We start from the raw sequence: 144,179 nt of genomic DNA on the forward strand, positions 1-144,179 counted from the left end.
ATCTACTAAGAATGTTGTATAACATACAAAAATAATCCATTCTATTCAAAATAATGTCTATAGTATTCTCTCTGGTATGCAATCTGTTTTCCACTCAGGTTATGGATGTGTCACTGCAACCTTAAAGGTCTTCACTGATGTCACCATTGCCCTTGATTCGAAGCAATGTTGTCCTGATATTTATATACTTGGCCAAAGCTTTTCATACGGTAGACCATTCATTTACATTTACATACATTTAAGTCATTTAGCAGACGCTCTTAACCAGAGCGACTTACAAATTGGTGCATTCACCTTATGACATCCAGTGGAACAGTCACTTTACAATAGTTTATCTAAATCTTAAAGGGGGGGGGGGGGGGGTGAGAGGGAATACGTATCCTATCCTAGGTATTCCTTAAAGAGGTGGGGTTTCAGGTGTCTCCGGAAGGTGGTGATTGACTCCGCTGTCCTGGCGTCGTGAGGGAGTTTGTTCCACCATTGGGGGGGCCAGAGCAGCGAACAGTTTTGACTGGGCTGAGCGGGAGCTGTACTTCCTCAGTGGTAGGGAGGCGAGCAGGCCAGAGGTGGATGAACGCAGTGCCCTTGTTTGGGTGTAGGGCCTGATCAGAGCCTGGAGGTACTGAGGTGCCGTTCCCCTCACAGCTCCGTAGGCAAGCACCATGGTCTTGTAGCGGATGCGAGCTTCAACTGGAAGCCAGTGGAGAGAACGGAGGAGCGGGGTGACGTGAGAGAACTTGGGAAGGTTGAACACCAGACGGGCTGCGGCGTTCTGGATGAGTTGAAGGGGTTTAATGGCACAGGCAGGGAGCCCAGCCAACAGCGAGTTGCAGTAATCCAGACGGGAGATGACAAGTGCCTGGATTAGGACCTGCGCCGCTTCCTGTGTGAGGCAGGGTCGTACTCTGCGGATGTTGTAGAGCATGAACCTACAGGAACGGGCCACCGCCTTGATGTTGGTTGAGAACGACAGGGTGTTGTCCAGGATCACGCCAAGGTTCTTAGCGCTCTGGGAGGAGGACACAATGGAGTTGTCAACCGTGATGGCGAGATCATGGAACGGGCAGTCCTTCCCCGGGAGGAAGAGCAGCTCCGTCTTGCCGAGGTTCAGCTTTAGGTGATCTGGTGATCTGTCATCCACACTGATATTTCTGCCAGACATGCAGATGCGATTCGCCACCTGGTCATCAGAAGGGGGAAAGGAGAAGATTAGTTGTGTGTCGTATGCATAGCAATGATAGGAGAGACCATGTGAGGTTATGACAGAGCCAAGTGACTTGGTGTATAGCGAGAATCGGAGAGGGCCTAGAACAGAGCCCTGGGGGACACCAGTGGTGAGAGCGCGTGGTGAGGAGACAGATTCTCGCCACGCCACCTGGTAGGAGCGACCTGTCAGGTAGGACGCAATCCAAGCGTGGGCCGCGCCGGAGATGCCCAACTCGGAGAGGGTGGAGAGGAGGATCTGATGGTTCACAGTATCGAAGGCAGACGATAGATCTAGAAGGATGAGAGCAGAGGAGAGAGAGTTAGCTTTAGCAGTGCGGAGCGCCTCCGTGATACAGAGGAGAGCAGTCTCAGTTGAATGACTAGTCTTGAAACCTGACTGATTTGGATCAAGAAGGTCATTCAGAGAGAGATAGTGGGAGAGCTGGCCAAGGACGGCACGTTCAAGAGTTTTGGAGAGAAAAGAAAGAAGGGATACTGGTCTGTAGTTGTTGACATCGGAGGGATCGAGTGTAGGTTTTTTCAGGAGGGGTGCAACTTTCGCTCTATCGTAATTGCTCCTCCTTCACCCCAGCTGCCAAACTAACCCTGATTCAGATGACCATCCTATCCATGCTAGATTACGGAAACATACTTTATAGATCGGCAGGTAAGGGTGCTCTCGAGCGGCTAGATGTTCTTTACCATTCTGCCATCAGATTTGCCGCCAATGCTCCTTATAGGACACATCACTGCACTCTATACTCCTCTGTAAAGTGGTCATCTCTGTATACCTGTCGCAAGACCCACTGGTTGATGCTTGTTTATAAAACCCTCTTAGGCCTCACTCCCCCCTATCTGAGATATCTACCGCAGCCCTCATCCTCCAGCGACTGGAACGAGCCGCAACAAACACTCAAACTGGACAGTTTTATCTCAATGTCTTCATTCAAAGACTCAATCATGAACACTCTTACTGACAGTTGTGGCTGCTTTGTCTGAATCATTGTTGTCTCTACCTTCTTTCCCTTTGTGCTGTTGTCTGTGCTCAATAATGTTTGTACCATGTTTTGTCCTGCTACCATGTTGTTGTCATGTGTTGCTGCTTTTGTCACGTCCTGACCACAGAGAGCCCTTATTTTCTATGGTAGAGTAGGTCAGGGCGTGACTGTTTTTTTTCTAGTTATTATTTTCTACGTGGAGTTCTAGTTTAGCTTTTCTATGTTGGTGTTTGGTATGATTCCCAATTAGAGGCAGCTGGCTATTATTGTCTCTAATTGGGGATCATATTAAAGTAGCATTTTTTCCACCTGTGTGTTATGGGATATGGTTTGTGTTTATATGTAGCTGTATGTTAGCGCTCCATTTTCATCACGTTTCGTTTATTCTTTATTGTTTTGTTGTGTGGTTCACTTACCTTAAATAAAAAAGATCACGCTGCACGTTGGTCCGAGTATGCTTCCAACTATCGTGACAGCCTTGCTATGTTGTTGTCTGAGGTCTCTCTTTATGTAGTGTTGTCTCTCTTGTCGTGATGTGTGTTTTGTCCTATATTTATATATAGAGATTTTTTTTTTAAATCCCAGCCCCCGCCCACTCGAGGCCTTTTGCCTTTTGGTAGACCGTCATTTTAAATAAGAATTTGTTCTGACTTGAGTAGTTAAAGGTTAAATAAAAAATTATACAAAATTTAAAAGCCAACACAATATAAATACAAGACATTCAGGTAACTTGCACTTTCTCACCTGCCACAGCAGACATTGCCAGTTTTCAATTACAGTAGCAACATACTGTGTGTCTCTCTACTCTGGAACACATACATCTACATTGTATTGGAAAACCTCCATACCTCTCTCTCTTTCAGTTCAAAGGGGCTTTATTGGTGTTGGAAACGTGTTTACATTGCCAAAGCAAGTAAATTAAACAATAAACAAACGTGAGAAGAAAAAACAATATCAACAAAAAACAATGAGAAATGAACAGTAAACATTGCATTCACAAAGGTTGGAAATATCTCATTCCAAAACCGTTGGTCCCCCCTTTGCTGCTATAACAGCCTCCACTCTTTTGGGAAGTATTTCCACTAGATTTTGGAAGATTTCTGCAGGGACTTGCTTCCATTCAACCACAAGAACATTAGTAAGATTGGACGCTGATATTGATTGATTAGGCCTTGCATGCAGTCGGTGTTCCAATTCATCCCAAAGGTGTTCAATGGAGTTGAGGTCAGGGCACTGTGCAGGTCAGTTAAGTTCTTCCACACCGATCTCGCCAAACCATTTCCGTATGGACCTCGCTTTGTGCATGGGGGCATTGTCATGCTGAAACAGGAAAGGGCCTTTCCCAAACTATTGCCAGAAAGTTGGAAGCACAGAATCGTCTAGAATGTAGGCTGTAGCGTTAAGATTTCCCTTCACTGGAACTAGTTCCTGGACCGAACCATCAAAAAAAGCCACAGACCATTATTGCAAACTTTTCATTTGGCACTGTATATTGGGGTAGGTAGCGTTCTCCTGGCATCTGCCAAACCCAGATTTGTCCGTCGAACTCCCAGATGGTGAAGTGCAATTCATCACTCCAGAGAATGTGTTTCCACTGCTCCAGAGTCCAATGGCGGTGACCTTTACAGCACTCCAGCCAACACTTGGCATCTGCCACGGCATACTCTCTGTTTAGGGACAGATAGCATTCCAATTCACTCAGTTTTTTTGGTTGATTCTTTCCAGTGCCAAATAGTTCTCTTTTTGCTTTCTCATAATTTAGTTTGGTCTAATTGTGTATCTGTCCTGGGGCTCTGTTTATGTTCGTGAACAGAGTCTCAGAACCAGCTGGCTGAGGGGACTCATCTCACTATAGGGGAGGGCTTTGTGATGGAATGTGTAGGCATCACTTCCTTTTAGGTGATTGTAGAATTTAACAGCTCTTTTATGGATTTTGCTAACTAACGGGTGTGGTCCTAATTCTGCATGCATTGTTTGTGGTTTTGCGTTGCACAGAAAGTACATTTTTGCATGAGAAGTCTCAACTGGGTGTTTGTGCCATTTTATGAACTCTTGGTTGGCGAGTGGTCCCCAGATCTCACAACCCAAGAGTTCTATAACTGAATGAAATCTTTTCTGACAGATCCTAATTGGGATGTTGAGTTTGATTTTCCTTTTGATGACGTAGAAGGCAAATTATATCTAGACACCACAGGTAACTTGTGACATAATTTTCTGGAATTTTCCAAGCTGTTTTAAAGGCACAGTCAACTTATTGTATGTAAACTTCTGACCCACTGGAATTGTGATACAGTGAATTATAAGTGAAATAATCTGTCTGTAAACAATTGTTGGAAAAATGACTTGTGTCATGCACAAAGTAGATGTCCTAACCGACTTGCCAAAACTATAGTTTGTTAACAAGAAATTTGTGGAGTGGTTGAAAAACAAGTTGTAATGACTCCAACCTAAGTATGTAACCTTCTGGCCCCCTACCTCCTCTCCTCGCCCCATCTGACAATAAGCAGAGCGGCAGCAGCAGACTGTCTACACTCACTGAGAGCAGGCTCCTGAATAGAGTACCACAGTATGAGTCATAATAGCCTTAAAACCTAGCGGTCAAACAGGGAAATGGTTCAAAACGTTTTTCCACCATTCATTTTTCCCATAGGGGATTATAGACAGGTATATATAGACAGGTGTGTGCTTTTCCAAATCATGTCCAGTCAATTAAATTTACCACAGGTGGACTCCAGTCAAGTTGTAGAAACATCTCAAGGATGATCAATGGAAACAGGATGCACTTAAGCTCAACTTCGTGTCTCATAGCAAAGGGTCTGAATACTTATGTAAATAAGGTATTTCAGTTTTTTATAAATGTGCTAAAATTCATAAAAAACTGTTTTCACTATTGGGGTATTGTGTGTAGATTGATGAGGAAAATGTTTTATTTAATCAATTTTAGAAGAAGGCTGTAACGTAACAGAATGTGTAAAAAGTCAAGGGGGTCTGAATACTTTCTGAAGCCACTGTACCCCCCTTAGGTTCTCGAGAGCTAATGGGAACCTAGCCTCACTCTTACCAAAGAAGATATTGTAGCAAATATCGTGATTCAACAACAATGGATTCGAGTTACAGCTCTTTGACCATAACTGGTTGTGGACAAGCTCTATCGTCATAACACAACAGAACACATAAACTGGTATCACATTCACTCATGGTTGTGCAAAAATAAGTGTGTGAAACCACACCTCCAAATATTCCGTCAACCTAGTGCCATCAACCTTACTGATGTTGTCTCCATGAACTGATGGTTTCCACGGTTGTGGCTAGATGAGGTACAGCTCCATCTAGTTGTTGCATTAGGGCCAATTGGAGCATTTTAGCTCAGCCCAACCTAAGCCCTTTCCTAACCTGCTACACTAATTCTCCTAACCTGCTAAAAGTAATTTCTGTCCGTAGCTGTACTCCATCTAGCCACAACCATAGAAGCCAATCAAGCAATTAGTTCCAAGAAATCATTAGTATCACCACACCGGCCTTGACGACGTTTGCCAGTTGATCTCTGCTTGCTTTTCATCTCCAACACAGGGCACAGAGTGTAGATGTGGTTGCAAGAACAGCTTAACAAACATGTGCTCAGAGGGATCTGCCATACATCCATATCGCGCGCCAAAACACAACCACGTTACAAAAAGCAGTCCCATTGTGAGTAGTAGGCCTCTGGCCAAAGGAGGAGATGACTATCATAAAAAAAACTATTACAAATGTATTTTCATTTTTAATCAATGAAAATGTGACGAGACGAGAATTCCACGTGAGACTAATGGACATTTAATATGACATGCAGACTGCGGTGCGAGAGCGGCAACACAGATGAAAGAATAACAGCCCCCTTGAAAATAGAGCTACTGATGTGATCAAAGCAAAAATTGTCTACATGTCCTGGCACTTTTTTTTTTTTTTTTGTAGTACAAAGTCATTTTCAGCAATAGGCTTTCTAAACGTTTTGCACAACTGTGATTTTCAATCATTGATAAAGAGTAAAATATTTGCAAGACAATTCTCAAACTGAGACCATTTGTTTACGGTGTATCTGTAATGTGTTTTCTCCATCTTTAACTGTCAGATTATGAACAACTGATATGATGGGCTTGTTAAGATTAGCCAACCATTGTAGGTACCAATTCCAGCAACAGACAGTGTTCCGTTGGACACTGCTCAGGGTTAGAAATCCTTTTGAAGATCACTCTTTTTAAGATGCCCCCTTTCCTTGAAATAGCCATCCCTTACAGGAATTGAACACATAGTTTTTACATACTTCGCCAAGCTTGATCGTTTGTAGTCTCTTATCTTCCGTCGCTCTCCTGCTTCTCTCTCATTCTCCTTAGTGTCCTCCTCCTCCTCCTCTTCCTCCTCTGCCGTCTTGGGCCGATCCAACTCACAGATCAGACTGATATTGGGCACATCGAAGGGGTCAAAGCGATCCAGTTTTCTCAGGTCAATAGGAACAGAAATTCCCCTGGTTTTGGGATGGATGCTGAATGGGGCTCTTCAGCAAATGGTTGACTCCTTTACTGATGTTCACAATGAGCCGAGGGTAAAAGTACTGCAAATAACCTTCTCAAAGTAGTGGCCCTTGGCATGTTTGTTTTAGACCAGAGTCTTAAGTTTTCACCAGCGCTTCTCAGGGTTTTTCTCAATCTGGAAGCACTGCAGAAGCTCCTTTCTGACATCTTTGGGCATGAGGGACAACACTTTGTCTGCAACCTCTTTGTTGCCCAGTATGTCCTGTCCCACTAGAAAGTACTGGGGAAAGTGGTGCTCCACCACCACCAGGGATTCTTTGATGAATGGATGAATTGAGTCTGACAGTACTACTTTCCTCACCATCTCGTCTTCATCCTTGACCAGACTCAGGTACTCAGACACAGCGGAGCGGAGCACTGAAAGCTTCCGGGTGGCCTTGTCACACACCCATCAATGCACCCCTCTCAGTGCCGGAAACCAAAGACATCTCCAAGGGCTCTGTCCACGATACGGAGAGTGGACAATAGTCATCAGAGTCCAGCACTTTGGGCAGATGTCTGCAGCACTGCAACAGCTTCTGATATTGTCATAGTCTGTCATATCAACATCAAACACCTGCTCCTTCTCCAGAGCCTGGAAGGATCCAGACTTGACTGTGTTATACTGATTAGGCCTGTGACTGTAGACCGCTCCAACGTCAATCTTGTACAGATTTGTCTTCTGCATCTCCTTCTCCAGCTCGTTCAGAGTGCTGAATGACTGTTGTACGTAGATGTCATCCTTCAATGTGAGTAGTTCTTTGTCACTCCTCCATATTTCGGCCACCGGTAATATTGAGAGAAAGGGAAAAGTCGGAGGTAGTAGAGGGGTAATAGCTCCGGTAGAGGGGCCTGGTCGTAATCAGCAGCTGGCATTTCTGAAGTTATTATGCAAATGTATAGATTTAAGTGAAAATAATAAGAAAACGTCTAAAATGTTGATAGCCGACTGTACCCCTCAATTGTTTTAGTGTCCTGGCACCTTGCTTCACATCAGTTCAAACGATTGACAAGTAACAGAAGTGACAGCCTGGAGCTTTGTGGGAGACAATTCTGCCAATGAGAGAGTCGTAGGTAACTGCATACATGGAGTGTGTCTGAAAGTGGGCGTGTCAACAGAAGTGGGAGGATCAACAGAAGTGGGTGTATGGAAATCAGCTATTGGGCAGTTTTTTTGCCACTCAAGACCATTTTGCATGGCTGATTGGGCTGCACGACGAGTCTATTGTTGACAACTGTAGCATTTTAGCTAAGCCTAACCCTTTTCCTAACCTTAACCTCATTCCTCTAACCTGACACGCTAATTATCCTAACCTGCTATGTAAAAATTAAGCTGACCTGAGGTGCACCTGGAAATGGCTGGTCTAAACAATAATGGAGCTCTGATGTTACACCCATCACTGTTGATCCACCCATTAATGTTACATCCATAGCTGTTGATCCACCCACTTCTTTTGAAACACCCACTTTCAGACACACTCCAAGTATGCAGTTATCCATACTTGGAGTGAGAGGATTGCATGAAATATTCTGCATGAATTCATGCTTAGGATTGGACAAAACAGATGAAAAGTGTTTGTTTGCTGAATTGACATATTTCAGTTTGAGCTGATCTGCCCGGGTTTCCTCCCACACAGCTTCCAGGTGGTCACTTCTTCTTTGGAATTGTGTTGGCGGACTGCATCCAATTTAAGGTGCATACACCTACTGTACTGGAGTGTGAGGCGTTTCACAGCAACCTACATTACATTCTTTGTGATAAGGTTAAGCAAAATATGACCTTGACAATTAATAGCCTGCTCTAAAAAAAACACCCCATTCTACTATTTACCCCATCTAAACCAACGGTCTGGGGGGACAGAACACTACCACTCAACACCCCCTGCAACTGTTCTGCAGTAAAACCTCACAATCCCAAGTACTTCTCTGCCGCCTCTCTTTTCTGGGACTTTCCATCCATTTCTGCAACCATATCTATGAATGCCAAGAAACCTACCTCACCGAAGCACATATTCTTCCCATCACTCTCTATTGGTCTCTGCCTTCTCAAAGAAATCATCTTAGTATCCCTCACCCTGTACCCATCTTCCTCTACCACTCTCTTCACTGCTTCAGCATACAACACCACTTTCCCTACTACTCTGACCCTGGCAACCTAAACCTGCCTTTCTCTCACCAAACACCTCCGATCTCCAGCCCCGCGGGCACCCCTACAACTTTCTCCACTGAAACGACACATTCCTTTGTCTCATGCCCTCCTGCACACTTCTCACATCTAGGACTCTCCCTCCGACATACTGCTACAACATGCCCAGACCCTACATCAAAACTCATCAAAACTTCAATCTTTTGAACTGATGCGAAGCCAGGTGCCAGGATACTTGACTTGTAACTAACCTCAACTAGGAACAATAATCTTTACTCTCGCTCTCATTTTCATGTAGCTATTTAAGCATTAAGGGCAGAGGGGTTGTGGTTTATTGGTCGAGGTGCCTTATTGCTATTATAAACTGATTATCAATGTAATTAGAGCAGTAAAAATAAATGTTTTGTCATACCCGTGGTAAATGGTCTGATATACCACAGTTGTCAGCCAATCAGCATTCAGGGGTCAAACCACCCAGCTTATAATTTTTCTTTGATCACACCAGAAGCTCTATTTTCCCATATGTGCTGCTATTCATTCATCTGTGTTTGAGCTCTTGCGCCGCGGTCCACAAATATGAGTGGTTGCTTTTTTCCTGAGAAAAACAAATGCCATTTGTTGAATATTAGGAGTTTGGTAATACTCCCCCCGCCACAATATCAATGTTGCCAGTTAAAGTATATGAGGAGACAGTAGGCCTAGTTGTCTGAATGTGCACATGATGGAAGTTAGAGATAGTCTAAATATTCATTATGTAATACAAAAAAATGCACTGACAAAATGGCTGTAACTGAAACTATACTAAAATTGTCCAGAGTTGTCTTCGATTGATGGTAATTAAACCAGCAAAGGATGAAATGACTAAAATGTGACAGACTAAAACCTAAGAGTAAAACTAAAATAGCTGCAAAAATGAACACTGCTGCATGGCTGCCCAGGCTGGCACTGACAGGACACCTCTCCGTTGTTCCAGAGCTCCTGGGGTCCCAGCAGGTGCTGAGGTGGAGCTACTGTTACACAGTACAAAGCCTTGTAGACATGAAAACATTTTACCATGTTTCCACGTATGCCCATAAAAAGGAAGCAAAGACTATGACAATATGAAACAACAAACAAATGAAAAACAAATCAGCCCAGTCTTCCCTGTTGAAATGACGCTGCACTTCCTTAGCACTGGTGAGTGACTCAAACGATTGCCATCAGTATTTAGTTGATGTCGTTAAGCCTTCAATTCACAGAAATGCTGCCACTGTAAAAACAATATAACGAAAACAATTCCAGGTTGCGTAAACATGCAAATATAAAGGAGTTAAACACAGTTACAGACTAACCAATAAACCCTATTTTATTTAGCATTGTGTGTGACATTTTCAGTTAGTACTATTTACAGTTTTTTCCATTCATTATTTAACAGTAGTTAGGGATGATGGCATGTAGCATATCCTGCAACATAATACAGAGGGTAGATCTATTGATAGGTCATTTCCTGTGTGGACTGTGCCGAGCCCATATTTGAGTCTTTCAGTGTAAGGGTACTGACTGTTCTGAGTGTAAACTGCACTCTACCTGTACAATAATAATGATCCTATTCACATTCATCTGTACAATGTCCTACTCTTATTTACAGCGATCACACTGGGGAAAGAGGCATTCCCTGAGGAGTGAGTTCCCTTACTAGCTTAACTCACTCATGATGCTTTTACCAGAAACAAATCCAGGATATCAATTGTAGTTTATTAAAAACACTTGAGCGGGATTAATGGTGATGCTGCCAGCAAACACATCACCAAGATCTGTTTCTATTTTGTACTGTTAAGACTTACATAAGAAATTGTGGCTAGCATCATTGTGTCCTAGAAGTGGATTACTTAAACGAAACCAGCCTAAATGGACTAGTACTAAAAATGTGTTCAGCAACTTCCATTGAGGTAGGCATTTCTCAAACCAGCAGATTTGCAAACCATCAGTAAATAGGTCAAAGTATTAATCATAACGAACAATAGGACCAACTGCCCTGCAGGGAACAGTAGTGAGTAGAGAGAGGATACAATGTATGTTTGATCATCTAAACACCCCTCGTTAATACTCAAGGTAAGGACCTGGAAATTCTTTATACAGGATACAACTGAAAACAAAAGAGGATGTCATTAAGCCAGCAGCCTTCCCATTTCCTATATCACTCACAAAAAAAAGACATACATACATATGAAAACATTTTGCCCTTTTCAATTTGCATTCAATATAGCACACAAGTTAAAACACCATGAAACGCACATCTTACATGCGCAACATTTATCCCAAAAAGAAAACTTGAAAATAAATAAGAAATTAATCAAAATAAATGGAATAACAATCATCGTCTAGACTAGATCTCTGTTCAAGTTATAACTTAAACTGTTAGTTTGTTTTAAAAGGTTCTGAAATGCTAGGGTTCCTAGTGTAGTCTGATGTCCAATGAGCTGCATAAGGAACAGTGTGCCATACAACAGAGACATGGGAAGAATCTCAATTGCATACTCCTTGTGTCCTCTCTCCTCACTTCCTTTAGAGGGGAGGGACCTCTGACTTTCACGCTCATCCAATCGGTTTGGAGAAGGAGGCTGGGAGAGATAACACGAAGACTATGCAATTGAGATTCTCCCATGGTCCTCTACTCTTGCATGGGCAAACTCCCCGTTACCTCAGCCATCCACATCTGTTATAGTGCCCTCTGCAGGCACAACTGAATTTTAAAAGTCTACTCTTCTTTGGACCCTTCATCGACGACTTCTTTTACGCGAATCACTCAAATCTGAAATGGAGCCCAAACGTAAGGACAAACAGAAACATTCCATTCCTTTTCTCTTTGCAAACATCTGTCAGTCTGTTGGTGTCCTTCTGCTCCACAGAAGGAGAGAGGAGCTGGGTAGAAGGAGTCAAGTTACGCATTGAGCTTTGGGTTTGGTGTCCAGCAGCTTTGAAAGTCTTTATCCATTTCATGCCTCTGTCCTGTGAAGCAGGCAGCCAGGCCGGAAGCCTCTCCGGGAGTGTCCAGTCTGTCCGCAGTGTGCTCATCGTCTGCCCTGTGGGCTAGGCCTTATAACAGTTGCCCTGGTTGGTAAGAGCCAGCTGGCCGTTGGGCGCCACCTCGTTGGCCTCGTCTTCCAGCAGGCCAGACACGTCAGCGTTGGGAATGCTGTCATGGTAACTGCTGAAGCTGATGTTGTCCTCCTTCAGCTCAATGGTCCAGAAGGGAGCGTTGAGCTTGCGGTTCTGGTACTCTCTGTAGGTGTACACTCCTCCCACGAAGCCCAGCAGCAGCACCACTACTAGAATGATGACGGCCAGGACGATGATGTTGAACTGGGTCCAGGAGACCTCCGTGAGAGCGGCCGTGGTATTGACTGTGGGGCTGCCCAGGCTGGTGAGCAGGGCCTGGGTGGTGGCTATGCTCAGTAGGATGCTGCAGTTAGTAGTGGAAGGGGAAGCACTGGTGGGCACTGTGGCAGTCAGGCCCTTGCTGCTGGGGGTTGGAGCAGAGGTTGTAGTGGTGGTTTTAGGGGTCTCTGTTGTTGTAGCAGGCTCTGGGGTAAGAATGATCCGTGCTGCTAGAAAACAAATTATTCACAATGTGAATGGGATTGAATTGAGCTACTCATGGCTCATTCAATAACTAATACCCTTCTGCACCAAATTATTGAATGACGCTTACCTGGGCGGGTGCAGTTGTGGGCAAGGGCGTCCCCTGTGAAGCCGGGGGCACAGAGCTGGCATTGAGGCCCCGTGGTGTTGACGGTGCAGCTCAGGCAGTGGCCAGTGTCAGGGTGGCAGAGCTGGGCCGGCCCTGTAGGGTCTGCGTTCCCACTGCAGTCGCAGGTGACACACACACCATTGGAACTGTAGAAGCCAGCCTTGCACCGGTCACACTGCTGACCGCTGTACTCAGACAGGCACTGGTCACACACTGGGAACCCATCAGAGTCTAGGGAAACAAAAACACACACTAATACATGTCAGTCATAAAATAGACTTGGCTGATGCACCACCACTAGATGGCACCAGAATGCCAAAGAGATTGATTTCTAATACAGTACAGCACAGAGGGTAAGCCCTCTGGCAGTGTTTAGTAGTCTACGGGCTACATACGGGCTACACATGGGTTATATAAGACTACCCTGGCTAATAATAGGATTTTCTGTTGAAGAATGAGACATTTTTTAACTTCCCCAAAAGATACGATAATAACATGCCATTTAGAAGACACTTCTATCAAAAGCAACTTACTAACACACATCTCTACAGCGCAGAATCAAATTCAGTTGAACTGTTTTTAAAGACTGATCCCTTGTATCAGAGCAGCATCATCATCACTCATCATTATCAGGAGTCAGCTTTCTCCTCCGGCCTCTGAACCTTAGTAATATGATGCTACTATACAGTGCCTTCTTTCTCTCCTAATGGCTTCACTAACTGTGATATATCCCCTTTTGATGTTGTCACATCCATTAAGGGCCAAGAGCTCTGGCACCAAATATTATTGAGCACAGTAATTAGGCTTGCTGCATGTCATGAGTGTAAGTGTTGATCACCTCCTACTAAACAAGTTCATCAAGAAAATAGCCACACATTTAATGGTACCTCAAATTTGTGCTGCAGGCTGTAGTCTGCTCAAGATCATTCATCTCTAAATCATATCTAACTCTTTCAGACTTATGGGAACAATATTTGTGCCCACAACAGACACACTTTTAAAGACACAATACATTTTTTAGAAAAGAGTTAGACCAATAAAGTGCAAGAGTGATAACAACTCTTATCTATAGGCAGTTTCTGATTGGTCTGTTTTAACCCCGGACTGTTGGCAGTGGAAACGCTTCAGTCAGATTGAGCCGATGTGTTATATCACCAGGAGAGAACATGACCCAGTCAGCACGGTGACGGCTGGGGGGCAAACCTTCACATGATGCTACTGTACAACCTGACCTGGATATTTACCCAATACCTTTACCATCCCCCCCGTCTACTGCAATACAGCCAGCTCAGTCACTTACAGGCCTGAACATAATTTTCAATCCAGTTCTCTCTCACACACACACACACACACACACACACACACACACACACACACACACACACACACACACACACACACACACACACACACACACACACACACACACACACACACACACACACACACACACACACACACACACACACACACACACACACACACACACACACGTCATCATGAAGTGTTTTGAGAGTCTAGTCAAGGACCCACTCCAATAGGTCCTCAGACGACGCAATTGCAACCACACTGCCCTAACCCATCTGGACAAGAGGAATACTTATGTGAGAATGCTGTTCATCGACTACCAAACTCGTCATCAAGCTCGAGACCCCTGTGCAACTGGGTACTGGACATCCTGACGGGTCGCAGGTGGTGAGGGTAGGTAACAACATCTCCACCCCACTGATCGTCAACACTGGGGCCCCACAAGGGTGCGTTCTGAGCCCTCTCCTGTACTCCCTGTTCACCCACGACTGCGTGGCTATGCACGCCTCCAACTCAATCGTCAAGTTTGCCGACGACACAACAGTGGTAGGCTTGATTACCATCAATGATGAGAAAGCCTACAGGGAGGAGGTGAGGGCCCTGGTGGAGTGGTGGCAGGAGAATAACCTCACACTCAACGTCAACAAAACAAAGGAGATAATTGTGGTCTTCAGGAAACAGCAGAGGGAGCACCCCCCTATCCACATCGACAGGACAGTAGTGGAGAGGGTAGAAACTTTTAAGTTGCTCGGTGTACACATCATGGACAAACTGAATTTGTCCACCCACACAGACAGCGTGGTGAAGAAGGCGCAGCAGCGCCTCTCAACCTCAGGAGGCTGAAGAAATTCAGTTTGTCACCAAAAGCACTCAAACTTTTACAGATGCACAATCGAGAGCATCCTGTCGGGCTGTATCACCACCTGGTACGGCAACTGCTCCGCCCACAACCGTAAAGCTCTCCGGAGGGTAGTGAGGTCTGCTAAACGCATCCCTGGGGGCAAATTACCTGCCCTCCAGGACACCTACACCACCCGATGTCACAGGAAGGCCATTAAGATCATCAAGGACAACAACCACCCGAGCCACTGCCTGTTCCCCACAGCTATCATCCAGAAGGCGAGGTCAGTACAGGTGCAGCAAAGCTGGGACCGAGAGACTGAAAAACAGCTTCTATCTCAAGGCCATCAGACTGTTAAACAGCCACCACTAACATTGAGTGGCAGCTGCCAACATACTGACTCAACTCCAGCCACTTTAATAATGTAAAAATTGATGTAAAAAATGTATCACTTGCCACTTTAAACAATGCCACTTCATATAATGTTTACATACCCTACATTACTCATCTCATATGTATATACTGTACTCTATACCATCTACTGCATCTTGCCTATGCCGTTCTGTACCATCACTCATTCATATATTTTAATGTACATATTATTTCATTCCTTTACACTGTGTGTATAAGGTAGTTGTTGTGGAATTGTTAGGTTAGATTACTCGTTGGTTATTACTGCATTGTCGGAACTAGAAGCACAAGCATTTCGCTACACTCGCATTAACATCTGCTAACCATGTGTATGTGACAAATACATTTGATTTGATTTACACACATGTATGCACACCCACACAAGGCAGAGTTTGAGCTGAACATAGTGCACACTGAACATCATGGGCACAGCTGGGCCACTTCACAGCAAGCTAGTCAGGCAGCAACAGAACAGAGGGGGGTGGGCACCACACTCCATTGACTTCACAAGGCAGCAATAGGAGGATCATGTTGTGTGTGTGTCCCTTCCCCTCGCAGTGCAGTGATGTAGCTGCTCAGATTAGCCCCCCTCAGCACTCAGCCCTGACCGGGCAAACAACCTGACAGGCTTCAGAACCCTCTCCACATGGCTGTTGCCAGGCTGCTGGGACCCAATGGGAGGCTGTCAGCAGTCACATGGCTGCGGCTGATTGGTCAGATCAGAGGTAGGGAGGAGGTGATAGACAGGGACTCTATGTATGTCCTTGACACCAAGGCTCAGGCCTCAGCTGCTGAGGTATTAGTTTAGTAAGGGTACAAACGAATGCTGGCTTGCCTGGTTAAAACATGCTTAATATCAAATACGTGTCTACAGGAGCACAGACATACACTGTGACCTAGACTTTTGTGATGAAGCTGATGTGAGCAGACCCATGCTCGGTGATGAAACATAACTTGACCAGCAGGGATAAGACAGATAGGTGGGAATAAACATCATCAACCAGATAGTCCAGACATTGATTCTGTGACAAACCATCACAAGTAAATTGCAATTATCTGTAAAAGATTAGAAGTATCCCTGCGGATGAGGCTATAATAAATGTCAGGGGTGCAACTTTCACTGGGGACGGGGGCCCCACATTCTGAAATTGCAATTTTGTCTTGCCCAGTTTTATCATTGGAATGTGATACAAAACGAGTCAACGGGGTGCTTTAGGATTTTGCGGATGCCTCCTAGCAGTCGGGTAAGTTGTTTAGAGATGCCCCCCCCACTTCTAAAACCAAAGTTGCACCCCTGGTAATGGGGACCAGAGCCTTCATCCCTGGCAGTGACTGTTGATGGTGTTTTGCTGTTGGAACATTAAGAGTACTCCTGGGCCACTACCTTCTGTGGTCACTCTCTCTCTGCCAGGCAGGGCACACCAAGACATAATGCCAGATACACCAGCCTAGTAAAAGAACCACAAGAAACCTTGAAACACCATCCAACCTGGAACTGAAAAGATATAATCCTTGCAATAACAGCCACAACAGGACAACTTTTTCTGGACGTCGTAAAAGACCATTGCGCCAAAACTGAAACGGAAGAGATATAGCTAGCTAACAACATCCTTTTCCAAGTGGATGAAAAAAGCTGGACAGAGCTAGCTAGCTGGGATTTTCTACAAGGAATCTGCCACCTACTCCTGTTGCCTGCTGCACTGCTGCTTGGATTCCACCTGGCAATCTGATCACTGTCTGCCATGGCCTGTCTCTCCCCATCTGGTACAGGTGACCTGATTTGTCATAGACGCTTGCTAAAAAACTTATGAGCAAGCCTTCCTTCATGACCTGGCCTATTTACATTGGTATAGAATCAGCTTGATCCTCTCTGTCGAAGACGCTTGGACCTTCTTTTTAAATATTTTCAGTGGTATTGTTAACAAACACACCCCCATAAAGAAAATTACAATTAAAAACAAGTACAGCCCCGGGTTCGACCGTGATCTGGCAGAGTTACAACACCTCAAGAATTACATTTGGCGAAATGCTCGGCACACGCTGACTGGCTCTCGTTGAGGCAAATGAGAAATAAGCGCACTCAGGCTATCCGGAAGGCCAAAGTTAGTTACTTTAAGGGGCAGTTCCCTCTATGCATGTCTAACCCTAAGAAGTTCTGGAAAACGGTTCAAGACCTGGAGAATAAAGCCTCCTCCTCACAGCTGCCCATGTCCCTTAATGTTGATGATGTGGTTGTTACTGACAAGAAGCACATGGCTGAGCTCTTTAAATCACCACTTCATTAAGTCAGGATTCCTATTTAACTCAGCCATGCCTCCTTTCCTCATCTCCCTCCCCTTCTAATGCGACGAGCCCCATGCTCCTCCCTGCTACAAAGTTTCTCCCTACAGGCGGTCACTGAGTCTAAGGTGCTAAAGGAGCTCCCCAAAAAAACATCTGGGTCAGACGGTTTATACCCTTTCTTAAATCAAATGTTATTTGTCACATACACATGGTTGGCGGGTGTTAATGCGAGTGTAGCAAAATGCTTGTGCTTCTAGTTCCGACAGTGCAGTAATATCTAACAAGTAATCTAACAATTCCCCAACAACTACAAGATACACACAAATCTAAAGGGGTGAATGAGAACATGTACATGTAAGTATATGAATGAGCGAGGGGCATTGTTCTTTAAGGTTGCTGCCCCTATCATTGCCAAGCCTCTCTCTGACCTTTTTAACTAGTCTCTCCTCTCTGGGGAGGTTCCCATTGCTTGGAAGGCAGCCATGGTGGGTCCTTTATTTAAAGGGAGAGATCAAGCTGATCCTAACTGTTATAGATCAATTTCTATTTTCCTCTGTTAATGAAAAGTGTTTGCAAAACTTATCAATAATCAACTAACTGGCTTTCTTGATGTCTATAATATTCTCTCTTGTATTCAATCTGGTTTCCGCTCAGGTTATGGATGTGTCACTGCAACCTTAAAGGTCCTAAATGACATCACCATTGACTTTGATTCTAAGCAATGTTGTGTTTCTATTTTTATTGACATGGCCAAAGCTTTTGATACGGTAGACAATTCCATTCTTGTGGATCCTCCGAGGGGTCTTTGGCCTGGTTTGCTAATTACCTCAAAGGGTGTAGTGTATCAAGTAAGAACATCTGCTGTCTCAGCCACTGCCTGTCACCAAGGGAGTACCCAAGGCTCGATCCTAGGCCCCATGCTCTTCTCAATTTACATCAACAACATAGCTCAGTCAGTAGGAAGCGCTCTCATCCATTTATATGCAGATAATACAATCTTATACTCAGCTGGCCCCTCCCCGGGTTTTGTGTTATAAGCTCTAGAATAAAGCTTTCTAAGTGTCCAACAAGCTTTCTCTGCCCTTAACCTTGTTCTGAACACCTCCAAAACAAAGGTCATGGTTTGGTAAGAAGAATGCCTCTATCCCCAACGGTGTGATTACATCCTCTGAGGATTTAGAGCTTGAGGTCATATAGAGTTACCTCATATAATTACTTGGGAGTATGGCTAGATGGTACACTGTCCTTCTCTCAGCACATATCAAAGCTGCAGGCTAATGTTAAATATAGACTTGGCTTCCTCTATCGTAATCGATCCTCTTTCACCCCAGCTGCCAAGCTAACCCTGATTCAGATGACCATCCTACCCATGCTAGATTACGGAGACATAATTTATAGATCGGCAGGTAAGGGTGCTCTCGAGCAGCTTGATGTTCTTTAACATTCGGCCATCAGATGAGACACCAATGCTCCTTCTAGTACACATTACTGCACTCTATAGTCCTCTGTAAACTGGTCATCTCTGTATACCTGTCGCTTATTTATAAAACCCTTAGGCCTCACTCCCCCCTATCTGAGATATCTACCGCAGCCCTCAGCCTCCACATACAACACCCGTTCTGCCAGTCAAATTCTATTAAAGGTTCCCAAAGCATAAACATCCCTGGATCGCTCCTCTTTTCAGTTCACTGCACCTAGCAACTGGATCGAGCTGCAAAACACTAAAATAGGACAGTTTTATCTCAATCTCTTCATTCAAAGACTCAATCATGGACACTCTTACTGACTGTTGTGGCTCCTTCGCGTAAGGTATTGTCTCTACCTTCTTGCCCTTTGTGCTGTTGTCTGTGCCCAATAATGTTTGTACCATGTTTTGTGCTGCTGCCATGTTTTGTGCTGCTGCCATGTTGTGTTGCTACCATGCTGTATTGTCATGTGTTGCTGCTTTGCTATGTTGTTGTCTTAGATCTCTTTATGTAGTGTTGTGGTTTCTCTTGTCGTGATGTGTGTTTTGTCCTATATATATATAAATATATAAATAAATATATAAATAAATATATAAATAAATATATAAATAAATATATAAATAAATATATAAATATATAAATAAATAAATATATAAATAATAAATAAATAAATATATAAATATATAAATAAATAAATAAATAAATAAATAAATAAATAATAAATATATAAATAAATAAATAAATAAATATAAATAAATAAATATAAATATATATAAATAAATAAATATAAATAAATAAATAAAAATATAATAAATAAATAAATAAATATAAATAAATAAATATAAATATATAAATAAATAAATAAATAAATAAATATATAAATATATAAATAAATAAATAAATATAAATAAATAAATATAAATATATATAAATAAATAAATATAAATAAATATATATATATAAATAAATAAATATAAATAAATAAATATAAATAAATAAATAAATATAAATATATAAATAAATAAATATATATATATAAATAAATATATATATATAAATAAATATATATATATATAAATAAATAAATATATATATATAAATATTAATATATAGGACAAAACACACATCACGACAATATATATATATATATATTTTTTTTTTAAAATTTGATTATTGTTATTATATATTTTTTCTCCGCAGGAGTCCTTTTGGTAGGCTGTCATTGTAAATAAGAATGTGTTATTTTCTGACTTGCCTAGTTAAATAAAGGTTCAATAAAAAATACAAAATAGAAGTAGCAACCAGACCGGCAAGGGTTCTAATAAGGCGACCTAACTAAGAAGGGCACTACTGAGGCAGGGGGTAGTGGCTACTCACCGGTGTGACAGGTGCCAGTGGAGGTGGTGTTGGAGCAGGGGCAGGCGACACAGGCATCGGTGCTGGCAGCACCAGAGCTGCGGTAGAATCTGGGCTTGCATTCCTCACAGTTGGGTCCTTGAGTGTTGCCCTGGCAGTTCAGACAGACACCTGTGTGGAAAAGGAGAGAATATTATGGTGAATTTTTTTTTTCAACTGTCGGAAATATGATACATGCCATTTGTTGACCACACCTAAACCCTATAGTGGTTTTGTTTGTACACATTAGAGCAGCAAATACTGCCATCCTGTTGATTTGAATTTGAGCCTCAGGTTGTTGAGTTACCTGTTCTTGGGTCTTTACTCTGCCTGGGCTGAATGGTGAACTTCTTCTGTTACTCTATACCTGTTTAGTAATGCTGTAATTACCCTAGTAACACTATTGTATTAATATACTGTTTATATACCTACATTCAAATGGACTATTTCATTGGTAATTACATAGTGATGGAGTTGAGTGTTTTTTGTGGAATAGAAATTATTCTGTATAGTGGGACATTGCAGACGTCCTCTAAAATGAAGAAATACACAGTCCCTTAAAATGTATTATAAAAAGGACTAATCCATTTTCTAAGTGTCGTCATTGTGGAATCTTCTATTCTGTTCCAAGTTCCTTTCACTTCTCGATAGGAGTGATAATGGTGTTCCCTATCTAAAATCAATAACCCTATAGAGGTAGGAACAATCATCTTGATTTTCCAGTTCTCTGATAGAAATGGAACAGGTTACTGCCATGTTAATCTGGAAGAGACAGAGTCTTTGTTTTTTAACATACCCACAGGTTTCTTATGCAACGCTTCCTGGCTGACTGAGAGGGTCATTCTAGTTGATATCAGACCTGAGCTAAGGAAGTAAATATACGGCATTCCTCCATTGATCCCAGGAAAGACTACTGTGCCATCTGGCTATGCATCACAATAGCAAACAGATGGTTTCTACAATTCCATCCAACTTCACCTCCTTCAAGCCTCTCGATATCTTTTAGTGTCCACTCACACAACAATACACAGCTGTGGAGACGGAGACGAACAGGATTCATGTGTAGCAGAAACAAGAAAGTGTGATTGTTGTGGTTTGTAGATAGAAGGTGTGGTGTAGTGGATTACTCACCAGATTGTGGGTGGCAGTAGTTAGTAAGGTTGTTGCACTGGCAGGGTTGGCACCCCGTGCTGCTGAAACGAAAGAAGCCTGGGTGGCACTCGTCACACTTGGGGCCATACACTCCCGTCTTACACACACACATTCCTGAGCTGAAAGGACAGGAGCGCACAGTCAGCACACGGTCACATACTTTGACTCTTTTCTATTTGATTATCCAGCCTTTAGGTTCTGTAACAGCTCAACTGTACTGCTGTAATGGTGGAACTGCTCCATTTGGTTAGAGACTCTTCTGATGGCAGGATTGTACTAGCCATGACATTCTGTGGTTTCACGCCTGACATCCTACAGGTTCCCCCTGAGTGGTTTCTTCCATCAATCCATCTGCTACCCATAACTCCCATCACAATCCCTTCCCTGGTTAACCAGATCCTCCATTCTATCCGTGGTGTACAGAACACAGCTACTCCAGTCAGATTCAATAACCTGGGATAGCCTAGCCCCCCATCCTCCACAGTTCTACGCTGTCTAGGCCTTTTATATATAATTCTACTAACATGTTTGGCATGTTCTGGGGGCAAGGGCAGCACAGTAGAGTCTGGACCACAAACTGGAGCACTCCCAGGGACATCTGGTCCAAGGCTGTAGACAGTAGCTGCCTGGATCACACAGCCTACAGGCCAGGTACGATTATACTCAGCCTAGCACAGTCCCTTTCTGCCAGGTTCTCATCACAAGCTAGATTGCCAGCCAATTGGCGACAGTTTAATGCGAAAATCTAAAATTTGCATAAAGAAAATACACATTTTACCACCAGTAGTGTTTCCACCAAACAGACTTGTTGCAGATAAAAATCAGTGTATGATGACAGTGCACACAAAATGTACGTTTTTCGCTTAAATTTTAATGTACCGAATACAAAAATCTAAAGTTCAATGTGTATCAGGTACCAAGGTAAGACCCAAGTGCAAAATGTGTGAAGCAACAATGTTTATTGTTATAACAGGGGCAGGCAAATGACAGGTCAAGGCAGGCAGGGGTCGATAATCCAGAGTAGTGGGACCAAGGTACAGGATGGCAGGCTGGCTCAGGGTCAGGTCAGGCAGAGGTCGGTAATCCAGAGTAGTGGGTCCAAGGTACAGGATGGCAGGATGGCAGGCTGGCTCAGGGTCAGGTCAGGCAGAGGTCGGTAATCCAGAGTAGTGGGACCAAGGTACAGGATGGCAGGCTGGCTCAGGGTCAGGTCAGGCAGAGGTCGGTAATCCAGAGTAGTGGGTCCAAGGTACAGGCTGGCAGGCTGGCTCAGGGTCAGGTCAGGCAGAGGTCGGTAATCCAGAGTAGTGGGTCCAAGGTACAGGATGGCAGGCTGGCTCAGGGTCAGGTCAGGCAGAGGTCGGTAATCCAGAGGTGGAGCAAAGGTACAGGACGGTAGGAAGGCTCAGGGACAGGACAGGCAAGGGTCAAAAACCAGGAGGATGAGAAAAACAGCAACTGGAAAAACACAGGCATGAATACACAGGGGATAATGTGGAATATGGGTAACATCTTGGTGGAGACAATCACAAAGACAGGTGAAACAGATCAGGGCTTGATCAACCGATAGTTGTCACAAAAACAAAAAAAGACTGGTCTTAGTATTTTATGAGGATCCCCATTAGTTGCTGTAAAAGCAGCAGCTACTCTTCCTGGGGTCCACACAGAACATGAAATAATACAGAACATTAGTAGACAAGAAGAGCTCAAGGACAGAACTATAAACATTTTAAAAAGGCATACACAGCCTACATACAGTGCCTTGCGAAAGTATTCGGCCCCCTTGAACTTTGCGACCTTTTGCCACATTTCAGGCTTCAAACATAAAGATATAAAACTGTATTTTTTTGTGAAGAATCAACAACAAGTGGGACACAATCATGAAGTGGAACGACATTTATTGGATATTTCAAACTTTAACAATTCAAAAATGGAAAGATTGGGCGTGCAATATTATTCCGCCCCTTTACTTTCAGTGCAGCAAACTCTTTCCAGAAGTTCAGTGAGGATCTCTGAATGATCCAATGTTGACCTAAATGACTAATGATGATAAATACAATCCACCTGTGTGTAATCAAGTCTCCGTATAAATGCACATGCACTGTGATAGTCTCAGAGGTCCGTTAAAAGCGCAGAGAGCATCATGAAGAACAAGGAACACTCCAGGCAGGTCCGAGATACTGTTGTGAAGAAGTTTAAAGCCGGATTTGGATAGAAAAAGATTTCCCAAGCTTTAAACATCCCAAGGAGCACTGTGCAAGCGATAATATTGAAATGGAAGGAGTATCAGACCACTGCAAATCTACCAAGACCTGGTCGTTCCTCTAAACTTTCAGCTCATACAAGGAGAAGACTGATCAGAGATGCAGCCAAGAGGCCCATGATCACTCTGGATGAACTGCAGAGATCTACAGCTGAGGTGGGAGACTCTGTCCATAGGACAACAATCAGTTGTATATTGCACAAATCTGGCCTTTATGGAAGAGTGGCAAGAAGAAAGCCATTTCTTAAAGATATCCATAAAAAGTGTCGTTTAAAGTTTGCCACAAGCCACCTGGGAGACACACCAAACATGTGGAAGAAGGTGCTCTGGTCAGATGAAACCAAAATTGAACTTTTTGGCAACAATGCAAAACGTTATGTTTGGCGTAAAAGCAACACAGCTCATCACCCTGAACACACCATCCCCACTGTCAAACATGGTGGTGGCAGCATCATGATTTGGGCCTGCTTTTCTTCAGCAGGGACAGGGAAGATGGTTAAAATTGATGGGAAGATGGATGGAGCCAAATACAGGACCATTCTGGAAGAAAACCTGATGGAGTCTGCAAAAGACCTGTGACTGGGACGGAGATTTGTCTTCCAACAAGACAATGATCCAAAACATAAAGCAAAATCTACAATGGAATGGTTCAAAAATAAACATATCCAGGTGTTAGAATGGCCAAGTCAAAGTCCAGACCTGAATCCAATCGAGAATCTGTGGAAAGAACTGAAAACTGCTGTTCACAAATGCTCTCCATCCAACCTCACTGAGCTCGAGCTGTTTTGCAAGGAGGAATGGGATAAAATTTCAGTCTCTCGATGTGCAAAACTGATAGACATACCCCAAGCGACTTACAGCTGTAATCGCAGCAAAAGGTGGCGCGCTACAAAGTATTAACTTAAGGGGGCTGAATAATTTTGCACGCCCAATTTTTCAGTTTTTGATTTGTTAAAAAAAGTTTAATATCCAATAAATGTTGTTCCACTTCATGATTGTGTCCCACTTGTTGTTGATTCATCACAAAAAAATACAGTTTTATATCTTTGTTTGAAGCCTGAAATGTGGCAAAAGGTCGCAAAGTTCAAGGGGGCCGAATACTTTCGCAAGGCACTGTATCAGTACATACACACACTATCTAGGTGAAATAGGGGAGGCGTTGTGCTATGAGGTGTTGCTTTATCTATTTTTTTAACCAGGTTTGCTGTTCCTTTGAGCAATATGAGATGGGAGTTCCATGCAATAATGGCTCTGTATAATACTGTACGCTTTCTTGAATTTGTTCTGTATTTGTGGACTGTGTGTTTTAAAGTACGTGGGCTTTAGCCAACAGCTTGCAGATATAGTGCAGGTAGGCTGTGCGGATAGGCTAGTCTACATTATGAGATTATTATGGATAAGAGCAAGAATAGTTTTATTTGTCAAACAGCAGTCAAGCATTGATCAACATGTCACCAGAATAAGACCCTCAATATTTATTGGAACTTTTATTTATTAGATCCCACCATGTTAAACAAAACAATATACGTCGGCATTTATAAAATTGAATGAAACTTCCTTTTTCCATCACAGTTGACGTGATTTTTATACGGTATGACTTTACTTGCATATAACTGTGGATGGATGGAAACGTGGTTATAGACTATTAGAGTGACCTTGGAGTGGATGGGTCAGGGTACCTGTGAAGACCCTCTTCAGGAATTCAGCCCGTCTCAAGGGCCCTCAGCAAGACACAAAAGGACAAACCCTCTCCTACACAGCCCCATCTCCTGCTGGGTAGAAAGAGGGGTCGCTATGACTAAAGAGAAGAAAGATCTGTCTCGAGCAATAACTAATTCACACCCAGTTGCCTCTGGTCATCGTGGACTGACATGCAATTTATAACTAACCCTGAATTGGCAAGGCATTCATGACAAAGAATCCACTGTGGTTTAGATTACAGTACAATCCCTTTTGGAATGAGATAAAAGAGAAAAATGACTACACATCTTCTATGTCAATCTAAATCTCTAAGATAATAAAATGGCAGGCTAAAACTAAACAATTAATTAGTGTGCTGCTGATGATGATGCCTGTACTAGCTGTGTATGATTGCTGACAGCTGGAACTAAGCTCTCTCAGTAGAGGGTGCTTTCTGTTTGATTATCCAGTCTTGCTCTTGCCCAATTTGATCTAATTAAACTTGAGCTCTTTAGCACCCCTTCGAGCTTTGAACATCACTTATTCTTATTTCATTCGCTAATGCCAAAACACTCCACTGCATTTCACCTGCACATTCCACATACTGCTGCGTGGTCAGCCTGCCAAACATACGAGCTGATGCTCCTATTGAATCATACATTAGACAGACTGAACAACCCCCTTTCTTTTCCTCCATTCACAGAAAATACATTTTAAAACATATCAGAAAAAAAAACTGAAGGCTGCACATCTATAGGCTACGTACACACACGCTCTCTGATTCCAATCATCATGTGTGCTGATTGCCAGAGTCTCAAAGGAAGAACACACAGCGATGAGTCATGCCTAATCACTCCCTTTCATCAAAAACAAATCAACAAACTAGATCTGTGGACAACAAGCAAATCGCAATCCAGCTCCCAAGAAGTGACAGAGCAGTTGCCTCAATGCCTTCACATGAGTGCGTGGGCCTTATTCAAACGAGGCTTTGTTAAAACACTGCTCTTCATGAAATTCTGAAGTTGATGGTAATGCTTAGTGTGTAAAATAAATAAATATATATACATATTTTAAAGACGAAAAACACACGTGTACAATCATATGACTCCATGGGAGTGGAGGCGGAGAGGAGAATGCTACCGTAGCAGTAGACTGGGACAGTGAGCAATAGGGAAGTGACAGCTATTTTCTGTTAAAGTGTCGCAGAATTAACAGCACTTCTAATACCGTAGGGCTATTCCTGACGCTTCCATCTTGATGAGCAAAACTTTTGTCGAAAGTACTACACTGCGTACAGACCTTGCTTCCATTCAGCCACAAGGGCATTAGTGAGGTAAGGCACTGATGTTGGGTGATTCGGCCAGGCTCGCAGTCGGCATTCCAATTCATCCCAAAGGTGTTTGATGGGGTTGAGGTCAGGGCTCTGTGCAGGCCAGTCAAGTTATTGTCATGCTGAAACGGGAAAGGGACAAATTGTTGCCACAAAGTTTGAAGCACAGAATCATCTAGAATGTCATTGTATGCTGTAGTGTTAAGATTTCCAAAGGCGCCTAGCCCGAACCATAAAAAACAGCCCCAGACAATTATTCCTCCTCCACCAAACATTACAGTTGGCACTGTGCATTCTGGCAGGTAGCTTTCGCCTGGCATCCGCCAAACCCAGATTTGGCCGTCAGACTGCCAGATGATGAAGCAAGATTCATCACTCCAGAGAACCAGTTTCCACTGCTCCAGAGTCCAATGGCGGTGAGCATTACACCACTTCAGCCGACACTTGGCATTGCGCATGGTGATCTTAGGCTTGTGTGCGGCTGCTCGACCATGGAAACCCATTTTATGAAGCTCCCGAAGAACAGTTATTGTGCTGATTTTGCTTCCAGAGGCAGTTTGGAACTCAGCAGTGAGTGTTGCAACCGACAGACGATTTTTAAGTGCTATGCGCTTCAGCACTCTGCAGTCCCATTCTGTGCACTTGTGTGGCCTACCACTTCGTGGCTGAGACGTTGTTTCTCCTAGACGTTTCCACTTCACAATAACAGAACTTACAGTTGACCAGGGCAGCTCTAACAGGGCAGAAATTTTACAAACTGACTTGTTGGAAAGGTGGCATCCTATGACGGTGCCATGTTGGAAGTCACTGAGCTCTTCAGTGAGGCCATTCTACTGCCAATGTTTGTCTATGGAGATTTCATGGCAATGTGCTCAATTTTATATACCTGTCAGCAACAGGTAACAGGCTGATTGGTCAGCTATTTGAGCCAGTAAAGGGGGCTTGACTATTCTTGGGTAGCAGAATGACTTTAGCTTTCCTCCAGGCCTGAGGGCACAGTTTCTTGTAGGCTTAGATTGAAGACATGGCAAATAGGAGTGGCAATATTGTCCGCTATTATCCTCAGTAATTTTCCATCCAAGTTGTCAGACGCTGATTCAAGCAGACAATAGCAGATAATCAACATAACTGTAGGGTCATTGGAACAGTCTTCACTGGCACAACGAACGAGACATCATAATATTCTGGACATTCTTCCGAACAGTATTTTACGCACAGGCTGTTTTTGTATCGGGTGCTATAGGCCTATCACAACAGCTGTCACTTGACTGTCATTCAGAAAAATATTTCCTCAGCTGATGGTCAAAAATGTCACTAGGCCTAACTAAACAGCTGGATACAAAATGACCACCCAACAAATATGTATATAAGCCTACACAAAGCCTATTGAAGAACCACACTCTCCTTTTCATATAGAATACTCTTCCAAGCTTTAGTGTGCTGCTGACAAACTTTAAAAAAAGTGTATTTATTTATTTAACCAGGCAAGTCAGTTAAAAACAAATTCTTATTTCCAATGATGGCCTACCCCCGGACAACACTGGGCCAATTGTGCACCGCCCTATGGGACTCCCAATCACAGTTGGATGTGATACAGCCTGGATTCGAACCAGGGCCTGTAGTGACACCTCTTACACTGAGATGCAGTGCCTCAGAATCACTAATAATTAGCCTATCCTGAAAAACTCAATGTTCTGAAAGGTATTATTTTATTACTCTTATTTAATATTGATAATTAAATTATATCAAGCAAATTGAAAGAAAATGAATTACTACAAGGTTGAAATAGATTTTTTTGATATGAGGATGTTTATTGATTAATGAATGTATTATTAGGCTTATAGATTATATTTTTCACATTATTCGCCCAACCTTGTTTTATTTTTTGTCTAAAAGGATGCAACGATTGCAGCGCATTTTTATTTATTCATTTTATACAACATTCTGCTCATATGAACAAATGTATATACAATATTCTGCCCATATGAACAAATGTATATACAATATTCTGCCCATATGAACAAATGTATATACAATATTCTGCCCATATGAACAAATGTATATACAATATTCTGCCCATATGAACACGTTTATTTTAGGACATGAGTGAACCCATATATCGAGAGCCTTCAGACAGGTTTAAACGAGTTTCCCCATAGTGCCATGGAGCCACCAGCGCACACACGCATTGCTCCCCAGCCAACTGTGCACACACAGGCAGACGAAAGATTCACAGACAAAGGAGTTGACTTCTGCTGCAGCAGCCTTCGCTATAAAATATAACGTGTTGTGGCGCTGCTTCGATTCCTGACAGCCCTCTATTTGGTAGAAATCACATAGGAAATATGGAGGCAGGTTCCCAGCGTCACTGTCAGTGATTCAGTCTCTGATGTAAGAGGCTTTTCTTTTCTCGCCAAAGAGAGCAGATGGTGAAAAAAAATCGGAGTTTTACATGTTTGACAGGACGTAAATCAGTGTTATACTACAGCACTGATCTCATCCTTGGGTGGCCCAATTCTCCCTGACTGAGATCACCCCCAAACCAACCTGCGATGACACACACCCTAGAAGCCACCATCTGTGATGACATCTATTGAGTCACAATGAAACTCTTTCAAATTGAATCAATATATAGATGATGGTATGACAAATATTTTATTTGTAGCTGGGAAAGGCATTCTGTGAGTAGTTATGACTCGAGGAAATAAAAACCACAGGATCCATTCAAAAAGACATTTAGGGCAAAACAGACCTTCGATTAGAAAAGTTGGTATGGGGAGCAAGGCTGGGGCCTCTATGGAAATGCCTCCTAGGACCAGGATGTGGTTGAAAAGCTAGTCACACTTGGGGCTTATTATTGTTCTTTGGAGTGGTTTCACTGGGATGCAGGCTGTGCTGTGGTAGGGTAGCCCAGCCGCTAAGTTCCGCGTTACAGCCGCATACTAACTAGGTCAGTATTTCATGGCAACCAGGCTTCGCTTAACCCCGTTCTGCTGCTGCCGTGGCGATGCCTCCAATACGTTGCTCGTGTATGCCTGGGGAATCACAATAGACTGAGCACATATCTGTGATGCAGCAGCACTGACTGCATCCTCTTTAGCCACAGGGTGTATATGACCATGCGGGGTGGGAGCAGGGTCATCAGTCAGGACAAACACACACCGTTTTATACCACGCAGGTTTTAGATTCAGGGCTCACTCTGTCAGATCTTCAGAGAGAGAATGTTCAACAACAAGGGTCAAGAGTTGTGATACATTCCACAGAGCCCCTGGCTCAGGATCACACACTGGGCCAGTTATGTAACTGAGCTTAGAGTAAAGCCAGACAGAATGTGCTGGCAGTCATGGCCACTGCACTGCACTCCAGCCATTAGAGCAACAAAGCCTCCCCACCGGTTCCAATACACTAATACAGCCCGGGATGCGGCCTGCCACTTGCTAATGTGAGGGTGGGGTCATCTGCAGTGCCCTGTCACTAGGCTTCTTACTACACAGCACTCTCACCTTTCTTCCTCCCTGTCAAATAAAGCACACATCTGGGCCGGTCTAGCATAATACCAGATGAGCCCTGTCAGGTTTGGATACCATGCACCTACCTACAACCTGCACTCCAGAGCGAATTGCATGCACCACTAGATCAAGAGGCTAGCTTGTCACATTGGAGGAAAGAATAACAGTTTATTTCAGGTCTGAGCAAAGGACATCACTGCATGAACTGATGCATCACTTTGGTGAACTACCTCGGCTCCCCCTCTGTGCTCTGCTAAGCTGGTTCATAATGACATGGCCCAATCACAGGGAAGGGAGGATATTGAGAGTGAGCTCCCTGGGTTTCCATTGATTGCCCCAGTAATTCTAACTTGTTCAATCAAACCTACAGGAAAAGGGAGATATTCGCTCTGTGATCCTTGAAAACAGAGCTTTTTCAACGGAATATCCCAAAATAAATTCAAGCACCTGAAACACATTTACACCAAGGCATGTTTTTGTATTCTTTCAAAAGGGCTCACAATCTCTGAATTCCTTCCTGACAAGAAATATGCAAACAAAATGTTATTGTAATTTGCTTAATCCACTGTATGAGAGCGTGAGACTAAAGGAATAGGCGGAAACAGCTGCACCCAAATCAATATTTAATTACAGACTGTTCCCATTCCATAAAGGACGAGGGTGAAGAATAAAAGTGCAACTTTGAAAACAGTGCCCCTAAGAATTCACCCAAATAAACGATTGATATTTATGAAAAAAGGAATTAATCTGAGCAAGAACATTATTGTTTTTGGTAGTATATTTTTTATTTTATTTTTTTATTTCACCTTTATTTAAACAGGTAGGCTAGTTGAGAACAAGTTCTCATTTGCAACTGCGACCTGGCCAAGATAAAGCATAGCAGTGTGAGCAGACAACACAGAGTTACACATGGAGTAAACAATTAACAAGTCAATAACACAATAGGAAGAAAAAAAAGTGGAGTCTATATAAATTGTGTGCAAAAGGCATGAGGTAGGCGAATAATTACAATTTTGCAGATTAACACTGGAGTATAAATGATCAGATGGTCATGTACAGGTAGAGATATTGGTGTGCAAAAGAGCAGAAAAGTAAATAATAAAAACGGTATGGGGATCAGGAAGGTAAAAATGGGTGGGCTATTTGCCGATAGACTATGTACAGCTGCAGCGATCGGTTAGCTGCTCAGATAGCAGATGTTTGAAGTTGGTGAGGGAGATAAAAGTCCAACTTCAGCGATTTTTGCAATTCCTTCCAGTCACAGGCAGCAGAGAACTGGAACGAAAGGCGGCCAAATGAGGTGTTGGCTTTAGGGATGATCAGTGAGATACACCTGCTGGAGCGCGTGCTACGGATGGGTGTTGCCATCATGACCAGTGAACTGAGATAAGGCAGAGCTTTACCTAGCATGGACTTGTAGATGACCTGGAGCCAGTGGGTCTGGCGACGAATATGTAGCGATGGTCAGCCAACTAGAGCGTACAAGTCGCAGTGGTGGGTGGTATAAGGTGCTTTAGTGACAAAACAGATGGCACAGTGATAAACTGCATCCAGTTTGCTGAGTAGAGTGTTGGAAGCAATTTTGTAGATGACATCTCTGAAGTCGAGGATCGGTAGGATAGTCAGTTTTACTAGGGTAAGTTTGGCGGCGTGAGTGAAGGAGGCTTTGTTGCGGAATAGAAAGCCAATTCTTGATTTGATTTTCGATTGGAGATGTTTGATATGAGTCTGGAAGGAGAGTTTACAGTCTAGCCAGACACCTAGGTACTTATAGATGTCCACATATTCAAGGTTGGAACCATCCAGGGTGGTGATGCTGGTCAGGCGTGCGGGTGCAGGCAGCGAATGGTTGAAAAGCATGCATTTGGTTATACTAGCGTTTAAGAGCAGTTGGAGGCCACGGAAGGAGTGTTGTATGGCATTGAAGCTTGTTTGGAGGTTAGATAGCACAGTGTCCAAGGGAGGTGGATCAGGGAATCGCCCGCAGCAAGAGCAACATCATTGATATATACAGAAAAAAAGAGTCGGCCCGAGGATTGAACCCTGTGGCACCCCCATAGAGACTGCCAGAGGACCGGACAGCATGCCCTCCGATTTGACACACTGAACTCTGTCTGCAAAGTAATTGGTGAACCAGGCAAGGCAGTCATCTGAAAAACCGAGGCTACTGAGTCTGCCGATAAGAATATGGTGATTGACCGAGTCGAAAGCCTTGGCAAGGTCGATGAAGACGGCTGCACAGTACTGTCTTTTATCGATGGCGGTTATGATATCGTTTAGTACCTTGAGCGTGGCTGAGGTGCACCCGTGACCGGCTCGGAAACCGGATTGCACAGCGGAGAAGGTACGGTGGGATTCGAGATGGTCAGTGACCTGTTTGTTGACTTGGCTTTCAAAGACCTTAGATAGGCAGGGCAGGATGGATATAGGTCTGTAACAGTTTGGGTCCAGGGTGTCTCCCCCTTTGAAGAGGGGGATGACTGCGGCAGCGTTCCAGTCCTTGGGGATCTCAGACGATATGAAAGAGAGGTTGAACAGGCTGGTAATAGGGGTTGCGACAATGGCGGCGGATAGTTTCAGAAATAGAGGATCCAGATTGTCAAGCCCAGCTGATTTGTACGGGTCCAGGTTTTGCAGCTCTTTCAGAACATCTGCTATCTGGATTTGGGTAAAGGAGAACCTGGAGAGGCTTGGGCGAGTAGCTTTAACTGTGGAGCTAAATAATGGTAGTGTGATTACAGAGCTGTACCATTTCATATCAGAATACAATCATTAACTAAGTTGCTAAGATACAGCATTATGAAGCCCCCTATAATATCATCTGGGGCTCAATACTACTGTCTCTTAGCAACAGCTAGGTTTTCCACAGGCTTGAGATTCGTCTAATTTTTAGATTAAAATTCAGTACTTAGTCACATGTACAGGGTTTCAGGTGTGATTGCAGGGTACAGTGAAAACATGCAGGCCTAGGTGAAATAAAATTATGAAAATGGTAATAAAAACACATTTATCAGACATCCTACTGTCCTTGTACAGTTTATCTGTTCATCAAGCCCCCAGCCTATACACACAGAGACAGAAAGTGCAGTCGGCACTGTTTCCAATGCTACACTCCTAATTATTTAGTATTACTTTAGGGCAGGTGGACCACCTGTTTAGAGCCCCTGTCACACCCTGATCTGTTTCACCGGTCTTTGTGCTTGTTTCCACCCCCCCATTTTTTACTTAATTAGGCAAGTCAGTTAAGAACAAATTCTTATTTACAATGATGGCCTACTGAGATGCAGATAATATAAAGCTGGCTGGGGTTTCCAGCATGTTCCTGTGTCTCCTGTGCTCTAGGACAGAATAACTACGATTTGGATTGCTGGTAAGATAATAAACTCTTGAGGGGTGCATCTGGGTGTGTGTCTTTTGGCATTTGTCAATAACAAACAATGTAAAAAATAATTATATCTGGTGCACGATGTCTAATATTAAATACGTCTCGAGGTTATGCTCACCTGGAGGTAGAGTACATCATGATAAGCTGTATGTTGGCACTAAGACTGAACTCAATGAGCTGTGTAAGGTCAAAAGCAAACAAGAAAATGCTCATCCAGATCAGAACAGAGATTACTCACCTCGGATTTTTTATTTAATAATTCAGATGAGACCAGGCCCAAATCACTGTCATTCGTGTGATGAAAATATGGAAACAGTGGGGAGTTTAATGTAGGCAAACTTAAATCCGTTTAATGTCATTTCTCCCAGCATGTCACATATGCAACCAGAGGAAAAACAACTCTAGACCACCTTTACCCCACAAACAAACGCATACAAAGCTCTCCCTCGGCCTCCATTTGGCAAATCTCCTGATTCCTGTTTACAAGCAAAAACTAAAGCAGGACGTACCAGTTACTCGCTCAATACGGAAGTGGTCAGACGATGCAGATGCTACGCTACAGGACTATTTTGCTAGCATAGACTGGAATAAGTTCCGGGATTCATCCAATGACATTGAGGAGTATACAACCTCAGTCACCGGCTTCATATCCCAACCAGAAGCCATGGATTACAGGCAACATCCACACCCAGTTAAAGGCTAGAGCTGCCACTTTCAAGGAGTGGGACACTAATCCGGATTCTTATAGGAAATCCCGCTATGCCCTCAGACGTACCATCAAACAGGCAAAGCATCAATACAGGACTAAAATGTAATCCGACGTGAGCCTACCAGACAAGCTAAATATATTTTATGCTTGCTTTGAGTCAAACAATATTGAACCATGCATGAGAGCACCAGCTTTTCCAGACGACCGTGTGATCACGTCTCTCCGTAGCCGATGTGAGCAAGACCTTTAAACAGGTCATCATTCACAAGGCCGCGGGGCCAGGCAGATTACCAGGACGTGTACTCAAAGCATGCGCGGACCAACTAGCAAGTGTCTTCACTGACATTTTCAACCTCTCCCTGACCGAGTCTGTAATACCTGGGGTTGCCCATTTTGGTGAATATTCAGAGGTGGAAACTTTCCGTGGGAATTAACAGGAATACATGGGAATTAATTGAAATATATGCAATATTAATACATTTAAATGTAGATGTTTTTTGCATTGGTTATATTTATCATATCATATGGAGACAGAAACATAATTGCAAATGATGAAACCTTGCAATAGAAATCTAAAAATCTATTTAGTTATGAATTGAACTTTAATTAAATGAGTTGACTCTTCACATGGGATGATTTCACTGAACAAAAGGGAATATTGAATGATCCCCAATGATCCATCGCATCTCCCAAAAATGTTTTCAACATACATCTGTAAAATGATAGTCTAGAAACCAAAGCTTTGGTTGTCTTCCTCTCAGGCTTCCATGTCTTCTCCCCTGGACTTCCTCAATGTCCACTTCATGAACATCAGACTCTGAGGCCTAATTTTCACTTTCACTTTCCGAGGATGGCTCGTTGTCAGGCTCAAAAAGCCTCAAATTTGCCCGGATGGCCAATAATTTTTCAACCCTTGCATTGGTCAGCCTGTTGCGTGCTTTGGTGACCAGTTGCGCTCTGAGACGGCTGATGTTGGTATGATTTGGAAGATAGAGGCAACAGGGGAAAGAGCCTCAGATCCACGAAGTCCCTTCCACCTGGTGGCTGATGAGATATGTTGGCACGACTGCCATATTGCATCTCCATCCCAAAGCCCTTGCTTGGAAGTGTACTTTGCCAGACTGCCAAGAATCTGGCCCTCATCCAGGCCAAGGTGGCGATAGACTGTAGTGATGACACAATTGGCCTTGTTGATCTCTGCACCAGACAGGATGCTCTTGCCAGCATATACGTCCAACATGTACGCTGCGGCGTGGATGGGCTTCAGGCAGAAGTCTTCACGCTTTTTGATGTATTTCAGAACTGCAGTTTCATCTGCTTGGAGCAACAGTGAAGTGGGCAGGGCAGTATGGATTACTTCTCTTACATCTGCAAGCAGAGTCTGAACATCAGACAGGATGGCATTGTCTCACTCAATCCATGCAATGGAACTGCTATAGGTTTCAGGAGTTTTAGGCTGCTTACCACTCTCTCCAAAAATACATCATCCAGGAGGATCCTCTTTGATGGGACTGTCCATATCGGCAGACTGTGATATCGTCATTTCTTGGAGAGACTCCTTCCCCTCCAGGAGACTGTCAAACATGATGACAACACCACCCCAACTGGTGTTGCTGGGCAGCTTCAATGTGGTGCTCTTATTCTTTTCACTTTGCTTGGTGAGGTAGATTGCTGCTGTAACTTGATGACCCTTCACATACCTAACCATTTACTTGGCTCTCTTGTAGTGTATCCATTGTTTCCAGTGCCATGATGTCCTTGAGGAGCAGATTCAATGCATGAGCAGCACAGCCAATGGGTGTGATGTGAGGGTAGGACTCCTCCACTTTAACCCAGCAGCCTTCATGTTCGCAGCATTGTCTGTCACCGGGTGCAAATATCTTCTGTGATATCTTCTGTGGTCCAAGGTCATTGATGACTGCCTTCAGCTCATCTGCAATGTAGAGACCGGTGTGTCTGTTGTCCCTTGTGTCTGTGCTCTTTTAGAATACTGGTTGAGGTGTGGAGGATGATGTAGTTAATTATTCCTTGCCCACAAACATTTGACCACCCATCAGAAATGATTGCAATACAGTCTGCTTTCTCTATGATTTGCTTGACCTTCACTTGTACTCTGTTGAACTCGGCATCCAGCAAATTAGTAGATAAAGCATGTCTGGTTGGAGGGGTGTATGCTCAGTCCCCTCCTGTACTCCCTGTTCACCCACGACTGCATGGCCAAGCACTACTCTAACACCATTTTTACTGACGACACAACAGTGGTAGGCTTGATCACAGACAACGATGAGGCAGCCTATAGGAAGGAGGTCAGAGACATAGCAGTCTGGTGTCAGGACAACAACCTCTCCCCCAATGTGAGCAAGACAAAGGAGCTGATCGTGGACTACAGGAAATGGAGGGCCAAACCAGCCCCCATTAACATCGACGCGCTGTAATTAACATTGACAAGACTGTAGTGGAGCGGGTCGAGAGTTTCAAGTTCCTTGGTGTCCAAATCACCAACAAACGATCATGTTCCAAACATACCAAGACAGTCATGAAGCGGGCACGACAACAGCTTTTCACTCTCAGGAGACTGAAAAGATTTGGCATGGGTCCTCAGAACCTCAAAAAGTTCTACACCTGCACCATCGAGAGCATCCTGACTGGTTGCATCACCGCCTGGTATGGTAATTACTTGACATCTGACATCTGACTCAGTTGGTAGAGCAAGCCAGGGAAGTGGGTTCAATCCCCGCTCCCATACGTAGAATGTATGCACACATGACTGGGTAGATAATAAATGGATAGAGCCAGTACGTCACTGGGGCCAAGCTTCCTGCCATCCAGGACCTATATACTAGGTGGTGTCAGAGGAAGACTCCAAAAAATGGTCAAAGACTCAAGTCACTCAAGTCATAGACTGTTCTCTCTCCAACTGCACGACAAGCAGTACCGGAGCGCCAAAAGGCTCCTTAACAGCTTCATCTTTCAAGCCATAAGACTGCTGAACATTTAATCAAATGGCCAGCCGGACTATTTACATTGACACCCACCCATTTGTATTTACACTACTGCTACTCACTGTTCATTATCTATGCATAGTCACTTTACCCCTATCTCCATGTACACATTACCTTGACTAACCTGTACCTCCGCACATTGACTCGGTACAGGTACTCCCTGTATATAGCGTCGTTATTGTTATTTTATTGCACATTTTATAGTTTAGTTTATTTAGTAAATATTTTCTTAACTCTTTCTCGAACTGCATTGTTTAAGGGCTTGTAAGTAAGCATTTCAAAGTAAGGTCTACACCGGTTGTATACGGCGCATGTGACAAATACAATTTGAATCACGTCGACAATCGTCTGGAAAACCGTTTCAATTCTTGTCATATGAAGATAAATTACAGATAACACGTATTGGTACTCATTGGCCATTGGATAAAACATTACACAACAAGTTGGAAATCACATATTCAACAATGAGTGGTTTGGAAGGAATCAGTGGCTAACTGCAAGCATTGCAAAGCAATCACTAGCCTGCTATTCAGTGGAATGGGTGTGTGATCCAAGACTGGGTTTAAGGGTCTCTTTTCCAAGCTTAAAAGGATAAACATTCAACACCAAGGGCCAGAAAAGGTTGAATACACTGGCCATGCTGTCAATCGAGCATGACTTACAGTTGAAGTCGGAAGTTTACATAGACCACCAATTTCTTGTTAACAAACTATAGTTTGTCATGCACAAACTAAGTCGGTTAGGACATCTACTTTGTGCATGACAAGTCATTTTTCCAACAATTATTTACAGACAGATTATTTCACTTACAATTCACTGCATCACAATTCCAATGGGTCAGAAGTTGACATACACTAAGTTGACTGTGCCTTTAAACAGCTTGGAATATTCCAGAAAATTATGTAATGGCTTTAGAAGCTTCTGATAGGCTAATTGACATCCTTTGGAGTCAATTGGCGGTGTACCTGTTGATGCATTTCAAGGCCTACCTTCAAATGCAGTCCTCTTTGCTTGACATCATGGGAAAATCAAAAGAAATCAGCCAAAACCTCAAGAAAAAAATTGTAGACCTCCACAAGTCTGGTTCATCCTTGGAAGCAATTTCCAATCGCCTGAAGGTACCACGTTCATCTGTACAAACAATAGTATGCAAGTATAAACACCATGGGACCGTGCAGCCGTCATACCGCTCAGGAAGGTGATGCGTCCTGTCTCCTACAGATGAACATACTTTGGTGCGAAAAGTGCAAATCAAGCCCTGAACAACAGCAAAGGACCTTGTGAAGATTCTGGGGGAAACAGGTACAAAAGTATCTATATCCACAGTAAAACGAGTCCAAATCGACATAACCTGAAAGGCCGCTCAGCAAGGAAAAAGCCACTGTTCCAAAACCTCCATAAAAAAGCCAGTCTATGGTTTGCAAATGCACATGGGGACAAAGATCGTACTTTTTGGAGAAATGTCCTCTGGTCTGATGAAACAAAAATATAACTGTTTGGCCATAATGACCATCGTTATGTTTGGAGGGAAAAGGGGGAGGCTTGCAAGCCAAAGAACACCATTCCAAACGTGAAGAACGGGGGTGGAAGCATCATATTGTGGGGGTGCTGTGCTGCAGGAGGGACTGGTGCACTTCACAAAATAGATGGCATCATGAGAGAGAAAAATTCTGTGGATATATTGAAGCAACATCTCAAGACATCAGTCAGGAAGTTAAAGCTTGGTCGCAAATGGGTCTTCCAAATGGACAATGACCCCAAGCATACTTTCAAAGTTGTGGCAAAATGGCTTAAGGACAACAAAGTCAAGGTATTAGAGTTGCAATCACAAAGCCCTGACCTCAATCCTATAGAACATTTTGTGGGCAGAACTGAAAAAGCATGTGATAGCAAGGTGGCCTACAAACCGTACTCAGTTACACCAGCCATGTCAGGAGAAACGGGCCAAAATTCACCCACCTTATTGTGGGAAGCTTGTGGAAGGCTACCCAAAACATTTGACCCAAGTTAAACAATTTCAAGGCAATGCTACCAAACACCAATTGAGTGTATGTAAACTTCTGACCCACTGGGAATGTGATGAAAGAAGTAAAAGCTGAAATAAATCATTCTCTCTACTATTATTCTGACATTTCACATTCTTAAACTAAAGTGGTGATCCTAACTGACCTAAGACAGGGAATTTTTACTCTGATTTAATGTCAGGAATTGTGAACAACTGAGTTTAAATGTATTTGGCTAAGGTGTATGAACATTTCCAATTCAACTGTATGTCATGTTCAAAACAACTGGAAACTCAGAACTGGGAAATCTCAGACTTCAGTGAGTTCAAGACAACTGGTAACTTGGGGAAAAAAAACTAGCTCCGACTGGGAAAATACGTTTTGAACGGTCATCCAACTCGGGCCTCTTTCTTGAACTCCGACCTGAAGATCCGTCACGGCCTGATCTATTTCACCTGTCCTTGTGCTCGTCTCCACCCACCTCCCGGTGTCGCTCATCTTCCCAACTTATCCCCTGGGTATTTATACCTGTGTTTTCTGTCTGCCTGGGTCAGTTAGTCTTGCTTGTTCAAGTCAACCAGCGTTTTGTCTCCGCTCCTTCTTAGTCACAGGCTATAGCGGCGTGCCGGCGCATCTGGCTTGACCTTCTTGGATACCAGTCGGTGCTGGAAGTGAAGTGGCCCGGGTCTTACTGAACCCCTCCCAGAGGTCCTGGTACTCTGTGGGAATGGCAGAGAGGTCCAGGGTAATTTCCAAGCCCCCAGGAAGACGTCCCGTGGCAGGCAGAGCTGACTTCAGGCAATGAGTGTGGCAGAATGGGCACCAGCCCACGATGGCACCAGTAGACCAGTCAATTGAGAGATTGTGTCGCTGGAGCCAAGAGAATCCCACTACCACGGGAACCTGCAGAGACTCAATTAACAGGAATTGGATCATCTATCTGTGGTTCCCTGACACTCGTAGGTTGATGGGGGTGGTATAGTGGGTGAACCCGCCTATAGAGCGGCCGTCCAGTGCTCTAACATCCATGGGAATGGAGAGGGGTTGAGTGGGGATGCCCAGCTCGGACGCCAGGATAGCGTACATAAGACTCATATCGGCCCCTGAGTCGATGAGTATCTAGAGAGACTTGGACTGGTCACCCCACAGCAAGGTGGCATGGAGAGGGGGGCGAGTAAGGGGAGAAGCAAAACTATTCTTAAGACCCACCAGAGTAATCATTCCTACCAATAAGCTAGGTCTCTAGAAGGGACAGGTAGACACATAATGACTGGCATTACCGCAATACAGACAACTCTGGGTGTTAAGTCTGTAGGCGTTCGGCTGGAGACAGCCTATCCCTGCCGAGCTGCATTGGCTCGGGAAGAGGCAAATCGTCTGTCTTCGGAGGCTCTTGGAAAAAGTCGGGGAAGCTCGGATACTCTCTGGGACGTAGACGCCGGGGACTTCCGGAGTTCATCAGATGCAAGGTGGGATCCTTGAGTGAGCGATTTGGACTGGAATCAGACCTCTTCTCCTTCCTACGTTCCCATAGCGACCATCGATCAGGATGGTTAAAGTGATGATTGAGTCTAGATTCGTCGGTAGTTCCCGGGCTGAAAGCTCGTCCTTTACTTCCTCCGATAATCCATGCAGGAACGCATCGAACAGCTCTTCCGGGTTCCAGGCACCCACTGCTGCTAGCGTGTGAAAATCCACTGCATAGTCTGCCACACTGAGGGAGCCCTGCCGAAGCTGGAGTAATTTCCAGGCAACCTCTCGCCCGGACACCGGAATCTCAAACTTTTTTCACGAATTCCTCCAGACTGAGGCAGACGGCGGATTGTTGCTCCCACACCGCCGTGGCCCAGGTGAGTACCCTCCCGGACATCAGCATAATGATGTACGCTATCCTTGAGCGGTCCGAGGGGAACGGCTACCCGCCGGGTTACTGAGGGGCTGGGAGGTTACCGTCGTGGTAGGCTGCCTAGTAAGCAACCCATGGAATTTCTCCCGCAATGTATCCAATGCTAGGTTGTGATGTTCGGCCATGGCCTGGAAACCTTCCATCAGACTGCGAAGCAACTCCTCGTGCCAATGGTGGCTCCTTGGGAGGAGACGGCGTTGCGGAGCTGGTCCAAGTCTGCTGGGTCAGTCGTATTATCAGGTTTCAAGTAAGACCCGAGTGCAGACTGTGTTAAAGTAACAATGTATATTGCAACAACAGGGGCATGCAAATGACAGGTCAAGGCAGGCGAGCTCAGAGTCAGGACAGGCAATGGTCAAAACCAGGAGGGTGAGAAAAAGAGAGACTGAGGAAAAACAGGTGCTGAGACAACGTTGGTTGACTTGACAAACAAGACGAGCTGGCAACAGACAAACAGAACACAGGTATAAGTACCCAGGGGATAATGGGGAAGACATATCAGCTATGTTTTTTTTAAAGGCAGTAAACTGTTTTGCTGCCAGACAAGGCTCTGCTGTAGCAGGGTAAGGATTCATTCCATGGTGCTGAAAATAAATCACTGCTGTTGGGTCAGATTTATGTAGGCCCTAACTGTTTATGTGCACCATTTGTCACCATTATAGTGCAATAATTGTATTGTTTAGTCTTGTGTAGTGGCTTTGCTTGGGGAGTTTGCCCCACCAAGACGCACCTGCTCAAATCGCCACTGATTGAGGACCAAGATGAATCAGAGTACAAGAGCTAGTCAGGAGTACGAACTGGTACAAAACCCATTCTGTTTGGCTGAGGGTTGGCATCAAATCACATCCACATGTTAAGGTTGGGCAATTCCATGGTGATGGAATTACGTTGAGACTCAGTATTTGATTTCAATGTTTTTTGTTTGGTATATATTTTAAAGAGAAAATCAGTCTCAAGAGTAATTCCGTTAGCAACTGGTCAATTCCATGCTAACGCACATCATGATTTAGAGAACTGCTAAAGAAAAGACTGGCCAGGTTCATGTATGTTTCACCTCCCGCATTCAGCTGTCTGTATATCTGCAGTGTGCACATACTGTATGTGCTAATGAGCATATTGTCAGCCTAATGTGTATAGGTCAAGTCATTATCACTAAGACGAGCTCACAGCTCAGTAGCTTTTGTTTTGACTGATGAGCCCTGTGGCCAAGGATATATTCCCTGTTTGTTGTTGGTCCCCTGTGGATTTTATTTTGGTAAAGAGCACAGCGGGGACACAGTAAAATATAGCTTCTTACAGACGAGTGAATTAAGAAGTAGCAACTTCCTACCAACATGATCTAGTGGTCTGGGAGCCAAGCAGATTCTTATTGCAATATAGTGGCGCTACAAAGAGGAGCTCATCCTTCCTATGCAAGATAACTGAAACAGTACATCTCATACCGTGCTACATCCACAGAGTACCTCATCCTCAACTACTTTCAAATCAAATTTTATTAGTCACATGTGCCGAATACAACCGGCGTAGAACTTACAGTGAAAAGCTTACTCACGAGCCCCTAACCAACAGTGCAGATTTAAAAATATGGATAAGAATAAGAGAAAAGTAACAAGTAATTAAAGAGCAGCAGTAAAAAAATATATATTTTATATATAATAAATAAATGGGTATCAAATAGTCTGGGTAGCCATTTGACTAGATGTTCAGGAGTCTTATGGCTTGGGGGTAGACGCTGTTTAGAAGCCTCTTGGTGCTCCGGTACCGCTTGCCGTGTGGTAGCAGAGAGAGAACAGTCTATGACTAGGATGGCTGGAGTCTTTGACCATTTTTAGGGCCTTCCTCTGACACCGCCGGGTATAGAGGTCCTGGATGGCAGGAAGCTTGGCCCCGGTGATATACTGGGCCGTTCGCACTACCCTCTGTAGTGCCCTGCGTTCAGCTGTAGAACCTTTTGAGGATCTGAGGACCCATGCCAAATCTTTTCATTTGATTGACCCTGTTTTGGTCTTTATGAAGAGAACTGTTGCACTATTAGAGACACTTTACAGATCAGAAGTATGCTCATCCAAGATCCGATCAGTTCATATGTCCTTGAGGAAATGTGAAGAAATCCCAGGCAGGCAGCTCTGATCCAGACGTCTGCAATCCTACTACATCCTGGTCTTTCCACGGGTTCCAGGCTGGATCAGGTCAGTATGCTGTGTTCTGGAACCAGTAGGTTATAAATGTAATCCAAGCCCTCGGTTCCTGGCCATGCAATTAAATAGACCTAAGTGAGAACAACACAGACACACTGACAAAGTTCCAATAGCAAATGTGATAGAATGCCAAAGTTAAATATGAGTAGGACTATGACTGTAATACAGAAAGGCTGGATGGTCCATCAGTATATGAGAGAAATCCCCTAAAGCGTGAGGCTGGGGGGTCTGGGAGCCAGCTAATCTGTGTAAATCACAGTGCTTACCAGCTGGGAGAGAGCTGGCCTGGCCTAGGTTAGACCACTGCTACATTAGCTGGGTTAGCACTGTTGGCTCAGACTGTCTGAGCAGGATCATATTATGTGTGGTAGTATTATTGTGTGAGGGCAGGGCTAGCCCCATATGTCCCTGCCCTCAGAATAACCCCCTGGCCTAGTTGACCCTTTACCCACTTCTCACTTGATCTATACTGCAGGGTTCCCCAACTGGCTGCCTGCAAGTGATTTTTTTTCCGGCACTATTTTTAAAAATAAATAACGTTTTTATTTTTTGTTGGACATAAAAGACATTAAAAACACCAGCAAATCAGCTCTAAGTGATGGAAATCTGTTCCAAAGTATTATTTTCAAAAATTATTCCCATGCATAATAGAGAGATATTGGATCCTATACAAATGTAAACATGGTTTGAAATGGTTGTTTTAGTCAATATGTTTGGACTTCTTGTGGTCAATTTGCAGTCTAAAACTTATTTGTAATTATGTTCCGGCCCCCTGACCATCTGCTCAAGAAAAGAAAATGGTCCTGCGGCTGAACCTAGTTGATGATTCCTGCTGTATGGATTCATTTTTTTGTGGTAAATGAGAGAATGAGGCAAAAGGTGGACATTTTCATCCTACATAGGGTTGCAAAGCTACTGGTAATTTACCAAATTTACTGGACTCTTCTGTCATTTTGGTAAATAAGAGTTAATCTATGGTAACTTTGGTATTTTATACTTGAATAACGTTTTAAAAGTTATTTTTTTATATCTGTGTCCATATTGTTTCTAGTGGATAGACCATATGGTTCAAGAGAAAATAGCCTTATTGAAAAAAGCATCTAATCAACAACGGAATTATCTTCAATGAACTCTGCAACTCTTCCAACTGTTCACAACTGCCACCAGTTTGGTGCCAAAACATATTGACATAGTAAAATAAATTTTAAAAGTGCCTTAAATTTTTTTAAAGGATATTTCATGTTGAAACCCTCACTTGGTACTCACTAAGTTGATGGTTTTTACCTAGGATAATGTTTCACAGCTTTGTCATTCAATTTATTATTTTCAAATCTTATTTGAGTATTTTATATATACTTTACATGTGATAAGGCCACACAGAGGGCCAGATAAAATTACAGACACCTGTGATAATTTGAGGTACTCAAAGGCCACTAGATGTCATCTGATAAAATAAAAACTTGAAAGTTACCAAAAGTCTGGTAGTTTACAGGTAAACTTTAAAAGTTTCTAGTAATATACCCTCCCTTTGTAACCCTAAGCCTACAATGTGAGTCCTATGTACTGTATATCCTTACATTCATGTATAAAACAGCAACATACATGTTGAATGTTCTGAACGTTTGTCAGACTTACTTTGGCACAATAAAATATAAAGCTACAGGTTGTTGACCTGCTGTATGCATGTCAAAATAGATCAGCCAAGACTTCAGAAAATAAATTGTAGACCTCAAGTCTGGTTCATCCTTGGGAGCAATTTCCAAATGCATGAAGTTACCAAGTTCATCTGTACAAACAATAGTACGCAAGTATAAACACCATGGGACCACGCAGCCGTCATACCGCTCAGGAAGGAGACGCAATCTGTCTCCTACAGATTACATACTTTGGTAAAAGTGCAAATCAATCCCAGAACAGCAGCAAAGGACCTTGTGAAGATGCTGGGGGAAACAGGTACAAAAGTTTCTATATCCACAGTAAAACGAGTTCTATATTGACATAACCTGAAAGGCCGCTCAACAAGGAAGACGCCACTACTCCAAAACCTCGATAAAAAAGTCAGTCTACAGTTTGCAATTCACATGGGGACAAAGATTGTACTTTTTGGAGAAATGTCCCTCTGGTCTGATGAAACAAAAATAGAACTGTTTGGCCATAATGACCATCGTTATGTTTTGAGGGAAAAGGGGGAGGCTTGCAAGCCGAAGAACACCATCCCAAATGTGAAGAACGGGGGTGGGAGCATCACCTTGTGGGGGTGCTGTGCTGCAGTAGGGATTGGTGCAATTCACAAAATAGATGGCATCATGAGGAGAAATAATGTGGATATATTGAAGCAACATCTCAAGACATCAGTCAGGAAGTTAAAGCTTGGTCGCAAATGGGTCTTCCAAATGGACAATGACCCCAAGCATTCTTTCAAAGTTGTGGCTAAAGGACAACAAAGTTAAGGTATTGGAGTGATCCTAACGGACCTAAGACAGGGAATTTTTACTCTGAATAAATGTCAGGAATTGTGAAGTTCTGACCACAACTGTATTTGACACTCTTTCTCCCCAATTTCATGATATGCAACTGCAATCCAATTACAATCTCGTCTCAACGCTGCAACTCCCCAACGGGCTCAGGAGAGGCGTTGAGTCATGCGTCCTCCGAAACATGACACCCCAATCCGTACTTAACACCCGCTCGCTTAACCTGGTAGCCAGCAGCACCAATGTTTTGGAGGAAACACCGTTCAACTGACAAACGAAGTCAGTCTGCAGACGCACGGCCAGCCACAAGCAGTTGCCAGAGCATGATGAGCCAAGTAAAGCCCCCCCTGCCAAACCCTCCCTTAACCCGGATGACACTTGTGCGCCACCTTATGGGACTCCCGGTCACAGCCAATTGTGACACAGCCTGAGATCAAACCCAGGTCTATAGTGACACCTTAGACCACTGCGCCATTCGGGAGGCCCAACCTGCTGTATATTCTGACAGCTGATTCACTGCCACCAGGCATTAGAAACACACGGATTTCAAGGATGTTTACTCAGATTTCTGACCAGCCACATCTCTTTCAACGGTTTAAAGTTAAAAATATGACAGCTATTTTTACCATCTTCCTAAGCTACACACGCTGCCTCTCTCCAAGTCACACTCTTTCCCACAAACTTTAAGGCTGCATCTGGGGCAGTGTGTTGTTTAACTCAAGATATGAGAACCAACCGAGGTATGGCAGCCCCACTGTCTCTTCCTACAAAGGCCAGGGGTATGGTGGCCTGGCTGGCCAGGCTGCTGAACAAGACCAGGTGGATAATGACTCCACATGATGGATCCGATATATCATAAACACTAGCTATTTGGAGCAGTTCAAACTCAACTTCCTGTGTGACAAGATAAATGTACATTTCAAAACAGTATCTTTATGCACAACAGCATCTGCTAAATCAGTTATTCAAACAGATTTGACTTCTAAACTACATCTTCCTGAATATTTGCCAAAGATGCAGTATATATGGACTCAAAAATGTAAATTAATTCTGGCTTGGTAGCTAGTAGCTATAAATATCCTTTCAAATAGCTCTTTGTTGACTGTTGCTGGGTGCTATCGTCCATCAGCACCGGCCTGTACCCTACCTGCCCAAAGCTCTCTCCTGGCCCCTTACACTAGGTCTGAATTTGTCCTGCTATGTGACCTAAACTGGGACACGCTTGAACCACATGACCAAGTCCTAAAGCAATGGGACTCCCCAACTCTTCCTCAGAGTATTACTAATCCCACAAGATATGACTTCAAACACCCGGAAAAGGCTATTCTCCTCGATGTTATCCTCACAAATAATCCTGATCAGTCTGGTGTTTTCTGTAATGACCTTAGTGATCACTGTTTTACAGCCTGTGTTCCTAATGGGTGCTCAGTGAAACGACCTGTCCTGATTTGTCATAGACTCTTGATTAAAAAAAAACTTTAATAAGCAAGTCTTCCTTCATGAAGTCGCCTCTGTAAAATGGTATAAAATCAGCTTGAGCCCCCTGTCAGACACTTGGACCTTCTTTTTTGATATTGTTAACAAACATGCCCCCATAAAGAACATGAGAATCAAAAACAGGTTCAGCCCCTGGGTCGACCGTGATCTTGCAGAGTTTCTTCATCTCAAGAATTCCATTTGGCTAAAAGGCTCGACACAACCATACTCAGGATGACTGGCTCTCGTTCAGGCAAATGAGAAATAAGCGCACTCAGGCTATCCGGAAGGCCAAAGTTAGTTACTTTAAGGCACAACTCTCTCTGTGGGTCTAACCCCAAGAAGTTCTGGAAAACAGTTAAAGACTTGGAGAATAAACCCTCCTCCTCACAGCTGCCCATGTCCCTTAATGTTGATGATGTGGTTGTTACTGACAAGAAACACATGGCTGAGCTCTTTAAATCACCACTTCATTAAGTCAGGATTAATATTTGACTCAGCCATGCCTCCTTGCCCATCCAACATTTCCTCATCTCCCACCCCTTCTAATGTGACCATCTCCGATGCTTCTCCCTCTTTTCCACCTGCCATGTTCCTCCCTGCAGACAGTCACTGAGTCTGAGGTGCTAAAGGAGCTCCTTAAACTTGACCCCAAAAATACATCTGGGTCAGATGGTTTAGACCCTTTCTTCTTTAAGGTTGCTGCCCCTATCCCCAAACTTTTTAACATGTCCATCCTCTCTGGAGAGGTTCCCATTGCTTGGACGCCAGTCACAGTTCATCCAATATTTAAGGGGGGAGATTAAGCTGATCCTAACTGTTATAGGCCTATTTCTATTTTGCCCTGTTTATCAAAAGTGATGGAAAAACTTGTCAATAATCAACTAACTGGCTTTCTAGATGTCTATACTATTCTCTCGTGTATGCACTGCAACCTTTAAGGTCCTCAATGATGTCAACGTTGCCCTTGATTCTAAGCAATATTGTGCTGCTTTTTTGATACGGCAGACCATTCCATTCTTGTGGGCCGGCTATGGAGTATTGGTGTCTATGAGAGTTCTTTGGCCTGGTTCGCTAACTACCTCTCTCAACAAGTGCAGGGTATAAAGTCAGAAAATCTGCTGTCTCAGCCACTGCCCGTCACCAAGGAAGTACCCCAAGGCTCGATCCTAGGCTCCATGCTCTTCTTAATTTACATCAAAAACATAGTGCAGGTAGTAGGAAGCTCTCTCATCCATTTATATGCAGATAATACAATCTTATACTCAGCTGGCCCCTCCCTAGATGTTGTGTTAAATGCTCTACAACAAAGATTTTAGTGTCCAATAAGCTTTCTCTGCCCTTAACCTTGTTCTGAACACCTCCAAAACAAAGGTCATGTGGTTTGGTAAGAAGAATGCCCCCTTTCCACAGGTGTGATTACTACCTCTGCAAGTTTAGAGCTTGAGGTAGTCACCTCATACAAGTACTTGGGAGTATGGCGAGACGGTGCGCTGTCCTTCTCTTAGCACATATCAAAGCTGCAGGCTTAAGTAACATCTAGACTTGGTTTCTTCTATCGTAATCGCTCTTCTTTCACCCCAGCTGCCAAACTAACCCGAATTCAGATTACCATCCTACCCATGCTAGATTACGGAGACATAATTTATAGATCGGCAGGTAAGGGTGCTTTCGAGCGGCTAGATGTTCTTCACCATTCGACCATCAGATTTGCCACCAATGCTCCTTATAGGACACATCACTGCACTCTATAGTCCTCTAAACTGGTCATCTCGGTATACCTGTCTCAAGACCCACTGGTTGATGCTTATTTATAAAACTCTTTAGGCCTCACTCCCCCTATCTGAGATGTCTACTGCAGCCTTCATCCTCCACAAACAACATCCGTTCTGCCAGTCACATTCTGTTAAAGGTCCCCAAAGCACACACATTGCTGGGTCGCTCCTCTTTTCAGTTCGCTGCAGCTAGCAAATGGAACGAGCTGCAACAAACTCAAACTGGACAGTTTTATCTCAATCTCTTCATTCAAAGACTCAATCATGGACACTCCTATTGGCCATGTGTGGCTGCTAAGTATGATGTATTGTTGTCTCTACCTTCTTGCCCTTTGTGCTGTTGTCTGTGCCAAATAAATGTTTGTACCATGTTGTGCTGCTCCCATGTTGTCATGTTGTGTTGCTGCCTTGCTATGTTGTTGTCTTGGGTCTCTCTTTATGTAGTGTTGTCTCTTGTGTGATGTGTGTTTTGTCCAATAATTAATACAATAATTATATTGTATTATATATATTATATTTATTTTTAATCCCAGGCCCCTGTCCCCACAGGAGACCTTTTGGTAGGCCGTCAGTGTAAATAAGAATTTGTTCTTAACTTCTTGGTGACAGGGGGACAGTATTGAGTAGCTTGGATGAATAAGGTGCCAAAAGTAAACTGCCTGCTACTCTGTCCCAGTTGCTAATATATGCATATTATTAGTAGTATTGGATAGAAAATACTCTGAAGTTTCTAAAAAGGTTTGAATGATGTCGGAGTATAACAGAACTCATATGGCAGGAGAAAACCTGAGAAAAATCCAACCTGGAATTGGGAAATCTGAGGTTTGTAGTTTTTCAACTATTTGCCATTCCAATATACTGTGTAAATGGGGTCATATTTCACTTCCTAAGGCTTCCACTAGATGTCAAGTCTTTAGAACGTTGTTTCAGGCTTCGCCCCCACAGTGAAGTGGGGGCGAATGAGAGGGGATTGAGCCAGGTGTCTGGCAGAGTGCCACAGGCTCTAAGGCACGGTCACGAGAGAGTTGCTTTTCTACAGACATTGGAATTCTCCAGTTGGAACATTATTGAACATTTATGATAAAAACATCCTAAAGATTGATTCTATACTTAGTTTGACAAGTTTCTACGGGCTGTAATATAACTTTTTGAACTTTTCGTCCAATGTTCGGTTGAACCTGAACGCGCGTTTAACAAAAGAAGCTATTTGGACATAAATGATTAACTTTATCGAACAAATTAAACATTTATTGTGGAACTGGGATTCCTGTGAGTGCATTCCGATGAAGATCAAAGGTAAGTGAATATTTATAATGCTATTTCTGACTAATGTTGACTACACAATATGGCAGATATCTTTTTGGCTGCTTTGTTGTCTGAACGCTGTACTCAGATTATTGCATGGTTTGCTTTTTTCGGTAAAGCTTTTTTGAAATCTGACACAGCGGTTGCATTAAGGAAAAGTATATGTAATTCCATGTATAACACTTGTATTTTCATCAACATTTATGGTGAGTATTTCTGTGAATTGATGTGGCTCTCTGCACAATCACTGCATGTTTCAGAACTACTGAACGTAACGCGCCAATGTAAAATTAGATTTTTTAAATATAAATATGCACTTTATCGAACAAAACATGTATTGTGTAACATGAAGTCCTATGGGGTCATCTGATGAAGATCAACAAAGGTTAGTGATTAATTTGATCTCTATTTGTGCTTTTTGTGACTCCTCTCTTTGGCTGGAAAAATGGCTGTGTTTTTCTGTGAGTTGGTGGTGACCTAACAATCGTTTGTGGTGCTTTCGCTGTAAAGCATTTTTTTAAATCAGATACTGTGGCTGAATTAAATGTTATCTTTAAAATGGTGTAAAATACTTGTATGCTTGAGGAATTTTTAATTATGAGAATTTTGTTATTTTGAATTTGGCGCCCTGCACTTTCACTGGCTGTTGGCGAGGTGGGACGCTAGCGTCCCACATATCCCAGAGAGGTTCTGACTTGCTTAGTTAAATCAAATGAAAATAGGTGTCTAGTGTTTCATTCCCAGTGCCATTAGTGCCAATGGGAAGCGAGAGCTCTTACCTGTCACAGAGGTGGTTGACAGCTCCGTAGGAGTCACAGCCACAGGGTATGCAGCCGGTGGTGCCATTGGTGAAGTGTCCTTCCTCACAGTCCTCACACAGCAGCCCAGTGTACCCTGACATGCAGAAACACTGACCTGTCTTCTTGTCACAGTCATCCACATCTAGAGCCCCCTCACTGCTGCAGTTACACAGAGACTCTGCAGGGACAGACAGCAAGAAAGAGGGGGAGACTGTTATATTACACCACCACTAGGATATTCTGTAAATACACACACACACACACAATGAGAGGCGCCAGATATCTGCATGACCGTGTAGACTCTGCTAAGTGGGCATGTATTATTTATTTGAGCTCAGTCATGATAAGCATGGAGTCTGACTGTTTCTCTCCTGTCTGTTTCTAAGAGAGAGATGGAGGGGAAGGAGGATGCAGTGGATGCGGTAGGATACAGACTGCTGTTGGGGAGTATGAGATGACTGTTGTGTCTCCCAGAAAAAACAGAGTAATGACATGCAGAGGAAATACCAGGCTGCCATTGGTGTGGTGTTGAGCACATGTGGGCTGTTCTTACAGGAGAGGAGACAGGTTGCTGTTATTCACACAGCCTAATTTCCAGGAATGATGTGGGAAGCAGGCAGGGCTGCTGCATACTGTAAACCATTATAAAATACTGTACATTGAAAGCTGAGAACAAAACAGAGGATTGTGGAAATGGTTAATTGTTGAATATGTGTCATATTATACACATGACTAGAGAAAATGAACAGTTGGACAGTGATAGTGTGTTGACTAGGTTGCTTGTCCTTGCAAGGTCCATTTAGGAGATTGAAACTGTGAATGATGGGTTTGAAATAGAAGTGTCCCCTATGATCCAACAGGGTACTGTTTTACAAGAGGCACGGTTGGTGGTGCCACTGACTCGAGGCGCCAAAAGATGAAATTAGCTGAAGTCTTGAGCGGCCGCCATGCATGGTTGACCAATGAGCAGAGTTCATCTTGACAACCAATCAAACAATGTTTCAATTACATAAATAGAGCTGACAGAAACCGAGACCGCTGGTCTCGGTTTTAGGATTTTCTCGCGGTTCAATTGCAGTTTACCGCGAAACATTTGTAAACACCTCCAAACTTTCAGAACACTGTACTCTATTGTTGTGCCATCTTCTCAGACATCAGCTTGGCCATTCGAGACGACTTAATGTCATTTTCTGAAACAGTCGCCTCCTTCTCAGATTAGCCCTCCATCTCTGGCCACTGTTCCAGCTTTATGTAACAGGGAAAGGGCACGGTTATGCAAGCATGGAGAGCACTGTCAGCTTTCCGTTTGTTCACTGAAGTCATCTTCCCTGCACAACTGTCAGCCAAGATCACACCCCAGACTCTGAGATCTTGGGCCGTGCAGCTCCCTCTCTCACACACACACACACACACACACACACACAATTATGTCATGTTACACACAAATAAATAGCACTAAGCTACTGTAGGATCCATCACATCAAGTTACTTGTCACTTCCTATCTGGGCACAAAGCGCAGAGGAAGAGAGGTTAACCTTGGAACCAAATTATGCAATAATAAGTACAGGTGCAAACCACATAGTATAAGGATCAAAAACCCATGCCATGTGTGTGCAGATGAAATGTGCACATGACTGATGTCTGTTTGTGTTCAATTTCAAAGCGGCAGAAAATTGGTTTGAGGGGAAATGTAAGCACAGTGAAAAAAGGAGATGAGGAAATGTCCATCTTCCTCATAGTAATTAGTTCCTGCAAAGTGAAGCAGTGTGGCTGCATGGTTCAAGTATGCAGACGGACACATGCGACAGAGATGATTCAAAACAACCTGCTGCTGTAAAATGACCTCTGTCTGAAGTTACACACCCTCCTATGACAGTGTTTATGCTACTAACAAAAAACATGGGAGGGTGGTACCACCTCTCCAACTGTAGGCTACTGTGCTTTAAACTCCAGAACATGCAGGAAGCATAAAATTGCATTGCATTGAATGATTGAGAGGGGTAAAAAGAAAGACATCAACACACTAACACAGTGACACACCAGAAATGTGTTCCACCAGGCAGATAATTTGTATCAGTGAGGTGAGGCATTAACCCAGGTTGTTGATATTGTTATCAGAGTGACCTTTACCCGAAAACAACGGAGCCTCGACAAGGTTGTAGAATCGCTGACTAGTTAACTACCCCAAAATCGGACTGGTGGCTGCGCATAATTTCATAGTCCCCTGATACTCACCTGGGAGGCCATTTTATACAGTGACAAATAGCTGTTTCACAAGTGTTGCCCACCCCAACCTCCACAAAGGCTCTGTCGGGACGTTTATCATCTGCGATGCATACGAATAGCAAAGCAGCGGAGGTGAGAGACAAGCCGCTGAACATATAACAGTGCTGGCTCATTCATGTCTTGGTCTGATCATTTTGATTGGATGCGGAGTAGCACATTCCCCCTATCCCTCTTCCGTGGTCTAAAGATGTTGAATAGACAGACACAAAGGGATCAGACCACTATCCAAACGGACGTGTGTTATTGTCTGCTTATGAAAAATACAATCTCATGGTTTTATGCGGACAAGGAGAAGTCTGGGAATGGATAACAAAAACATTGCTTAAATGCCGTCCCCCTCCGATCCAATCACCATAATATCTGACACACTTGTCACATAGCCTACCTCAGAATAAGGGCAACATCTCTGTGAGCACAAAACGTAGCCTATAGCCTATTCATATTGCACAATTGAACCGGAATGTTGTAATTAATATGGACCATTCGGTTATTTGATAATTTTACAAGGAGACTGCCGTCCATGTTTGAGGTCCATGATCTATTGTTTCTACAAGCTGTCAGTTTCTTAGCCCGCCTGTACTCTGCGTCAAAAGCCATAATACCGACATTGTTTTGACTGTGCCTTTGGCCACATATGAATTGAGATTCTGCATCAAAAGGGCAATTTCTGCAAACCTAGGTGAATGTGTGAGGCGATTAATTAAAGTCCAGAGACTCAATCCGTTCATACATCAGTCTATTTATAATTACGTGTAACCAGGTGTGGCAGTCTAGGGATATTCTGTACAATACACAAGATCAAATTACAATTGCATGCTTCTTGGAACATTATATTTTATTATCACACCCAAGAACAAACATAGGCTACTCACCTTGACCATTCTCGGAGGAGGAAATCGATGCATCGATGTTATCTGAAGACCATGCATCATTAGTCGTCCGCTGAGAAACCATGGAGACCATGTTCGTTTTTTCTGGAGGAAAAACTGATGCTTGCCCATCAGCAGATATTTTGCTTGAATTGGATGTTCTGGAGCTCAAAAACGTATTTTTTTTTCTAGTGTTGAAAAGCATTTCTGTGCTTGGCCTTGGGGTTGTAGGGTCAGTTGTTGGTGGCTGAATTGTGGTTGCAGTTGGCGAGACAGGAGTCGTGGAGACCCGTATCGTTTTGCTGGCCACTCCGGTGAAACCAATAGTAGGGGACGGCGTGAGCCCAGTTAGTTGGCCGAGCACAAACCTGCCCTCAGGTAAACGATTAGGCAATGTGGTGTAGAGCGGTTCCAAGCTCTCGGAGGCTGAGCGAGGCTTCCTGGAGATAGGCGAAGCATCGTAGGAGTTGACGCGAGGTGCAGCATCAGAAAACCCAATATGCAAAATAAATAGCAAAGCCAGGGATATGTACATCATTAAGGTCGTTAACCTCATATTAAATTTCAGCTCTCCATGTAAAGCCCTACCTAGTAAGGGTCTGTCTCAGACCGTTCCCTGAATGGACTAGCTCGCGTACTCGACTCCACCATTGACGTCCTCAGCGGCTATTCTCAGTGATTGTGAACCGAACTACCCGCAGTTTCTTGGCTTCACTTTCTGTTCAGCCTAGCACAGCGCAATGAAACGTTCTAAATTGTTAAACTCTTCAGCCAATGAGGACATTGATGAGAGGTCTCGTGGTACATTAAGGTGCGTTTGTTTTCCTTTCGTAAAGGCATTTGATTGGTTCAGTGCGTAGCCTAATCTGAGCGAGTGCACATTGAGTGCAATGAGAAGTCTGTTTTACTTTTCCTTATTAGTCCAAAAATAACATCATTGGATACACTTAAACAAATAATAATATTACATTCTAAGATTACATTACTTTATGTTCCCAGGCTGCGAGCCTACATCAATTCGTTTCTGGGACATTCGGCCTAGGCTAGGCTACTCAATAAATAACATTAATAACATGTATAAAAAGTGAGTGTAGGCCAAAAAAGTACATTTAACCCATACTACCGACTAGGGTCCCCAGATGGGATCTTTTTTTAAATATATATATTTTTTTATCATAACCCAAATGTGTTTTTTTTTATTCTTCTGATTTTTCATGACTTTGTCAACCAACTTGATCTAAATCATTATTTAATGTTTCTGTACTTTAAAACAAATCTAATCCTCTGGGGTCATTTTGACCCCAGCCCAAAACACTAATTCTGCCTATGGTAATTTGATAGATATGTCCTTTATTTGAATTTAGGTTTCTCTGGAGACATAATAACAAGTTATCCATATCACCAGAGGGTGGAGGGGGACCTGTATCAGTTATTTTGACCAGATAGACAGATAATTCTGTAGAGATGTAGTTCTCCATGTACTTGCCTAAGATTGTACTTTTCTATACAACATGGCTGTGTACAAAACCAAAAACAACCTTATTTTTGTACCTTCTGGTTTCTCTGGAGACATAATATTAAGTTATACATATCCTCAGAATGTGGAGGGGGACCTGTTGGAGTGATCTTGGCATGATAGACAGATCACCTGCAGATATGGAGAACCTAATGTACTTGCCTATGGTTATAACTATGTATGAACATGTACAAAATAAATAAAAAAATACCTTAGATATATGCTTAGTTACAGTCAAAACAGCTCATAAAAGTCTGTCCGTGGTATGAATACTAAGTAGAACTGTAATACAGAAACCAGCTACCCTCTGAATGTGTACATAGTGCTGTATTGGTGTGTATTAGCAGTGCTGGCTCATTCAATATTGTCCAATATTCAATATGTGCAACTTGTGATATTTTGGTTGCTATACCATGTGGTTTGAAATGACTTTGAGGATTTGTGCATGCTTTTTGAAGCATCCTGCCATAGGCTCTACCAGATTGTTTCACTTCCAGTGATGCTAATGCTGGCTGTGGGGTAAGTAAATAATGAAAGCGTAGACATATATTTTTTTTGTCATTGGCTCTCAGGATAAATGGATGAATCACTTTTTGTCAATAAAATTAAATATATTTCACATTTTGGTGTACTTCGCCTTTTAAATGGAAGTAATTTTTACCCCTCAAATATGACAAAATTAATATTTACTAATACATTTGAAGAACTAAATAATACTACAATCAAATGATGGCAAATCAGCATTTTAATACTAATCTGGATTGTACTTTGGAAAAAGCTGCACATTATATAAGGGAAACATTTATATGTTAATTTGACAGAATATGCAAATTGCTGTATTTTTGCTTAAATAATAGTCTGTTTTGAATATATACTTTTTCAGATAACATTATTTACATTTCTAATAATGTTTTCATAATAGTTAAGTTTAAATAGTTGCTTTTCCCAATAATTTCTTATTGGGGTCAACATGACCCCAATTGGTAATCCATTCATGTAAAATATGTTGGTCGTAGGCTATTATGAGGGTTAAATGAAACAATATGATTGTGATATTTATTAGACCGATGCAGGATATGTGCGCTCAGTAGCCTAATCACCCATTGTCTCTACTGTGTGCGAGCGCCGCTGTGCGGCTACAGGCCTTAACACCTGTCGTCAGCAGTATTTACGCTGATCAGGAGTGACATGAGCTGCACTACATGATACCAGAGGCTAGTTATGAAGCCAAGAGCTACAGAACTGTTACATCCAATAATTATTCATTTGACTATGATTTGACAAGACTTAAAGAGCTCACAATATGCACTGTCCGGGTCCGGAGGATATACAACCAAATTCTAAGGCCTATAGTATGTATGTGCGTATCCTACACAGCAGATGGCAGCACAACGCAAACTGTTCAGGAAATCTGCCTGACGGAACCGAACATGCACAGTAGTAGAAACATTAGCGAACAGCTGATACAATGGCGCCACTGGACCTGGATAAATACGCGGAGATTGCCAAGCAGTGTAAATATTTACCTGAAAACGACCTCAAGGTGAGAATCAATGCCTTAGTAATGGTAATCGCCTCTAAAAATATGCCTGATGAGCAGCACGCATAGAAGCCTACTTATCAGATATAAGCAACAGCGAAATCAGTATCACTTCTAACCATATCGAAGCATCCTGACCTGAAATCACAGACTGTGATGCCATAGCCTAGAATTATAATTCAACGGTTGCCATCATCATGCTTGACGAAATGATTGGTATGAGAGTGTCATTTACCGTAGCTTAGTTGTCTCTACTGTGCCATTCATTCATTAAACGATTGCATGACACATCACATTGAAGTCTCTGAAACTGTTACATTATGTTTCTTATTCTTACCAAGTGTGGGTTTTTCCTCAGAGGTTATGTGATTATGTATGTGACCTATTGCTGGAGGAATCCAATGTCCAGCCTGTGTCCACCCCAGTGACTGTGTGTGGAGATATACATGGACAGGTAGGCTACTTTATTAACCATCACAGTTTTACAGCAACATTGCTAGATATTTGTGTTTGAAGCTGATTGATTTGACATTTATTTTCAGTAGTTGAATGAAGTGAACTTGGTTGTTTCTTCTTCTTACAGTTTTATGATCTGTGTGAACTCTTCAGAACCGGAGGACAGGTCCCAGACACAAACTATATTTTCATGGTTGGTTCAAACGCACCTTTTCTCCCCTTGTCCACTCCCATTTATCTTCATTGATTTGACTGTTACTGTTTTCATGTTTACCACGTCCATCAAGAATCACCCCCATCATGATTTGGTGTCTGTGTCTCTACAGGGTGACTTTGTTGACCGGGGATATTACAGCTTGGAGACATTCACATACCTGCTGGTGTTAAAAGCCAAATGGCCTGACCGCATCACGCTTTTAAGAGGGAACCACGAAAGCAGACAAATAACCCAAGTATATGGCTTTTATGGTGAGATTTTCATTTCTTCACCATATCCAGCGCAACCATATGTTGCACTAATAGGCTACATTTGTAGTTATTGTTCAATCCAAACCATTGACTCCAGGTGCACTGGTTGTAAATGGGATAGTCCCCGGTCTATTTTTCCTTTCAGATGAATGCCAAACCAAATATGGGAATGCCAATGCCTGGCGTTACTGTACCAAAGTGTTTGATATGTTAACAGTTGCAGCGGTGAGTACAACTCTATTGCTTTGTATTTCTGATTTCCTGCAGTCAAATCCCCCATGTCTCAATTTTAGCATATCAAGCCAACATGGAGATGATTACACATGAGCCTTAAGATATTTTCTACTATCACAGTTATTCTAATGCTGTACTTTGGTTGTTTTCTTGTGCCAGCTGATGGATGAGCAGATTCTGTGTGTTCATGGGGGCCTCTCCCCAGACATAAAGACCCTGGACCAAATCAGAACCATTGAGCGTAACCAGGAGATCCCCCACAAGGGAGCATTCTGTGACCTTGTCTGGTCAGACCCCGAGGACGTCGACACCTGGGCCATCAGCCCCAGGGGAGCTGGGTGGCTGTTTGGTGCAAAGGTCACCAATGAGGTAAGATTAGTCTTGTTCACCACTGATTAGAGATGTACACTGCAGTACATACATTGTCAATTTCACATAGCAATATATATGAAATGGGTAATAGTCATGTTTTATTTTTCACATTCATCTCACTCTCTTTTTTTGTTTATATATCCCTCGATGTGCAGTTTGTTCACATCAACAACTTGACATTGATCTGTCGGGCACATCAACTAGTCCATGAAGGTTACAAGTTCATGTTTGATGAGAAGCTGGTCACGGTCTGGTCAGCTCCTAACTACTGCTATCGCTGCGGCAACATTGCCTCCATCATGGTTTTCAAAGACGCCAATACAAGGGAGCCCAAGCTGTTTCGGGCGGTGCCCGACTCGGAGAGAGTAATTCCACCCAGGACAACAACACCATATTTCCTGTAAACACTGCACTATCATCATCATCTTTGGCCGCACTGTTATCAAGCACCACATTTGTAATGCATCACATACAGTGGAGTGACAACAACTCCCGTTGAAGTGACACCACTGATTATGTCATTCATATTTTACCAGTGGAGGCTGCTGAGGGGAGGACGGCTCATAAGAATGGCTGGAATAGAGCCAACGGAATGGTATCAACCACATGGAAACCACGTGTTTTATACCATTCCATTGACTCCATTCCAGCCATTCTTATGAGCCGTTCTCCCATCAGCAGCCTCCACTGTATTTCACTGTAGGCTACTGTACGTGACTTATATACAGTACTGTGTGTTTTTATGTCTGCTGTAGCTCTGCGTGCCAACACGTGTGTTCACACAGAAGTGCTCTATCAAGTAATGCCACTACTCTGTTTCAAACGTTTTAGGTGATAGTAGTGTCAATATTTAATGTTTTTATCAAACACATGTTAGATTTAATGAATCATGGTAGATTACAATGAGAACACGTGAAGTGAAACAGGAACACTTATTTTAGCCACATTACAGGGAGAGGACACTGTTTCTGTTTGACTTCGGTCTATTTGCAGCCTATTAGGAATATACTGTAGAAGATGTTATTTGTTAGTTTTTATTTTTGTAATGTATATTTATTGAATTTCATGTATCGCGTAGATGTATATACAGTATAAAGCACTCAAATTAGAAATATGTTTAAATGAGAATTTACTCATGCACTTAACTTAGTTATCTTATTTAGTCTTGTAATAAAGCTATAAGCCTGATAATTGAGGTGAGAAATTATTATAATGAACATCACTGATCTAAAACATATAGATAGGTTCTGTGATGGAAAATTGTATGATGGTGCTTTTATATTTACCAATGTCTATGTTCTGTGTTTGTGCCTTTCTATAAACCAATTTCTGTGTTCATGCAAGTGACTGATTGAACGAATCCTCACAACTAGTGTCTGCAATTTGGCAGTACGCCCAGACCCTTATTTAGAGAAAGGGATATCTCAGTTTCAAGGTCTCAGCTTAGAGAGAAGAAGCCTCGTGAGGTATTAGTCTGTCACATGCATGACCCAGTATTGGTCAGTCACATGAATGAAGCAAACGTTAATGATGAATTAATTATGAATAAGCTAAATCATGCAACTATGACTTGTCAGTATATAAAGGAACTAATAGGACTGCCCCATTAGAGCTCCTGACAAACGTTCACTATGGTGCATCAACTTTGTTGGAACCTCTCCAGCGAGCTGAAAAAAACTGATTCATTTAAGATTGACTTCGACCCTGTGTAAGAATTTCCACAATAGTTCATATGTCTGTAGATAACCTGATTCAGCAGTAAGGCTAGCTGTGGTTATTTGTGTGAACTGTCTGTGATACAGAGTGAGCTTGTGAACTTGTAGGCTATCAAAATGAGGGATGATGCTATTACTGTAAATCATTAAATACGTGGAAATACAATGAATGGATCTTATGTTTACAGAGAAATGTCATTTTCAAATCAAAATGTATGGTTCACATACACATATTTAGCAGAGGTTATTGCAGGTGTAGCTAAATGCTTGTGTTCCTAGCTCCAACAGAGCAGTAGTATCTAACAGTGCAGTAGTATCTAAAACAATTCACAACAACACACACAAATGGAATTAAGAAATATATAAATATTAGATCCAGCAATGTCGGAGTGGTATAGATTAAAATACAGTAGAATAGAATACAGTATATACATATGAGATGAGTAAGCAGTATGTAAACATTATTTAAACAATACGACTAGTGTTCCGTTATTAAAGTGGCCAGTGATTCCAAGTCTATGTACATAGGGCAGCAGCCTCTAAGATGCAGGGTTGAGTAACCGGGTGGAAGCCGGCTCGTGATGGCTATTTAACAGTTTGATGGCCTTGAGAAAGAAGCTGTTTTTCAGTCTCTCGGTCCCAGCTTTGATGCACCTGTACTGACCTCGCCTTCTGGATGATAGCGGGGTGAACAGGCCGTGGCTCCGGTGGTTGATGTCCTTGATGATCTTTTTGGCCTTCCTGTGACAGTGCTGTAGGTGTCCTGGAGGGCAGGTAGTTTGTCCCCGGTGATGCATTGGGCAGAGTGCACCACCCTGCGGTTGCAGGCGGTGAATTTGCCATACCATACGGTGATACAGCCGAACAGGATGCTCTCAATTGTGCATCTGTAAGATTTTGTGAGGGTTTTAGGGGCCAAGCCAAATTTATTCAGCCTCCTGAGTTTGAAGAGGTGCTGCTGTGCCTTCTTCACCACACTGTCTGTGTGGGTGGACTATTTCAGATCATCAGTGATGTGTACGCCGAGGAACGTGAAGCTTTCTACCTTTTCCTCTGCGGTCCCGTTGATGTGGATAGGGGTGTGCTCCCTCTGCTGTTTCCATAATTCCACAATCAGCTCCTTTGTTTTGTTGATGTTGAGTGAGAGGTTATTTTCCTGGCACCACTCTCCCTCACCTCCTCCCTGTAGGCTGTCTCATCGTTGTTGGTAATCAGGCCTACTACTGTTGTGTCATCTGCAAACTTGATGATTGAGTTGGAGGCGTGTGTAGCCACAGTCATGGGTGAACAGGGAGTACAGGAGGGGGCTGAGCACGCACCCTTGTGGGGCCCCTGTGTTGAGGATCAGCGAAGTGGAGGTGTTGTTTCCTACCTTCACCAACTGGTGGGAGGCCCATCAGGAAGTCCAGGACCCAGTTGCACATGGCAGGGTTCACACCCAGGGCCCCGAGCTTAATGATGAGCTTGGAGGGCACTATGGTGTTGAATGCTGAGCTATAGTCAATAAACAGCATTCTTCCATATTGATTCCTCTTTTCAAGATGGGACAGGGCAGTGTGCAGTGTGATGGCAATTGCATCATCTGTGGATCTATTGGGGTGGTAAGTAGATTGAAGAGGGTCTAGCGTGTCAGGTAAGGTAGAGCCTCTTAAAGCACTTCATGATGACAGAAGTGAGTACTACTGGGTGATAGTCATTTAGTTCAGTTACCTTTGCTTTCTTGGATACAGGAACAATGGTGGACATCTTGAAGCAAGTGGGGACAGCAGACTGGGATAGGGAGAGATTGAATATGTCCGTAAACACTCCAGCCAGCTGGTCTGGGCATGCTCTGAGGATGCGACTAGGGATGCCGTCTGGGCCGGCAGCCTTGCCAGGGTTAACACTTTTAAATGTCTTACTCACGTCGGCCACGGAGGAGGAGAGCCCACAGTCCTTGGTAGCGGGCCACGTCGGTGGCACTGTGTTATCCTCAAAGCGGGCGAAGAAGGTGTTTAGCAAGACGGAAGCAAGACGTTGGTGTCCGCGATGTGGCTGGTTTTCCCTTTGCTGTTGAATTGTAAATGAACTTCGTCTCTGAACTGACGTTTTGCCTGTTTGATTCCCTTACAGAGGGATTAACTACACTGTTTGCATTTGGCCATATTCCCAGTCACCTTGTCATTGGTAAATGTCGGGGTTTGTGTTTTCAGTTTTGCGCGAATGCTGTCATCTATCCACGGTTTCTGGTTTGGGTAGGTTTTAATAGTCACAATGGGTACAACATCTCCTTTACACTTCTGGATAAACTCAGTCACCATATCCGTGTATTCGTCAATGTTATTCGTCAATGTTATTCCTGGAACATATCCCAGTCTGCGTGATTAAAACAATCTTGAAGCATGGATTCAGATTGGTCAGACCAGCGTTGAATAGACCTTAGCATGGATACTTCTTGTTTGAGTTTATACCTATAGGAAGGGAGGAGCAAAATGGATTTGTGATCAGATTTTCCAAATGGAGGGCGGGGGAGGGCCTTTTAGGCATTTCGAAAAGTTGACCAGAGCAAGTACAACAGTCAATGTGATGGTAGAACTTCGGTAGTGAAGTTCTACCATACTATAAGTCCACTCCGAATACCTCTTCTACACTGGCGGTTTTGGAGCAGCCTCTGGAATAAGTTAAATTGCCCTGGAGGGTACGAACATAGGATATCATTCGGGAAAGTCGTATTCCTGGTCGTAATGCTGGTGAGTTACCGCCACTCTGATATCCCAACAAAAATTTCCGGCTGAATGTAATAACACAAAAAGCACTTTGGAGTAATAATGTAAGAAATAACACACAACAACAAAAAACCTGCGAAGTTGCTTAGGAACTATGAGCAGAGCTGCCATATCTGTCTGCACCATTTTATACACACACAGGAGTAATCCACTCAGTGTCCGTCGCCCTGTTTTAGTTGACTGACATGAAGTAGAGTGAATAGTTTTCACACCTCGCTTTAAGATGCAGTCTAAATAAGAGAAAGGGGGCTGGCAGGAAGGATTTACTTTCTCCCTGTCTCTGGTCCACACTCCAGTACAGTAGGTGGCAGGAATGCTCCATAAACGTTGGATAACAACCACCGATAAATCCCACAAACGAAGAAGAACACCACCACCACCACCACCACCACCACCACCACCACCACCACCACCCCCCTCCCCTCTCTCTCTCTCTCTCTCTCTCTCTCTCTCTCCCCCTCTCTCTCTCTCTCTCTCTCTCTCTCTCTCTCTCTCTCTCTCTCTCTCTCTTCCTCTCTCTCTCTTTTCCTCTCTCTCTCTCTCTCTCTCTCTCTTTTCCTCTCTCTCTCTTTTCCTCTCTCTCTCTCTCTCTCTCTCTCTCTCTCTCTCTCTCTCTCTCTCTCTCTCTCTCTCTCTCTCTCTCTCTCTCTCTCTCTCTCATGTCAAATGAACATGGACCCATATGAAACGTCAGCACAGTGAGTGTAGTAGCAGTTTACGTATTGATGTTAGCGAGCTAGCCTAGTAAAATACAGTCCAGACATAGAAATACATTTCTCGTAAAGCAGTATATTTGTAGAGTTATTACATTGGGAAACGGTAGAGTTTATATTCGTTGCAGAGAATACGTTAAACGCAATGGACTTCACTTGGATTTTTTTACTTTCTCGAAGTTCATACGGTAAGAGATTCCATTGATTAGCTAGCTACTGTTAGCTAGAGGATAACAGTAACCATAACAGCGACAGCTATACTAGCTAGCCATCTTCATTGTTGAAACCATCTGTCTTTTCATGATCAAGTCGTTAACTAAACGGGGACTGACGGATTTCTTAAATCTCGAAATGTTGAAATATTTACAGAATGATAATGAACTATTCAGCTAGCTATCTAGTTGGCAAACTGCTAACCGTAGCTAACTTGAGGCGAGCAGGCATTGCCAACACTGTGAGTAGCTAGCTGCCATAGCTAGCTACGTCGTCTCTCATCTTGTCATCCAGCTATAATATAATTAGCCTCTTTTAGATGTCTCTTTTAGCAAACTTACTAGTTAAACCTGCTGTCACGGATCTGTCAACTGATCTGGCGACATGACAAATTATAAGAGCGGCACAAAAGGACTATCTGCAACCAAGTTTTTCCAACTACCAGGAAACATGCATCACTCACTATATCCTCATTCCACATCTCTAATATTAATTGTCTTCATGCTGATTACTGTGACACTCTCTCTGTTGTCTGTTTCAGATTGAAAGAGGAAAGACAATGACAGTTCCCTTGCCTGTGAGAGGAGGCTACACTGGAATACAGCTGTTCTGTGACCAAAGCAAGGGACCTTGAAGGACCACTGCCTGTGTGACAGAGGACTTGCATTGTGAAGCTTTTGGGGAGAGTAGCAGGCAGTACACTTGTGTAAAGAAACACTAAGGCAAGGTGGAGATGTTTGCCAAACTGAAAAAGAAGATTGCTGAGGAGGCAGCCACAGCCCCCCGGACCGGAGTCCGCATGCCTCGGTCCTATAGCAAAGAGTCCATTACGTCAGTGGGGGCAGACTCGGGGGATGATTTTGTAAGTACCAGTTTTGTTACCTCACTGTCACTCTGTCCATGCCAGTCATCTTTTGAACCCACCAAGAGTAGTTGGTCACATGACACGAAACACAATCACACACGATTCTGTTCGCTTAAGAAGTTTTCCAGAGCTATTCTATAAAGGAGGCATCATGGAAGATAAGGGAGGTTTCTTTTTAATTATTACTTTTGGCCTCTAATTTTAATTGGCTTTAACTTTGCACTTAACACAAACAATGGTAATTTTTATCCTGTACACTCTTTCAATTCACCATAGGCTATTGTATTATTATATTACAGTTTTCTCAGTGTTTAGAGAGATTCTGAGACCCCTCCCAGACAGTAATGGCCCAGGCCCTCCATTAGTGTTTCTCTCTGTGGCCTGGTAAGAGCATTTCAGTGGCTCTCTCCTATGTAATGGAGCCCCTGGGACTGTCATGATGCTGTAAGTCACTACCATATACATGGAGCATATCAGATATCCCCTGTACCGTGATGTCAATAGCCCTGAATTTTATGAGATCAATATCTAATAATGGCTTTATGAATTTCAGCAAAATTGTAGGCCTAATGTACAAGACTTACATTATGCAGAGCCAGGGAAAGAGCAGTAAAGTAATTTGCTGCATTTTTAAGTTTGGTGTAATTGTCCTTTATTAACGAGTAGCCCTGCCTATATTTTGATGACATTGCCTTTTGGATTATGAGTTGGGTCTGTGAGTCAGCTAGCTTTTTGTTATATGGTTGGGTGTGTCTGGAGATAGGCATCCAGAAGCCAGTGGATGCCACGGCTTAGTGTAAATATGCGAGTTCCCCTACGACCGCTCTTTTGTAAATGATGACATGAATTCTAAAATTGTAGGCGCAAACCTGTGTAACCTGAAGCCATGCTCGGTTGTCAGCTCTGCAATGCTCTGTTCACTTGATGACACACACAATGTTTATTTTCTCTTTTGGAGAAGGTAGCTTAACATACTATATGTTGAGACAATTCAGGTTACATTTTCATTAGGCTAATCAGTAATAATTGTGATGATGTTATACCACATTGCACTGTTAAACGTATCATTTATATTCAGAAGATCATGTATTAGGCGCTGGGAAATATTTTTTTGTCGATGTTCTTGGAAATGCATCAGAAGTGTTAATCAGTTCAGTGGTAATTTTACACTTCCCCACAGCTACAATTATGAATAAAGTGGCTCATCTTACAGGGTTATCCAGATCCAGTCTTCTGGGGCTGATGTGTATTTAAGTCATTGACTGGCCAGAAGGTCAAATCACCTGGTAGACTATCCCTTGTCAAATTTGTAGTAGAATCAGGATGACATCAAGCTAAAGTAAACCCACTCGCAGCCATGAGTTAGGTACCGATGATATGACATGTTGTTGTTACAGCAAAAATGGACTGGAGCCTGGCCTGTAGGCCTTACATCATGTCACCTAGTCACAGCCTTGGCTGGCATGAACAATTAACTTTTGTGTTTTTGTGTGGGTGGGAAGGGGGTGTATGATGGGGTGCTATTCTATGTATGTTGTGTCAATTGATTTATTTATATGGATGTAGCAGCACTCTTTAATTGTCCAAGTCAAATTTCCCCTTGGACAATAAAGTACATGTTATTGTATATACACTGAGTATACTAAACATTAAGAACACCTGCTCTTTCCATGTCATAGACTGACTAGGTGAAAGCTATTATCCCTTATTGATGTCACCTCTTAAATCCACATCAATCAGTGTAGATGAAGGGGAGGATATAGGTTAAATAATGATTTTTAAGCCTTGAGTTGCAATGCTCATTCCTTTGACGATAAACGCAAATCCGACCATCACCCTTGGTGAGACAAAACCGTGACTCGTCAGTGAATAGTACTTTTTGCCAGTCCTGTTTGGTCCAGCGACGGTGGGTTTGTGCCAATAGGTGACATTGTTGCTGGTGATGTCTGGTGAGGACCTGCCTTACAACAGGCCTACAAGCCCTCAGTCCAGCCTCTCTCAGCCTATTGCGGACAGTCTGAGCACTGATGGAGGGATTGTGCGTTCCTGGTGTAACTCTGGCAGTTGTTGTTGCCATCCTGTACCTGTCCCGCAGGTGTGATGTTCGGATGTACCGATCCTGTGCAGGTGTTGTTACACGTGGTCTGCCACTGCAAGGACGATCAGCTGTCCATCCTGTCTCCCTGTAGCGCTATCTTAGGCGTCTCACAGAACGGACATAGCCATTTATTGACCTGGCCACATCTGCACTCTTCATGCCTCCTTGCAGCATGCCTAAGGCACTTTCACGAAGATGAGCAGGGACCCTGGGCATCTTTCTTTGGGTGTTTTTCAGAGTCAGTAGAAAGGTCTCTTTAGTGTCCTAAGTTTTCATAACTGTGACCTTAATTGCCTACCATCTGTAAGCTGTTAGTGTCTTAATGACCGTTCCACAGGTGCATGTTCATCAATTGTTTATGGTTAATTTAACAAGCATGGAAAACAGTGTTTAAACCCTCTACAATGAAGATCTGTGAAGTTATTTGGATTTTTACAAATTATCTTTGAAAGACAGGGCCCTGAAAAGGAGACGTTTCTTTTTTTGCTGAGTTTAGGTTCCAGGCACACCAGTTTGTGTTGAACTGCAATGCTGCTGGGTTTTTCACGCTCAACAGTTTCCCGTGTGGATCAAGAATAGTCCACCTCGCAAAGGACATCCAGCCAACTGTGCGGCGCATTGGAGTCAACAAGGGCCAGCATGCCTGTGGAACACTTTCGACACCTTGTTGAGTCCATGCCCTGACGAAATTAGTCTGTTTTGAGGGCAAAAGGGAGGGGGGTCATCAACTCAATATTAGGAATGTGCTCCTAATGTTTGGTATAGTCCGTGTTGATCTTCTCAGTGTGATATTTCATAGACTCTACAACCCACAACGTAGATGTTTCTAGTACCTGCTGACCCATTACTATGGAAGCTCCAGTGTGACCTGCTGAGTTGCTGTGCTGATGAGGATCCCTCTGTTCTGTGTGTTTGTGTTGACCTCCAGGCCTCTGATGGCAGTAGCTCCAGGGACGACCTCTCCTCCCAGATCCTCAGAAGGAATGATCAGATTCGCAAGCTGGAGGCCAAACTATCAGGTAAGACATGTCTGTATTGAGCCAGTATAAACAGAATAGGATGAGGTGGCCATCTAAGATTAGTTTTGCATTTCCCCATTCAATAGTTAAGGTTAGGTTTGGTGGTGGATAAGCTGATTCTAGATCTGTGTCTAATGTACTTAGCAACAACTGCTACCCAGAGCAGTTCACTCAGGTCAAAGGTCACATAACCCACGGGTGATGTCTGGTTTCAGACCTCCAAGGTTTTTGTTCTCAACACTGACCCTCATAAGGTATGATGGGGGTAACTCTTACAATTTCTTTATTCTTTACCACATTCCCATTCGGTGAACGTTAAGAGCAAATGCCATGGCTTTGTCTACCTTTGGGGGTTCTGTGTGTCTTCTCTCCCAGATTAGTGTGATAGCTACTCCTCCCTCAGATGTGGTGTGTGTGTGTGACCCCTTAGAAGAGGTTAAAAGTTGCACGTCCTCATGCAGCGTCTTAACCAGGATGGATTTCTCATCTAAGAAAATCATTGTTTTCTTTCCTTTTGTATGCCTCTCTTCATTTATTTTATTCCTCCTCCTCCCTGTCCCTTTACCCTAATCCACCTATCCCCCTTTCCTGGGTGTGTGTGTGTACTTGTGTGTTTCTGTCATGTTGGTATCCCATCACCCCACCTCCTGCCAATAGACTACGCTGAGCAGCTCCGACTTATGCAGAAGACCAAGGACAAGCTTGAAATTGCATTAGAAAAACATCAGGATTGTACGTACCTTTATTCTCCTCCCGTTTTGCTTCCTTTCTGTCTCATTTGTTTGTCTGCTGGATGGGGTAATGGTCACCCTAAGCACCATCAGTCGCTCGCGGAGGGGAATCATGCTGTCACTTCTATAGACTTCCATATAAACAAATAAATTGATAAAACCAAGGACTTACATGCTTGTTCATATATAATTGTTTAGAAATGTTTGTGGCACTCAGCAGTGTTACAGTTCTTGACACAAACCGGTGTGCCTGGCACCTACTACCATATCCCATTCAAAGGCACTTAAATCTTTTGTCTTGTCCATCCACCCTCTAAATGACACGCATACACAATCCATGTCTCCAATTATCTCAAGCCTTAAAAATCTGTCTTTAACTTGTCTCATCCCCTTCATCTTTACTGATTTGAAGTGGATTTAACAAGTGACATCAGTAAGGGATCATAGCTTTCACCTGGATTCACCTGGTCAGTCTGTCATGAAAAGAGCGCGTGTTCTTAATGTTTTGTATACTCTGTGTAAGTCCATGTGGGATGTCTCTGTTGGCCATGCTTAGATGCACAGCTTGCCTTTGCTTCTGGGGAACACTTAGTTTGGCATACTGGACACATTCTATGGTCAATTTTACCACCCTTTCACAGCTACCAGCTACTAACCACTGACAATTCCATAACTATCTGTTTGAACCGAGCCATCTTTGGCTAGCCTGTTGTGTTCATCCTCTTTCTTTCTGTCTGTCTGTCTGTCTGTCTTTCTGTCTGTCTGTCTGTCTGTCTGTCTGTCTGTCTGTCTGTCTGTCTGTCTGTCTGTCTGTCTGTCTGTCTGTCTGTCTGTCTGTCTGTCTGTCTGTCTGTCTGTCTGTCTGTCTGTCTGTCTGTCTGTCTGTCTGTCTGTCTGTCTGTCTGTCTGTCTGTCTGTCTGTCTGTCTGTCTGTCTGTCTGTCTGTCTGTCTGTCTGTCTGTCTGTCTGTCTGTCTGTCTGTCTGTCTGTCTGTCTGTCTGTCTGTCTGTCTGTCTGTCTGTCTGTCTGTCTGTCTGTCTGTCTGTCTGTCTGTCTGTCTGTCTGTCTGTCTGTCTGTCTGTCTGTCTGTCTGTCTGTCTGTCTGTCTGTCTGTCTGTCTGTCTGTCTGTCTGTCTGTCTGTCTGTCTGTCTGTCTGTCTGTCTGTCTGTCTGTCTGTCTGTCTGTCTGTCTGTCTGTCTGTCTGTCTGTCTGTCTGTCTGTCTGTCTGTCTGTCTGTCTGTCTGTCTGTCTGTCTGTCTGTCTGTCTGTCTGTCTGTCTGTCTGTCTGTCTGTCTGTCTGTCTGTCTGTCTGTCTGTCTGTCTTTCACTATCCAGCCTCCATGAGGAAACTGCAGGACCAGAATGAGACTCACCAGGCCAATAGAGCCAAAATGGCTGAAGGCATGGCTTTGGCACTAGACAAGAAGGATCAGGTGAGCAGCATGTCCTTTGCACCACAAGGCATTAATTTGTGTGTGTTTATACTTAGATGAATTCCTGTCTTTGTCTGTAGGAATGGATGGAAAGGATATTTACGCTGGAGCAGGTACGCTAACATTTAAACTGCATCCTAACATCTAACAAAAGTTATAGGTTCTCATTCAGCCAGTTAGTCTTTGCATGTGTAGATGAGAGATCTAACTGGTGGTCATCCTGTCTGTTCCTCAGGAGAAAGCGTCTCTGTCTGTGAGGCTAGATGAGATGATGGAGCAGAGCCTTACTCTGTTCCAGAAGAGGGATGACCTGGACGAGCTGGAGGGCTTCCAGCAGCAGGAGCTCGCCAAAGTCAAACACATGGTACACACTACTGACAACAAGGTCCCACTGTCTAACTCTAACCCACCCACCACATTGCGTGTATGAGGAAAGTCAAACGTAGACTTGTCAGTTTGTGCTTTATCTGTCTGCCTGTTCTGATTCAAGCTGTAGCTGTGTCAGTAATGATCCATCACAAGTCTTCCTATCTAAACAATAATTGTATTTCAACATTTGTTATAGTGAAGTCCTTTCTGTGGTTGATTCTGTTATGGTAGTTACTGAGTAAGGAGGAGCAACTGGTCCAGCAGGAGCGAGTGCTCCAGCAGAAGGGTGCCGAGCTGCAGATGGCCAAGAAGGGTCTGGCCGAAGCCCAGGAGCAGCTGCGGGTTCTGGGAGAGGAGCATCAGGAAAGTTGCAGGCTCAACACGGAGCAGGAAATGGAGATGTAAGGACAGGACACAGAGATTGCCTTAATAATGCCTTGAATTCAGTAGTTGCAGAGATGCTGGTCTTGATGACTGAAAGTAATGACCTTACTCATTGTAGAGCTTGCCCCACTCACCTCTTTTCTATAAGGGAGAGTTAGTTAGTATGCCAATTATTTTGATGAAGTCTGCCTGTTTTCTTCTGGGTTGTCTGTGGTTTTGGTGGTTGTCTAACAGTACAGGGTGTGTGTGGTCTCCTCCTTTAGAGAGGAGTTGCTGGAGGTCAGGGAGGAGGCTGAGAAGAAGATTACTGAGCTGGAGGGCAGAGGCCAGAACCTGCAGAAGGTCATCCAACAGGTGTCTGAAGACTTCCAGAAGGTGAGCCTCTAACCCAGAGAGAAATCCTTTACCAAAATCCTTTCACTGTATTGAAATGGTACAGATTTGTAATGACAGCATATGAATATGGTTAACTAAATGTGATAATATTTTATAACATTTTTCAGATTTAGTGATCTAATTGTGTATGTTCTCAGTCACGGAGCGCGGCAGCAGCTGTAGAGAAGTCTCTCCGTACGTTACAAATGGAGAACAATGCCCTGAAGCTGCAGCAACACAAAGTAAGACCAGACCACCATGTAGCTACCTATACCCCCTATTCGTTCTCCTCACCCTGCCCTGTGGAGGGAGGTACAGTATGCTGTGTATTGACCCAATCCTCTCTATCCTTGCTGTGGTCCCCAGGCTGCAGTGACTGATGAGGACAAGGAGCGTGTGCTGCTGGACCTGCAGGAGAAGATCTCCTCTCTGGAGAGACGTCTGTTTGGTAACCTGAGTGAAGACGAGCTCCTCCAGGAGCTTCTCAAAGAGGTAACTTAAACAGTCAGCTAATCCTAAAGACAGAGGGACTCCAGTGGAATTAGTTTAGAGAAAATACCACAGAGAGTGGTGATTCATTTCTTAGCTCCTTTTTCCTGATGTGTAGAAGTCCACTCTGGAGCAGAGGCTGGAGGACACGAGAGTTGAGCTGCTGGAGGCACGCACCAACCATGCTGACACGGTTAGCTCTTTGGAGACTCAGGTAAACAGTCCTCTCTCTACCTCTTCATCAGCATGATATACTTCTTCACATGCCACTGGCTTAGATGCTCCATTAGGTAACAGTAATACATGAAAAACTGTATGAACTCATCTGTTAAGCATATTGTATCTGGTTTCCAAGATGGCGTAGCAGTAAGTCGTCCTGTCGTATCGTGTCCCTTGTATAATATCGTTTTTTCGTCTTTACATATTTTTCTTCGCATATCTTTAAAAACATTTTGCTAAACCTAAGCTTCCAAATACTCTCCTGCAACCCGCCTCACCCAATGTAGCTACTTTTTCCTAAAGTATTTATATTTACTTCGGGAACCGGAACCCCTCAACTGAAGCTAGCCAGCTAACCACCAGCTATGCTAGCGGTCTTCAGCTAACCGGTCATCAGCTAACCTTTAGCTCGGAAAGCTCTCGCCAGTTCAAACAACGCAACGCTAACCAGAGCATAACGGACCTATTTATTTTTTATCCCCGGATTCCCACCGCAAACGGAACATTTTTCAGCTGGATCTTCACAACTAGCTATCTAGCTAAACCGCAACCCCGGATGATTACTCCTGGCTAGCGTTTCCACCCACTTAGCTTGAAGCTAGCCCGGCCAGAGCACCTGTGCTTACCACCGTAGCATACTCCTGGGCTACAATACCCGGGCCCACGACCGTTCTATCGATGTCACAGCATGAAGAGGAATAAACAGAATCACCCCATCGCGACGTCCCCCAAAGGCTAACTCTCTAGCCCTTGCTATCTCCTTGCTTGCTAATTCGGCCTGCTAACTGCTAGCTTGTTTAGCCCTGGTCCGCTAACTGCTACCTTGTTTACCCCGGCCTGCTAACTGTTAACATGTTAGCACAGGCCTGCTAACCGTCTGCATCGCCGCGTCCCAAACACTCACTGGACCCATATGTACTTTCTATCTCTTTCTGATTTTTAATTTGTTTATACCTTCAGGAAACCTGCGTCACCCAATGTGATACGGAATCGCTATTATTTTTAATTTTTAGAACACACTCAAGAACCTCCAGAAGCTAACCAGCTAACTAGCTACAAGCTATTTAGTCATTGTTAGTTTTTTAACCTGGATAACACTCACCAGTCCAGCTTCCCTGCCCCATCCACCGCTGCCCCCTGGACACTGATCACTTGGCTACATAGCTGATGCACGCTGGACTGTCCATTAATCACGGTACTCCATTCTGCTTGTTTGTTTTATCTGTCGGCCCCGTTGCTTAATCAACGCATTTTACCTGCTGTTGTTGTGCTAGCTGATTAGCTGTTGTCTCACCTACTGTTTTATCTAGCTTTCCCAATTCAACACCTGTGATTACTGTATGCCTCGCTGTATGTCTCTCTCAAATGTCAATATGCCTTGTATACTGTTGCTCAGGTTAGTTATCATTGTTTTAGTTCACAATGGAGCCCCTAGTTCTACTCTTTATACCCCTGATACCTCCTTTGTCCCACCTCCCACACATGCGGTGACCTCACCCATTACATCCAGCATGTCCAGAGATACAACCTCTCTCATCATCACCCAGTGCCTGGGCTTACCTCCGCTGTACCCGCACCCCACCATACCCCTGTCTGCGCATTATGCCCTGAATATATTCTACCATGCCCAGAAACCTGCTCCTCTTATTCTCTGTCCCCAACGCTCTAGGCGACCAGTTTTGATAGCCTTTAGCCGCACCCTCATATGACTCCTTCTCTGTTCCGCGGGTGATGTTGAGGTAAACCCAGGCCCTGCATGTCCCCAGGCATCCTCATTTGTTGACTTCTGTGATCAAAAAGCCTTGGTTTCATGCATGTCAACATCAGAAGCCTCCTCCCTAAGTTTGTTTTAGTCGCTGCTTTAACACACTCTGCTAAACCTGATGTCCTTGCCGTGTCTGAATCCTGGCTCAGGAAGGCCACCAAAAATTCAGAGATTTCCATACCCAACTATAACATCTTCCGTCAAGATAGAACTGCTAAAGGGGGAGGAGTTGCAGTCTACTGCAGAGAGAGCCTGCAAAGTAATGTCATATTTTCCATGTCCATACCCAAACAGTTCGAACTACTAATTTTGAAAATTACTCTCTCCAGAAATAAGTCTCTCACTGTTGCCGCCTGCTACCGACCCCACTCTGCTCCCAGCTGTGCCCTGACACCATTTGTGAATTGATCGCCCCCCATCGAGCTTCAGAGTTTGTTCTGTTAGGTGACCTAAACTGGGATATGCTTAACACCCCGGCAGTCCTACAATCTAAGCTAGATGCCCTCAATCTCACACAAATCATCAAGGAACCCACCAGGTACAAATCCAACTCTGTAAGCAAGGGCACCCTCATAGACGTCATCCTGACCAACTGGCCCTCCAAATACACCTCCGCTGTCTTCAACCAGGATCTCAGTGATCACTGCCTCATCGCCTGTATCCGCTACAGAGCCGCAGTCAAACGACCATCCCTCATCACTGTCAAACGCTCCCTAAAACACTTCTGTGAGCAGGCCTTTCTAATCGACCTGGCCCGGGTATCCTGGGAGGACATTGACCTCATCCCGTCAGTTGAGGATGCCTGGTCATTCTTTAAAAGTAACTTCCTCACCATTTTAGATAAGCATGCTCCGTTCAAAAAAATGCAGAACTAAGAACAGATACAGCCCTTGGTTCACTCCAGACCTGACTGCCCTCGACCAGCACAAAAACATCCTGTGGCAGACTGCAATAGCATCGAATAGTCCCCGTGATATGCAACTGTTCAGGGAAGTGAGGAACCAATACACGCAGTCAGTCAGGAAAGCTAAGGCCAGCTTCTTCAGGCAGAAGTTTGCATCCTGTAGCTCCAACTCCAAAAAGTTATGGGACACTGAAGTCCATGGAGAACAAGAGCACCTCCTCCCAGCTGCCCACTGCACTGAGGCTAGGTAACACGGTCACCACCGATAAATCCATGATTATCGAAAACTTCAACAAGCATTTCTCAACGGCTGGCCATTCCTTCCGCCTGGCTACTCCAACCTCGGCCAACAGCTCCGCCCCCCCCCCCCCCCCCCCGCAGCTCCTCGCCCAAGCCTCTCCAGGTTCTCCTTTACCCAAATCCAGATAGCAGATTTTCTGAAAGAGCTGCAAAACCTGGACCCGTACAAATCAGCTGGGCTTGACACTCTGGACCCTCTATTTCTGAACTATCCGCCGCCATTGTCGCAACCCCTATTACCAGCCTGTTCAACCTCTCTTTCATATCGTCTGAGATCCCCAAGGATTGGAAAGCTGCCGCAGTCATCCCCCTCTTCAAAGGGGGAGACACCCTGGACCCAAACTGTTACAGACCTATATCCATCCTGCCCTGCCTATCTAAGGTCTTTGAAAGCCAAGTCAACAAACAGGTCACTGACCATCTCGAATCCCACCGTACCTTCTCCGCTGTGCAATCTGGTTTCCGAGCCGGTCACGGGTGCACCTCAGCCACACTCAAGGTACTAAACGATATCATAACCGCCATCGATAAAAGACAGTACTGTGCAGCTGTCTTCATCGACCTTGCCAAGGCTTTCGACTCTGTCAATCACCATATTCTTATCGGCAGACTCAGTGGCCTCGGTTTTTCAGATGACTGCCTTGCCTGGTTCACCAATTACTTTGCAGACAGAGTTCAGTGTGTCAAATCGGAGGGCATGCTGTCCGGTCCTCTGGCAGTCTCTATGGGGTTGCCACAGGGTTCAATTCTCGGGCCGACTCTTTTCTCTGTGTATATCAATGATGTTGCTCTTGCTGCGGGCGATTCCCTGATCCACCTCTACGCAGACGACACCATTCTATATACTTTCGGCCCGTCATTGGACACTGTGCTATCTAACCTCCAAACGAGCTTCAATGCCATACAACACTCCTTCCGTGGCCTCCGACTGCTCTTAAACGCTAGTAAAATCAAATGCATGCTTTTCACCCGCATGCCCGACTAGCATCACCACCCTGGATGGTTCCGACCTTGAATATGTGGACATCTATAAGTACCTAGGTGTCTGGCTAGACTGTAAACTCTCCTTCCAGACTCATATCAAACATCTCCAATCGAAAATCAAATCAAGAGTCTGCTTTCTATTCCGCAACAAAGCCTCCTTCACTCACGCCGCCAAGCTTACCCTAGTAAAGCTGACTATCCTACCGATCCTCGACTTCGGCGATGTCATCTACAAAATTGCTTCCAACACTCTACTCAGCAAACTGGATGCAGTTTATCACAGTGCCATCCGTTTTGTCACTAAAGCACCTTATACCACCCACCACTGCGACTTGTAGGCTCTAGTCGGCTGGCCCTCGCTACATATTCATCGCCAGACCCACTGGCTCCAGGTCATCTACAAGTCCATGCTAGGTAAAGCTCCGCCTTATCTCAGTTCACTGGTCACGATGGCAACACCCATCCGTAGCACGCGTTCCAGCAGGTGTATCTCACTGATCATCCCTAAAGCCTACAACTCATTTGGCCGCCTTTCGTTCCAGTACTCTGCTCCCTGTGACTGGAAAGAATTGCAAAAATCACTGAAGTTGGAGACTTTTATCTCCCTCACCAACTTCAAACATAAGCTATCTGAGCAGCTAACCGATCGCTGCAGCTGTACATAGTCTATTGGTAAATAGCCCACCCATTTTCACCTACCTCATCCCCACACTGTTTTTATTTATTTACTTTTCTGCTCTTTTGCACACCAATATCTCTACCTATACATGACCATCTGATCATTTATAACTCCAGTGTTAATCTGCAAAATTGTAATTATTTGCCTACCTCCTCATGCCTTTTGCACACATTGTATATAGACTCCCCCTTTTTTTCTACTGTGTTATTGACTTGTTAATTGTTTACTCCATGTGTAACTCTGTGTTGTCTGTTCACACTGCTATGCTTTATCTTGGCCAGGTCGCAGTTGCAAATGAGAACTTGTTCTCAACTAGCCTACCTGGTTAAATAAAGGTGAAATAAAAAAATTCAAACTCCCCCAGATATCCAGACTCAACAACAATGTGACTGAACTACAGACCCTGCTACGACACAAGGACGACTCTTCCAAGAACTACAGAGAGAGAACGGACGCACAGGTAAGAGAACAGGTACACACTGGTGGGAGAGAACAATGTAAGCATTTCAGACCTGTGCTCTCTCTCTACCTTCAGTCTCACACACAGCCCCATGTCTCTGTCTCAGATAGCAGGTCTGGAACAGCAGGTGCAGGAGAGCAATGAGAGGCTCAAGAACACTGAGCAGCAGATCTCTGACAAACAAGCACATCTAGACAAACTGGTAAATAAATGTCAGATTTCAGGGAAAGATGCTCTACCACCAATGTTCATGGATTAAGTTGAACATGAGGCTGGAGCAAATGCGGTTTCATTGTATTTATTTTCTTTAGACTGAGTAGGCTTTTAATGTGTGATGTCTGCGCGGCCCTTTCCCCTGTGGTCCCTCCCCCAGCAGGCAGAGTGGAGTGTGGAGAGGGACAGTCTGCAGCAGCAGGTGTCTGCAGAGCGGCAACAGGGCCAGGAGAGGGCAGGCCGGCTGGAGGAGCAGCTCACTGCACTGCAGACAGAGAGAGACACCGAACACACCTCTGCCCAAGCCAGGATTGTGAGTTACAGTTCTCAGCTCTCACATCCTCTGTACATTTTAATTCACAAAACTGTGAAATGTGCTGCGTAGTTTTGTAACCTGAATATTAAAGTCAACTGTATCTTTGGTATTTGATCATTTCTATGCAGATTTTGATCAGTTTATCCATTGGTCTCTGTGGATTGTTAATTGTCCATTATCGGTTGCCATGTAATTTATCTCTGCTACAGGGCTGGCATGAAACTGGACTCTCAAACAAGGCCATCAATTTTTTATCTATCGTTATTGGACTGTGTTCCTATGCATTCTAATTTCTGCTTTTCTTTCTCAAACATCCCTTTGTCTCTGCTTCTCTCTCCCTCACCAACCGCTCTCTCTCGCTCTGTCTCTCTCGCTCCCTCACCCATCTGTGTTGTATTTCCCAGAGTGAGTTGGAGCAAGAGAGAGCGTCTCTGCTGAGGGGGAGGGATAAAGCTGACGTTGCTCTGAGGAGGCAGGCAGAGGGGCTGGAGCAGGCCAGGGTCAGACACACTTCCTGCTTATATTAGGCAGTCCGTTGAAAACAGGAAGTCACAGATTTCCTGAAGAAACGAGATATTTTTCAAATTAAATTGCGTTCTTCAGTCACTCCAGATGTTTTGCATACTGTGCCACACCATTTCTATGAGAACTGCATTCCTACATTGCAACTCCCAAAAAATTGTCCTGTTGCCTGTACAAACGGGGTAATGATGTCCCTATATGTGTCCCCAGTCAGAGCTGAGCAGCAGGCAGACAGTGAGTGTGGAGATAGCCATGGCTCTGGAGGACACCAGGAGACAGAAGGAGGTGCTCCAACTACAGGTCTGGAGATGCATGATACATACTTACTCTCACAGCATACATTTTTACTGTACTCTTTGAAATAACAAAACAGGATTCTTTACACTGTGTTGGAACGAGGTTTGAAACAATTGCAGATGCATTTTCCTTAACGCCCATAGTGCCCGAGTATGATTATCTGTTACAAAGCCATGAATTCAGCTTGTGTTGATTATGTGCTCGTAAATAGATGATAATGTTACTCTCTCCTTTTCCAGGTAGGAGAGATGATGGCGTCACTTCAAACAACATCGCAGGAACTGGCCCACGTCACTGAGCAGCTGAAGCGGAAAGAAGAGGAACTCCAAACACTTCGCGATGGTAAACACTTTCTCTGTCCACCGGTGCCCTTTTCCTCCATCTCCCATACTATGTGAATTCAGAAGTTGTAGTGTTTGTCTGATGTTCCCTTCCACACTATTTGTTTTGCAGAGCTGCAGAGTGCCCAGAGCTCCCTGTCCCAGCTGCAAGAGGAGACAGAGGGGCTGCAGGCAGCAGCCCAGGAGAGGCAGGAGGAGAAGGACAGCCAGCTGGTCAGCTTGAGGCAGGAGCTCCTAACCCAGAATGAGCAGTTAGACTCCTGCCAGTTACGGGTCAGAACACACAGGGAGCACAGCCATTAAGCTTTTAACTCACAACCCGTACATAAGTGCAAAGTCTGTCATTACATATAATGTTAGGTCTGCATGTCTGTTGTTGATTGACTTTGCCTGCTTTGTCTGACTGTGCCTCTGTGTGTGTCTGTGTCCCTCCCAGGTATCGGAGCTAGAGGTAGAGACTCTGACGTTGCAGCAGACTCCAGAGCTGTGTGAACTGGACCAGAATGGGACTGTGACGGTGGATGACCTGGACCACATGCAGAAGGCCAACCGAGACCTGGAGCAGCAGCTCAGTGACAAGAACAAGGTCAGTACTGGATGACCCAGAAACCATGATCACCACACAGGCATGGTCAGATAATTAATGCTTGTCTGAAATAGCTAGAGCAGGACCATTGGATGACTGTTTCTTTACAGACCATTAAGCAGCTGCAGCAGAGACTAGCAGAGCTAAAGAGGACCTTGCAGAAGGAGCTGGTGAGACATTTAGATAACTTAGTATGGGTATATTTAAATCAAATAAAAAAAATTCAGTTCATTAAAATATTGTTTTGTTTGATGGTTTGTGTCTGTGTTTCTGGTGCAGAAGCTGAAACCTGAAACAGAGTCCGATGGGAAAGAGAGGGCCCAAGAAGGGAGAGGAGAGAGGCAAGAGAGGCCAGACAGAATCTTTACAGAGCTCACTCTAGGTCCGGCCCCGGGCCCAAACACCACTGTCACCAACACATCTGATCTCAATGACTCACGAGAGATCAACTTCGAGTACCTCAAACACGTGGTGCTAAAATTCATGTCATCCAGAGAGGCTGAGGTGAGAGCAGTCCACCTGGTCCATGTTACAGCTAGGCCGTATACACAGCTAGGCCGTATACACAGCTAGGCCGTATACACAGCTAGGCCGTATACACAGCTAGGCCGTATACACAGCTAGGCCGTATACACAGCTAGGCCGTATACACAGCTAGGCCGTATACACAGCTAGGCCGTATACACAGCTAGGCCGTATACACAGCTAGGCCGTATACACAGCTAGGCCGTATACACAGCTAGGCCGTATACACTGAGTGTACAAAACATTAAGAACACATGTTTTTTCCAGGTGAATCCAGGTAAAAGCTATGATTCCTTATTGATGTCACTTGTTAAATCCACTTTAATCTGTGTAGATGAAGGGGAGGAGACAGGTCAAATAAGTATTTTTAATGCTTGAGTGGCGCAGCGGGCTAAGGCACTGCATCTCGGTGCAAGAGGTGTCACTACAGTCCCTGGTTCGATTCCGGGCTGTATCACATCCGGCCGTGATTGGGAGTCCCATAGGGCGGTGCACAATTGGCCCAGCGTCGTCCGTGTTTGGCCGGGGTAGGTCGTCATTGTAAATAAGAATTTGTTTTTAACTGACTTGCCCAGTTAAATAAATTGAGACATGGATTGTGTATGTGTGCCATTCAGAGGGTGAATGGGCTAGACAAAATATTTATGCCTTTGAACAGGGTATGGTTGTAGTTCCCAGGTGTACCAGTTTGTGTCAAGAACTGCAATGCTGCTGTGTTTTTCACACTCAACAGTTTCCCGAACACTTTCAACACCTTGATGAGTCCATGCCCTGGAGAATTTAGGCTGTTCTGAGGGAAAAGGGGGGTGGAACTCAATATTAAGATGGTGCTCCTAATGTTTGGTATACTCTGTGTATACAGTCAGTTTATTAGGTACACCACCCCATTCACCAAAATGGATCGCTCCTACAGACAGTGAGTCACGTTGCCGTGGCTTGCTATATAAAGCAGGCAGACGGGCATCGAGGCATTCAGTTACTGTTCGATTCAACGTTAGAATGGGACTTTGAGCATGGTATGATCGACGGTGCCAGGCGCGCCAGATTCAACTGACAAGTGACTGTGCTAGATGGGTGTACCTAATACAATTCCTGGTGAGTGTATCTGATGTCTATGGTCATGGATGAAGTCTAAATCTCTCTGTATCTTAGGCCTATCAGCTGATCAGAGCAGTGTCTGTGTTGCTGAACTTCACTGGTGAGGAAGAAGACATGTTGAAGCAGACTCTGGAGTACAAGGTGGCTTTCTCCTTTCACACCTCGTTTCCCTGAAACTCATGTCAAATGAATGGATGCTATGGCCTGAACCACAGTCAGTGTGTATCACATGAAATAGGCCATGACCCTATTTTGTCCTCAAATGTTCTCATTTCTTAAATGTGCGAGCTATCTGTTATTTATTTTAGAATGACTAAGCTGCATCTGGAGGGGAATTGTTCTTTTTATAGAGGATACTATAACATTCAAACCCATGTTTTGCTACCAATAGACCCTTTACCAGTTGTAATACTAGTTTTAGTAGTCCAATGATATTTCATTTGATATAATTGTAACTATCGCTGTATTTTTCAGATGTCCTGGTTTGGATCCAAGCCTTCTCTGAAAGGTATTGTCCGGCCATCAGTTTCAGGGGCACCTGCTCACTGGAGCTGAGGGGACCGAGAGAGGAAGACGGGAAAGACACACACACATTACTTTTATCATGCGTTTGCATGACTTCTCCCACCACTGTGGCAACCAAATGAACACTGTAAAGAGAACACAACCCAAGCTTTAAAATGGTTTCTGACATGACACAGATTCCTATGTACTGTAGCTCCTCAATCTCTCCTGATCATTTTTTTCTCTTCATCTTCAAGAGAAAAGAGAATGGCTCTACAATGACTTAGAAGGGCAAAGTCTTGTTAATGTGGTCTGTTGTTTTTTTGGGGGGGGAGATTTTTATTTAGAAGTAAAATGGTTAAAGCAGACATGGTGTTGACCCATTTGATAAATGTTAACCTTAAGAGAAACCCTCCTCCCTCCCCTTGGAATGAGGTTAACATTAGATCTAGCTCTGTCATGGACACAGTACAAGTACACTACATTACCAAAAGTATCTGGACATCTGCTTGTCTAACATCTCATTCCAAATTCATGGGCATTAATATGGAGTTGGTCCCCCCTTTGCTGCTATAACAGCTTCTACTCTTCTGGGATGGCTTTCCACTAGACGTAGGAACATTGCTGCTATAACAGCCTCTACTCTTCTGGGATGGCTTTCCACTAGACGTTGGAACATTGCTGCTATAACAGCCTCTACTCTTCTGGGATGGCTTTCCACTAGACGTTGGAACATTGACGCCGGGGACTTGCTTACATTCAGCTGAAAGAGCATTAGTGAAGTCAGGCACTGATGTTGGGGGATTAGGCCTGGCTCGCAGTCGGCGTTCCAATTCATACAAAAGGTATTCGATGGGGTTGAGGTCAGGGCTCTGTGCAGGCCAGTCAAGTTCTTCCACATTGATCTCAACAAAAATGTTCTGTATGGACCTCATCTTGGGCATGTGGGCATAGTCATGCAGGAACAGGAAAGGGCCTTTTTCAAATTGTTGCCACAAAGTTGGAAGCACAGAATCGTCTAGAATGTAATTGTATGCTGTAGCATTAAGATATCCCTTCACTGGAACTAAGGGGCTTAGCCCGAACCATGAAAAACAGCCCCAGACCATTATTCCTCCTTCACCAAACTTAGTTGGCAATATGTATCAAGGCAGGTAGTGTTCTCCTGGCATCTGCCAAACCCAGATTGGTTCGTTGGACTGCCAGGTGGTGAAGCGTGATTCACTAAAGCTTCTCTACTAGTCCAGAGTCCAATGGCGGCAAGCTTTACACCACTCCAACCAAAGCTTGGCATTGCGGATAGTGATCCTTAGGCTTGTGCGCGGCTGCTCGGTCATGGGAACTAATTTCATGAAGCTTCCAACGAACAGTTTATTGTGCTGACGTTGATTCCAGAAGCAGTTTGGAACTTGGTAGTGAGTGATGCAACACGAAGACAAAAGAGTTTTTACACGCCAATGTGCTTCAGCACTCAGTGGTCCTCTTCTGTGAGTTTGTGTGGCTCAATGTACTCAATTTGATACACATGTCAGCAACGGGTGTGGCTGAAATAGCCGTATCCACTCTTGTAGGGGTGTCCTCATACTTTTGTGTATATATGGTGTATGTCTTATTCTCCAGGTGTTAAGAGTGGGACGGGTCAGGCCTACCAGACTGTCACAACTCTTTTTGACAGAGAAGATTATTTATGTCTCTGTGCTCCAATAGTTTTTCTTTAATTTAGACATAGAAAACGGTATTTACTGCCGTTGACTACTTATGCCAGGGTTCCCCAAATAGCGGTCCATGGGCCGAATTTGGCCTGCGTGTGGTTTTATTTGGCCCCCAATGTTTTCTGAGCAAAAACGCTATTATTATTATTATTTTTTTAATATTGTTGGACATAAGACTGTAAAAACGTCTGGAAATCAGCTCCCAAGTTATTTTAATTTTCGACATCTGTTCCTAAATAGCTTCCTGAAATTATTGTTTTAATCTAAAATTCTTTCTGTTTGGGATTCTTGCGGTCAATTTGAAGTCTACAAATATTTGTAATTATGTTCCAGTCCCCCGAACATCTTTCCATTAAAAATATAACTTCAGATGGCTTATGTAGGAATAATCCATGTTAAAATCAGAATTTGTGATGTTTGAAGGAGAGGTGACAGTCATACATCAATGTCTTTGATATCAATGGAGAAAATCTACATCATGTAGAGAGGAGTACTTTTTAAACATGTTAAATAATTATTGAAAGCTATCTAAATAAGAATTATCGACAGATGTGCTCTACCTTTACCTGCCTTGTGTTTGTGTAAATGACAGTACATTCCATGTCTATTTATATATGATAACTGTACATATGCATTGAGAACTTTATAAATCACTGGGTATAAAATCATTTGGTTTGACCTCTTGCAGTATTTTACACCATGTTTTACCTTTCTGTCCATGTAGCCAGTCTTGGCTTGATGTTCTGTCTCACTGTTCATTGACATCCTGTCAGAACTAAGTGACCATTTGTGTGAGCTTACAATGTGAGGGCATTAACAATGTACTGGAGGAAAGACCCTTTAATACAGTATGCATGCCTTATAGCAAAATGCATTGGTTTTCTGCAGAGGGAAAACCTGTCTCCTTACATTCTGAATAGAATGTGAACCATATTAATGGCTAAGGTGTGAGGCAGCAACACAGCAGTCTGCACTCTGAATTCTACTCCCATATCATGTGAGAAATATCCATGTGTCTGGTTACATTACGGTACTGTAGCATTTGATGTCACATTCATTGGGTTTATGCGGTCAGTCAACTCTGGGGCTGGGAGGTCGAAAAGGAAGGTGACAATGATGCATTGTGTGAATAAGGTCCTCCCCGTCTTTAAACTGCTGTCATAAAATGGACACAGTCTACATTCAATGTGAAAACACCACACTGTGTTAAGTGACCTGCTATTGAATAGTATCTGGTACCACAAATTTAGTATAATTCCATAGAACTACAATAATATCACAGCACAAGTGGCTATGACTCTACTGCAAGGTCACCATTAAAAAAAACTTATGCACTTATTTTTTTTGTTCACTTCTGTTTGACTCTGCTATGTGTGGCTAACTGGTTTTTAACAATCACAACAGATTATATTAATTATCATTTTAACAAGTGCTACCACTACAAATTATATTATTTCATTTTGTCTTCAGTTCTTGTTAATAAATAGATGTTAAAAAGCATAAAGGTTTGTTTTCATTGCTTTTTCTTGGGGACATGTTTTATGGGTCTTTCCACGTGATTCTAAGCAGAGATGCAGCAGAACAATGTAAGTAACAATAATTCCCAACTGAATCCACCGAGTGGCGCTGTGGGCATTTTCACCGATACGCAACAAAAGGAACGCCTCGGACCGGAAGATAGCTTCTGAGCTAACACGTTGTCGGTCTTTCTTTTCCTGTGGCAGCAACGAGGAACATGGTGAGAGGCTCGCGTTTTTCGTTCAATTCATTAAAATTGCGCTGTCTAGTCCACATAAAACGACCACAGTTGATAACATCCATGAGCATAAGTATTTTGTCTTGCCACTTGTTTGTGACTGCTCAAGAGAGGTCCTTCATCTGTCACTTACCACTATAATAACCGAATGCGAGCAAGCTAAAAGCTACCGCTACTAGCAAATGCATGGATGTCTAGTTGGTAACGTCGGCTATCAAACATGTCTAGTTATACTACTTGCAAATGAGATGGTTGTTCGCTAAATAACTAGTAACGTCGGTGAACATTCAAACATTTCAGAACAATTCTTTCAATGTAGTTAACGTATGTTGCCACTTATAATAGTTATATTCATTTTCAGCCCACGTTCGAAATGGGTAGTTCGCTGCCTACGTAACGTTACATTTTCAAAGATAACTTTAATTAATATATTTAGATGTATCCCCATTTGTCAATCTTCACAGGGCAAGATCAAGGCTAGAGATCTGCGGGGCAAGAAGAAGGAGGAGCTGCTCAAGCAGCTAGATGACCTGAAGGTAGAGCTGTCCCAGCTCCGCGTAGCCAAGGTTACTGGTGGAGCTGCCTCTAAGCTCTCCAAGATGTGAGTATTATTTGGACTGCATAAATGGTCATTAAGAGTTTGGCCTGGGTTCTGAGTGGGCTGTAGGTATCACTGTCACACAGTCTATGGCTATATGGTGGAGAAATGAGTGGTTTCTCAGTTGTAATCTGAGTAAGGCGATGGGTAAGTTATATTATTGAATTGGTATGTAGAGATTTGTCACTGAAGGTGGCATTCCTTCAATTGTGTAGGCAACTCCACGCACATTTACACTGGGGGATAAACACATTACACTGGGGGATAAAAAGGTCCACACGTCCCGTGTGTGTTGTGAATGTTGAATATAATTATATTTGAACTTACTCTGCCGATTGTCTGTGGTGTTGGTCCTTCAAGTGGTCAAAATGTGAGGTTAAATATCCCCAGCAAGGTGTTATTAAACAGAATTCAGACACGTCTGTGTGGCAATGGAGATGTGCACGTATCTTCAGTCATGAGCAAACAAGACTGAAGTACATGCATTTAATGCATGCATACTACCATGGTTTTGTGCATTTCAAGCGATAGATATTCCTGTGCATATTGTCTCAAATTTTGAGTAACTAGAGTACCACGCACATAGACAAACTACCAGCAAGTTCAAATGTAATTAGATTCAATATTCAGGCTGGAAATTTAAATCTCCACGGTTTTGCAGTGTTTTGTTTAACTGTATACCAATAATTGGTATTCAATTTGTATTTATTAGTCAATGTATTTAGGTGTAGTAGGGAAATAAAATGTGCTTCTCTTTTTGCTCAAATCTCAAACACCCTTTAAGTTTAGGCTTCTTATCCTTAATTTTAATTAACCCTTATTTTTTGTTCTGTTTCCTCTAGTTGTGTCGTCCGCAAGTCCATCGCCCGCGTTCTGACTGTCATCAACCAGACGCAAAAGGAGAACCTGAGGAAATTCTACAAGGTAAGAACAATGCCATCCATACATGCGTATTTAACAAATCTGTTAAGCAAAACAGAACCGGCTGATGAACAGTCAAAAGCATTGGGCAGGCATTTGACCACATGACATCGGCTGTCGTATTCTGTTCATTTCCCAATGATTCTACATGTTGACTGGCCACTGTTCATCAATACCCAACAGGTGATCTACTGCGCATGGTGTGGGTTATGGTGTCTTGTCAACATGTTAAACATTCTGCAGATTAGTTTGTAATGTGACCCATGTAACCTCAATATTTGAGAACTAGGCTGAGTGCCAACCCTGACTATTCAGCCCATCTAAGTGCAGAAGACCATAATTGAACAAAATGCAATAGCAGCAACAGTTCTGATTTTTAGTATTGGTTTAAATGCCCATGTAGTGTTTATTTTAATTTGATTGTGAATGTAATTTCAGGGTAAAAAGTACAAGCCCCTGGATCTGAGACCCAGGAAGACCCGTGCCATCCGCAGGAGACTTAACAAGCATGAGGAGTCTCTCAGGACCAAGAAGATGCAGAGGAAGGACCGCCTGTATTCCATTCGCAAATTTGCTGTCAAGGCTTAAGGCTGTTTCTCTTGTACAAATAAATTGACTAAAAAGAGAAGTATGTTGTCTTCTGTAAAGGGATGGCACTCACATTATGAATCATTCGTGTGGTAATATATCTGCTTCAGTGAGCAGGTGGAATATTTATTGCAAACATTTAGAGTAATTATTTGGTGAGATATTTTATATCCGCTTTGCAATGTTAATATGCACTGATCATGGATGTTTATGTATGCTGACGAGGATCCTGTTGTGCTAGAAAATGCTCTTGGTTGGAATTGGGACAGCAGCAATGCCTTTGCTAAAATACTGATCTGAAGAATGTTGTATTTCATAGGACTGTAAAGACCTGTGGCACGTATTCATTGACAAGGGCGCAACTTTGGTTTTAGAAGTGGGGGACAAAAAAAAAAAAAATCCAGTTGGATGAACACGCCAAACAGCCTACCCAACCACTCGGAGTTGTCCACATGGTCCTAAAGCAAACCTTTGCCTAGTTGAGTCATAATCCAATTATAAAATGGGGGGTGTCCTCAATGATGGTTGCACCCCTGCGTATTGGTTTGTATACTTGAGGTACGAAGTGATGATGAAAGGAATCCTAGTTCTATGTGAACAAGCGTGATACTATACTTCCTGTCTTATCCATCTATGTATTGTCTGCAATATCTGTGGTCCTGTGTAGCTCAGTTGGTAGAGCATGGCGCTTGTAACGCCAGGGTAGTGGGTTCGATCCCCGGGACCACCCATACTTAGAATGTATACACACATGACTGTAAGTCGCTTTGGATAAAAGCGTCTGCTAAATGGCATTTATTATTATTATTATTATATTATAATACTCTGATGGAAGTAGGTAGAAGAAATTGTTTTTGGGACCAGGAAACTTGGAAGGTTTTTGGGGAAACAACTGACATTTGTCTGCAAGGACAACATGCATCCCACACCTGTCTTGTATAGTGCACTGTTTTCCATTTGGACTTTGGTAAGTCTCTTGAAATGTGTCCTGTCAGTCGTCCAATAAAGACCACACAGCAGATATTACAGCTGGCCATAACAATTGAACGTCATCTGGACAGCTCTGGGAACACGCAACTGATTTCATGTGTTCAGGAGAGAACATTTTTTTGCTGATCCACACATTTTACATCTCTAAGCATATTTCCAAATTCACTTGAACATACCAGTACTTGGCACTAATTGCACTGGTTTGTAATGGGAGATGGGTTAACACGGCATATTAGGCTAGTGGCAAGGTCTCCACATTTTTACGATGCCATTATCTGAGGTAAAACAATGTTTTTCACATCTTTAAAGTCATTTATGAAATGTAAAAGATTTCTAATTGTATTACAAAAGTGGTTCAATTGATGCATACTATGAGACCCCCTAAACTCAAAAAGTGCAGAATAATGGCTGGGGAGAGGATGGGCCATGTAAGTTCATTGTAAGCTCTGATGTTGCTGAAATTTGATGTAGCCAGTTGTCTGCACTACACAAAACAAACAATAGGATATCTTAATGCATATTGGAAATATAGACCCTTTAATGCAGAGATACTATATGCAGAAATATAAACTATGAATGTAAGTATTGTGAAATGTAAAGAGAACATTGGTTTAATCACCAGAACACAAATCTTTGCAATTTAGTTGTTTTAACAACCAGTTAATTCAATAGCAAGCAATGCAAGATACGTGTTTAAAATTGCCCTTAGAAGTGCTGAAAGCAATATGCTACAGTACATTAAATTACAGTAGATTACAGTTTTCACATTAAGCAATGCACTTACATTACCCAACAAAATTGACATAAATAACATTTCCATAATATCTTTCCAATGTTTAATCAAAGGTGTGACCAATGAAGACATCTTCTACAATCATTCATGCAAAAAAACGTATTTTTCAGATATAATTGCAACATAGGTGTACTGTCTGTAATCAAATGTAAGAAATTAAATGAATTTGGCCATAAATTCTCATCCACATCACAGTGAATGTCCTCATTGTTCATGCACTGTGGGAAAATGTTTTGGCATGGCAAATCCAAGCTTGACATTGGTCTGCATTGATGTCGTCGCATGCATCATCCATGGCCAGAAGGAGGGTGGCACGTTCAGGGGGATGGTGATCGTACACCTTCCACCTCCATGCTGAATTTATTTTCTCAATAGTGTTGAAGAAAGGAGAGTATGGGGGTTTGGGGTCATGAACCAGGGATGGGCCTGAAACCTGACATTGTCCCACACAATGACATAGGTGACCCCTTCACCCCTTCACCTTGGCAGGCCTGCTCAATTTCATTGAGAAACACAATGAGGTGTGCAGCGTTGTAGGATCCAAGTAATGGCCGACATCCTATCACGCCATCTTCAGAGATCGCTGTGCACATGGAGATGTTTCCCCACGTTGTCCAGGCACTTAGACGGTCGCCCGTTGGCCGATGAGGTTCTGCCCACAGCATCGAGTTTTGGCCATATTGAAGGCCGCTTCATCAACGAAGATATACTTGTGATAGTTCACAGCAGCATCAAGCACCATCCTCTGGTTAGTTATTTTTACAGTATTGTTTCAATATGATATTGTGAAGGAGCATATGCTTCACCCGGTCATCGTTTCTCTCAAAAGGCACTGTGTTTCATAGGTATCTGGTGCCTCTTCAAAAGGCAGGTGATTGTTGGTAGGCTGATGGATGCCACACTGGCAAAGGTGTTAAACGCATATCCTGTAGACTTACCAGTTTTCTTGGTGAAATGTTCTCATGATCAAATTGACAGTGATCTTTTCAGATTGGGGTAAACTAATCTGTCAGCCTGTGCCATGGTAAGTCCTCTGTTTACCAAATGGTCAACGACGATGGCCCGGACAACAGTTCCCTGCCGTCTGCCTGTCTCTCTCTGATGTCCACCTTTTTGACGGGGCCCATGCCCACCTCTTTGACGGGGTCCATGCCCACCTCTTTGACGGGGCCCATGCCCACCTCTTTCACGAGGCCCTTGTCCACGAGCTCTTTGATTTCTTCCTTCACACACAACCTTTTATATGGTGACCAATTGCGGTTACCAATATGTTAAATCAATTAGCATTAACAAGTAGTCATTATGTATGGTTATATATCATACATATCATTTAGATGTTTATAGTTTACAAACACACATATTTCTATAGTTCTCAAAATCCATATACAGTAGGTCTGTAGCAGTTTGGGTCAAGAGTGTCCCCCCCTTTGAAGAGGGGGATGACCGCAGCTGCTCCCCAATCTTTGGGAATCTCAGACGACACGAAAGAGAGGTTGAACAGGCTAGTAATAGGGGTTGCAACAATTTCGGCAAATAATTTTAAAAAGAAAGGGTCCAGATTGTCTAGCCCGGCTGATTTGTAGGGGTCCAGATTTTGCAGCTCTTTCAGAAAATCAGCTAACTGGATTTGGGAGAAGGAGAAATGGGGGAGGCTTGGGCGAGTTGCTGTGGGGGGTGCAGGGCTCTTGACCGGGGTAAGAGTAGCCAGGTGGAAAGTATGGCCATATCAGAGATGGCATTAAATGATGCTGAATGAACTGTTTCGCAGCCGAACAAGGCTCCGCTGATAGCCAGGTGTAGCAGGGGAAAGGTGTTGGGACTCTACTGTTGGGACAGCTTTATGTAGGCCCTAACAGTTTGTGGGAACCGTTTGTCACCGTTATAGTGCAGTTAATGTATTGTTTAGTGTTGTGCTGTGTAGTGGCTTTTCTGACATGCATCCCACATTTACTCTAGGATGCATGTACATAGTACACCACAAGGGGGCAAAATGTATCCAAACATACTTTGATGTAACTAGGCCATAGGGCCTACTACTGTAAGGTATCAACCAAAGCAAGGTAGTAAGTAATGTTATTTGTGCCAGTGTGACATTTGGATAAGGAAAGCTGAAATAAGGGGCTCCGGGAATAGGCATTACTAAGTCAGTAGCTTAAGGAATTTGATTTGCCACAATTTTCCACTGCTCTGCTTATACGGCGATGGGAAAAGTCTCAGCTGCTGGCCATGGCACACAGAAACAAGAGATTGAACAAAATGTTATGTGATTCCCATCCATTTGCTGTTTTCCATGGAATACATGTGTCTCTGGTTTCAGTTCTGTATTCGCTACACCATTATTTTAATGTTGTTTATATTATGTCTGAAGGGATCTGGACAATTTAAGAACCCAGTCATGACATGGACACAGTGCCCTTTTGTTTGTGATCTATTTGCATACTTTCATGATATCTCATATGATAAGATGAGCCAGGTCTCTGTTAGCCCAGAGCTAAGTGTGTAATATATATGTACAGTGCATTCGAAAAGTTTTCAGACCCCTTTTTCCACATTTTGTTACATTACAGCGTTATTCTAAAATTGATTAAAAAGCCCCCCCCCCTCATTAATCTACACACAATACCCCGTAATGACAAAGCAAAAAATGTTTTTTAGACATTTTTGCAAGTGTAAAATAATAAATATCTGAAATATGACATTTACATAAGTCTTCTTGGGTATGACACTACAAGCTTGGCACATCTGTATTTGGGGAGTTTCTCCCATTCTTCTCTGCAAATCCTCTCAAGCTCTATCAGGTTGGATGGGGAGCGTCGCTGCACAGCTATTTTCAGGTCTGTCCAGAGATGTTCGATCAGGTTAAAGTCCGGGCTCTGGCTGGGTTACTCAAGGACATTTTGAGACTTTTCCTAAAGCCACTCCAGCGTTGTCTTGGCTGTGTGCTTAGGGTCGTTGTCCTGTTGGAATGCTGGCACCACCATGCTTCACCGTAGGGATAGTGCCAGGTTTCCTACAGATGTGACGCGTGGAATTCAGGTCAAATAGTTCAATCTTGGTTTCATCAGACCACAGAATCTTGTTTCTCATGGTCTGAAAGTCCTTTAGGCGCCTTTTGGCAAACTCCAAGTTGGCTGTCATGTGCCTTTTACTGAGGAGTGGCTTCTGTCTGGCCACTTTACCATAAAGGCCTGATTGGTGGAGTGCTGCAGAGATGATTGTCCTTCTGGAATGTTCTCCGGTCTCCACAGAGGGACTCTGGAGCTCTGTCAGAGTGACCATCTGGTTCTTGGTCACCTCCCTGACCAAAGCCCTTCTCACCCGATTTTTCAGTTTGGCCAGGGGGCAAGCTCTGGGAAGAGTCTTGGTGGTTCCAAACTTCTTCCATTTAAGAATGATGGAGGCCACTGTGTTCTTGGGGACCTTCAATGCTGCAGAAATGTTTTGGTACCCTTCCCCAGATCTGTGCTTCGACACAATCCTGTCTCAGAGCTCTATGGACAATTCCTTCGACCTCAAGGCTTGACTTTTGCTCTGACATGCACTGTCAACTGTGGGACCTTATATACAGTGGGGCAATTGTGCAAGTTCTCCCACTTAAAAAGATGAGAGAGGCCTGTAATTTTCATCATAGGTACACTTCAACTATGACAGACAAAATGAGAAGAAAATCACATTGTAGGATTTCTAATGAATTTATTTGCAAATTATGGTGGAAAATACGTATTTGGTCAATAACTAAAGTTTATCTCAATACTTTGTTATATACCCTTTGTTGGCAATGACAGAGGTCAAAAGTTTTCTGTAAGTCTTCACAAGGTTTTCACACACTGTTGCTGGTATTTTGGCCCATTCCTCCATGCAGATCTCCTCTAGAGCAGTGATGTTTTGGGGCTGTTGCTGGGCATCACGGACTTTCAACTCCCTCCAAAGATTTTCTATGGGGTTGAGATCTGGAGACTGGCTAGGCCACTCCAGGACCTTGAAATGCTTCTTACGAAGCCACTCCTTCGTTGCCCGGGCGGTGTGTTTGGGATCATTGTCATGCTGAAAGACCCAGCCACGTTTCATCTTCAATGCCCTTGCCGATGGAAGGAGGTTTTCACTCAAAATCTCACGATACATGGCCCCATTCATTCTTTCCTTTACACGGATCAGTCTTCCTGGTCCCTTTGCAGAAAAACAGCCCCAAAGCATGATGTTTCCACCCCCATGCTTCACAGTAGGTATGGTGTTCTTTGGATGCAACTCAGCCATCTTTGTCCTCCAAACATGACGTGTTGAGTTTTTACCAAAAAGTTATATTTTGGTTTCATCTGACCATATGACATTCTCCCAATCTTCTTCTGGATCATCCAAATGCTCTCTAGCAAACTTCAGACGGGCCTGGACATGTACTGGCTTAAGGAGGGGGACACGTCTGGCACTGCAGGATTTGAGTCCCTGGCGGCGTAATGTGTTACTGATGGTAGGCTTTGTTACTTTGGTCCCAGCTCTCTGCAGGTCATTCACTAGGTCCCCCCGTGTGGTTCTGGGATTTTTGCTCACCGTTCTTGTGATCATTTTGACTCCACGGGGTGAGATCTTGCGTGGAGCCCCAGATCGAGGGAGATTATCAGTGGTCTTGTATGTCTTCCATTTCCTAATAATTGCTCCCACAGTTGATTTCTTCAAACCAAGCTGCTTACCTATTGTAAATTCAGTCTTCCCAGCCTGGTGCAGGTCTACAATTTTGTTTCTGGTGTCCTTTGACAGCTCTTTGGTCTTGGCCATAGTGGAGTTTGGAGTGTGACTGTTTGAGTTTGTGGACAGGTGTATTTTATACTGATAACAAGTTCAAACAGGTGCCATTAATACAGGTAACGAGTGGAGGACAGAGGATCCTCTTAAAGAAGAAGTTACAGGTCTGTGAGAGCCAGAAATCTTGATTGTTTGTAGGTGACCAAATACTTATTTTTCACCATAATTTGCAAATAAATTAATTAAAAATCCTACAATGTGATTTTCTGGATTTTATTTTCTCATTTTGTCTGTCATAGTTGAAGTGTACATATGATGAAAATTACAGGCCTCTCTCATCTTTTTAAGTGGGAGAACTTGCACAATTGGTGGCTGACTAAATACATTTTTGCCCCACTGTAGACAGATGTGTGCCTTTTCAAATCATGTCCAATAAATTGAATTTACCACAGGTGAACTCCAATCAAGTTGTAGAAATCTCAAGGATGATCAATAGCAACAGGAAGCACCAGAGCTCATTTTCTAGTCTCATAGCAGATGGTCTGAATACTTATGTAAAACATGTTTATGTTTAACTTTGTCATTATGTGGTATTGTGAGTAGATTGATGAGGGATTGTTTTGTATTTTGATCTATTTTAGATTAAGACTGTAATGTAACCAAATCTGGAAAAAGTAATATCTTTCCGAATGCACTGTATGTTTACATACATGTATGTTTGCTTTTTCATCAGGAAACCTATACCCTCTTCCTCTCAAAAAAGAGACGGATACAAATATTTGCCTTTTCTTGAACTGGAAGTAAGATCACAATATCTTTTTAGCCTCTGGCATTCCCTTTGGTCAGGTTATGTGAGATTGTGTTTTTATGCAATCACAGCTCCCTCTGTATGTAAGGTCTAACCTTTCAGCTGACTAATTCTTATGGTTGGAATGAATCTGTTTGGTCTCCCTTGCAGGTAAGATATACCAACCTAAGATATGGATTGACAAGGGATTTGAGTATCTGCCAATATGGCTCTGCAGAACATAATAATCTCCAGGGGTCCAGAGAGGCACCATACAAAAGTTCTTGGTGGTTTTTATTTTGGGGAGTCTGACCACATGCTGCCTAACAGACGTAGGGCCCCTCTCTTTATGAACAGCTGCAGGCATTATTTGGAGAGGGATGCATTTCTGTTCCTGTTCCATGTCTTGTCCATGTGCCCTCTGCTTTGGGACCACAACGCCAGCTGTTCTGCAATATATTATCTTATCCTGGGTTGTCAGTGGGATCGATACAGCTGATGTCTTCTGTAGGGACCTGTGGCCTGATGATGTCCTCTGAGGGGCCCTGTAGACTGGGGTTTAATGTAGGGGCCTCCTGTATTTGGACGGTTTCAGTATGATCTGGTTGTAGACTGTTGTTGTTATTAGGGTTCTGCATAGTTAACTCTTGAGGTGGTCAGCATTCTGATGATGTCCTCTGAGGGGCCCTGTAGACTGGGGTTTAATGTAGGGGCCTCCTGTAGTATTTGGACGGTTTCAGTATGATCTGGTTGTAGACTGTTGTTGTTATTAGGGTTCTGCATAGTTAACTCTTGAGGTGGTCAGCATTCTTATGATGTCCTCTGAGGGGCCCTGTAGACTGGGGTTTAATGTAGGGGCCTCCTGTATTTGGACGGTTTCAGTATGATCTGGTTGTAGACTGTTGTTGTTATTAGGGTTCTGCATAGTTAACTCTTGAGGTGGTCAGCATTCTGATGATGTCCTCTGAGGGGCCCTGTAGACTGGGGTTTAATGTAGGGGCCTCCTGTATTTGGACGGTTTCAGTATGATCTGGTTGTAGACTGTTGTTGTTATTAGGGTTCTGCATAGTTAACTCTTGAGGTGGTCAGCATTCTGATGATGTCCTCTGAGGGGCCCTGTAGACTGGGGTTTAATGTAGGGGCCTCCTGTATTTGGACGGTTTCAGTATGATCTGGTTGTAGACTGTTGTTGTTATTAGGGTTCTGCATAGTTAACTCTTGAGGTGGTCAGCATTCTGATGATGTCTGTTGTGTCTTGTAGGCTGTTGTTTTTTACTCTCGGCCTGTTGGTAAACAGATAATGATTAGAATGTAAATGGATGACAAATGTTTCATTTGGCCTCACTAAGTTAACATGTACTGCGAAATTTCTCACCATATGTGTTCCTCTGCTATAGTTTGATCAGTAGTTTTCGTATTTCTACACATGATACCATGGGACATATGACACATTCTCATGAATTCCTGCTGAGGGCCTATGGGCAAACTTGTTCATGCGGTGTTCCCTGCATGTTTCTATCAAAAGTTTTTTTGTCTCCCCACCCACTCAGTGACATCACTAATGAGATCTATTTCAGGGCTGTTATTTCTGTAAGGAGGGCAAAAGCACAGCTATGACAAGAAATATATCATCTGAGGAACAACCCGTAATAACAATGCAGATGGTCAGATGCTTACGGATAATGTGCATGTGTGAAATAACACCATTATAACATTCATAACTGAAACCATACCTCACATCCTCCTTATTCTCCAACTCCATCCCTATCTCCATCTCCTGCACTTCATCCTCATAGTACGATGACGAGGGCAGATACAGATGCAGTGTGAATGATGTTGAGAAAGGCCTTCTCCACACAACACGTGTCCTGCTGCTGTCCATGAGTGTTGTCATGTTTGGCGTTGCAGGGCACTCTGGGACATTTTTACAAGAAACGTGTTTCAAAATCAATCCGTCTGAATGTGAGGGATGTGGTTTTGGAATGTCAACAGCTACTCTATGAAACTACAGCTGCAGATGTTTGATGAAATTCACTTCTGGCTAATGTCCCAAATACAACATCTTGAAATTAGCATGGTCAGTGTATAAGAGATTGAGCATGACTATATATCTGAAGCAGTGTTAAGACAGTGTGACCATTATCGATAGAAGATTTCGAAGGTCATTAACAAAAGCTGCAGTTCAAAAATCCACACCACCGCACAACTAACACACACACAGACAACTTCATGTGAGTGTAATAAAATGGGTTGATTATTTGTTAGGGAAACCACAACTGAACCACAGCTGTTTTGACTGAAGTCAGAAAGGGAAAGCGTTCATTGTTTGGTTATGTTTATGGGTGTTTGTGAGGCAGATGGAAGCCTGTGTGTCTAGCTCTAGTGTTGACTCTCAAGACAGCCCTCTGATCAAAGGGCATTTTGAGTGGTTAGCACTGAGGGTAAACAGCAGCCTCAGTCGCCCATTATGGCAGTGATGATTATACATTAGCTGCAGATGCTGCAGTCTGGGTCAGGTTAGCCACTTAAGCAGTAGTAATTGGGCTTTAGATTGTTTGATTTGTTACTCGCAAAAAAGCTGGCGTGCCTTCCATGTTTGCTTTGTGGATTAAGGGACTGTGTAAGCAAGCGGAATAGAAACAGGAGATGAAAAATGAGGAGATATAGTTCTGAAGCTGATAACAATGTTTACTTTGGTGGAGAGGTAAGAGGAGAGGAGGCATGGCAGGTCTATGCTAGAAAGAGTTGCACATCCTGTAATTCATTGCCCTGATAGAAGAAGATCATATGATTTGCAAGTCAGAAAAAATGTGACTGTTGGAATATATTCAATATTTTCCACTAAGACGAGGGTGTTTACTAGTCCTGTACCTGACTTCAGCTCCATGGCCCGGACCTTTGCGCCCTCCTCCTCCCACATGTGTAGTAACAGGCTGTTCTCCAGTTTACCCAGAGAACTGCTATCTGGCATCCCTCTCCCTCCCACTTCGCTGGCATTGTTCCTGGGAGTCACCCGAGCTCTGCTGCTGCTGGGCCTCTGCTGCAGAGTGCATCGCTAGTCCTGGGCTGAAAGAACACAGGCAGAGGTAGAACAGTCTCTTACAATGAAACTAACACCAACAGAGTTTTGATATTACTTTAATGCACAAAACTAATTTCCACCCCACCCCTGTGTGAGTACTGAATCAGAAGGAATGCAGTGTTCTGATTTTGTGGCTGCGGATGTGTAGGTATTGCTCTGAGAGATCCCCTCTGGAAACAGGATGTTGGTCTTTGTAACTAGGATGTTGGCCTTGGTAACCATGCAGAGTTCCCCCTATTTGTTGATAGAAACAGACTTTGGTCTCGGAAGTATATTAAACTTTTCTCTTTGGCTCATTTCATTAAAAAATCCGTATTAAAATCAAATGCATACAGTTTGAGTGCAGCTGGCTGTGACTCATGGTACAGTAGATGCAGCACAATCCTTAAACCTGAATCACCAAGGACACAACATCTGCAAAAGAAGATGAAACATCCTTTCTGGAGCATTACACACACATGCCTGCAAACACATAGGAAATGCAGATGTTTGAGTATAGTGATGCTTGAACATGTCTGTCAGAACACCATCAATACATACACAGACTGAACACGGACACCGTGTATCTATGGAGATGTTGCTAGGGGTGGGAGAAAAGTGTGACACCAATCAGGCGCCCGAGGACTGGAGATGCCCACCCCTGACTCACGCCATAATTTGTACATCTCAATTGTCATTAGAAACCACATTTGTTTAAGCCATGTCAGCTATGGTTTTTTTAAAGGCAGTAAAGACAGACGCTGAATGAACTGTTTCGCTGCCAGACAAGGCTCCGCTGATAGCCAGGTGTAGCAGTGGTAAGATGTTGGGACTCTGCTGTTGGGACAGCTTTATGGAGGCCCTAACAGTTTGTGGGCACCGTTTGTCAACGTTATGGTGCAATTAATGTATTGTTTAGTGTTGTGTTGTGTATTGGCTTTGCTGGCATGCATCCCAATTGTATTTTATTTTTTGCCCCACCAAGATTGACATGCTAAAATCGCCACTGAGTAGAATTATAGCGATATTATGTCAGATCTCGCAAACAGTGTCAAGTATGTATAAATATATAATACAGGAATATAATACAGGAAAAGGAGGACAGAGGACGCCCCCATTCTCATTGATGTGCTGTAGTGGAGCAGATTGAGAGCTTCCAGTTCCTTGGTGTCCACATCAACAACAAAACTAGAATGGTCCAAACTCACCAAAACAGCTGTGAAGGCACGACAATGCCTATTACCTCTCAGGAGAATGAAAAGATTTTGCATGGGTTCTCAGATCCTCAAAAATGTATACAGCTGCACCATTGAGAGCATCTGGTTGCATCATCACATAGTATGGCAACTGCTCGGCCTCCGACCGCAAGGCACTACAGAAGATAGTGTGAACGGCCCAGTACATCACTGGGGCCAAGCTTCCTGCCATCCAGGACCTTTATACCAGGCGGTGCCAGAGGAAGTCCCTACAAAATGCCAGACTCCTGCCACCTTAGTCATAGACTGTGCTCTCTGCTACTGTGCGGCAAGTGATACCGGAGCACCAAGATTAGCTTCCTAACAGCTTCTACCCCCCAAGCCATAAGACTCCTGAACAGTTAATCAAATGGCTACCCAAACTAGTTGCATTGTGTGCCCCCCCTCCACTTTACCTCTACCTACATGTACATTTTACCTCAATTACCTCGACTAACCAGTGCCCCCTCACATTGACTCTGTACCAGTACCCCCTATACATAGCCTCACTACTGTTATTTTATTGCTGCTCTTTACATTTTTCTCATACTTTAGTTTAGTAAATACTTTCTTAATTAACACTTATTTTTCTTAAAACTGCATTGTTGGTTAAGGGCTTGTATGTAAGCATTTCACTTTATTCGGCGCGTGTGAATTATCATTATTTAAATAGCTATTGATTTTTAATCCAAGGGTATCCTGCAATGGCACTTGTTGAATTATGTGATTATTATGTGTGAATTATGTGTGAATTATAATGTGACAACAACAGTAATTAATGAGGCAGTCTAGACTGCACAGGTGAGTGCAGGTAGGGTAGACAGAGCAAGTGTTTGGTGGTTGCAGCCATGTTCAACCCCTTTGTGTTAATTCATTCATATATGCAAATACACCCAGTATATTATGCAAATTAGGCACATATAATTTTCTATATTTTAACACAAAATATTTTGTTAAAATGCCTGACACAATGAGAACATGTATGTATGAGTGCATTCAAAAAAGAAAAGTGAATATGTTTTGCTTTTTTGCTTTGCAAAGGTATTAAAAACATTTATCAATGCAATATCATAATAGAAACAATCCAACACTTATATGTCATAGATTTACACATGTATATGCGTTTACGTATAATCATACAGCATGATCCTGTCACTGGAAGCAGTGTGGTTTCTGTGATGATCATAACCAGCTGTGAGTTGGGCAGTAATCAGGCCTAATACCTGAAGGGTAAATGTTTGGCTAAGGTTTCTGTGATGATCATAACCAGCTGTGAGTTGGGCTGTAATCAGGCCTAATACCTGAAGGGTAAATGTTTGGCTAAGGTTTCTGTGATGATCATAACCAGCTGTGAGTTGGGCAGTAATCAGGCCTAATACCTGAAGGGTAAATGTTTGGCTAAGGTTTCTGTGATGATCATAACCAGCTGTGAGTTGGGCAGTAATCAGGCCTAATACCTGAAGGGTAAATGTTTGGCTAAGGTTTCTGTGATGATCATAACCAGCTGTGAGTTGGGCAGTAATCAGGCCTAATACCTGAAGGGTAAATGTTTGGCTAAGGTTTCTGTGATGATCATAACCAGCTGTGAGTTGGGCAGTAATCAGGCCTAATACCTGAAGGGTAAATGTTTGGCTAAGGTTTCTGTGATGATCATAACCAGCTGTGAGTTGGGCAGTAATCAGGCCTAATACCTGAAGGGTAAATGTTTGGCTAAGGTTTCTGTGATGATCATAACCAGCTATGAGTTGGGCAGTAATCAGGCCTAATACCTGAAGGGTAAATGTTTGGCTAAGGTTTCTGTGATGATCATAACCAGCTGTGAGTTGGGCTGTAATCAGGCCTAATACCTGAAGGGTAAATGTTTGGCTAAGGTTTCTGTGATGATCATAACCAGCTGTGAGTTGAGTTTACAGAGCAGGTCCTGATTAGAGGATCACAGTGGATGGAACTGGATTGTCACTTTGATTAGAGGTCTGGTGTCAATCTAACTAGATGGGAATATCTTAATGCAAGAGGTACAGTTTAACCTGGGAACAATTCATCCCCAAATCCCTTGAACTGCTCTCTCGTAACCTGACTTCTATCTCAATATATTATCATGAATATACAAGGCTTGTAATTCTGGAATGGATTCAGTAATGATATTTTGTTTTAGTGCATTGGGAAAAAAGTGTCTCTGTAACACAAAGCCTTTCAGCATTTCCACCACAACAACGTTTTCCAAACCATTCTTGCCTGCTCGCCCAAGACCTTGAGGGAATGTTTCTGTGGTGTTCTGATTGTCAGCACATTTTCTAAAGGGTTTCTCTGAGTCTTTGTCCACACCTAGGGATTTACAGGGTTGACGATTAAATCCACTTTACTGTTGCCAAGGGCACAATGAGCTAAGTTGCAGGTGGGATTTGTTTGTGGTTTGTTTGTGGTTGGATGAGGTGTCAATATTGTCATAGTAACAAAAAATAAACATACTAACAAGTGTATATGATTCACAGACATCCTGGTTAATAGTCTATGAACAGTTCCTCAGTTGAGAGTAAAATAAGTCATTAATTCTCTGCGGAGCAAAAATAAACCATTGCATGTACTGTACACTTTCCTGTGCAGGGGAGAAAATATGTTGGAAATAACGAACTATGTTTCTTTTTGGGTCCCATGAAGCTTGTTTACCTGATATGAACCTAAACTTGGGCTCTAGATATATCCCAGAACCCAGTTATATATTTGATTGCTTAGGACACTAAACATTTTAAACCATTCTTTAATAGTTTTCTCTATTATTCATACTTGGGCTTACTGTTCTGTTCTTTATTCGAGCAACAATGTCATTAAAGAAACAGAAGTCACTGAATCCCAATAAATCCCCAATTACCTCATCTCAGTCTTTGGCCTCCTTGTACCAGTTCTTCCCTAGTTACCCATTCGAGTCACCCAGTCCCTGGTCCCCAAACCCATGGCCGTGCTATAATAAGAGATGGGATGTCTGAATGTGGAAATGAACCGTTGGACATAGGAGTAGTGTGCTCATGTCCCCGACACTGCCTGTCCTTGTCTGTAGGCCCATTAACTCCACAACATTTAGAAAGAGGTTTTGCCCCCCTCACTAGTCCCACTGTGGGGGTTTCCTGGCCTTCCCCATGATGTCATCCTGATAGCTTAGGGCGTCTGGGTTGGGCCTTTTTATACTGTCAAATGGTTGGGACCTCACTGTAGGGGGTACAGTGATGAACTGCACATGATATTTACTGGGCCAGAACTGTAATACACCTGATCCATCTCTCCATCTGTACTGATGAGGTGTTCCATTTCACCTAGAGCCAACCTTAACCGCTTCAGTTGGGAGACACCTGTACTGTCGTTCACATCAGTTTACTATTACACCCAAAGAGACTGAAGTCTCTCTGGGTTAGGAGAATGTATTAACAGCACACAGCCCATGTGATCCTAGAAGGCCAGGCGGTGATGAGAGAGAGTTAAAGCATGGTTCATGTGGAGCAGGCTGAGCACATGTGAGATGAGGGGCACATGCTCTGGATGGGGGAGGAGGAGGGGAGGAGGAGGGGAGGAGAGGGAGGAGGTGTTGAGGGAAGGTTGTGTGGGAATGTGAGGGGCTGTTCAAGCATTGTGGTATCTGTTCTCATCATTCAGGACTGATCCAGGACTTACCGCTCCACTGAGAGATGATGGGAGAAGATATTATCAGCAGGTGGGCATTTCAACACACCATGGTCTGTGTACATTCCCAGTAAAGAGAGCTATAAAATGCTTTGTGTGTGGTAATTGCAGTTCAGGATGTCATCCAGATAGATTTAGGTGAAAAACTGTATTTCCAGGCAATGTATTTATTATTTTTATGATATCCAGTTGGTAGTTACAGTCTTGTCCCATCGCTGCAACTCCTGTACAGATTCGGGAGAGGCAAAGGTCGAGAGCCATGCGTCCTCCAAAACACAACCCTGCCAAGCCGCACTGCTGCTTGACACACTGCTCGCTTAAGCCGGAATCCAGCCTCACCAATGTGTCGGAGGAAACACTGCACAACTGGTGACAGTATCAGTGTGCATACGCCTGACCCGCCACAGGAGTCGCTAGAGCACGATGGGACAAGGACATCCCAGCCGGCCAAACCCTCCTCTGACCCGGACGACGCTGGTCCAATTGTGTGCCGCCTCATGGGTCTTCCAGGTTGTGACACAGCTCGGGATCGAATCCGGGTCTGTAGTGACGACTCAAGCACTGCAATGCAGCTTCCAGGAATTGTGTACAGATCCTTGCGACATGGGGCCGTGCAATATCATTCTGAAACATGAGGTGATGGCGGCGGATGAATGGCACGGCAATGGGCTGCAGGATCTCATCACACTATCTCTGTGCATTTCAATTGTCATCGTTAAAATGCAATTGTGTTTGTTTTCTGTAGCTTATCGTTGTCCGTAGCTTATGCCTGCCCATACCATAACTCCACTGCCACTATGATGCACTCTGTTCAAAACATTGACATCAGTAAACCGCTCGCCCACACAACGTTGTGAGGCCGTTTGGACGTACTGCCAAATTCTCTAAAACGATGTTGGAGGTGTCTTATGGTAAATTCTCTGGAAACAGCTCTCTTGGAGATGCCTGCAGTCAGCATGCCAATTGCTCCCTAAAAACTTGAGACATCTGTGGCATTGTGTTGTGTGACAAAACTGCACATTTTAGAGTGGCCTTTTATTTTCCCCAGCACAAGGTGCATCTGTCTAATGATAATTCTGTTTAATCAGCTTCTTGATATGCTACACCTGTCAGGTGGATGGATTACCTTGGCAAAGCAGAAATGCTCACTAACAGGGATGTAAACAAATTTGTGAACAAAACATTTGCGCTAAATACGTTTTTTTGCGTATTAAACATTTCTGGGATATTTTTTTCAGCTCATGAAACAGAGGACCAACACTTTACATGTTGCGTTTATGTTTTTGTTCAGTGTATATTACAATATTACTAAATAAATGTGACAATTTCTACGCTAGATTAAATACAATAACACACACACACACACACACACACACACACACACACACACACACACACACACACACACACACACACACACACACACACACACACACACACACACACACACACACACACACACACACACACACACACACACACACACACACACACACACACACACACACACACACACACACACACACAGACAGGACAGACATTTCCAGGCGATGTATTGAAATGATTTCCGGATGCACTTAAGACATGTATAAATACTGTAGTGTGTGGCCTGAGAAAATAACCTTTAATTCTGTTGAAAATGTCCAAAACCAGATTTTTTTTTAGCCTTGTTTACTTCCCATATTAAGGTCACTTATAATGGGATGGGAGACAAGAGGCCATGTTGTTTGACTGGAGTCCGGAGGCTAGTGGTGATGACCCCAGTGGAACAGAATCCAATACAGACAAATAAACGCTCCTCTACTAAACCATGAAATGTGTCAACAAAACAAATGTGACAGTTTCTACACAGATTTGAATGCACTAAAACATAAACACACAGTTTGTGCAGAAGTTCTTTGGTTGTGCAAACCCCCAGTTTTATCAGCTACCCGGGTGGCTGCTCTCAGATGATCCCGCAGGTGAAGAAGCCCGATGTGGAGAACCTGGGTTGGCGTGGTTACACGTGGTCTGCGGTTGTGAGGCCGGTTAGACGCACTGCCAAAATCTGTAAAACGCCACTGGAGGCGGCTTATGGTAGAGAAATTAACATTAAATTATCTGGCAACAGTTTTGGTGGAAGTTCCTTCAGTCAGCATGCCAATTGCTCCCTCAACTTGAGACATCTATGGCATTATGTTGTGTGACAAAACTGCACATTTTAGAGTGCCTTTTTATTGTCCCCTGCACAAGGTGCACCTACAGTATGTAAAGATCATGCTGTTTAATCAGCTTCTTGATATGCCACACCTGTCAGATGGATGGATTATCTTGGCAAATGAGAAATGCTCACTGACAGGGATGTAAAAAATATGTGCACAGAATTTGAGAGAAATAAGGTTTTTGTGCATATGGACATTTTGGGAATCTTTTATTTCAGCTCATGATGGGACCAATACTTTACATGTTGTGTTTATATTTTGGTTCAGTATAGTTATCTCTGTGTCCACTTCTGAACATACAGTATTTCAGCTACATTCAGCTATTTTAACACTGAGGCCTCACAGACAAACAAACACCACAGCTTGTATCATTCCACTGGTGGTGCTTGTGCTTCTGCCACACTGATACTGACAATGATGGTAGATGTTGTTGATGAGTCAAAGTGACAATAAAAGGGATTGAACTGTTCTTGATGCAAAACTATATAGATGAATAATAGAAGAAATACAAATATCCATCTGTTGGTCACAGATACCTTTTTAAAAAGGTCCCACTCGTCTTCAATGGCTGTGCGAAATTACTACATATTGGCGGGAACTTGAACATGCTGTCGTACATGTGGATCCAGAGCATCCCAAACAAACTAAATGGGTGACATGTCTGATGAGTATGCAGGCCATGGAAGAACTGGGACATTTTCAGCTTTCAGGCATTGTGTACAGATCCTTGTGACATGGGGCCTCAACAGAATCCAATATAAACAAATAAATGCTCCTCTACTGAACCACAAAATGTGTCAAGAAAAATAAGTGTGACAGTTTCTGCACAGAACTGAATGTACTAAAACAAACACACACACACCCATTCAGTACACAGACATGCACACGCATACCATACACGGAATCCAACATAAATGCCCCTATCTTACTATCACAAATGAATAAATGTGACAGTTTTTACTCTAGATTAAATACAAACACACACACACAGTTAGTTTCCCTCTTTCACACCCATGCTTGCCACGCCTCTGGTCTACCTCGAGGGTGCCTTTCACCAAATGTGTTACAATTCTGGGCATAGCTCTCACTATTTCCCTGGCTGATTCCTCGAAAACGTATTCAGAGTTAAATACAGTGCGTTCAGAAAGTATTCAGACCCCTTCACTTTTTCCAAATCTTGTTACGTTACAGCCTTACTCTAAAATGGATTAAATTGTCCCCCCTCCCTCATTTTATTAAAAAAATGTTTATTTCACCTTTATTTAACCAGGTAGTCTAAGTCTATATACAGTGTGTGCAAATTAAGTAAAATTAGGGAGATAAGGCAATAAATAGGCCATAGTGGCAAAATAATGACAATTTAGCAATTAACCACTGGAGTGATAGATGTGCAGAAGATGAATGTACAAGTAGAGTTATTGGGGTGCAAAGGAGCAAAAAAAAGAATAACAATATGGGGATGAGGTAGTTGGGTGGGCTATTTACAGATGGGCTATGTACAGGTGCAATGATCTGTAAGCTGCTCTGACAGCTGATGCTTAAAGTTAGTGAGGGAGATATGAGTCTCCAGCTTCAGTGATTTTTGCAATTCATTCCAGTCATTGGCAGCAGAGAACTGGAAGGAGAGGCGGCCAAAGGAGGAGTTGGCTTTGGGGGTGACTAGTGAAATATACCTGCTGGATCGCGTGCTACGGATGGGTGCTGCTATGGTGACGAGTGAGCTGAGATAAGGTGGGGCTTTACCTAGCAAAGACTTGTAGATGACCTGGAGGCAGTGGGTTTGGCAACGAAAATGAAGCGAGGGCCAAACAACCAGAGCGTACAGGTCGCAGTGGTGGGTAGTATATGGGGCTTTGGTGACAAAACGGATGGCACTGTGATAGACGACTTCAAATTTGCTGAGTAGAGTGTTGGGAGAATATTTTGTAAATGACATCGCCGATGTCAAGGATCGGTAGGATAGTCAGTTTTACAAGGGTATGTTTGGCAGCAGTGATTGACAGAGTCGAAAACCTTGGCAAGGTCGCTCAGTATGGCTGCACAGTATTGTCTTTTATCAATGGCGGTTATGATATTGTTTAGGACCTTGAGCATGGCTGAGGTGCACCCATGACCAGCTCGGAAACCAGATTGCGGAGAAGGTACGGTGGGATTTGAAATGGTCGGTGATCTGTTAACTTGACTTTCGAAGACCTTGGAGAGGCAGGGTAGGATGGATATAGGTCTGTAACAGTTTGGTTCTAGAGTGTCTCCCCCTTTGAAGAGGGTGATGACCGTGGCAGCTTTCCAATCTTTGGGGATCTCAGACAATACGAAAGAGAGGTTGAACAGGCTAGTAATAGGGGTTGCAACAATTGCGGCGGATCATTTTAGAAAGAAAGGGTCCAGATTGTCTAGCCGAGCTGTTTTGTAAAGGTCCAGATTTTGCAGCTCTTTCAGAACATCAGCTATCTGGATTTGGGTGAAGGAGAAATGGGGGAGGCTTGGGCAAGTTGCTGTGGGGGGTGCAGAGCTGTTGACCGGGGTAGGGGTAGCCAGGTGGAAAGCATGGCCAGCCGTAGACAAATTATTATTTAAATTCTCGATTATCGTAGATTTATCGGTGGTGAATGTGTTTCCTAGCAGCTGGGAGGAGGTGATCTTATTCTCCATGGAATTTACAGTGTCCCAGAACTTTTGGGAGTTTGAGCTACAGGATGCAAATTTCTGTTTGAAAAAGCTAGCCTTTGCTTTCCTAACTGCCTGTGTATATTTGTTCCTAGTTTCCCTGAAAAGTTACATATTGCTATTCGATGCTAATGCAGTACGCCACAAGATATTTTTGTGCTGGTCAAGGGCAGTCAAGTCCTTTGTTAACGGGCATGCTTATTTAAGATGGTGAGGAAAGCACTTTAAAAAAACAGTTATCCTCTACTGACGGAATGAGGTCAGTATCCTTCCAGGATACCCAGGACAGGTCGATTATAAAGGCCTGCTCGCTAACGTGTTTTAGGGAGTGTTTGAAAGTGATGAGGGGTGGTCGTTTGACCGCGGACCCATTACGGATGCAGGCAATGAGGCAGTGATCGCTGAGATCCTGGTTGAAGACAGCAGAGGTATTTTTAGAGGGCAGGTTGGTCAGGATGATATATATGAGGGTGCCTGTGTTTACAGATTTAGGGTTGTACCTGGTAGGTTCCATGATAATTTGTGTGAGATTGAGGTAATTTAGTTCAGATTGTAGGACGGCCGGGGTGTTAAGCATATCCCAGTTTAGGTCGCCTAACAATACAAACTGAAGATAAATGGTGAGCGATTAATTCATATATGGTGTCCAGGGCACAGCTGGGGGCTGGGGGGGGGGGGGTCTATAGCAAGCGGCAACAGTGAGAGACTTATTTCTGGAAGAGTGGATTTTTCAAAGTAGAAGCTCTAACTGTTTGGGCACAGACCTGGATAGTATGACAGAACTCTGCAGGCTGTCCCTGCAGTGGATTGCAACTCCACTCCCTTTGGCAGTACTATCTTGGCAGAAAATGTTGTAGTTGGGGATAAAAATGTCAGAATTTTTGGTGGCCTTCCTTAGCCAGGATTCAGACAAGGCTAGGACATCAGGGTCCGGAAGTGCTAAAGCAATGGGGGGGGGGGGGGGGGGGGGGACTTAGGGAGGAGGCTTCTGATGTTACATGCATGAAACCATTTATTTTATGGTTACAGAAGTCAACAAATGATAGTGCCTGGGGAATATGACTGGAACTGGGGGCTACATGGCCTGAGTTAACCTCTACATCACCAGAGGAACAGAGGAGGAGTAGGATAAGGGTATGGCTAATGTCTATAAGAACGGGTTGTCTAGTGCGTTGGGGACAGATTTCTGGGCATGGTAGAATAGATTCAAGGCATAATGTACAGACAAGGGTATGGTAGAATGTGAGTACGGTGGTGGTAAACCTATGCGTTGGGTGACGAAGAGAGAGGTTTAGTCTCTGGAGGCATCAGTTAACCTAGGTGAGGTCTCTGCATGTGTGTGGGTTGGGAAGAAAGATCTATCTAAGGCATTTTGAGCGGGACTGAGGGCTCTACAGTGAAATGAAACAACATAAACTATCCAAGACAGCAGTAGACAAGGCATATTGACATTAGAGAGAGGCATAAAGCAATCACAGGTGTTGATCAGGAGAGCTAAGACAACAACGGGTAAATGGCGATGAATGGGCAGAGCGGGTCGGTTAGGCACATACAGGAGCTGAGTTTGAGGCTAGGACCGGCAGGTAAACAAAATGAGGTAGCATGTTATTGAAACAGTCCAGGGGGCATCAGCTCTGTAGCCGAGTGATCATAGGGTCAAAAGAGCAGCAATAGGTGAGTCAGGGTGCCGTTCGATAGTCACTGCTACGCTAGGTGAGCAGTGGACACAGCGTTCAGAAAAGCTCATCAATCTACACACAATAGCCCATAATGACAAAGCAAATATTTTTGCAAAATAAAATATATAATAATAAACTAAAATATCACATTTACATAAGTATTCAGACCCTTTACTCAGCACTTTGTTGAAGCATCTTTTGCAACAATTACAGCCTTGAGTCTTCTTGGGTTTGATGCAACAAACTTGGCACACCTGTATCTGGGGAGTTTCTCCCATTCTTCTCTGCAGATCCTCTCAAGTTCTGTCAGGTTGGATGGGGAGCGTCGCTGGACAGCTATTTTCAGGTCTCTCCAGAGATTTCTATTCCAGTCCGGGCTCTGGCTGTGCAACTCAAGGACATTCAGAGAGTTGTCCCAAAGCCACTCCTGTGTTGTCTTGGCTGTGTGCTTAGGGTCATTGTCCTGTTGAAGGTGAACCTTCGCCCCAGTCTGAGGTCCTGAGCGCTCTGGAGCAGGTTTTCATCAAATATCTCTCTTTACTTTTCTCCGTTCAGCTTTCCCTTGATCCTTACTAGTGTCCCAGTCCCTGCCCATGAAAAACATCCCCACAGCATGATGCTGCCACCACCATGCATCCCCGTAGGGATGGTATTGGCCAGGTGATCAGTGGTGCCTGGTTTCCTCCAGATGTGACACTTAGCATTCAGGCTAAAGAGTTCAATCTTGGTTTAAATAATTTTGTTTCTCATGGTCTGAGAGTCCTTTAGGTGCCTTTTGGAAAACTCCAAACGATTTGTCATGTGCCTTTTACTGAGGAGTGACTTCCGTCTGGCCACTGTACCATAAAGGGCTGATTGGTGGAGTTCTGCAGAGATGGTTGTCCTTCTGGAATGTTCTCCCACCTCCACAGAGGAACTCTGGAGCTCTGTCAGAGTGACCATCGGGTTCTTGGTCAATCTCCCGATTGTTCAGTGTGGCAGTGTGGCCAGGTCTAGGAAGAGTCTTTGTTGGTTCCAAACTTCTTTCATTTAAGAATGATGGAGGCCGCTGTGTTCTTGCAGGGCCTTCAGTGCTGCAGAAATGTTTTGGTACCTTTCCCCAGAACTGCGCTTCGACACAATCCTGCCTCAGAGCTCCACGGACATTTCCTTTGACCTCATGGCTTGTTCTTTTTGTTTTTTTACACTGTCAACTGTGGGGCCTTACGTTGACAGGTGTGTGCCTTTCCAAATCATGTGCAATCAATTTAATTTACCACAGGTGGACTCCAATCAAGTTATAGAAGCATCTGAAGGATGATCAATGGAAACACGAGGCACTTGAGCTCTATTTCGAGTCTAACAGCAAAGGGTCTGAATACATGTAAATAAGGTATATATTTATTTTTGAACCTGTTTTCACTTTGTCATTATGGGGTATTGTGTTTAGATTGATGAGAATTGTTTTATTTCCTCAATTTTAGAATAAGGCTGTAACGTAACAAAATGTGGAAAAAATGAATGGGACTGAATACTTTTTGAATCCACTGTATGTGTTTGAATAACCAATCGTACAATTTTGTTCCCATTGAATGAATCATTTTTCTCTCCATCCCTAATTATAGAGCAATGGATTGCAGAATTAGGGGACTGACAGACAGGGCTAGAACAACATTTGAGCAGTACAAGCACAGCCATAACAGGGAATACTGTAGTAGACCACCCTGGTAGTCAACTTGCCTGGCTACCCAGACTGCTTGCTCTGGCCAAATGCTATGCTATGTCCACGGGCGTTAGTTTCTTCTCCGACATTGAGTCTGGACCTGAGTACCTCTTCGACCCTTCCCGGAATGCGAACACATTCGGGGCAGTCTGATTGGTCCAGAAACCGATTGGTTGGGCCAGATGGGTAGGGCCAGAGCTGTAACACACGTGGGTTAAGTGGTGGTTTTAAAATGTGTCATTGGATTTGGTACAATGATTGGTTAGGGACGATCCAATCGACTGATTACTTTGTTTTGTACAACACCCCACATGCCCCTCGTCACCACAAACTACCACAATTATGTCAGTCTCAAACCTAACTGTGTAGTGAACGACAGAGCAGCGGAAGAATTTAGTATGAGTTGTCAGGCTAGTAGTCAACAGCCTACAGTAAACCCCCCCATATTAGATACCTTGGCTGCCCAGCACAAAAGCTTATATCCCTGAGCGTCTCATTTCGGACTTAGTCCTGTTCTATCTCCCTACTCCTGCAACCACACTGTCCTTTGCCATACACTTATCCTTTTGCTTATGTAAGTAAAAAATAAACAAACATACAAAAATTAAATCAGCTTTGAGCGAGTCAAAACTATGGAATATATATATGCTGCACATGTATGATACAATTCCACTTTTAAAGAGAAAAAAGGGAGAGAGGTGACAGTACTCATCCTCCCCTCTAACCTCCTGTCCTCTGCAAAGAAACGAGTCTATCAAAATACTCCCCCAAAAAAGTCACTGTTGACTGCTGTGGCTGTGTCTGTGTTGTGTTTAGTGGGAGGGCCACAGGGGTGAGAAAGAGTTGGGGGTGTTGACTGTGAAATAGACTCCCATTTACCCCTTTATGGAGGTCATCTGGTCCGTTCACAGATATTTGTTAACTAATTTGTTGGCTAATTAACCAGAGAGTTAGCGATTTTACTAGAGTACATTTCAAACATCCACACATATTCTAGCATGCGGCCACAACTGCAAACAATTATTCATTGCACTTGAATGTCTGGGTTAATCTACTCATGGTCTCCTGACAGATAGGTCAAGTAATCAAACATGGGGTAAATGTCCGCATCATGGAAAGGTTTTATGCATGATTATTTACATTACACATAAACATTGGCTCTCTCCCCCTCACCTTGACTGCCGCTCCCTAGGTCTGTACAGTATTTATTCCAATCATGATAGGTGTAGGAATGGAGAGAAAGATAGAACGAGAGAGTAAGAGGGATAGAGTTAGAGAGAGAGATATGAAGAGAGAGAGAGACAGAGAAAGAAAGAAAAAAGAAAACAAAGAAAGAGAGGGATTTACACTGAACCTGAATCCACATGGACATAGAGAGAGCAGTGAACAGCAGCTGGTGTGCGTTAGAGTTCATGTTAGTGACTGGCCGTACTGTTAGAGGGAGCTGTTTCCTCGTTAACACAACCCTAGGATAGTGGGAAGGAGGAAGGGGGTCTGGACCAGCTGGTCATTTGGTCCTAATTATGCCTGGTATCATTGAGAGAGAATCCAGATAAATTAGTCTCCCGTGTTGAACAGTGAAAAGTGTCTGGTGTCTCTCAGCCAGTGAACCTCCAGTGTTAAAATGAACAGTGAAATGGGCTTGATTCCCAAAGCTCGTCTTTGGAAAGAACAGGTTTGACGTTTTCCCTACAAGCTTTAATTTTCATGATGAGAAAAAGTCCCCTCACTGATCAGTGAAAAGTATCTGGTGTCATGTGGTGATTGTGTGCTGGACACTAATCTATTTTGTTCTCCCAGCTGTCCAGACTCTGGTTCGCTGGGACTTTTCTGTCAGTCTGTCAGTCTGTCTGGCTATCCCATCAAACTGTCCCACACATTCTCTCCAAGTGAGATTTCTCTCTCTCTTTCTCTCTCTTTCTCTCTCTCGCTCAGCCTCTGGCATACCAACCACTCCATTGTCCTGGAACATGTACCCTATGGGTATCACTATTAACATCACCATTGGATACTGGCTTGCCCAAAATTACCAAATAAAATATACATTCAGTCTTACTGTGTATGGGGGAATAAAGCAATACAAATAAGATCTATCCCAGTTGTGCTACCCCCAACATTTTGTAAATCATTTGTGAGATACAAATGTAGGGGGCCTCCCGGGTGGCTCAGTGGTTAAGGGCGCTGTACTGCAGCGCCAGCTTTGCCACCAGAGACCCAATATTCGCGCCCAGGCTCTGTCGTAAGGTTCTTGGGGCAACGCACAATTGGCCTAGCGTCGTCTGAGTTAGGGAGGGCTTGGCCGGTAGGGATATCCTTGTCTCATCGCACACCAGCGACTCTTGTGGCGGGCCGGGCGCAGTGCAAGCTAACCAAGGTTGCCAGGTGCACGGTGTACCCTCCGACACATTGGTGCGGCTGGCTTCCGGGTTGGATGCACACTGTGTTAAGAAGCTGTGCGGCTTGGTTGGGTTGTGTATCGGAGGACGCATGACTTTCAACCTTCGTCTCTCCCGAGCCCGTAAAGGAGTTGTAGCGATGAGACAAGATAGGAGCTACTAAAAACAATTGGATACCACGAAATTGGGGAGAAAAAGGGGTAAAACATTTTTTTTTAAACAAACAAAAAAAATATTAAAATGTAATGGTCAGTATTTGTCTTATGATTTCTTGCCTGATAATTGCGACCATGCACCACAGTGAATTTATCTTGAGAGAGGTCCCGTACTGGTTTGTGTGGAGGAAGTTTTCTGAGATGCGATAGTCCGCTTTATTCAGTGGGATTCCATTTTCTGCAGAGTGCTCTCTGTATTCACAGATCTTTCCATTTTCTTCCCAACACCGCTCTGACAATTCCTCCGAAAGAATGTTGGAATTATTCATACTTTTCATGCCCACTTGGTTCCTTCTCTGTTTTACAAGTGAAATGAAGAGCAGGTCTGCCAACATCTGGCCAGAGCAAGAATCCTGTAAATCCACTTTTGTATTTGACTTTTTGTCATTGGGAGTGCTGGCCTGCACCACAGGCCAGGACAACAGGATACAGATATTGGATTCTTTGGGTTGATATCCTTGGCATGACCACCCTTAAGGGTGAAATCACCATTACCCCGGAAGTCTGCAGCTTCTCTGTTCCAGTCCCACTTTTCCTTTACTGGAAGAGTTACTGCTCAGTTTTATCCCCTGGTTTATGAGAGGAGCCATTTTTATTGTGCTCAGCAGGAGATATAGTTAAAGGGATATTTAGTGTTTATGAACTCTTCAGTGGATATGAGACCTCACAACATGTCTGACCGATTATCCTGGCCATTCTGGATGCCTGTCTTAGATCATCATTATGTAAGGCCCCAAGAATGTATTTTTCTATCAAACTTTTACAAATGGGTTTTCTGTAAGAACGAGTGACATATGTGCCATGTGCGCTATCTGGACGATCAAACTGAATGCAGATCATTGGTGTATAAAGAGCATTTACTTTTGGAACTAGATATGATCGTTCTAAAAACAAGACAAAAACACTGTCAATGTTCATTTTATCTGTCAACGTTTACTAATACATTACAAAGGCATATTCAACGTCCAGTCGAAATGTGTTATCTTGTTTCACAACACCATTGGTCACCAGTCCTGTGTCCTGCCTGTTCTCAGTGCTGCATCCTGCAGAGTGATAATTTGACATCCGTCAGAGACTTCATATCACACAGTATTATATGATGAATATGCTGCATGCATCCATGGAACACTTGGCATTAGTAGCATTAGAAAACATCCAGTCTAAACACATCCTCTCACGAAACTGAATATCTACGGCCATAGTGTCACAATGTGTGCAAGCCAGGGGAGATTACATGGGAGTTTCCTCCTCCTCACCCATGTGAAATTGATTTAAGCAGCAGTTGGGCCCTATGCATCACATCTGGTGAGAAGAAGCTCACTGGCTTGTCTGTCTCCTATGGAGGAACTGGGTTGAGTTACAACGTCGAACAGCGCAATTGGTGTTCTATATACAGTAGAGAGAAGTAACATTTGTTAATTGCCACTCGACTGTACAGTATTTGTTATGTAATGGGGTCAACCACGGCTGCAGTATTTTAGCCCCACCTTTACTGATGCTCAGAGCTATGTACTTGTCCACAGGTCATGCTCATGGGAATGTGGAGTATTGTTCCTATAGGGATTAGTTCTGAGGTGGAGCTGACACATGACTCTCCTCATATTGGTGTCTCCCTAATGGGAGCCAGGCTGGGGAGGAAGGGCTTGGTTTACTGCCTGGTTTATCTGCTGAAAGTGCTCCATTAAACGGTGTGTCTGACTGACTGCATCCACAAAATGAGCTAGATTAGAATGCAAATATGTTGATCTCCAGTGGTGCTGTCATGATGATATAAGACAGCAATGTAGAACTGGAGGAGGAAGTGGATGATTAGTGAAGGGGTGACAGGGGTCATGACCAGTGGAAGCAACACATCTGTTTAGACAGAACACCTACCGTCTGAAGCCCCAGTACTGAGACACCTTCAGAGAAAACATAATTCATCATCCCACAAACCTCTGATCTCCTGACAATGTTTCAACTGCTGGCCAGACCATTTCCAAAGCCCCCTGTTGTATTGTCTTATGTTATAAATAAGGTCTGTGTGAGTGGATTCCATAGAGAGGCTCTGAAAGTAGAAAGATGTGTCATAGCATTTAGCTTCAGATTAGCTGAGAACAACAGCTGCATGTGATGTGGTAAATGGAAGAGGGGGATCTGAATGGTCACATTCTTCATTAGCTTAGATTCTGTTTGCTGTCACCAAGCCAGCATTCCAGCCAAAAGGCCAGCGCAGCCATTGGCTTAGTGCTGAATGTCAGAGACCTCTTGGATTTTTGTGGACCCATCAGAAATGACTTTTGATCACAACTGTAAGGAAGAAGATGGAAGCTGAAATTCAATCCCTGCACTGTGTAAAACTAACATGGGCCCTGTGCACGTTCCAATTAATGCAATTAGTTACACTGTTCAAACCATTAAGAAACATATTTTATTTTGATGAAGACGTGCATTTCTTCAGTGAAAGAGCAATATATTATGAACTGCACATTTTGCATTTCACCCTGATATGTGTATTCACAATGCACTGCATAACTCAAAAAGCTTTTAAAGAATGACCTGCCCACCCATATCATAAATTAAATATTGATTTAGCTTAAAAAGCCATCCACCAGTAAATGAAATGTCAATGTCAATAGATATACATCAATGATATGAGACATTTTAAACTAACCCATTGATGTTCCACCACCTGCATGCCTGCCTCCAGTCCGACAGCTGCTAGTGTTGATGACTTGCCTGGCACTACATGTTAAGGCAGGGAGCAGTCTGACTGATGGCATAGCTGAGTCAGAAGGAGGTAGCTAGCCTAGCCCTTTTGGTGGTATTCCAATGTGCCAGGCCAGACCAGCTGTCGGGATATCGTGTTGGGCCCTGGGCTGATTGCATTAGAGGTGTGACTCTCTGAGCATTGCAGTACATTGTTCTTGGCCCAGCCCCAACCCATTGGGTCAGTCTCTCTGCTCCGCTCCCCTACACCCAGCAGAGCACTGCATTCCCCTTCCCTTCACATGCAGCTCACCTCTCTCAAACTGGGCCCAGATAAATATTCTGATATTTTGGGCTCCCGAGTGGCGCAGCAGTCTAAAGCACTGCATCTCAGTGCTAGAGACATCACTACAGACCCTGGTTCAATTCCATGCTGTATCACAACCGGCTGTGACTGGGAGTCACGGCCAGTTGCTGATAAGCTATGCTTACAGTAGGGCGGTGCACAATTGGTCCAGGTTTGGCCGGGGTAGGCTGTCATTGTAAATAAGAATTTGTTCTTAACCGATTTGCCGAGTTAAATAAATGTTAAAAAAATTATTTGTTATTTTGTTTCTCAAGACTAAGAAAAGAGGGTGTTGCTAATGTCAATGCAGTCTGGAAGTGATTTGACCAATTTGTTATTTTTTTTCTTGGGGATTTCTCTCAATCTTTCTGTTTTTCTGAGGGTTTCTCTGAGGGTTCCTCTGATGGTTGCTGTTGGAACATGATGATCAGTATGACTTCAGTGGAGTCAGTCAGTAGTACGGAGGGTCAGAGAAATACTGTAGGAGATGATGTCATTACACCTATGCGGTTTGATCTTGTTACAGTCAATACAGTGTACATTGTGTGTACAGTATATGTTGTAGTGCAGTAGAACGTAGAAAACTGCAACATTTGTAATGAAAACTTTAGGATGACTGACAGCATCCAAATGTTAGTCTACTACACATACACTGAAAAGTACAGTAATAATCAGGTAATGTGACAACTACAAGTCTGGAGAGGCATATCAGCAATCACACCACCACATGTCTTTTGTGCCTGTTTGTTGACAGATGTATCCTCTGTCACCATAGTGACCAGATGGTGCCACATCTTTACCAGGTGCTGAAAATATATTTCAATTTTTTTTTGTTTCAAATAGGGTCTTACTTTTTCCTTTCTTGGCCTACATGCTATCTATGTTAAATATATATATATATTTTTAAAGACCTGCTATCTATGTTTCTAAATGGCGCTATTGCTATTTTATTCAGATGCTGCTACAATGCTGTAATGTATAGTCCATAAGGGAAAGAACACTGAGAGAGCAAAGTGGATAAGCTATGCTTAATCATCCATGAGCATAGTCGCTAGAGCAATGGAGCAAACAGAGCATGATCCATTGGGTCATTTGTCATTTTCAATTAATAGTAATGTTTTGAGCTAGTCTATATTCAAATAGATATGTCCATTTTATATATATCTAATAACTAACAGATTGCATCTTGCATCCACTCCCCCCGTCGCCTCAAGATGAATTTTGTTTTGACCACTTGCCTGCCACTGTTTTGGTTCATTGCAGTTACCGGAAATCTATTTAGCACGTCGGGGGTGATAAAACAACGGAGCCCCGTTAGTTTTCAATGAAGGGGAGAAGGGAAGAGAAGTGGGTGGGAACTCTTGGGCGATGCGACCCCTTGACTTTTTTAAACATTTTGTTATGCTACAGCTTTATTCTAAAATTGATTAAATATATGTTTTTCCTAATCAATATACACACAATAGCCCACAATGACAAGGAAAAACAGTTTTTTAGAAATTGTTGCTAATTTATAAAACATAAAGTATTCAGACCCTTTACTCAGTACTTTGTTGAAGCACCTTTGACAGCAATTACAGCATTGATTCTTCTTGGGTATGACTTTACAAACTTGGCACACCTGTATTTGGGGAGTTTCTCTCATTCTCCTCTGCAGATCCTCTCAAGCTCTGTCAGGTTGGATGGGGAGCAATGCTCCACAGCTATTTTCAGGTCTCTCCAGAGATGTTTGATTGGATTCATGTCCAGGCTGGCTGGGCCACTCAAGGACATTCAGAGACTTGTCCCGAAGCCACTCCTGCGTTGTCTTGGCTGTGTGCTTAGGGTCGTTGTCCTATTGGAAGGTGAACCTTCACTCCAGTCTAAGGTCCTGAGCGCTCTGGAGCAGGTTTTCATCAAGGATCTCTCTATACTTTGCTCCGCTCGTCTTTTCCTCGATCCTGACTAGTCTCAAAATCCCTGCCGCTGAAAAACATCCCCACAGCGTGATGCTGCCACCACCACACTTCACTGTAGGGATGGTGCCAGGTTCCAGATGTGACGCTTGACATTCAGGCTAAAGAGTTCAGTCTTGGTTTCATCAGACCAGATAATCTTGTTTCTCATGGTCTGAGAGTCTAAAACCGGAGCTACATTTTTTCTTTCTACTGCAGATTCAGGGACACAATTTATGAATATATACACTACATGACACCTGCTCATCGAACATCTCATTCCAAAATCATGGGCATTAAAATGGATTTGGTCCCTGCTGTGCTGCCATAACCGCCTCCACTCTTCTGGGACTTGCTTCCATTCAGCCACAACACCATTAGTGAGGTCTGGCACTGATGTTGGGGGATTAGGCCTGGCTCGCAGTTGGCGTTCCAATTTATCCCTAATGTGTTTGATGGGGTTGTGGTCAGGGCTCTGTGCAGGCCAGTGAAGTTCTTCCATTTCTGTATGGACCTCGCTTTGTGCACGGGGGCATTGTCATGCTGAAACAGGAAAGGGCCTTTCCATACTCTTGTCAAAAACTTTGAAGCACAGAATTGTCTAGAATGTCATAGCATTAAAACTAAGGGGCCTAGCCGGAACCATGAAATACTGCCCCAGACCATTATTCCTCCTCCACCAAACTTTACAATTGGCACTATGCATTCAGGCGGATAGAATTGTCTTGGCATCTGCCAAACACAGATTCGTCCAGATGGTGAAGCGTGATTCATCACTCCAGAGAACGCGTTTCCACTGAGTCCGATTTTTACATGGCTGTGTGCTCGATGTTATACACCTGTCAGCAACAGCTGTGGCTGATGTAGCCAAATCCACCAATTTGAAGGGGTGTCCACATACTTTTGTATATATAGTGTATATAACTGCCCAAAAAATTCCCATTTGATAATGATAAATTAATAAAACGTTTGCAATATAATTTTTTTCTGTGAACATAATCAATGATCAAATTTAAATGCAAAACTGCAGTTTGCATTTTCAAGTTGACAGTTCTTGTTCAATTCCCTACCAAATAAAGATAAAGATAAATCAATGTTCACATGTGTAGTGGTACTAGATTATTGTGATCGCATTATTAGTGACATAAAGAAGATGAAAACAATGAGCAATTTAACAATGCTTTTTCTAAAACTACCAGGTACATAATTCAAATCCTTATTGGGTAAATCATTATTCCACCCATTTTCGATTTCATTTCCTCATTGTCATGCGTTATCCTGGCCACATTCTTAACAGTTTGGCCTGTCAATCGTTCACTGTGGGTGGGATTGTCAGGGGAGGAGCAGGATATTTGTGAGAGTCACAAAGTTCATAGAGTTCGTAAACACTTTTTCAGTATTATTTATTGTGGTAAAACCTAAGAATAATAGGTGTGTTCTGTTCATAAATATGGATTCCCCCAGTTAAGAAACAGTGAAGAATTTCAGGAAAAAATTCTGGGAGAGTTAATTAGCACAGGTGTGCCTATGTCTTCTTTAAACAAGCGCTGTAACATGGAAAGATGGCTGTGTGAGAACCCTAACCTTCTAAAGGTGTGTAGTCATTTTTAACATTTTATTATTTCTCGCTGATATGAAAGATAAGGTCCTTATGTTTCCAAAACTGTACCGCAAGCGATGAGTGTTAAAAATCCCCCTATGTGAATAGACTCTAGAGTTAGCATCTATAAACAGGGCAATTATAAACCAGCACTGGCTAATTTTTGGAGTGCATAGCCAAATAAAATCATTACGCACATACATTTTGATCCATAACCCTTTAAAGAATATGTTGACTTTTATTTATTTTATTTCACCTTTATTTAACCAGGTAGGCAAGTTGAGAACAAGTTCTCATTTACAATTGCGACCTGGCCAAGATTGTCACGTCCTGACCTTAGTTCCTTTTTTATGTCTCTATCTTAGTATGGTCAGGGCGTGAGTTGGGGTGGGCATTCTATGTTTTTGTTCTATGTGTTATAGTTATATGTGTTTGGCCTGGTATGGTTCCCAGTCAGAGGCAGCTGTCAATCGTTGTCTCTGATTGAGAACCATACTTAGGCAGCCTGTTTTCCCACTATGGTTTGGGGGTAGTTGTTTTCTGTGTCTGTGTTTCACCATACAGAACTGTTTCGATTTTCATTGTTTCACTTTGGTTATTTTGTATTCAGTGTTCAGTTATATTTCATTAAAATGGACACTTACCACGCTGCGTTTTGGTCCGATCTTTCATACTCCTCATCAGATGAAGAAGATCGTTACAGAACTACCCACCAAAAAAGGACCAAGCAGCATGGTAACAAGGAGCAGAGGGTTCTGGACTCCTGGACTTGGGAGGAGATACTAGACGGTAAGGGACCCTGGGCACAGACTGGGGAATTTCTCCGCCCTAAGGAAGAACTAGAGGCAGTGAAAGCTGAGCGGCGGAGATATGAGGTAAGGCAGTGCAACAGGCACGAGAGGCAACCCTCCACATTTTTCTTTTGGGGGGGGGGGGTTACATGGGGAGGTTGACGGAGTCAGGCAATAGACCTGAGCCAAGTCCCCGTGCTTACCGGAAGAAGTGTAGTACTGGTCAGGCACCGTGTTATGCGGGCAAGCGCACAGTGTCGCCAGTACGCGCTCATAGCCCGGGGTGCTATAGGCCAGCCCCCCGCAAGTGCCAGGCGAGAGTGGGCATCCAGCCAGGGCGTGTTGTGCCAGATCAGCGTGTTTGGCCTCCGGTATGCCGTTTTGGCCCAGGGTATCCTGCGCCGGCGCTGCGTGCTGTGTCTCCGGGGCGCTAAGAGGGTGCAGTTCGCCCTATGCCTGCGCTCCGACCGTGCCGGGCGAATGTGGGCATTGAGCCTAAGGGAGAGGTGCGAGTGGTATGCATCAGATCTCCAGGGCTCCCCCACAGCCCGGTTCAACCTGTGCCTGCACTCTGGAGGGTCCGGGCTAAAGTGATCATCCAGCCTGGAGGAGTGGTGCCAAGGCTGCGCACCAGAGCTCCAGTGCTCCCCCACTGCCCGGTCCATCCAGGCCTCCTGTAGGTCTCCCCAGCATGGTGGGTCCTGTGGGAGCCACACGCACCAGGCTGTCTCTCCGTCTCCTCGCTCCAGGTTCTCCTGCCTGTCGCCATTCACTCTGGAGCTGCCAGAGTCGCCCTTCACTACGCCGCTGCCAGAGTAGCCCTTCACTCCGGCGCTGCCAGAGTCTCCCGCCTGTCCGGCGCTGCCAGAGTCTCCCGCCTGTCCGGCGCTGCCAGAGTCTCCCGCCTGTCCGGCGCTGCCAGAGTCTCCCGCCTGTCCGGCGCTGCCAGAGTCTCCCGCCTGTCCGGCGCTGCCAGAGTCTCCCGTCTGTCCGGGGCCCGCTGTCAGAGTCTCCTGTCTATTCGGGGAGACGGGGAATACTCCTCATCAGATGAAGAAGATCGTTACAAAGATAAAGCAAAGCAGTTCGACACATACAACAACACAGAGTTACACATGGAGTAAAACAAACATACAGTCAATAATATAGTAGAAAAATATGTCTATATACGATGTGAGCAAATGAGGTGAGATAAGGGAGGTAAAGGCAAAAAAAGGCCATGGTGGCGAAGTAAATACAATATAGCAAGTAAAACACTAGAATGGTAGATTTGCAGTGAAAGAATGTGCAAAGTAGAAATAAAAATAATGGGGTGCAAAGGAGCAAAATAAATAAATAAATACAGTAGGGGAAGTGGTAGTTGTTTGGACTAAATTATAGATGGGCTATGTACAGGTGCAGTAATCTGTGAGCTGCTCTGACAGCTGCAGGTGCTTAAAGCTAGTGAGGGAGATAAGTGTATCCAGTTTCAGAGATTTTTGTAATTTGTTCCAGTCATTGGCAGCAGAGAACTGAAAGGAGAGACTGCCAAAGGAAGAATTGGTTTTGGGTGTGACCAGAGAGAGATACCTGCTGGAGCGCGTGCTACAGGTGGGTGCTGCTATGGTGACCAGCGAGCTGAGAGAAGGGGGGACTTTACCTAGCAGGGTCTTGTAGACCTGGAGCCAGTGGGTTTGGCGACGAGTATGAAGCGAGGGCCAGCCAACGAGAGCGTACAGGTTGCAGTGGTGGGTAGTATATGGGGCTTTGGTGACAAAACGGATGGCACTGTGATAGACTGCATCCAATTTATTGAGTAGGGTATTGGAAGCTATTTTGTAAATGACATCGCCGAAGTCAAGGATCGGTAGGTCAGTTTTACGAGGGTATGTTTGGCAGTATGAGTGAAGGATGCTTTGTTGCGAAATAGGAAGCCAATTCTAGATTTAACTTTGGATTGGAGATGTTTGATGTGAGTCTGGAAGGAGAGTTTACAGTCTAATCAGACACCTAAGTATTTGTAGTTGTCCACATATTCAAAGTCAGAACCGTCCAGAGTTGTGATGCTGGACGGGCGGGCAGGTGCAGGCAGCGATCGGTTGAAGAGCATGCATTTAGTTTTACTTTTATTTAAGAGCAGTTGGAGGCCACAGAAGGAGAGTTGTATGGCATTGAAGCTCATCTAGAGGGTTGTTAACACAGTGTCCAAAGAAGGGCCAGAAGTATACAGAAGGGTGTCGTCTGCGTAGAGGTGGACTTGGCTTTCGAAGACCTTAGAAAGGCAGGGTAGGATAGATATAGGTCTGTAGCAAATTGGGTCTAGAGTGTCTCCCCTTTGAAGAGGGGGATGACCGCAGCTTCTCTCCAATCTTTGTGAATCTCAGACGACACGAAAGAGAGGTTGAACAGGCTAGGAATAGGGGTTGCAACAATTTGGGCAGATAATTTTAGAAAGAAAGGGTCCAGATTGTCTAGCCCCGCTGATTTGTAGAGGTCCAGATTTTGCAGCTCTTTCAGAACATCAGCTGACTGGATTTGGGAGAAGGAGAAATGGGGAAGGCTTGGGCGAGTTGCTGTGTGGGGTACAGTGCAATTGACAGGGGTAGGGGTAGCCAGGTGGAAAGCATGGCCACCCGTGGATTTATCGGTGGTGACAGAGTTTCCTATCCTCAGTACAGTGGGCAGCTGGGAGGAGGTGTTCTTATTCTCCATGGACTTTACAGTGTTCCAGGACTTTTTGGAGTTTGTGTTGCAGGAAGCACATTTATTGAAAAAACTAGCCTTGTGGCTTTTCTAACTGCCTGTGTATATTGGTTTCTAACTTCCCTGAAAAGTTGCATGTCACGGGGGCTGTTCGATGCTAATGCAGAACGCCATAGGATGTTTTTGTGTTGGTTAAGGGCAGTCAGGTCTGGAGAGAACCAAGGGCTATATCTGTTCCTGGTTCTACATTTCTTGAATTGGGCATGCTTATTTAAGATAGTGAGGAAGGCATTTAAAAAAAACAGACATCCTCTACTGACGGGTTGAGGTCAATATCCTTCCAGGATACCCGGGCCAGGTCGATTAGAAAGGTCTGCTCGCTGAAGTGTTTCAGGGAGCGTCTGACAGTGATGAGTGGAGGTCGCTTGACCGCTGACCCATAACGGATGCAGGCAATGAGGCAGTGATCGATGAGATCTTGGTTGAAAACAGCAGAGGTGTATTTAGAGGGCAAGTTAGTTAGGATGATATCTATGAGGGTGCCCGTGTTTACGGCTTTGGGGTGATACCTGGTAGGTTCATTGATAATTTGTGTGAGATTGAAGGAATCAAGCTTAGATTGTAGGATGGCTGGGGTGTTAAGCATGTTCCAGTTTAGGTCATCTAGCAGCACAAGCTCTGAAGATAGATGGGGGGCAATCAGTTCACATATAATGTCCAGAGCACATCTGGGGGCAGAGGGTGGTCTATAGCAGGCGGCAACGGTGAGAGACTTGTTTCTAGAGAGTTGGATTATTAAAAGTAGAAGTTCAGATTATTTTGGTACAGACCTCGATAGTAGGACAGAACTCTGCAGGCTATCTCTGCAGTAGATTGCAACACCGCCCCCTTTGGTCGTTCTATCTTGTCTGAAAATGTTGTAGTTAGGGATGGAGATTTCAGAGTTTTTGGTGGTCTTCCTAAGCCAGGATTCAGACACGGCTAGGACATCCAAGTTGGCAGAGTGTGCTAAAGCAGTGAATAAAGCAAACTTAGGGAGGAGGCTTCTGATGTTAACATGCATGAAACTAAGGCTATTACGGTTACAGAAGTCATCAAAAGAGAGCGCCTGGGCAATAGGAGTGGAGCTAGGCACTGCAGGGCCTGGATTCACCTCTACATCACCAGAGGAACACAGGAGGAGTAGGATAAGGTACGGCTAAAAGCTATGAGAATTGGTCGTCTAGGACGTCCGGTACAGAGAGTAAAAGGAGGTTTCTGGGGGCGATAAAATAGCTTCAAGGTATAATGTACAGACAAAGGTATGGTAGGATGTGAATTCCCTGGAGGTAAACCTAGGCATTGAGTGATGATGAGAGAGATATTGTCTCTAGAAACATCATTGAAACCAGGTGATGTCATCACGTGTGTGGGTGGTGGAACTGAAAGGTTGGATAAGATATAATATAATGTATATTATATATATATATAATGAGCAAGGCTAGAGGCTCTACAGTGAAAATAGCTAATAAACACTAACCAGAACAGCAATGGACAAGGCATATTGATATTACGGAGAGGCATGCTTCGCCGAGTGATCATAAGAGTCCAGTGAGTAGTGAGGTTGGTTGGGGTCACAGCGATTCAGACAGCTAGCCGGGCCATCGGTAGCAAGCTAGCATAGGATGGAGGTCTGTTTTTCCGTCGGTAGATTAATGGGGTTCCGTGTGGTAGAGGGGACCAATCCAATTGGCAAAATATATATAGTTATAGTGACCCAAGAAAATTGACTTACAGTACTATAGTGCCACAAACACCTACTCAAAACCTCACATTTTTCAGCCAGGCATTTTCTTTGCAATTCTCCAACGCAAACACTTCATCTATGAACCTCTGATCAAACACCTAAGCATTGATATTTATGGCTGTATTTGAAAGATTTATTTCCACAACTGCAGTGCTTAGCAACAATCACTCACCAGCTTGAGTAGAAGTCTCTGTGCCTGAGTCTGATACTAGCCGATGTCCAAACACAGCCACTCCTCCTTGATAATCTCCAAAGAGTCAATTGTGTCTGATACAAAGGCTTCCCTTAGTCCTCACTTCAGATCACTAGGATAGACTGCAGGAAATCCCCCTTCTATAACAAGCATGCAACATCATTGAATGTGTGACAACTCCCACAGAGAAGCACAGGGGAAAGGACTTAATACCTTTAAATGGATAAATATTGAGTATGAGACCCCTGTCTCATGTGGCTGAATGGAAGCAAGTACCCGCCGCAATGTTCCAACATCTATTGAAAAGCCTTCCCAGAAAAGTGGAGGCTGTTATAGCAGCAAAGGGGGGAGACCAACTCCATATTACTGCCCATGATTTTGAAATGACATGATTGACGAGAAGATGTCCACATACTTTTGGTCAAGTATTGTATAAGATCTCCAAAGCCTGTGTTAACCTCAAACCTTGTTTTCACCATTTATCCCAAAACCCTATTATTTTCCAGTTAATTTTCCCCAGAGGAATAGCTGAACAAACCAGAGGTACCTCATTTCTGTTTTTTAGGACTACAAGTTGGTGAGCTCTATTGGATGAGCTCAGCCTCAGACGCAATTGTCAATCGTTGCTTCACTCTCCCAACTGATGTTTTTGAACGACATATGAATTGTTCTTGTCAACCTCACTTCAAGTTTATATGCCAGAAAAGTCTCTGGCCTTATGATTTGCAACAGATCACAAAATATCTGGCCCGTCAATCATCATGAAATTTCTCTTCTCATGTTTCAGAGTTCAGTGATCCTGGGGTTTTCTGTGCTTTTCCTTTATGTCCACAGTGAGGCTAATATACTGACAGGTCTCAGGGTAGTCGTTTGGAGCAGGGTGTGGCGCTGGAGATGTGGGTAAAACATGCAAAGGTCTCTACAGCAGTTGTGCATGACTTCATAGTTGGAAAAGGCCTTGTAGAGGGTCTTGGAGGACAAGCTTGCTCAACATTAATCCTATCCATATAGCTACACATCCGCTGCTTTTATCAACAGATCTCCAGTTCTGTGACACTAAGGATACAGTGATCTGCATATTTGAGCCTAATATAACATGGTCAAATTGGAGTGAGATCGTGAACAGGAGTGAGATCGTGAACAGGGTCATCATCGGAGCAGGAGGTCCTGTACAGTAGATGTGAACAGGATCACTTTGACTAACAGGAGAACCTTTGAGTTAGATGTAGTAATCTTGGCAGAATACCAACCGGGCACACAGGGCACGTGACCAGGCGTCCTGACCTCCAGGGGGCCCCCATGAATTTTGTTAGTCATTCTCACTCAGATATCATACTAAATGGCATGTCATTACAAAATGTGTAGAATTGCAGGAAATGTGCTTTAAAACGGCAAAAATATCTTTCCACCCCATGGCAAAATTGGTAGAATTGCAGGAAATATGTGATATTAATTGCAAAAATGTATCTCCGCCCCATGGCGAAATGCGTATAATTTCAGAAAACGTACTTTAAAGGTCCAATGCAGCCAGTTTTATTTCAATAGCAAATAATTTCTGGGTAACAATTAAGTACCTGCCTGTGATTATTTAAATTAAAATGGTCAAAAATAAACAAAAATAGCTTCTTAGCAAATAGCAATTTCTCAAGCAAGAATTTAACTAGGACTGTCTGGGAGTGGTCTGAGTCGGGAGGAGAAAACAGAAAATGAGCTGTTATTGGCAGAGAGGTTTGGAACTCTCTTATTGGTCTATTAACTAATTTACCACATGGTGATGTCACCACGGAAGGACAAAACTCCATCCTCAGTCAGTCTTTGTGTAAAGGATTTCCTCCTCTTGGTCTGAAGAGGAGGTGTAGCATGGATCGGACCAAGATGCGGCGTGGTAAGTGTCCATATCGTTTTTAATAACAAAAACACTGAACACTATGAAATACAAAAACAATAAACGAATACGTGAAATGACAAAACCGAAACAGTACCGTGTGGTGAAAAACAAACAAACAAACAGTGAAACCCAGGCTACCTAAGTATGATTCTCAATCAGAGGCAACTAATGACACCTGCCTCTGAGAACCATACTAGGCCGAAACATAGAAATCCCAAAATCATAGAAAAACAAACATAGACTGCCCACCCCAACTCACGCCCTGACCATACTAAATAACGACAAAACAAAGGAAATAAAGGTCAGAACGTGACACTTTGCAAACAGCTCTAACACTAAAAAGGCAATTTTCATCATGTTCACAATTTCAAAGTATTATTTCAACCTCGTAGTGTGGAAATATATATAACACAGAAACATTATGCTTTTGACTGCACTGGGGCCCATAGCAAAATGTGGGTCCGAGTGAATGAAATTTAAAACAAAATACATTTTCTCCACAGTCAAGAGAGGGGCCACTAAAATATTTTGCCATGAGGTTGGGCCCCATAAAAGGATAGAGCTGGCCCTGGTGGCCATCATTGTCCCATGTTGCATGCCAGCAACATGTTATCATCTCACTGTACTGGTGGAGTTCATTGGCAATCAGACAATAACACAAACATAAAACAGCATTCATTACACTCACATTTGTGCATGCAATGGAAGTATTGGCTGTATTAGATGATGAAAATTCCAACGTGTGCAAAGCTACTTTAAAAAGCGTTGTTGAGGGGGTGGTGGTTGTGTTCCCAAATGAGGACCACATGAGAGGACCACACCCAATATACATTAATCTTATGCTACATTTCCACTCCTCCCTCCAGCATTGCCTGGCTTGGAGCTTAGAGCTAAACAGTTTCACATCCCGAGCCAGCCATTCATCCTGCCCTGCCCTTGTTACCATGACCTCAGGACATGGTAACATGACCTTTAGTGCACTCTCAATCAAGCAGTGCGGAGTGACCTTTGTACTGGAACAAAACACAAGTCAGGGAGAGAGTTAAGCACACACAAAAAACTCAAGAGGAATCATTGAGTCATTCTGCATCCTGTCAACACATAACACTGGGCATGGAAGTCCTGCTCCCCATGGCTTCCACTGGAACTGTGCACATGGATTTGGACTTCTCACAACAGATATTTAAAACTGGAATTGTTTATTTCATCCATAGCACAGAGACAAGCACAACGGGTTGTGTGTGTGGTATAATATTTCCACTTAAAATCCTTTGCCAGAAATGGTGTATCAAACACCACAACATTACATATGAATACATTGCAGTGCTGTAATTAGCCGTGCACATTTCTGTGTGCACTTACTAACAAAACTTTCAAAATAGATTCAGAATAAGTATGCAATTAAAGTATTGTTTTGTTCTCCCCCCCAAAATAGGACAAATATGATAATAAAATGCTCAAAAGATATTTAGGCAAAGCTTTACTTGAATTAGTGGTCTTCATAACGGCAGTACATGCACTACATACAGGTCTAATCATTTCTGACTTACAGTGAAGCTGAAACTGTCATAGAGGTTTATGGATTATATTTCCTTTAAGACAAAACTGTACATCTGTATGCATTTACACATTGACCTCCATGACAGTTCATTTCCTAAAGGGTAGTGGTTTATAAATAGGCCAAAATGATTAGAACATGTCGTGAACGTGTAAATGTTACAAGCAGCAACAATTGTATCTCTTCATTAAAACAAAAATGAACATATTACTTTAACAAAATGTATGTAAAGCAACAACAATGTAAATATAAAGCATACATTTCTGGTCAATTACAAGCGAATACAAAATCTTAAATTTAGAAACTCATGTATATTGTGTTTGTCAGCTCATATATTTTCAAAGTATCCCTCATCCTCACTAAAATAAACAAATTTCAACAGTTAACACTACAGTGCCCAACATCATGTATACATGTTAAAAAACAAAAGCATCAATAGGCCTGAAATGACAATGACAGATGATCAAAGTGGCTAGGTGGTAGGATGGAGCTTGATGGGCCATAAAAATCAAATGGGAGGAATAAATGAGCAGTTTGTGATTTCCAATAACATACCAACACAGTGTCCACATTGACGAGGAGCATTGTTGTGTATGGGACGCATGGTATGCTGTCAAGTGTCTTGGTTAGAATGCATTGAAAGACGAATGTTGGCTGCTGAATCCAATATGGGTTCTGCTGGACTGTCCATTACTGACCATCTCTCTTATCTCTATGGGGGATGGCGATCCTGTCATGGTACTGATGATACTTTACCAGAGCATAAAACGCCTGTGCTCATTGGTCAACAAAGTGTATGTTATATGTGAGTTGGTGTCCATTGTCCCAGGCATACAGGACCTTCTCCTTGGGGTTGTAGTCTATCTGGGTAGTGTAGGCGTACTCGTTGGTGAAGGGCAGGCGAGGGATAGCCTCCGAGTTGGTGTGGGTGTCGTAGGCATAGTTCACCTCCCCTTCCTTCTGGTTATAGACGTCCACAGTGTACAGCACCCCACAGATGATGAAGCAGTTCCCATAGGAGTTCCTCTTCAGGCCCGTCCTCCAGGTGGTCTCCTTCTTCATGGACAGATCCCCAGGGTCCAGCTTACTGATGATAATCACCTCCTGCTGGGAGTAGTCATAGTCCATGGAAGGGTAGATCACCCACAGCCCACTCTCGTCCACGGCAAAGTCAATGTCCGAGTGACCTCTCCACTTCCAGGGGGTAGTGTCCTCATAAACCACATCATGCAGGAGGGTCCAGGCGGCCACGTAGCGCATCCTCAGGTCGTACTTGATGATGTTCTTGGTGAAAGCTCGGTTGTAGTAGAAGGCTCCGTTGTACACCACGTGGCCCGTGCCGATCCAGTTGTAAGGCAGTTTGAAGAGGTTGCTCCAGCGACCTAACAGGACCATATACAGGGATGTTTACTGAGAAACTAATTGCATATCATGTTACCCCCCATACAGTATGCTAACATCATGCCATCTTATATATACACACATGTACAGTCAAGTCATTCTGGGCGCCACTGAGGTGTTAAATAGTTATACCATAAACGTATATATAATGGTTTCACATGAGAGACTGGTTAGTTTCTGTTTGACTGTCCCACTCCCACTGTCCACACAGATGTCCTGTTATTAGTGTCATGATCATATCTGGTCACATCGCTCTCTAACAGTTCCACCTCAGGAAGTGTGATTTAGATAATGAATGAAGCTGCAGTGAAGGACAAAAACAACCCGTTAGCGCAGAACCATCCCCGCCCCAGCCCATGCCTCTGTAATCCCTCTCAGCTCTGGCCAGTTCAAAGGGGAGGCACATGTCAGCCTAGGCAGAGATCACAGCCACTCACAGAGATACCTAGTCATCCGCACACTGCTGTGAACTCACCACCCTACTGGATACCAGAGCAAAATCTCTTCACGCTTTGTAAGATGTGAGTTAAAAAAAGCTTCTGTCCAAACACCTCTAAATCAACCAGGCTAGTCCAGTGGGATAGATCATTTTACCCAGTCAGTTAAGAGGAGTAATCCTATTTCTCTCGCCAAGTACTAGTGCAAGAAGGAGGGGGGGGGGGGGGGATTTGTGTGAAATTAAATGAACAGTATTACAACTAAACCTGCATGTTTGAGTCTCAAGCTACTGTAGTGTATACTCACTGCATTTCATGGGTCACTTTCTACTCACTGCATTTCATGGGTCACTTTCTACTCACTGCATTTCATGGGTCACTTTCTACTCACTACATTTCATGGGTCACTTTCTCCTCACTGCATTTGGTCACTTTCTACTCACTGCATTTCATGGGTCACTTTCTATTCACTACATTTCATGGGTCACTTTCTACTCACTGCATTTCATGGGTCACTTTCTACTCACTACATTTCATGGGTCACTTTCTATTCACTACATTTCATGGGTCACTTTCTACTCACTGCATTTCATGGGTCACTTTCTACTCACTACATTTCATGGGTCACTTTCTACTCACTACATTTCATGGGTCACTTTCTACTCACTGCATTTCATGGGTCACTTTCTACTCACTGCATTTCATGGGTCACTTTCTACTCACTACATTTCATGGGTCACTTTCTACTCACTACATTTCATGGGTCACTTTCTACTCACTGCATTTCATGGGTCACTTTCTACTCACTACATTTCATGGGTCACTTTCTACTCACTACATTTCATGGGTCACTTTCTACTCACTACATTTCATGGGTCACTTTCTACTCACTGCATTTTATGGGTCACTTTCTACTCACTACATTTCATGGGTCACTTTCTACTCACTACATTTCATGGGTCACTTTCTACTCACTGCATTTCATGGGTCACTTTCTACTCACTGCATTTCATGGGTCACGTTCTACTAACTACATTTCATGGGTCACTTTCTACTCACTACATTTCATGGGTCACTTTCTACTCACTGCATTTCATGGGTCACGTTCTACTCACTACATTTCATGGGTCACATTCTACTCACTGCATTTCATGGGTCACTTTCTACTCACTGCATTTCATGGGTCACGTTCTACTAACTACATTTCATGGGTCACTTTCTACTCACTACATTTCATGGGTCACTTTCTACTCACTACATTTCATGGGTCACTTTCTACTCACTGCATTTCATGGGTCACTTTCTACTCACTGCATTTCATGGGTCACTTTCTACTCACTACATTTCATGGGTCACGTTCTACTCACTACATTTCATGGGTCACTTTCTACTCACTACATTTCATGGGTCACTTTCTACTCACTACATTTCATGGGTCACTTTCTACTCACTACATTTCATGGGTCACGTTCTACTCACTACATTTCATGGGTCACTACAGATCATTAGAGACTATAATACTGTTACACTGATCTCATTCCATAGATGTACAGTTGAAACCCCATGCTCCATAGAAATTGAAAAGAATAGAAAATAATGAACAATTATAATGATATAACAGTATTCAATTTCTATGCAATGCCCACCTTGTTTGAAGTTGTCCAGGTTTCGGAACTCCACCAGGTTGTTGCCGTAGTAATAGTTGGTGACGTAGATCTTTGAGTCCTTGGCCAGGGGATCCTTCATCCAGGCTCCTTCGTTCCGCCCATAGCTGTGCTGCTTCTCTGGGAGCTCAATAGAGGCCAGAGTCCCCTCACAGTCCAGGATTTTACCTGCCAAGTACAGTACAATACAGTCAACACAGAAACTACCAGAAAACTGGATAAAGAATGGCCTGCATGAGTTTTCAATCATTCAATTTCACAGTTACACACATTCTGGCAGCTAAACATTACATGTTTATCCGTTACTGAATTGGACAGAGTCATAGCACTGACTGTCTCTATTGCTGTCAATGAGCACACTTAGTTGTTATGTGGTGTAGTATAATGTACACTACACTAGGTAATTGTGTAGGTCAGGCTACCTGCTCTGTGTAGGATTGGCCGGCTGTTGTTGTCAGAGTTGTCTAGGAACAGCATGATGGTGGGGGCTGGTCTGTCTAGCCTTTCAACTCTTGCTACAATGGTGGTGGTGGTAGTGGATGGCATTGTAGTACTGGCTGTTGTTGCTGCCGTTGTTGTCGTGCTCGTGGTAGTGGTGGTGGTTGTGGTAGTGGTTGCAGTTTCTTTGGTAGTTGTTGGCTCAGCTGTGGTTCCCTCAATGGTTTCCAGGACAATTTCAGCACCTCCGTCCTCAGAGTGTGTCTCTTTGACGTGGTGGACGGTGTGAGTCTTGGCAGCGTTGTCTAAGGATAAAGACAAGTATTGGAAAATAGGCCATGGGATTTAGTTAGACTCAAATTCAAAGTCTGGAGGATCCTTGTCTTCACTAGTTTTCATTAGAATTAGTTGGCTTAATTAATCAAAAAGGCCCTGTATGGGCTTCTTTTGAGACCTCTGCCAGAGAGACAGACACTGTACAGTACCACAGATTTCCAGGGGCCATGTCAAAGGGGAATGCATTAGTTATATAGCACACAGACTATGCCAGCTTCCTCTCGCTGTCTCTGTCCCCTCCTCTGTAACCAAGTCTGTCCCGCTGTCTCTGCCTCTCTGTTTGGATTCAGAATTCCACAGCCCTCACATGGCATTTTCTTATCCCTGGCCATGGAGAGAGAATAGCAGAACAGAGGACAGTGTCAGGAGGACTGGGCCAGCCTGAGGCTGATCCCCTCTGTTACTCATACTCTCACTTCCTTAGCTGCCAGACAGATGCGTGAGATAAAACGTCTCTGCCTGCTACATAAGCAGCACATCTGCACCACACGCACACTCTGAACCTCAGGGTGCTAGCCGTGCACACTACTTGACCACATGTATCTACTGAAGGCCTAACAAGATAGGGAGTCAGGGACAGCTTAGGAGTCAGTCAGGCAGCATAGATAGGAGAATGTGCTGTAGGTCTCTAAAGTATGTTCTGAAAGAGAAACAGTGTTGCTTGATACTTCAAAAGCCACATTGTCCTTTATCTAATAGATGCAAGACTTCTGGTTAAGATTCACCTTTGAATAAAGGAAAACTACTCTTTGTGAGAGATTATGGAAATTAAGCTGAATCAATTCACTGGCTTGACAAGGGTGGCTGCACTAACCAAAGTATGGCTAAACAGCTTGGCATAGCAGAACACATGACCTGACAACATATGTGCATTTGCGCCCTGAGCAAACCTAGCATACCTACAGTATCTATTCAAGAAGGATTGTGAGGAGTCAGGAAATGTTTTGTCAGCTTTCATCGGCACAGTGATGAGGGCCCACAACACATTGTGTATGAGGAGTGAAGCTGAGGCGTGTAGTGGATGTGGCTATGTTCCATTGAAACGACATTCCATTAGCTCTATGTATTATTTAATGCTCGCTGAATGCACGCATGCAATTGGATCCTCTGATGGCCCAAGCCCTGCTTGGTTGGAAATAACAGCAGGATAAATCTTGTACTGTGGATCTGGTGATCTACAGTGAAGGATTCACTGTTTTACTGTTTCCAAGATGCCAAGAGTAGTACTAAGATTTATACTCCTTTATCACACATGTGTAAGAACAACATATTTAATTCAAATTTGAATGGCTTGCTCTACACAAACTTTTAGGGCTTGCTCTACACAAACTTTTAGGGCTTGCTCTACACAAACTTTTAGGGCTTGCTCTACACAAACTTTTAGGGCTTGCTCTACACAAAATTTTAGGGCTTGCTCTACACAAAATTTTAGGGCTTGCTCTACACAAACTTTTAGGGCTTGCTCTACACAAACTTTTAGGGCTTGCTCTACACAAACTTTTAGGGCTTGCTCTACACAAACTTTTAGGGCTTGCTCTACACAAACTTTTAGGGCTTGCTCTACACAAACCTTTAGGGCTTGCTCTACACAAACTTTTAGGGCTTGCTCTACACAAACTTTTAGGGCTTGCTCTAAAGAAACTTTTAGGGCTTGCTCTACACAAACCTTTAGGGCTTGCTCTACACAAACTTTTAGGGCTTGCTCTAAAGAAACTTTTAGGGCTTGCTCTACACAAACTTGAAGTGCTTGCTCTAAACAAACTTTTAGGGCTTGCTCTACACAAACTTTTAGGGCTTGCTCTACACAAACTTGAAGTGCTTGCTCTACACAAACTTGAAGGGCTTGTTCTACACAAACTTGAAGTGCTTGCTCTACACAAACTTTTAGGGCTTGCTCTACACAAACTTTTAGGGCTTGCTCTAAAGAAACTTTTAGGGCTTGCTCTACACAAACTTGAAGTGCTTGCTCTACACAAACTTGAAGTGCTTGCTCTACACAAACTTGAAGTGCTTGCTCTACACAAACTTGAAGTGCTTGCTCTACACAAACTTGAAGTGCTTGCTCTACACAAACTTGAAGTGCTTGCTCTACACAAACTTGAAGGGCTTGCTCTACACAAAAAAAGAAAATATGTGATGGAGACGTACAGCATCCATTTCGGTTGGGAATCTGAAATACAGCCTGGTGTAATGCTGATCCAGCATAATGTAATGTAGATCCAAGAGTACAATTTAGTTATTTGAATTGGTTTTGTTTAGAACAATCACAATAAGGTCTGAGAACATTAGAACAGCACATAGATGATCTCATACAGGCTGGCTGAGTGCTGCTAACTCAGCTGAAGTCACAGCCCAAAGTTGACTTTAGGGGTTAGTGGGCTCCATACACATGCTCATACTGGGCTGGGAGAGAGAGTGGTCCAACTCTCCCCCTTTATCAAATCCAAATCATATTGTATTGGTCGCATACACATATTTAGCAGATGTTATTGTGGGTGTAGGGAAATGCTTGTGCAAAGTTTCTTAGGAGCAATGAACAGGGAGACCATGTCTATCGGCACCATCTTGTATCGGCCCTTGTTCTCTCACCTTTACCACCTGTGCCGTGCTCATCCCCATCCACCTTGGCTGCTTTGTAGTAGGTGATGCCTCTCACTAACCCCGGCTGGTGACCTGCCACCTTGGCCTTGGCTGTGGGGTCAGGCTTGACAGGTTTCCCAGGCTTGGTGCTCTCTTTCTTAGGTTTTACAATCTTTTCCTTGGGTGGCTTGGGAGGGGGCTTGGATGAAGGGGGCTTTTTGTTAGGGTTTTTTACGGTGTCCTTGGTTTTCTCATCATTGGTGTTCTGTAAACATTGACATTCAATTCAAGCCTGTCATTTATGGTATGTCAGCGGGCATGTGAACATTGATTTGTGTGTTTGATGTGTAATTTGTGAGCAAGCTTTTGTGTGGTGGGTGTGTGTGTGTTTGAGAGACACACTTACCTGAGATTTGGTCTCTGTTTGGTCTTTCTGCAGTAGCTGCAGGCCCAGACTGGAGATCTGCTTCTTGATGCTCATCATGATGTTGGAGTAGTTCTCATACCTCTTAAACTGGTTAGTCAGTGTGATCATGCTGTCCCTTACAAACTCATTGTCCCGAGTCAGGTTGGTCTTGATTGTCTGTGGAAACAGACGTGTTCTAAGAATCCGGCCCGTCCATTGTACCGACCAAATGCAAATAACTTTGTTAACGAAAACAGACCCCTTTTGTAAAAACATTACAAACACAAAACCTGGGAGAACCAGTCACACAAATCTCTTTCTCCTCCCTCTAGTTCATCTTCTCCTGTTTGACTAGTGAATAGCTGTGGGGGTTAAAGAAATCTCTGTGGATACTGTAACCATGCCGTTTAGGGGGGTAATTACTGGTATCTAATCACAAACCATTTCATCAGCTCTCTGTCTGCATAAGGACCATATACAGCTAGAACGTCAAGGACCCAAATACATTCACATACAGTATATAGGAAGGCATGCAAACCTAGTATTCCCTGATTTTTGTTTTTTTGTTATTGTTCTACTTGTTGTACTCTATGAGGGTGTTTTTTGGGGGGGGGGGCTTACCTCCTCTAGTGTGTTCATCTGGGAGACCACCTTGTTGATGTAGGAGTGAACCTTCATGAGGTCCAGACTGTACAGCGTCCCCTCCAGTAGGTCCACCATGGAATGCAGCTGTACACCCACACACAGCACAGACGAGAGTATTAGCACCAAACATAATAAAGAAGCGGGAAAATATGTTGACAGGTTTTACATTTGACATTTAATTGAGTATGTGGATTCAATAACACCTAAAAACACCCACGCCTATTTTCATTTAAAAGTATTGACTTAACAATGGGTGCTGCTTTATACTACCCTCATCTCTCAGTCCTGAATCAGACACCTGCCAACTACAAATCCACTGTTTCAGCAATTTGGCTTTCATATTGCATTAAAAGCCCTCCCCAAAATTTATTTTGAGCCTTTTCTTTGTAATGCAATTCAATGTATTCCTTATAAGACATGGCTATGTCTAAACCCAGTCAGATCACACATCTGGTTCTGGTTCTTCCCTTCATGTGGCGCATAGCATGCCTCATCTCCTCTCCTCTCACTCCCAGTGAAAAATGTATGTGTGCTTCAGATACGTACATCCTGAGAGGTGCTGAGATGTTATCGACAGATAGAGAACCTAGTGAGCTCATGGAAACCTGTCTGCGCAAAAACCTGGGATACTTTAAAGCTTTAATTTGAACAATTATAAGGATATCCTATTTCTGCTTCTCCCGTGGTTATGTACAGTATATCTTCAGGACCAAACCACACACATGCAATCAGGGTCTCTGTCACGGTCTTTACATAGTCAATTAAGTGATTTTACTACCAACATTTACAGTTCTAATGTTATTTTACCACTAAGTTGGGTCTGTTACTGCTGGAACACACCTTGAGCAGTTCAGGGGCCTGTTTCTTCAGCTTCTCCATCTTCCACTCGTTCTCACAGGGGTTGAGGGAGGAGGGGGGGGCAGTGCACGAACACTTGCAGTCCGATCCAGAGCTGACGGTCTCCACCGTGTAAAAGTCCTCCACACGCACGCTGCCACTCCGCAGACGCTGGCATGCATCCTTGCTCAGTGGCCTCATGATGCACTTACAGCGACAGTCTGAGCCCTCGGACGTCATCCGCACCGGCTCCGTCTCCCCGAAGATCTGACAGGAGACATAGTTGAAGAGAGTGGATGAAATGGTCTGATTTGAAATATTGTATAGCACTGATTGAAAAAAAAGCATTCTTGACATGTAATGAGCTGGACATGGTTCCTGTCCCTCAGCGACAGGAGTCAATCACAGCCTGGGATGATGTCACAGCGTGGGGTTGAATGTAAAATGGCGAGTCTGGAGTCTGATCAGTTGTCACAAATCCTGACAGACATTCTGAGAAAGCAACTCATAGTGATCAATGGTCAGGGTTGAACTTTATATCAATTCACCCCGTGAACATTATGATTCATTAAAATATACGCTGAGCTTGGGTTTTCTTCTCACAGCAGTCTATGGAGAGCTGTTCCAATGTTCTGAATGACTCCCTCCCAGGTGGACATTCTATGAATAAAACATACATTTTCTTAGGAGGGAAACAAAAGCATGGGAATGAAAGTGATCTTGGGACATTAACCACATGCTTCCTCTTCTTTGAACACTAGCCGTCATGAAGCACATGAAAGCCATTGAGACCAACGCAATGCCATTAATATCAACTCTTATCCCCAGCTGTGTCGGACGCTAGCACTCCCCACACATGGTGTAAAATGAGAGAACTCTGGCCGACCATGTGCAAGCTCATGCTACTGACATCATCCTCAGAATCACTCCAGATAAATAACAAAAAACAAACATTGAATAAACGCAACATATTTTATTATAGACAGTCATCAAAGTGAAGTGTTTATGGGTTACATATTTAGGCTCAGTCATAAATTTGATATTTCTATACCATACATTTATTGCAAATCTGATTTAACGTTTGTTTGTTGTTGACAGGTCGATGACGTGCAAAACCTTCATTTCACAGAGAACTTAAGATGTCACAGTAGTTCTCAAGTGTCTTTCTCTCTGTCTGTCTCTCTGCCGGTGTCTGTGACTGGCAGTGCTCTCTCTGGTCATCTCCCCATGTAGAGGCCAAGGGGTTGCTGCACTGTATTGATGCTAAGCTCATCTTCCAGCACCTTCTGGGGCCCAGCTCCCTCTCACACCCTCTTTCCAGGGGGCTTAACCTGTCATCTTCCTCCAATGAGATTTTGGAAACTCTATAAACCCTGGGGCAGACAGACCCACATGAATCTTTATAAACCCGGGGGAAGGCAGACCCACATGAATCTCTATAAACCCTGGGCAGGCAGACCCACATGAATCTCTATAAACCCGGGGGCAGGCAGACCCAGATGAATCTCTATAAACCCTGGGCAGACCCACATGAATTTCAGGCAGACCCACATGAATCTCTATAAACCCTGGGCAGGCAGGCCCACATGAATCTCTATAAACCCGGGGGAAGGCAGACCCACATGAATCTCTATAAACACTGGGCAGGCAGACCCACATGAATCTCTATAAACCCTAGGCGGGTAGATCCACACAAATCTCTATAAACCCTGGGCAGGCAGACCCACATGCATCTCTATAAGCCCTGGGCAGGCAGACCCACATGAATCTCTATAAACCCTGGGCAGGCAGACCCACATGAATCTCTATAAACCCTGGGCACGCAGACCCAGATGAATCTCTATAAACCCTGGGCACGCAGACCCACATGAATCTCCATAAACCCTGGGGCAGGCAGACCCACATGAAACTCTATAAACCTTGGGGCAGACAGACCCACATGAATCTCTATAAACCCTGGGGCAGGCAGACCCACATGAATCTCTATAAACCCGGGGGAAGGCAGACCCACATGAATCTCTATAAACCCTGGGCAGGCAGGCCCACATGAATCTCTATAAACCCGGGGGAAGGCAGACCCACATGAATCTCTATAAACACTGGGCAGGCAGACCCACATGAATTTCTATAAACCCTAGGCAGGTAGATCCACATGAATCTCTATAAACCCTGGGCAGGCAGACCCACATGCATCTCTATAAACCCTGGGCAGGCAGACCCACATGAATCTCTATAAACCCTGGGCACGCAGACCCACATGAATCTCTATAAACCCTGGGCAGGCAGACCCACATGAATCTCTATAAACCCTGGGCAGGCAGACCCACATGCATCTCTATAAACCCTGGGCAGGCAGACCCACATGCATTTCTATAAACCCTCGGCAGGCTGACCCACATGAATTTCTATCAACCCTGGGGCAGGCAGACCCACATGAATCTCTATAAACCCTGGGGCAGACAGACCCACATGAATCTCTATAAACCCTGGGGCAGACAGACCCACATGAATCTCTATAAACCCTGTGGCAGACAGACCCACATGAATCTCTATAAACCCTGGGGCAGGCAGACCCACATGTGGTACCACTTACAGCAGCACAAGAATGCAGCATTACAGATATTCTGTCTGTCTGTGCCCTTACTCTGCCACGTTGTATCGAGACATGATAAACGTCTCAACTGTGCACTCAAACAAGGTATTTAGGGGAGAATTGTCTGCTTCCTCCTACACCAAACCTGCACTGGGCAAGTCAACTGTAGATCTGGGCAGATATCTGTGGAGAGCAAGTCTGCTTGTCTATGTCAGTAAAGAGCATCCTAAACCCAAGCTTAGAGCATCAACCCTAAGTAACAGTGCGTACATGTCCAGTTACTGAGGGTTCTCTGAGAGTGAGAATGTTTATGGAGGCCAGACCCTGCAGGCTGGTGAGGGTAGGGAGAGGAGGGGGTGGGCTCATTAGTGGAGGAATGCAGCCTGAGTGACATGAGTGGGTTGGGGGGCAGTACCCTCCATTACTGCAGACTTACACTCAGAGGGGTCTTTGATTATTGGGCAAGACCCCTGTGTGCGTAGTGGCCGGCCATTCCTGATCCATGTCAAGTGAAAAAGGCAGTGGGTTGGGTTGACAAATGATACAACCACATGAAAACAGAGTGGATTAGCAGATTCAAGTTCCCTTGGAAGGGTTGTGCCCACAGCCCCACTGAACCTTATTGTTCCACCCAAGATGCAGGTGAGCCAAACCCAGGCTGCTTCTTAGCAACATGAGCTTAAGATGCTTCAAGTAGTAAGTACTATGGCAAACCTGGTGACATTTCTTCCAGCTTGACTGGGTTGCCTCCAAGGCACCTGTGTTTGTTATTTTGTGTATTGATTAAGAGGGAAGAGTTAGAACACACCATTCATTTATAGGCTCCTCCCTCTCAACCCTGTCAACTGTACACACAGACTGGAGCAAGATGGGCGTCCACTATCCTAATTATAAAGAAAGCTAAATTATATTGTCTATGCAAAACATTATTGTCCTTGCTCTGCTCATTTAGCATCCCATGACAAGAGAACTTCCAGCATGAAAGCAGACAACAGACCTCAGATAATTCATAATTAAGACTGCTAAAAGCTTAACGCATGCTTTGAGTTTGGAGCCTTTGACCTCTGAGAGCGGTCAAGTTTCAGGTCAAAAGAATAGGACCCAAAGACAAACTCTTGTCTGTACAATAGGGGGAAGGGACCCAACTGCATGGCTTCACATTCACACACATTCCATAGACCACAGTACATGACTAGATCACTAACTCACGAAAGGCTACGGCCACTCTTACAGTGACAATGACTAAGTGAAACCTCAATTGTGTCCACAATTGTTAAAAAACAAGATTCATTACACACAATGGCTAGCACATTCCAGGAGCTTGTTAGTCTTATCTTTAAACACAGAAAACCAATGTTATTCTATGATGGCCTTGACACTGTTCCTGTAACACTAACCTTGGTCCGTATAAACAAGGATGTCCGTTTCAGACCATAGATTTTGTCTAATTGTTCAGGCCAGCTGCATGTTGTTACTAGGCCTACGGTTTGTGGACTTAACAAGGGCTCTGTAGCTTTAACACACAAGATAATTTATGTAGGCTACTTTCCACAAACTTGTATTAATACACAGTCAGGTCCAGAATGTTTGTCACCCTTGATTAAGATGAGAAAAAAAGACTGTAGAAAATAAATAATAGAAATACTGAGCTATATTGTTTGCAAAAAAAGGGGAATTTATATTATTTTATACTTATACAATTGCTCAGATTTAGAGATTTTGTTTAGCAAGTTTTTAAAAATGATCTCAAATGATTATTTATACACTGTATTTTGCTGTTATTTATCAAGGGTGACAATAATTCTGGACCTGATAGATCAAGAACAAACGCTGATGCAGGTCAGTTGTCCATCTCAAAGACTCAACTCAGTAAGCTGTTTCTGAGGTAAGCTGATAGATAAAACTCCTCCCTTAGTAGATGTAGGACTGTTAGAGTGACAGGGCTGAATCCAATCCATGTCAACTCAAATGTTATTGGTCACATGCACATATTTAGCAGATGTTATTGCGGGTGTAGCGAAATGCTTCCACACAGTATTTACATGTCTGGATAGGGTTTTTCTGTTTACTAAATCAAAGCGATGATATTTCAGGTTAGGAAAAAGGTCAAAAAGAAGTTCACCCCAAAATCACCATCTAATAAGATGGAATAGTATTACCCTAATGCATCCATTAGTGTCTTTACAACAGCTAGTAGAATATTGACTCAGACTTTAAGATCCTTTTTCACCCATGGAGACCCTTGAACTGTCCCTTTAAATGATTTGACTTATTACCTTGTTCTCCAGTCTAAACATTACAGACCAAACTGGAGTCCAAATTCTTGTCCAGAAAGTCCACCTGATTCCTAATCTAATTAGTTGTGACTATGATAAACATTCTTACTGTGCCACTGTAAATCTGAACCTGGACTACAGGGGGAAACTTAAGCCATCAGCCTGGAGATGAACCATGAGATTGCTGTCCCTAACCTGAACAGAAACTGGCATTAGCACTAGCACGCTAATTAGCTGGACACAAGCTTACTGAGCACTTGTTTTTTTTGGGGGTACACATCCACATTCCATCTAGAGCTGTTTATGTGTACGACCAAGCACACCATGAACCTTTTGGTTATCTTCAGTGGCTACTACTGAATAATCCAGATGAGAGGAGAAAGGGAGAAACAGTTATCTTTGTATTATCAGGGCAAGTCTGGAACCAAAGTCATGAATGGAATTAGCTGGTTGTCATTGCTTTCCTCCCCAGATGCTGTTGTTTTGGGAGCCAGGTGTTTGAAAGGGATACGTGTACAGATGACTGCCTACTGGATAGATATATAGATGGAACTGATTGCTTTTAGGAAAAACCATAGATCATTGTCTAATATTCCACATGATTGTACAATTGCATCAAACCTTCCCTTAATTCATTTGGACGTTTTTTTCCCACCATAGTGATGGACCCTGGATGTGATGGATGCTGCTTGGGAGAAATTGCCAGCTGAAAGAGACATCCTCTTTCTCCGTTGTGGAACTAACAGCAAGACCCTGTTGTCTCCTCACTGGGCACAGATTCACATCATAGCAGTCAGGCACAAGGAGACATACAGTAATGCACACTGGAAAAGCAGGTGGAAGGCAGGTGGTGTAGAGGATGGGTGAAACATACTTCCCTTTGACTATGTGGTCCTTTGGCAGCCATTTTCTATATGGAGCATCCTTAGATAAAGGTCTCAGACAAATATAACTAATAATTAAGCTTTCAGTTATAAATGTGTGTTCGTTTTCTAATAATAATAATAATAATAATATATGCCATTTAGCAGACGCTTTTATCCAAAGCGACTTACAGTCATGTGTGCATACATTCTACGTTTCTCTTACATAACATCGCTCAGAGGAAAAGGAAGATTGCTTTTTGTTTGCTGTTACGGTCTGTGTCACTGTCTCCTTAATTTCCTGCTGTTCAGAATCAAAGCCCTCTTCCAGCTGCAGTGAGGCCACGGCCCCTGAGACCTTCAGACAGACCGTCTAACACATTGAGTCTCATTTATTCATTAAGTCCCAGGGAAACACTGAGGCTTGTTAGTTCATTACTGTGACAGGGGGGCGTCCTGTCTCCTCCCTACATTTATCTCTCTCCGCCCTCTCATTGACCTCTCGGCAGTATTCCTGGCCTTGTTTACAACCAAAACAAGGGGCAGGTGCACACGCCTGTTCCCATGCCATTGCACCATACCCTCTGTGTCCTCCTCTGAGCT

At 43.6% G+C, this 144,179-nt stretch overlaps 5 protein-coding genes and 1 pseudogene across 11 annotated transcripts in view; 3 read left to right on the top strand and 3 right to left on the bottom strand.

Annotated features, from left to right (window-relative positions):
* Positions 1-6,410: 6,410 nt before the first annotated feature.
* Positions 6,411-7,627, bottom strand: LOC124033026 (annotated as a pseudogene).
* Positions 7,628-10,224: 2,597 nt separating this feature from the next.
* On the bottom strand, positions 10,225-55,191 carry LOC124034439 (multiple epidermal growth factor-like domains protein 9). Of its 3 annotated transcripts, none has more exons than XM_046347658.1 (6): positions 54,459-55,191; positions 51,279-51,477; positions 21,463-21,602; positions 20,314-20,463; positions 12,589-12,858; positions 10,225-12,481 (listed from the first exon to the last, which is right to left on the bottom strand). In XM_046347658.1, the coding sequence occupies exons 1-6, from the start codon at positions 55,009-55,011 to the stop codon at positions 11,967-11,969; spliced, it is 1,827 nt and encodes a 608-aa protein (XP_046203614.1). In that variant the 5' UTR covers positions 55,012-55,191; the 3' UTR covers positions 10,225-11,966. The 3 variants fall into 3 exon arrangements, with proteins under 3 accessions (XP_046203614.1, XP_046203613.1, XP_046203615.1); XM_046347657.1 differs by having other exon boundaries at positions 10,225-12,484; XM_046347659.1 differs by lacking the exon at positions 54,459-55,191 and adding an exon at positions 53,536-53,655 and having other exon boundaries at positions 10,225-12,484.
* A 2,164-nt stretch (positions 55,192-57,355) lies between these two features.
* On the top strand, positions 57,356-59,668 carry LOC124033361 (serine/threonine-protein phosphatase 6 catalytic subunit-like). Its single transcript, XM_046345376.1, has 7 exons — positions 57,356-57,514; positions 57,870-57,965; positions 58,095-58,160; positions 58,294-58,435; positions 58,581-58,660; positions 58,829-59,038; positions 59,197-59,668. The coding sequence occupies exons 1-7, from the start codon at positions 57,440-57,442 to the stop codon at positions 59,443-59,445; spliced, it is 918 nt and encodes a 305-aa protein (XP_046201332.1). The 5' UTR covers positions 57,356-57,439; the 3' UTR covers positions 59,446-59,668.
* Positions 59,669-64,181: 4,513 nt separating this feature from the next.
* On the top strand, positions 64,182-82,525 carry LOC124034440 (golgin subfamily A member 1-like). Of its 5 annotated transcripts, none has more exons than XM_046347660.1 (24): positions 64,182-64,422; positions 64,989-65,309; positions 68,339-68,429; positions 69,087-69,161; positions 70,497-70,594; positions 70,675-70,707; positions 70,830-70,958; positions 71,195-71,364; positions 71,611-71,722; positions 71,881-71,964; positions 72,089-72,214; positions 72,330-72,425; positions 77,427-77,534; positions 77,629-77,724; positions 77,896-78,048; positions 78,456-78,551; positions 78,784-78,873; positions 79,110-79,212; positions 79,324-79,484; positions 79,648-79,797; positions 79,908-79,967; positions 80,077-80,301; positions 81,475-81,561; positions 81,895-82,525. In XM_046347660.1, the coding sequence occupies exons 2-24, from the start codon at positions 65,181-65,183 to the stop codon at positions 81,973-81,975; spliced, it is 2,553 nt and encodes an 850-aa protein (XP_046203616.1). In that variant the 5' UTR covers positions 64,182-64,422; positions 64,989-65,180; the 3' UTR covers positions 81,976-82,525. The 5 variants fall into 5 exon arrangements, with proteins under 5 accessions (XP_046203616.1, XP_046203617.1, XP_046203618.1 ...); XM_046347661.1 differs by having other exon boundaries at positions 77,899-78,048; XM_046347662.1 differs by having other exon boundaries at positions 77,427-77,522.
* Positions 82,526-85,257: 2,732 nt separating this feature from the next.
* Positions 85,258-87,539, top strand: LOC124033362 (60S ribosomal protein L35). Its single transcript, XM_046345377.1, has 4 exons — positions 85,258-85,374; positions 85,857-85,993; positions 86,833-86,914; positions 87,350-87,539. Exons 1-4 carry the CDS (start codon positions 85,372-85,374, stop codon positions 87,497-87,499), a joined length of 372 nt encoding a protein of 123 aa, XP_046201333.1. The 5' UTR covers positions 85,258-85,371; the 3' UTR covers positions 87,500-87,539.
* Positions 87,540-128,722: 41,183 nt separating this feature from the next.
* Positions 128,723-144,179, bottom strand: part of LOC124034442 (olfactomedin-like protein 2A) — a 17,214-nt gene continuing 1,757 nt past the window's right edge. The window contains exons 2-8 of the mRNA XM_046347666.1: positions 137,848-138,111; positions 136,984-137,091; positions 136,363-136,539; positions 135,966-136,221; positions 133,025-133,345; positions 132,585-132,770; positions 128,723-130,482 (exon numbers count right to left, since the gene is read on the bottom strand). Of these exons, the coding sequence (XP_046203622.1) occupies positions 129,878-130,482; positions 132,585-132,770; positions 133,025-133,345; positions 135,966-136,221; positions 136,363-136,539; positions 136,984-137,091; positions 137,848-138,111 (1,917 nt within the window). The 3' untranslated portion in view covers positions 128,723-129,877. The remainder of the gene's footprint in view (positions 130,483-132,584; positions 132,771-133,024; positions 133,346-135,965; positions 136,222-136,362; positions 136,540-136,983; positions 137,092-137,847; positions 138,112-144,179) is intronic.

This window comes from Oncorhynchus gorbuscha, linkage group LG04 (assembly GCF_021184085.1).
Source record: "Oncorhynchus gorbuscha isolate QuinsamMale2020 ecotype Even-year linkage group LG04, OgorEven_v1.0, whole genome shotgun sequence".
Classification (NCBI taxonomy): domain Eukaryota; kingdom Metazoa; phylum Chordata; class Actinopteri; order Salmoniformes; family Salmonidae; genus Oncorhynchus; species Oncorhynchus gorbuscha.

Bases quoted from the DNA above. Each gene is read 5' to 3' on its own strand.
- LOC124034439 (XM_046347657.1), bottom strand. From the start codon at position 55,011: ATGAGGTTAACGACCTTAATGATGTACATATCCCTGGCTTTGCTATTT. The intron at 21,603-51,278 runs GTAAGAGCTCTC...CTGTCCTTTCAG, and splicing joins GTCAACCACCTCTGTGACAG to CTCAGGAATGTGTGTGTGTA. The intron at 12,485-12,588 runs GTAAGCGTCATT...TTTGTTTTCTAG, and splicing joins CCACAACTGCACCCGCCCAG to CAGCACGGATCATTCTTACC.
- LOC124033361 (XM_046345376.1), top strand. From the start codon at position 57,440: ATGGCGCCACTGGACCTGGATAAATACGCGGAGATTGCCAAGCAGTGT. The intron at 57,515-57,869 runs GTGAGAATCAAT...GTTTTTCCTCAG, and splicing joins TACCTGAAAACGACCTCAAG to AGGTTATGTGATTATGTATG. The intron at 58,661-58,828 runs GTGAGTACAACT...TTCTTGTGCCAG, and splicing joins ATATGTTAACAGTTGCAGCG to CTGATGGATGAGCAGATTCT.
- LOC124034440 (XM_046347660.1), top strand. From the start codon at position 65,181: ATGTTTGCCAAACTGAAAAAGAAGATTGCTGAGGAGGCAGCCACAGCC. The intron at 78,049-78,455 runs GTGAGTTACAGT...TGTATTTCCCAG, and splicing joins CCTCTGCCCAAGCCAGGATT to AGTGAGTTGGAGCAAGAGAG. The intron at 78,552-78,783 runs GTCAGACACACT...ATGTGTCCCCAG, and splicing joins AGGGGCTGGAGCAGGCCAGG to TCAGAGCTGAGCAGCAGGCA.
- LOC124033362 (XM_046345377.1), top strand. The intron at 85,994-86,832 runs GTGAGTATTATT...TGTTTCCTCTAG, and splicing joins GCCTCTAAGCTCTCCAAGAT to TTGTGTCGTCCGCAAGTCCA. The intron at 86,915-87,349 runs GTAAGAACAATG...ATGTAATTTCAG, and splicing joins ACCTGAGGAAATTCTACAAG to GGTAAAAAGTACAAGCCCCT.